We start from the raw sequence: 144,179 nt of genomic DNA, 5'->3' as shown, positions 1-144,179 counted from the left end.
AGTAACACTAGCTACAATGTTGATTGCTCAGAATCTCCTAATGAGGAAAGGATTTGTAGTCTATGTATTAAAAAAGTGTAAAAATGATATTGGTTTCAAGAGATGATTTCCTGGCATATTATCCACTTAGTGATTGCCAAAATCTGAATCATATGGATTCAAAGTCAGGAGAGAAATTGGAAATCGAAGAGAAGCAAAAAATAAATCTGAGTAGCATTATCCAAAAGATAAACCTCAGATTGATTAAGGATGTTCAGCAAGAGGGATGAGAGGAAGATTAAAGGGAACCCCAGGCATTTTCCTATAATATCTTCAGAATGACAAAATCATTAGAGTCTCACAAATTTTTATTTAGCACCTAGTAAAGCTAAAAAAGTTCCATTAAATGAGAAGACCAAACAAAATAGTTTTCTCTGGTTTTGCTAATTCATGGAAGATAATTATAGAAAGATACTTGAAGAAAACACTAAACAATATTTGTTGCAAAACTAAACTCCAAATAAAGGAGCTTCAGAGAAAAGCAATCATGACTTTGATTAGATGCTTGCAAAAAGAAATTATAGTAGACCTAGGAAAATATATTTTTATGATAGAACTACATCCTATTCTAATTTCTCTTTTGCCTGTTGTGTCACATATATTCTGTACTTAATAAAGTTGTCCTTGATAATGAGGATTTGGATGATGTTGAAAAGTATGAAGCAAGTCTTATGTTTGGGATTCAAAGAGATGACATTATCTAAGCAAAGTTTAAGGGAAAAAAATTCTGAGTTGTACTTAATCCTTATTAAAATATTATTTCAATTGCAAAGATGCACTGTGTCTGGGTTATGAGTAACACCAGGTAAAGTTTAAAAAACAAAATGGTAGGGGCACCCGAGTGGGTCAGTTGGTTGAGTGTCTGACTTCAGCTCAGGTCACGATCTTGTGGTTTGTGCACCAGAGCCCTGTCAGCTGTGCTGACGGCTCAGAACCTGGAGCCTGCTTCAGATTCTGTGCCTCTCTCTGTCTCTGCCCCTCTCCCACTCGTACTGTCTCTCTCTTTCTCCCTCTCTCTCTCAAAAATAAATATTAAAAAAATTTTAAAAAACAAAATGGTATGATACAGTCTCTACTTTTTTCCCCCACATTGGTTTTTATTAATTTATACTTTTGGCTATTTATTTTTATTGTTAACTTCTATGCATTGTTTCTTTAATATCAGGACTATGCATTCATAATCATCAATTCATGTGGCTCTTCAATTCTTTTATCTAACTTTGGCGTCTATCTCTCCCATCACTATTCTGCACCCCTCTCTTCAGTCCCTGCCTAATGGTACTTACTCGCTTGCAGCAAAATATCTAGGAAAGCTTATGAAAACTCTTCACACTGTAACCACTTAAGGCTTGTCCCTGAGGCCTTAGCAGATCCCACTCAAACACAGGAAAAGTAATCCATCCAGCTCATGCTGCACTTCATGCGTTTCTAGAATGGCACATAGAGAGTTTTAGATGATGATATTTACATCATAGAAAGTTTCCATATTTGGATGCTGAGTGCGGAACTGTCTCAAAACAGAAACACTGGTAACTCTCTATGATAAATATTTGTTAATATGCCACTGAGACCAATAGTATCTGGACTAGTTTCAGTTGCAGAACAATTTGGGAACGAACTGTAATTGGAGACATAATTAAGCAACTAAGCCACTAAGCCAATCTGAAATAGGACAGGAAATGCTGCGGTTTGTTTTTGTTTTTAAATACTCATGGAAATTATTAAACATGATTTAAATAATACATTTTCTTTAATACAGAAATTCATCTTTGACTTAATTCACCATATTATAAATATATAAATTGGTTTCACATAGTTTGGGTTAAGATAGTAAATTCTATGTAATTTATTTTGAAGTACTCGTTTAGTTACTCACAACGAATTAGTTTTTTGAGTTAAAAGAATTCCTTCGTCCTTTTAAGAAGAAGCACCTTGAATCAGGAAGGTCCAAATCTCTATTTGTAGCCACCTTGTGGCCCCGAGGAAGACATCCAATTAGTGAATCCACAGGCTGAACCGTGCCTGGACTGGTCCATCTTTCTGCCGTATGCCTTCCACATCTGAGTCAAGACCCTCTCATGTTCTGAACAGAAAATTTGGAATAGCAGGCCCACCCAACTTCTGAATCTCTTTTATTTCCCTAATTCTCTAGTAATTACATTGTCCTCACTCCTTTCTCTTTTATGTTTTAATTTTCATTTATTTTTAAGACAAATTATTTAGGCCGAATCAATGGCATTACATGCAAAGTTTGTAGAAATACCTAAATGCAATAAGTTCTCTACTCCTATTAAATGCTGATCATAACAATTGAATAGAATGAAAACGCGATTGGCAGAAGCCACTAAACTCTTAGATGCCAGAAGGTTCTAAACACAAAGACTAGGTACATGGGGACTGTCCTTACTCACCAGAAACAAATGTATGTGTAGTAGCATCACAGGATGAAGACTGAAGCCTTAAGTTTGATGAGAGATGTTTTTAGAGATTGAAGTATGCTACCGAAATAATTTTATTACTACTACCATTACTATTATTAGTGTTAATACCACCATCCTTGCTCCTTCTATTGCCTTTATCACTTCTACTATTGCAACTACTACTTTATTATCACTACTACTGCCCTTATTACTCCTTTTACAATCATTACTATTGCTGCTTCTACTACTTCCCCTGCTACTGCTACTATTGCTACTATTATTATTATTACTATTATTACCAGTGCTTGCTGAGCTCTTATTATGTACGTACTGAATGCATGATACTCCATTTTTTTAAAAAAAAATTTTTAATGTCTATTTATTTTTGAGAGAGAGAGAGAGAGAGAAAGAAAAAGAGAGAGCACAAGTGGGGGAGGAGCAGAGAGAGAGGGAGACACAGAATGTGAAGCAGGCTCCAGGCTCTGAGCTGTCAGCACAGAGCCCGACACGGGGCTTGAACTCATGGACCATGAGATTCTGACTTGAGTCGAAGTTGGACACTCAACTGACTGAGCACCCCCATGGTACTCCCATTTTGTATGAAATGTATTATTAACCCTTACAGCAAACTTACGATCTATTTGTCTTTATTCTCACTTTTTATGATGAGAAAAGTAAAATTCAGAGGGGATAGCAATGTATCAAGTTCACAGAATGCCATGGGTTAGGGAGTATGAACCCAGATCTAGGTCCATAAAATTCTAAATCCTGTGTGTGACAGTTGTCACTATGTCCTGATGCATCCCATGATGAGTTGCGTGGTGAGAGACATTTCCCTTCATCGCCACCAGCCAGCTTATACAGGAAGCTTTAACAGACAAATGAGGAGATGCAGTTGCTGCAAAATGTGTTTATTCTGCCAAAGAACAACATAAGTTTGCATGAATATAAACTTTTATACTGAATCAAATTTCTTTTTTGTGTGTGATAAAAAATACAGAATATGAGATCTACCTTCCTAACAAATTTCTAAGGATGCAGTGCAGTATTGTTAAGTATAAGTGAAATGCACAGCAGATTTCTAGAACTTTTCATCTCGCATGATTGAAACTTCATTGACATTGAACAGTAACTCTCCATTTCCCCTACCCTCAAACTCCTGCAATCTCTAGTCTACTTTCTGCTTCTATGAGTCCCAGTAAATTTTAGATACCTCATGTCAGTGGAAGCATACAGGAATTGTCTTTCTATGATTGGAGTATTTCACTTAGTATGATGTTCTCAAGGTTCATTCATGTTTTAGCATATGACAGGATTTCCTTCTTGAATTGCTATATAATATTTCATTGTATGTATGTACTGTGTTTCTTTATCCATTCATTTGTCAATAGACACCTGGTTTGCTTCCTCCTATTAGCAACTATAAAATAATGCTACAATGAGCAAGGAAGTGCAAATATCTCTTGGAAATACTGATTTCTGTTCTTTTGGATAAATACCCAGAAATAGGATTTCTAGATCTTTTGGTAGTTTTTATTTCAATTTTTTTTTTTTAGAAACCTCCATATTATTTCCCAGTGTGGCTGCATTACTTCACAACAGAGCATAAGTATTCCAATTTCCCCACATCCTTGCTAGCACTTGTTATTTTCTGGGCTTTGTTTTGTTTTGATTTCTGTTTTACAATGACCATTCTAACAGATGACAGATAATATCTTGATGTGGTCTGATTTGCATTTCACTGGTGGTTAGTGACTTTGAGCATCTTTTCACGTACCTATTGGCCATTTGTATGTCTTCTTTTAAGAATCACATATTAAATAGTGTATAGTACTATAGGAAAATAATTTAGTAAATGGATATTTAGTATGCATTCATATATGTGTTTATATCATAATATACTACAAATATCAGTGACTTCTGCAAATTGAGTTTCAAAATTACCCCCATTCCAACTTATTTTAAAATTTCACTATTTTTTGTCAAGACTTGAAAATGCTAACTAATGGCATTGTTATATATAAAATAAGGAGTTTAAATTTTGCACATTGGTTAGTTATTTGAGAAAGCGTATAAAAACATCAAGTAATCACATAAGTGTTAGACTTTTGGAAATAGTTGAGGAAGAATGAAATTATTACATTGAAACTCATAGGATCTATATTTGGACCTTGGGTAATATCTAATTAAACTCCTTCTTTATCTTAACAAACAATATAATGATAATTTAAAGATCTGATTTTTTAACTCAGAAATTAGTCTTTGCCTTAACTCACTAAAAATACATAAATAAATAATAATAATAATAATAATAATAATAGTAATAATAATAATGGAGTGAGGGGCACCTGGGTGGCTCAGTTGGTTAAGTGTCCAACTCTTGATTTCAACTCAGGCCATGATCTCCTGGTTCATGAGTTCAAGCCCTGCATCAGGCCTTGTGCTTTGTGCTTGGTACTCTCTGTCTCCTGTCTCCCTCTCTCTCTGATCCTCCCCTGCTCATGCTCCTGTGCCCATGCACTCTCTCTCTCTCAAAAATAAATAAACTTAAAAAAAAAAAATGGTGTAAACTTCAAGTAGAAAATCATTAATATTTTAATAGAATGCATATTTATAAACATAAGTCTGAATAGACTAATTAACTCTACCAAATAGCTGAAACAAAGCAGAGCTCTTGATTAAAACATCAGAATTTCTATTGGGAATTAGGAAAGTATTAAAAATGTAATTAAGTTAAAATCTGGGTATATGTGTCAGCCCAAGTACTTACAATACAGAAAATCAAAGGGAAAAATACAAAGAATAGTATGAAAATCCTTAGTGGTTCAAAGGCTACAAAATGTCAAGCTATAACTTTAAAATTCAGGCAAACTTAATCCAAGAAAATTCTAAGTTGTTTTGGATGGTTAGATTAGATAATATGTGACATTAATATACATTTATAAATGAATCATTTATGCCTGAGGCATATACTACTGGCACTTTTATATTCCTTCTTATCTGCAACAAGCTTTATTCTTCTAGGTGTTTGTGGGACAGGAGCATATGTACCAGCCAAATAAAGTAATTTACGATTGTATTATTGTTATATATATATATATTTTTTTTTTTTCCTATTTGAGTGTATGTGCCCATACATATTTATGCATCAAAAAACAGATCATTAAGGCAGTGATGTTCATTGCTGCAGGGCATGGGTTTTGAATCAAACAGACCTCAGTTTTAATTTCAGTTTTGCTACTTACTAGCTTTGACAAGTTAATTTACCCCTCTAAGTCTTAGTTAACTTATACATGTAATAGAATTAATCATCTTACTTTTATGAGTTGTTGCAAAACTTTTATGAGTTGTTACTTTTAGACTTGTTACAAATAGTAAATGAAATAGTATATAAAAAAACTGGAGTTTCTTTGCACATAGTAGGGCTTACTACTCATAAATGTTGTAAGTAATAAATGCTAACACTGCTAAGTATTAACTAAATTAGTCTGTTATGTTAGATAAAAGTAAATATTTACAGTCTAAATATATTGTATATTTTGCCATTTATACTATTGAAGTGTATTGAAGAGGCAGTAAGAAAATTATTTGCTTATTTAAACTGTACTGTTTTTTATTTATTTGCTTATTTAAACTGTACTGTTTTTTATGAATGGCAAAAATTGTACTATAATGCATGATCATGATGACTAAAAATACAGAGTTCAGTAAAGAGAAACTTAAATTTCTTTCTCTATCTCCTTCAGTACTCCTGAACTAACTATAGTTAATTTAGCTTCCTTCTTATTTAGGCAAATATAAATATAAATATACACTTGTTTTTTTATTTGTTTAGTTTTTAAATAATAAGGGCATGTTGTATATGTTGCTCTCTAGGTCACTGTAAGTGACCTAGGTCACTCTCTAGGTCATTTTCACTCTAGGTCAATGTAAGAATTTAGCTCATTCTTTTAAATTGCTGTATAATGTTTCATTCTGTGTTTATTTCATAATTTAGCTAACTGTATATTCATAGACATTCCCTATAAGTATCTTAAAGAAAATGGATTATATAAAAAATAGTATCAAAAGTAAGTGTAAAGGCCAAATACACAGACATTTAGTCATAAACATAAAATAAAAACAATACAGGTAATTTTTTTCTTACAGACTGATACCCTTAGGTTACATTAAATAAGACATTCAATATAATACAATTTTATGACATGAAAAGAAGATTACCAGTTTATATATTCTGTGCACTGTTATCTCCCAAAGATAAAATGTCTTGAGTCTGAAGAAATAAATTATTGGCAAAAGTTGTTGACATGGAAAAGCCTGTAATTTTCTAAATGGTATCAATAATAAGTTTGAGACAAGTTGATTGGGAACATATGCTTGGATTTCTCATTACTAAATGCATAATGCATTTGAGTTGGGGTGTCAGTAAGTACGTAAACAATCTGATTAGAAAGTGACTTATCCTGAGGTGTCTTGTTCATTCCTGTTGCATTAGCTCATAGCATGTTTTAGCTGTGGTCAAATATTACTGAAATTACTCTCCCAGTTGTACACCTTTCTCTGAGAAAAACAAGGAGACATTTCTACTTCTTTGTATAAATGGTGTGGGATAGAGAATTGTACAACCCTGATTAACATTAGTTAATCAGGATAATTGAAAGGGGCTTTGCTGAGAGAGGTAAACCATAAGACACTCTTAAATACAGGAACAAATTGAGGGTTTCTAGAGGGGTATTGGGTAGGGAGATGGGCTGAATGGGTGATAAGGAATAATGAGGACACTTGTTGGGATGAACACTGGATGTTTTGTGTAAGTGATGAATCACTAAATTCTACTCCTGAAATCATTAGTACACTAGATGTTATCTGACTTGGATTTAAATAAAATTTAAAAATTAAAAAAAAAGGAATAGACAAAAAAATAAGACAGATTGGGATATTCTTTTCTTTCCTCTCCTCTCTTTATCTCTTTCTGTTCTTTTTTGACTCCTTTACCCATTTTCATCCTCTGCAGCAGCTTAATTTTTTTCTATCTTTCATCCTGATTTTGTTTTGCCCTGCTTATGCTTACTTCTACCCCAGAGAACTTAACACTATTTCTGTCTTTAAATAGCTTCTGAGAATGGAGGACTCCAGAGGTGGGGTAAATCAAATTAGGAAGTGAATTGTCTGTCTCCTTCTGAGGGAGGATGCATTCCCCGGAAGGACCTCTAGATGTCTGACCTGTGCACCATATTATGCAGCTGTGCCATTTACACGCTCAGCCCGAGAGCACACAATTTCAAGCTAACTTTTCCCTTTTGAAAGAATGCATTTCCATTCATAATACTCATCCACCGATCAAAGTTATTTTCCTTCTGAGATGCATGACAGTCCAGAAATGTTTTGTCATGAGTCTGCCATTGCTCTTAAAATGCCATTAGATCTACTGGAGGAATGCATTTCAAATCAAATCATAGAATTACTTACATAAAATAGCAGCTGTTTTTGACTCATTTCACAATACTATGTAAATAAAACAGTTCTAGCAGCTGGAAGAACAAAACGGTCTTTGATAACACTCTAATTATTTATTATGACTGCTTTGATGTAGCATTTACATGAACACAAGTTATATTTTTAAAAGCCAGAAGGAAATTAAAAGTAAACAAAAGAATTGCACTTCTGACCAACTTCTTTGCCTTGAGGTTATTATAATTGGGCAGCTGCTAGATATTTTTTCATATTCTTTCGGTTCCTTCATTCCGCCTTCTTTATCAGATGTGCACAAAATTACTAGGATGTTTAAAATAACAAGACATAGAGAAAATGTCATTGTTTTTCTTTCAGTAGAAATAAAATCAAACAAGCAAAACAAACCAAATGTCAATTATGAAATTACCCTCCAATCCTTATTGTTTACATTTTATAAACTCATAAAGGATATTTTCCCCAAGCACTATCCTTGCTGAGTGTCTTTAAGTTAAATGTTCTTTAATATTGGGACATAAGTAGGAAAATAAAATAAGATTCTAGTAATGGAAGAAATGTGCTCAACCACTTAATTTCCTTTGGATGAAATCCTTACAAGTAAGAAGCTCCAAATATGGGAATGAATTCTCACAGTTTTTACCATTTGCATAGGGAAAATAGACATAATTGAAGAAATGATTGATTGAAGGAGAAATGTGTAGTTACTAATGGCTTGGGATGGTATGTGTGCATCTAATACTATTCTGTTATATATATGGCTGAAGATGGAGGTTTCCTGAAACCTGATAATCATTCTGTTTTCAACACTTAGTTGCAGGTAATTTATTGAAATGGGTTTAATGGAAAGTTGGACATTCCAGAGAAATGTACAGCCACTATCCCCATGTCTGGTGAAATAGGCATTTAAAGAAAAAGATGATACTTCACGTGTCTACATTAAGCAAAGCATCAAGATAGGAGAATGGAATTGTCTCTACGGATTCTAGAGCTCTAGGATTTGTACAGACAGGCAGACCAAAGAGAGGAAGTGTGAGGGAAATGGAGGTGAGGGTAGGGCGGGTTCGTGGGGCAGAGTCACATGACTAAATGCTCTAATAAACAACACAAGGAATGAAAGGATAGAAGAAACACAGGGTAATTGCAGGAATGGAAAGGAAAACCCAAAGTGATATCCTCACTGTTCCTAAACACCCCTTCCAGACTTTTCATTCTTCTCTTATTGTTCTTCATATTAACATTTTCCCTGCCCCTACTTTTCTCTTGTGTCTGAAATACATATCTTCCATTCTTGAAATGCAAAGCCTTCACTATTCCCTTGGTCCTAACAATTCTTTGTTGTGGGGCTGCCCTGTGCATTGTCAGATATTTAACAACACCCATGGTCTCTACCTACTAGAAACCAGTTGTAACCCCCTCCCCACAAGCTATGGCAACCAAAAAATATCTCCAAACATTGCAAAATGTTTCTAGTGGTTTTGGGGCAAATCATCCTGATTGAGAACCACTGTTCTAATTTATTGCGTCTAGCATTGATTTATAATTTAATATTTGCTGACTTCAGCTGAATTCTATAGATACTTTTAATCATTTTATGAATTAGCTGCTGAGGATGCAAAATTAAAAATAAGCAAAACATCTTCTCAATAATGAACTAGATCATTAGATGTGTGTACCTTAAGCTTCTTAGAGGAAAGTAATTAAGGAAGACAACAAACATTTACTGAACTTCTCCTGTATCTCCAGCTCAGCTGTAAGTGCTTTTCCAATGTATTAATGCATATAACTCTTATAATCTATGGAATCAAATGCTTACTACCTTATATTTCCTATCCTTCATTCTTTTTTCATAGCACAGTATTTTATTTGCTACTTAATGGATATTTATTGCTTGATTGATGGATGGAAAAAGAAAGGTTCTGTACCTGTAAATCTGCTATTCCTTGATGTGAATGTGTGTGCATGTGTGTGTTTAAAAAATTTCTTACCACCCTTCCCCCTTTCCTGAAGGAGTGGTAGTATTTGACAGCACCCTTGTAAATGTATGATAGCGACTTGTAAATTATTTTTAGGTTTTTAGAAACAAAAGCTTTCATCAGGAACACCTCATGCTTGTGTTTTGTCCAAACTGAGAAAGTTCTTCATTGGCAATGAAAGAGTTCCTGCAAACTTGAGTAGTTATAATATCCTCTTCAATTGGTTTCTTCTGTCACATCAAATCAGATTCACTTCTCTTGCAATTATTTGCATCTTCCAAAATAGGCATCTCAGAACTTTGAAATGAGGACTAAGGCACAGTTTATAGGTGTGCAGAGAATGTAGCCAAGAGTCTAGAACTGGAAGAGCTGCACAGACTGAGACTGAAGTTGGAGCAAGAGGGCCGGACTGAGCTCTGACCATTGCCTGGAGACCCAGTTGAGCCCAGAGCTTCTGCTGCCTCGAAGCCTCCCTTATCTGCAGTCTGTGTAGAGGTCACAAGGAGATAAGGGACAGCAGCTGTGCTAGGAGAGTGGGTGGCTTGTTAACGAAGTCAGCACTTTGACTCGATGCTTTATTAGTGTTTTGAGACAGGGCAGTAGCTGTGCAGTGTTTAAATGGGTCCTAATTGTAATTGCCTTGACATTTGCCTAGTAGATACCCCCTTGGGATGTGGGAGGATATTTCCTCCCTAAGCAAAACTGATCATAATGTTCCTTCCAAAATGCATGCCTCATTGTGCTGATCCTACCACATGTTTTGAATTATGCTGGGTCACTATTCAGATGAGAAGGAGCAGATATATCTATTACTTATGAAATAGAAGCCCCCCTCCACCAAAATATGCTTATAAAGAGATTCACTTGTGTTTCTGTAAAAATACAGATACCTGGGTTCCAACCCAGACCTACAGAATCAGAATTTCCAGAGGAGAGGCTTAGCAAAACAATTACACGCAAATAAACAGTCTTATCTATTTAGGGTTTCATAGATGATCCTTACAAGAATTTTTCAAAAATATTAATGGAAGTAGAACTGTATAACAAATCTCATGAATGGCTTTGGAACTACTTCATCTCTTATACCTACTCATTGTTAAAGACTGTAATTCAGAGGTTAGCTTTGCTATACCCCAATGCTATAAAAAGATTCTGTCATTACAGTTATATGTATATGCAATCCATGCCATAAATTATAGGTATCATCTCTTACACATGCTTATAATATACATCTTATATACTATTATATATTAAGACATTATATATTAAAGGGAGAAAAGAAACAGTGGTAACTTTCAGCTTTAATGTAAAATTAATGTTTTGATCACAAGAAACAATTGGAGAGTAAAAAACCTTTTGAGAATAGGCCTTGAAATCAGGCAGGACTGGGTTCAAATTCGGTTCAATTCACATATGGACTAGCTATTACTGTTATTGTTAGTATTTGGTCCTAGTCAAGGAGACAACAATAAAGGACTCTGGTAATTGTTCACACCTAATATCCCAACAACTAGAATATCTGAATAACCTCGACACTCTGCAACCTCTTTTAATTTAGCAAATAGGGAGAGAAGGAAAGATAAAAGGGAGAAAAAGGAGAAAATAAAGGTAAAGAGACCTCTTTAGGTTACTTTGACTTGGCATAAAGGAACAGAACACAAAGCAAAGAAACCAACAGAAAATCTGGCACAAGATATGACCAGGAGACAGCACCAATAGGCAGTGGATTTATGGAAAGATGCTCAACCTCATTAAAATGAGGGAAACGCAAGTCAAGACAATAAAGACACAGCTTTTCACATTCAGCTGATCGGAAAAATTTTGAAAAGACTGATTTCTGGTGGGACTGCATATTGACATCATCACTTGGAGAGCAATTTGGGAATATCTAATAAAGTTGAAGCATTGTGTGTTCTTCTCAGCAATTCCACTCCTTTTTATATACCCTAAAGCAGTGCTTGTCCAAGTCGAATGTGCTCCTGGATTACCTGAGTATATCGTTCCAAAGCAGAAATATAGCCTCTATTTATAAGGTCTGAAGTGGGGCCTCAGAGTCTGTATTTCTAACAGGCTCCCAGTTGATGCTGCTGCTGCTAATGCACGAATGAACAACATTTAGAGGCTCTCTTGCTAGGTGGACAATGGGAGTTGTATAAGAAAGGTTATTGCGATATTAATTATAACAGTAAGAAATTAGAATTACACATATTTAATAAGGGTTTGAAAACATGTATGGGAATGATATCCCCCAACTTCAGGACAATGGTTTTCTTTGGAGAGTGAAAGAAAGGGATTAGATGAAGAGAGACATGCAGGAGGCTATAACTGTGTGTGTGTGTGTGTGTGTGTGTGTGTGTGTGTGTGTGTGTGTTTAAAATTCTTTTCAGTGAGAAAACATGTAGCCCTCCTTAGGGCACATGTTGATAACTGGTTCATCATAAAAGTGGTCAAAGATGGGAAAGTTGTAGTTCACCTCCATGGCACAAAGGCCAATATACCCTATTCTTGGTCCTTGAGGACCTAAAAATGGACCTAAAAATATTAGGTTCTTTCTTCTAAGAGGTGACGAGATAGAGTAGAGAGGGCTGCAGAATGTACCATTCTGATCTTGGCTGCAAAATCCAGCTTCGGTGTTTACTACCTGTTTTGTCTTCAGCAAATCATCCAGACTTGCAGAACCATGATTTTTTTTAAATCTTTAATTTAGGAAATCATAATGTCTACCATCTTAGTAACATGAGAGACACATTTGTAAAATTCCTGACAGTAAAAATTCAGAAGGCAAAGAAATAAAACAAATTTATAGTGGCAGAGGATAATTTTAAAATAGCAAATAAAGGGTAAGGTACAAATGCTTCTCTTGCCTACATTAGCATGGTTCGTCAGGAGAGGATAGGTAGCATTGCCAAATCAAAACTAACCCAAAGGTTTTGTACACATTATATATAAGTCATGGCATTAAAAAAAAGAGGTAAGATGACTTTCACTCACATTTAAATAATCATATAAACTGGATGAACTTGCGCTAGGCAAAGGCTTGCAGGGGGCACAGATGAGAGCTGGTGGGCGTCCAAGGCAAAGTGGACTAATTCCAAGAGGAAGACAGCTTTTTTTGTCAAATCACTATCTATTTGGAGAGAGTCTTGTCCATTCCCTGTTAATATACTTAAGCATTTGCAAAGTATATTGGAGAGAGGGAAAGATGCTTATACTGGAGAGAATTATCTGCTGAATATTTCCACTGTAAATCTATTTAAAATGCATTTCTCTAAGTGGGTACAAAGTGGGGTCAAGGTGATGGAAAGTCTCTCTCTCTCTTTTTCATATCCTAGCCATTAAAAACAACAACAAAACAAACACACAAACAAACTAGTCATAGGACTGGAAGCAGAGAAATAATTTGTGAACCCTCAGAAAAAAAGCTTTAGATTTTTTTGTTGAATAACAAAAGTCTCCCATGAAGAAAGTCTCTTTTTTCTTTTTTCCACACAGTACATGCTTATGGTGAATCATCTGAACCAGATTCTGTTAATGTGATGCTACATAAAACAAAGCACATATGTGAAATCCATCCTACCATTCTCTAGCCCGTGGGGGCAATATAACAATTGGGCTTATTCCCTGGTGTATGTCCCTTCTGGAATGCTTTACCAGGCCATGGGCTTCTCTATGCTTGACTTCGCTTTCAGTTACCACACTTCACCCTGTAGGACTCCATGCCTCAGGACACTCAATGGGACAATGCTTTTTGGGACTTTGCTGAGGAGGGAAAATGGATTGCAAAAGCCCCAATTCCTCCTCCCCTTTGCAGCATTGCCCTTGCAAAATCTATAGTATTACCAGTTCAGATTCAACTAGTAAATGTAATTTTTTCTAATTGAAAAAGACTGTTCAATTTCAGAATACATGTGGCTCAAGGGACAAAAGTATCAGTTTGAGCTAATTTGGATTTTCTTAAGTCTCCTATAAGAAATTGAAATTCATGGAAGGGAGAAGGGTATCCCATATGAAATCTTCCATTTATGTTAACTTGATCATGTACCTCCAGCTTGACATAGACTCTCCAAGTCTCATCTTCTTCAAGTTATTCTCTTTGAAAATTCTGCCCTTCCACCACAAAAATTTTGCCTCATTCCCAAGTAAATACACTGATTTTTGCAACCTGTCTGCAACTCACGCAGCATTTTAAAGTATGAGCCAAGTAGTATCAGGTTTCACCTGATGTAAAAACATATATTGTAACTCCCGTTTTTAGTTTTCCCATTCGTGAGTGAGATCTACAGGCCTGTAGATTACCTCAGCCTAAGAGTTCTTAAACTTTAGCATGGATAAGAGTCACAGTGAGGACTTGTAAATACATTTTGCTAAGCTCAGTCCCAGAGTTTCTGATTCAGTAGGTCTAGAGTAAGATGCAAAAGCTTGCATTGCTGGCTAGGTCCTAGGTGCTTCTGGTGCTGCTGGGCCCTGGAACATACTTTGAGAACTGCTTCTTTAATGTAAGCATATCTACCAAGGGCAGTTTGTGTATTGCGTAGTGAGCTCAGACTCTCTGGTTTAACTTCTAGTGCTCCAACTTATTAGCTATGTGACACTGGCCAAGTTACTGACCTTTCTGTGTTTCAATTCCCTAGCTCTAAAAGGGGGAAATAATAGTGTCTTCTACAGAGAATTGTTACAAGGATTAAATGAGATCAGAGGTGCAAAGCACTTAGAACAATGCCTGTTACAATACTGACTCAACAATATTGAGGTAAGATACCATTTTCAAGTAGCAGGACATTTCTCCTGCCCTTTGAAATCAGTGTGTTCCCATTTTTGTGTATGTTTAACCTATTCTACCACAGGGACTTTCATCTGTATAGAAGTGCAATACTGACTTTATTTTAGAAAAATTTCAAGCTTACAGAACATTGTAAAAATGAATGTGGCAAAGACTCATAAATATACGTACTATGCAACTTTGTTGAATGTTAGTATTTGGCCACATTTATACAGAGGGAGCTGTTCTTATTTTAATGTTCATTATTATCATGTATAATTTATGCCATTGCTATACATGTGCATATATGTAAACATGATATATTGCTTGCCAATTTTTATACCTTTATATAAATGATATTAAACTATACACATATATCCTCAACTTTGTTATTCACAAAATATGGTTTTGATTATTCATGCTACTCGATATGATTTATCACATTTTGTAAAAGTGACATAAATTTTTTATCTATTCCCTTTTAGTTTATGGGATTTTATTTTTCCATTTTATTATTTAAAAATTTGCAAAAACAGTCTCTCTCTTTCTCTGCCTCTCTCTCTGTCTATGTGTGTGTGTGTGTGTGTGTGTGTGTGTGTGTATGTGTGTATTCAGAGTTTGTATCTCTAGATTGTTACTGCTGAGTTAAAGAATAAGCACATCTTCTAATTTACTAGATTATGCCAAATTTCTCTTCAAAGTAGTTGTTCCAATTTATACTCAGACCAGCAGTGTATGAGTCTCTGTTACTCACATTCTTACCAACATTTGGTATTGTTACATTTTATTATTGTTATTTTTACCAAATTGGTGTGAACGACTGTCTTACTATCATTACTGTTATATGTAACATAATATTTCTAGGTGTGTAGCAAGAGGATTTCAAGTTATGCAATGCATGGATTGCTCCTGGATTTAGAATCTATCATAATTACATTAATGGATATTCTGTGTTTGAGGAAAAAGACACTCATCTTGATTAAATACATGGGATTTAAAGAATCCTTTTAATAGTAAGCATATAGGGAGTGGGTAGTGTTGTTTCTGATTTTCCTACTGTATATTCTTTATATATATAATAGAGTTGATTCTCATAGCATTCACATTGTGTACATGTGTGTGTGTGCACTTGACAATATACTTAATGCTTTTATATAAATATTAGCTGTCAATGTATAATTGCAAATATCTTCAGAACAAAAGATGCTAAGTTTTAAAACTAAATGACATTACTATATTTATTACGTACAGCTAAGAAACTTCAATGTTGAGAAACTTCACAAAAGTTTAGCTAGTTGGCCAGCTAAGAAGGTCTTCATTTCTTGAGCATTAGTGATGACTAAAACTAAACTTACCTTTTTGCCTGGAAGCCACTGGTCCCAGATGGGCACCTGGGTCAATCACTTGATTCCTTCAAATCTTTGCTTATATGTTCTTTTCTTTTCTTATGACTCTTCCCTGACAACACTAGTACCATGTGTACGTGTGTGTGTGTGTGTGTGTGTGTGTGTTTGCACTTGACAGTGTATTTAATGCTTTTATATAAATATTAGCTATCAATGTATAATTGCAAATATCTTCATAACAAAAGATGTTAAGCTTTAAAAATAAATGGTATTACTATATTCATTAGGATGGTTTTCAATTTGAAAATCCTTTATATGTAATAATGCTCTGCATAAAGAAAAAATCTCCAACCATTTTATATAACTTTATCCTTTCTAAGGAAAAAAATAGCCCCTAGAATATATTTTATTCAAGTGGTCAAATTATAAATAAAAGGATCGAAGGGTATCTGTCCACATATCAACTAGAATTGTTACTAAAACAAAAAACGCAAAAAATAGAAAAAAAATGTGTATAGTGATATATGAATAATACCACTAAGCCTAAACTATGTGTATGTAAAAAAATGTTCCTGTATAAGGACTCATCTATGGAAAATTCTGCAGTGTTCACAAACCATATGTGCTCAAAGAGTAAGAGGCACTTTCTTCAGTGACTTCCATATGAGGTCTTGTGCAAATCAGCTGACTTCTACTGTATGCATAGGTTAGTTAAATTCTGGAGAAAAGGAAAACCCCAGAAACTGAATATCTCCCAAGTCACTTCAGAGTATTATGAACAAATGAGACTTACTTAGTAAAACCTATTCATTGATATATATATATATATATATATATATATATATATATATATACACACACACACACACATACATATATATATATGTGTGTATATATAATTATATATGTATAATATATATCATATTATTGATATATATGGTATATGATATATGTATAATAATATATATATTATATATAATGCCTCATAGGTACTAAAATATAGTTTCTTCTCTCATCACAGTTCAGGATGCTTCTATTTGAATTTTGGAATCATTAATTTTAACATAATTTTTGATGTCTTTCTTCCTGGCTGTTATTTACCTTGGTGGTCTTAAAGAATCTGGGTCCCGTTTTCTATCCCGTGATATATTGCCACTCTTGAGTAAAAGTCCTTGTGGAATGAGGAGAAGTGGTTAAAAATGGATCGCAGTTCTCTTACTTGCTCTTGATTTGCCAATTAAAGAAAAAGGCACTCTATCTTTTCTTGTGCTCCGGCGTCACAGATATTCTGCAGTCACCTTTCCATCACCTTAATGGACTCAGGTACACACCTGGGTAATGATAAGCCCCATTACTGCCACTTTGACACTTTTATGTGCTGCTGGAAATGTTTCTCCTGAATTTCACAGTTCAGTGCCACTCTTTGGATTTAGGACTTTGAAATTTTCTCTTCCAGTTTATTTTCTGAAATGCTTTCTTACTTTCCATCCACAATAACTTCATAAAACTGCCAACACCTCTAAAATCAATCTTTTTCCCTTAAACACACTTATGACATGGTCTTACGAAGTACTTAGCTCTTAAATTCTTTCCTCTGCTTAATGGTTTCATACGTGTTTGAGGAAGACTCTGCGGAGGACCTAGAGAGTGTGCGATTAGTGACATTTCACTTTCCATCTCTACTATTTTAGTTCTGGTAACTAAAGTGACAGGTTTCCTGAAAGTTTAGGAGGGACACGTGTCATAAATAAATACAGCAAGTTCTTAGGAAAATTAATTTACTTAAATCCTCTGCTCAGGGACAAAGACACGGAGGTAGAGGACACAAACTCAGTGGAAAAAGTTTTTTTTCCACTTGAGGGTCCTCCAGATTCCTCTGCTACTCAGTTTTATGGACAAGTCTCTTAACAGGTAACAGTCTCATCTGTCAAATAATGGTGTGCAAGTTTCTTCTTAAAGCATTTCTGTAGGATCAAGTAAATCCGTTGTTTTTAAAGCCCATCATTAGGGGTTATTATTGTGATTCGCAATCATGTGGCAGATACAGAAATTTAACTCACTCCTCAGATATGCAAGGGAAGATTAGCTTCTTTGTTTTTGTAATTGATCTAAGCTTCCTCAAGAGCCTCTCTCTATCCTTGGAAAGCAACTGGAAAGTGGAAGCCGGCTGCAGTGAAGAGCAAAGGGGAGATGCATCAATGGCATTTCTCTTCAGCTTTAAATAGTCTCTTGAGCATGACTCATTCTTCTTTTGAGAAAGCCTGTCTTTTATATTACCTCTCTGTATTCTGCTTTGTTACAAGATGGTGTCCAGGTATGTAGGTTGGTTTAAAGATTTAAAAAAATGCATCAGCTCCGTGGTAGGCAAAATAATGAGCCCCCCAGAATACTCATACCCTGCTACCCAGAACCTATGAATAGGTTAAGTTACAATGCAAAGGGGGATTAAAGTTGCAGATGGAAATAAGCTTGCTAATCAGCTGACCTTGAAATAGGGAGATTATTCAGGAATATCTGGGTGGGCCCAATGTAATTACAAGTGTCCTTGCAAATAAAACAGATGTGGAAGAGTCAAAGCCAGAGTAATGCAGGGTGAAAAAAGGCTAAAGATGGAGAGGAACCATGAGCCAAAGAATGCAAGCAGTCTCTAGAAGCTGGAATAGGCAAGGAAATGGATTCTCATCTAAAACTTCCAGAGTAATATAGCCCTGCCAATACCTTGGTTCTATCCCGGTGAGACCCACTTCAGACATCTGTTCTCCCCAAATTTAAGATAACAAACTTGTGATGTTTAAACCATTAAGTTTGTGGCCATTCATTATAGAAGCAGTAGGAAACTCATACAAGGTCTGTGGCATATTTTCTTGATCTTTGCGACTCCTTATGGCAAATCTAGTCTGACTGACGGCCGCTGAGGTACACAACTAGTTCTGTCTGGCTTTTCCCGCTGGTTCTTATCACAAACGTCTCTGGTCTCCACTGTTTGTCTCTGACACAATGTCCTTGCACTTTTGCTTCTGTGTCCTGATCTGGCCATCTCAGGAACTCTGCTTTGTCTCACTGAAGCATGACATGTCTAGACTACGTGCAGACCGTGGAGATTCAGGTGTGATGCTTCATGCTCATCTATCTACACACCTCTCTTGGCTGTGCTGGGGCATCACCCCCCAGGTTTGAGTTGTGCCACCCAACACGGTGGTTTGCCTCACAGTTTTAAGGGAAAACTGAACAAAAGGTCTTTTTGTTCTAGTCTTCCAATCACTCTATCTGACATGCTGAGGACGGTCAGGCACAGAGTTGTAACCGTCCACTTCCCAAATCACTCTCTTCTCTCTTGTTTCTCATTCTCACAATGCTCAGAGCTACAAGAAATGTGCTTCCCTCACCAACCTTTCTTTTTGTCATGTTCTGCATTCCTTCTGTCTCTAGTTTATAGATAGTAAAATCCATGCTGTAGTGGGCAAGCTTGAATGTTGTTATGTAAAAGGCAGTTAAAATAACTTACATTCTCTTTTTCTCAACCTAGTCTGATTTTCTAACGTATTGTTTTGTTATGGGCAAGAAATTTGACTCTAGATTGCAAAACCAGAATTTTACTCCCTCTTTCACTTTGTATATATGTTGCATAATTTTGATCCTTCAAAGAGGCAAGGCCATGCATCTAGAATATTATTGATAAGGACAGCCAAATTCAAGAATGTTAAAAGAGAAAAACCATTGAATATTCTCACCACACCAAAAAATGTTGGATTTTTTGGTATTATATATGTTAATCATTTAAAAAAAGGATTATATAACTGTGAGAAATAATGGTGAGGCCTGTTAGTTAAAATGTTCTCATATACTTAAAATGTATATTGATTATTGTGATTGTTATTAATCTTTATTTAAATTAAATCGCATGCTTCAGGTTTGAATTAGGAAATGGCAAGAATACTTATTAACACTTGGATTCTAAGTGTGTTGTGTATTACACAAAACTGGTGATAGATACATTTCTTAGGGTCCTTGAATACATTGTATTTCTGGAATGATGGTGCTACTGCAGGCCGTAAGAAATCACTTCATACATTCCCTTGAATCCCCAAAGTATCACTTACAAACCTTACAAATATTGCCCTCGAGTCTAGAGACATCACTGTCATCCTCTCAATGTTAGGAAGCTATTCCTAGGCAAATGAAAGCTTGCTCTTTCCTGTCACTTGTATTTCTCTTATAATATAGACATTGGCAATTGACGATCATTTCATCTCTGCTTCTTCTCTCTATTTTCTTTCTCTGTAGAAGACATTAGTTTTTTTTTCCTTAAAAATTAAGAGTAAAGTGCATCTAATATTGCAGAAGAACTATATGACACCAATACTTACCTCTCAACCTCAATGATATGAAATGGTCTTTTTGTTGACAGTCATTACTTAGGTTACCTAAGTATAAGAAGCAAAATAAAATAGAATTATTGACAGTCTCAGAATGGTCCTGACTTCTCTACATGATCTCCATGAATGATACCATATAAACCCATGGCTTTTTAAATTAACTTCCATGTTCCCATTTCTAACTATTTTATGGTATAAAATAGTCAACCTCTAGACCTATATTTAACTTCTTGTGAGGTATCTCCACCTATCTTACTTCAAATTTATGTATGTCTCAATCAACACTAATATTTCCACTCATTTCACCCCTCAAATAGTTTCAGATATCTTATTTAATGGTTTTAGATATCTTACTTAATGGTTACCATCTTATTGACCATTCAAGCAAAATCTTCAGTTATCACTGTGGTAGCATCCCTGGATTCACGCTAAGGCCCCTGACACATGAGAAAGTCCCGCTAAGAACAGTAAAACTAACTCACAGCTTCCCATCAGGTGAATGCAGACACATGAGCAAAGCCATCCTACATCAGCCATCTCCCAATGGGCTTGCAGATCTAACAGCCAAATAAGTGCTGTTGTTGGAAACCACTAGGATGAGGGTATTTACAATGCAGCAGTGGATAAATAACACAGCCATTTTGCCCTCCTCTCTTTTTTATGCTCCACATCCATTATGTTTTCATATTCTGGACTTGCATCCCAGCTCTGCCACTTGATAGCTCTTTGATTAGGAGCATTACATAAGCCCTCCTGCCTCAGTTTTTTTAATGTGTGAACTTGGTATGAAGACAGTACCTACCTGTTTCTGGATTAGAACAGTTTCTCCCAAGAGTAGGCCCTCAATGAACACAGTGAACATTATTACTGAACATACATTGATCATGTTGTCAACAGTAAGTGTATTTTGTGGAATATGTTTTGAATAAGATGTTCCCCCAGAGGGTTCCATAACCAAATAAGTCTAGAAACCATTGCTAAAATACCACTTCTTGAGGAAAGTTGTAATACTGAACTATTTACTTCTGGTTGGTGCCAGGAAAACAGCAAACTGGATTCAAGTGCTGCTGCTGGAAAGAATTAATCCTGTGGGGCTGAAGAACCATGAGAGGAATAGGAAGAAAGCAGGGAGAAAGCAGGAAGTAGCAAGCTTCAATTTTCTCCTCTTACCTTGCTTTCTTTCTGTATTGCACCCTAATGGGGAGCCAGTTTAGGGAGAGGAAGGAATGTTAAGAGCCTTAGTGCATATGTCACAAAGCAGAGTATAGGATGTTTGGTTTAGAGATGAGAGTCAACAGATAAATAATTTGCACCCAGTATAAAGAATGCATCTCAAATATTATGTCCTAAGTATGAAATTGACAAGATATAAAAAAATTAGTTAATTATTCTATAAGTGCTAAAATGTAAATATTAAGACATTGGCAAAGAAGTCCCAAAATGCTTTGAAAAAAATTAGCATGCTTTACACTATCCCTTATGCAATTATGGATGTTGGATATATTCAGTATCAGAAGTTGAATATTCCTGTTAAAGCACTTAAAACCCTTTCCAGTAAATCAGTCATCAGAATTTCAGAAAATCGATTATGCAGTAAGTTTTAAGAAATCAAGTTTTGTGAATTGACCTAGTTAGTCTTGAATAAATGTTTACCATGATCATCATTTTTATTACGATCATTATCATTATTAACTACAGAAAACAGTCCAAGCGCATTGGGGTAACATATGCACACATAAGGTTGATTTGGCCAGTCTTCCCTATACTTTTCCGTATCAGTACTTTTCTTCCTGCTTTTGGTCCTCCTAGAAGCAACAATATCTTATTTTACTTTTTATCTCTAGCCGGAAGCATAATAACTTAAACATAGAAATTTAGTAAATGTTGTTTTTTAAAAGGCTAGCGTAATCTAAGCAGTGTTCAAAACTTTAGCAAGTTTTTATATATGTCTTTATATAGGTGCATCATCAATCCTAGCATAAGAGTCTGCAAACTATGGCCTTCACATGGGCCAAGTCCAGCTACCTGCTATTTTTGTAAATCAAGTTTCACTGAAACAAAGCCACATTCCATTCACTTAAGTATTGTCCATGGTGGCTTTCAAGCTAAAATGGCTTAATTTAGTAGCAACAAAGATTTGTATGGCCCACAAAGCCTAAAAAAATTATTATCTTGCCTATTACAGGGAAAGGTTGCCTCCACAGATCTATCATTATAAAGGTTTTATTAATACCAGATTTTTTTTTTCCTTTTAGAAGCTTGGAACTTGCTAGAAAATAGTAATTATGGGAAATCAAGATCCACTCCTGGAAAGTTAATCACCATTAGAAGATAAAGGATTCCGTATCTTCATAGGTTTTCTCTCCCATTAATTTAAACTACCTGCATTCATGTTTTCCTTTCCACATATCTTTCCATCCATAAGGTAGTGCTTTCATTTTTATTTTATATGCAATTAATATGACCCAATTTTCTAGCTCATAGATTATTATTATTATTTAAATCAAAACTAATTTGAGCCTCCTTTATCCCTCTCTTCTTCAGTGGGTTGGCACTCCTATTAATAATCTCAAATCTCCAAGTTGTTTACTCACACCATTATGTCCTCATCAGTCAGCATCATGAATGGAGCTAGAACTCACAGGGAAGGTAGAAGTTTGCATACATGCTGTCTGGAAAGCACCATTGCTTCAGAATCATCCACTGCCTTGGCATGTTACCAAAATGATGTATGCAGCAATTATCTGGCCAATCCAAAGTGATTCTATGCTCACTACTGTTATCATGATTGCCATTGGAATGTGAAGCCAATGGAAATAACCTGAGAATTAGCCCTAAGTGTAAGTCACATTTTACCTCTTCCCCTTAACTAGATCAATCTCCTAATGGTGAGGACTCTTCAACTGAGCTCTATGGCACAGCATTTCTATCTAAAACACTTATTTGACACAAAGTGTCTGACCTTATATTTAAACTATGGACAGTGAAGGAAAAGAGGACCTGTCCTCCAGCTCATTCTGACCAATACATGCCTTAATTCACAGGTCTTGGCTCTTTATTTACAGCCACACAGTCTTTTCCTTCTAAGCAAACTCACGACTCTATGATGGCCATGTCAGGGAAGGGGTGCAGATTTATCCATGTACTTGTCCACTGTTTATCTGCCCTTATAGGAGTTTAGCCTTTGATGGGCATAAACCTAGGCTCAGCATTTTCTTGGTCAACTTGTCTTTTGGGGACAGTCTTGGTTTTGTTTTCTTTCAGGTAAACTTATTCCAGACCAATGTCAATCCATCAGAAATATTCTAATAACCCTAAATCCCCAAAGTAAAGGATTTTTATCTTTTTTGTTTAAGATCCTTCTTCATCCCTTTTGCAGTTTCATCTTTTCAACAGCTTTAGAATAGTATTGCATAGTATTTGGTAAAAGGTGGGATTCCCACTGTTCAGTCCGAATACTGCTTTATTATTATACTCTTTCCCTGGGACAGGATGCTAATTTTATGTGCTGAAAAGAATGGAGTGATTTCTCCCCAAACAAAAGAAAGTGCTCTGAATTTACTTGTTCTCTTGACCTTTCAACATAGTAGGAACTACAAATTTAAAATGTAATTCTCTGTAACAACAGTCACCAAAAATATATATGCTCTGCCATTTCAAGAGCACTACTATATAAAGAAATTGAAGCAAAATTCAGCAAAAAATTTGTTCCAAAGATTGCACTGAAATGTCTTTCCTTATACAAACATAATTAAAATTAACTCACTGAATTTAAACAAATGTTTAGTAATTGGTTTGGAGCAATACAACGTTCTAATCCAGTAATTCTATGGACTTGGCTCCTTTTAGTCATTCATTCTTTCGTATTCTTTTGCGGTTATTTTCTTTATTTCTATCTAGGATTTGTTGAATTATTTCTACAAGTTCTGGACTCAGCTTGATATTGCAAAAAAGTGATTCTTTTCTCTTTTTTAATCTAATTTATTATTTTAAAACATTACTTGAAAAGTATCTGAATTAATTTAGAATTTTGAACTGCCTACTTGTCCTCACCATCAATTGGTTTGTTATAGGCTCAGAGAGAGTTCTTTGGAATTGGGAAAAGAAAATGCAAATGAAAGTGTGCATGCTCTGTCTGGTGGATTCTGTTGGCAGAAATTGTTTTAGGCAGTAAAGAACTGTTGCTGCCTAGGAACAGATTGAAATTGCATTATAAAAAGGATCCAGACTTTATGTTTTCCAATACATGTTTTTTCCCCACACTATCTCTTTTAAAAATGAAGTACTTTGTATTCTCCAAGGAAGTTACCTTCTAAAAACCCATGTACAAATGCTTTAAGATGCACTAGCCTTTTCTACAAGATCTTGGGTTTCTATTACTGGTCCAAACCAGGCATATTAGAATTAGTTGTTCTCCATTCTTCCATATTTTGACAATCTCCTTACTTGGTCTTAAAGGCATGAGAGATAGGCCACCTTCTTTTATAACGTTTGACATGTCACATAATCTTTTTGGATTTGTTTCCTTTTCAATTGAGTGAAAGGATTTGGCTGCCAAAAATTATTTGTGAAATGGATTCCCTAATAAGGTCTGGCATACCTCTAAAATGATATGATTCTATGAGAATTAAAAGATGTTGAAACTTCTTACTCATCGCTGAAGATATCGATGTTGTATGCTAACCAAACATATGTAGCAAAAAATGACAATTCCCTTAGAATTTAACCTTACCATTGCTTTGGAGGAAATCTATAACAGCACAGGTAAAATGCAGATAGTCGCTGGGCAAGAAAGCAAATTTGAACAGATGCTGTATAAATATCATCAAGCTCTGAAGGGATAAAACAGAGAAAACCTGTGAAGCAAACAAAGCTGTATAGTCCAAAACCGAAAAAAAAAAAAAGGAAAAGGAGAGAAACTACATAAAGTAATAACGTTAAGGAAAACTAATGGAGACTATGTCCATGGCATAGGAAGCATCACATAAGTCTTACAAGATAATGACAAATGTGTTGATGAAATACTAGCCTGGGAACAAGGAGCAGGCAGGTCAGCTGGGTCTTGGTCTATATTCCTTCTTTCACGTGACAGAAAGAAAGAAACTGTTTTTTAATTGTTCCTGTGTGCCATGAATTGTGCTTATGCTTTCATATATATAATTTCATCCAGTGTTCAGACCAACCGTAGAAAACAGGTTGAAGTTATTTCTGTTGTATAGAATAGAAAATCTGAGGCTCAACTAAAAATGTAAGGAACATGGGGAAGGTCATACTACTAAATTAAAAAATCGTTAAGAATTTGAATCCCAGTTTGTCCGATCTCTAAACTTCTTTTCCTCCCACTCAATGACTTTTGTAATAATGGAGATATTTTTACTGTCTTCAGGTTAAATTGCATTTTCCAAATTAGCAAAATATAATATTCAGTTCTGAGATACACATAGTTCTTCACATTTTAACATAAATCATGATCTGACTTGACAAGTAATTGTATGTCATAGTTTGATTAGGAATAATTTTAAATCTCTTAGTGGTACATGGGACAGTGTTATTTTTTTTTAAAAAATGACACTTTAGATTTAGATTTATTGAAGTATGATAATGTTTACATCTTTAGAATTAAGTTTAAATAAACAACAGTATGTTGTTTCAAATGTAGCAAGTCATGAAAAATAGGGCGCTTGTTTCTGTGTTCACAGAGAAATAAGAAGTGTGGAGTCTATGTCCCTGTTCTCCATTGCCTGATACTTACCAGCGACTGCAATGTCCTCACATGATGGGATGCTTGACCAAAGGAAAGGAAAGGTACCAAGGGTCAAATTATTTAGGTTTAAGCTTCATACTAAATTATGACCTCTTACCAAAATGTTTTGGTTTTAGATAAAGCAAAACCCTTAATGAAGTATTTTAAACTTTGCCTGTAGGATCTGAGAATGGTCATGATGGCTTACGTTAAACAAAAGGTGGAAGAAAGTACATAAAATCACATTTTTCTTTAATAAATTATACTTTACCAGCTCACATAGTCTGCATTTAAACTTACTATAATATGGGTTATAGTTAATCCTACATGTCAGCTTAATTGTCTGTGCTACGTAACGACCGGATCTTCTGTAACAGTAAAGATTATGTTGACTCAAAGAAGAAATTTCGAAGATTCAAGTTTCCCCCAGGTCAGTAGGTGAATGGAAGCATACTATATATAGCATTGACCTACATACCATTAACTTTATGATAATGGTGCAAAACAGCAAAATCAACACTGTAATGTATCGAGTCCTTTCAGTGTGCATGGCACTACAGTAAGATGTTACACCTCACTAATTCCTCTCAATTCTGGACAGTCAGTATCCATTTTACAAAGAGAGAACTGAAACTTAGAGACTTTAAATAACTTACAAAGTTTCCTCGCTCATTCCCACAAAATGTTTTATTGAGAACCTATGAGGAGACAGTCACTGTGATGGGTACTTAATAGAGCATACACAGCACGTGTATAGCCAGGAGTCTAGCCAGGTTTGTCTCACAGCATTGTCTGTGTTTTAACTCTGAGTTTTGAGATGACTATCATTTGGTAGTAATTTACTTGGTAGTAATTACAACACTAACACCAGCTTATAAAGTTGTTTTGGTTGTACATAAAGCCAACTATAGCCAGGATCCTAAAATACTTGCCATTTCTGATATGCCTTTAATTGGCATGCACAAAATACTCTAGTAAAGGCAAATGTATGCTTATCGTAACTACGAGGTAAGGCTTTGGGTCTAAATACTTGTCTGATCACTTTCTAAGTGAATCTCCATTTTGTCCTATGTCAAAATTTTTTTTCTTTGAGTGGGTAAAGAGGAAGCCTTGACTTCTCTTGATGTCAGGTTATGAGGCCCATACTTCCATATAGGCTTTGTTTTAAACATAGTTTTAATTTTTTATTTTTAAAAGAGTATGATCAGGGGAGGAGCAAAAAGAAAGGATCCCAAGCAGGCTCCACAGAACACAGAGCCTGACGTGGGGCTTGAACCCATGAACCATGAAATCATGACCTGAGCCAAAACCAAGAGTCCCGTGCTTAAATGATTGAGCTACCCAGGCTCCCCCATATAGGTTGTTCTAATCTTGTTGTAAGGCAGTACATCTGTCATTTAAGTTTATAGTTATTCAGAGGTGATTTTGTCCTTTTTTAAGAGATCAGTTGCATACCAGAAAGGCACCACATACATATTTTTGGATCACTTTTCCAGTCCTATCAACAGCTTCTGTGACTCTACCTGAAAATGTGAAGTGGGAGGTCTATTAGTTACTTCTGTGGCATTGAACAACTCCCAGATCTTAGTGGAGTGCAACAATAAATACGGGACTGCTCATTAAAGGTAGTTCAACAGGACTTGGCTGAACATGGTTGGGCTTTGTTTAGTTTTGGTCCACATATCTTACGTCCTGGGATCCCAGCTAAAGGAACAGCCACCATTTGGGCATGCTTTCTTTAGTTAGATAGTGGAAGCGAAAGAGTGACCAGCAGGAACACATGATACCTATCATTGGTTCTGAATGGAACCAGCATATTGTCACTTCTCACATGTCCAAGCCCAAAGGCAGTGGGGTAGAGTGTTATATATCACAACAGTGAATCAGAGCAAGGTTGGGAAAGGAAGGAAGAACCATGAAGAAATAATACAATCTACCATCAGCAATTTAACTATTAAGAACCTTTCACTAAAATCTCTTTGATATTATCCAGAAGCCAATAAATTGTTGTCAATTCAGTTTTCTACAAAATAATAAAATTAGCTAAACCAAGAAATCATCTTTGCATTTTATTTTCTATCTCATACTTTATTTATCTTGTAATGCACCTGTGTCCCAATAATGGAATCAATTTAGTAAAATCCATAAATTGCCAGATGTCAAAAATACATCATTGAATCATCTGTAAGGTCAATACTACAAATATGTTTTCTTCAAGGACATTCAGGTCCTTCTTCCCCCACAGATAGGTAGTAATTTTAAGCAAAATGTCCTTGCCCTCCTTTGTTCCCAATGAGAACATAAATTTCTAACATTTACATACAAACACTTGTGCAAGATACAGTGTTTCAAACTTACAGAGACTGGAAGGCTAAAATTTTCTTTCCCATGTTCCCTTAGGGCAAAGTTTTGGCCAATGAAATGTATGTGACATCTGCCAGAAGGAGCTTTGATAAAAGATTTTTTAAGAAAGAAAACAGCTAATCTAGCCTCTTTGACCCATACTCCTGCCTGTCATATGGTGCAATGCCTAGAGCTAAATATGAGCAAGCAGAAAGACACAGGGTCTCATTCCTGGTGACACTGGAAAACCATCATTCCAGTCACTCACTGCTATCTCAAGATTTTATTTTGCATGTCTCCTTCCATACCTAGTTAGAACTGGACAGGGACAATATCATCAGTGCTTAGACAGAGCCTGGGTTTCTTCAGAAGCTCCAATCTGAGGAATCCTTCTCCTGCATCTCATGTTGCTACTTCACCTGTAGAACCCTTTCCTACTTTTCTGGAATTCTAAGTGGCTATCAAGACCTATAAAACGTGGAGAATTCTGGCTGCACAACAAAGAAAACCCTCAAACACACATGTCTACTGCAACAGATTTCAGACACCTTTGCCCTTTTCTTGGTTTGCCTTGGCAAAAGAAAAACTTCACTGCTATATTAATTAGGACTCCAGTTGCTAATGTGTTATTTCCCATTCTCCTCCTTTCTGCACATGTGGCCAGACTATACTCCCTAGCCTCTTACGGTTGGTTGGGGTTATATTACCACTTCTGGACAAGGAGTTGGTAATGGAAATGATGTGTTTCACTTTCTGACTTGGGTTTAAAGCATTTGCTACTGTGAGACCCTCTAAAGCTCTCTCACTTCTCTCTGGCATGACAACTGGCTATATCATTTACTTGAGCTCCCAATTGGTTCTGATGAGCAAAGCTCTCCCTGCCAATCCATGATTGTTATGAAATATGAGAGATAAATAAATCTTTTTTTTTAAGCCATTACAGTTGGGGGTTGTCTGTTACTGGACCATGATATAACCTATTTGGAATCATCCAAACCCAATAAAGGGAACTTCAGCACAAGGGGATATGGATTAGTCCATCGATTCCAAAGAAACTGAGTGTTCTAGCCACTGGCAGGACAGTGATTTCATCTGGGCCTCAAGAAGAGTTAGAACCAAAAACTGAATGTTGCAGAACTCTCTCTTTCTCTGTTGATCATACTTTTCTTGGTCTACTCAGCATCACTTCCTCTCATTGAGAACTTGTGCTCTTCACATGGAGAGAAATACGACCTTTGACAATCTGAGTTTTACAACTCACAGCTTCCATGAGTACAGGAATAGTGACTGAGATTGTCATTCTCTAGTCTCAAATTCCAAACTCTTTGGAAATGTATCTGATTGGGTCACCCTGAGTAACCATTAATTACCTATGTTTAGGAAAATGAGGTCATAGAAGAACATGACATAGATTTGTGTGAATGGAGTAGAAGAGGAAGTATTCCCAGGAAAAGAGAGGAATGTCAGATTAGTACCTCATAAATGTTAAAGTGTAGGATATATAGGTATGTATGTATATGTATATATGAAAAGCATATTACATATATATAAATATATGACTATATATATATATATATATATATATATATATAGTCAAATTTGTTCAGCAAGATTTTATAGTATTCTTCCTTTAGTCTACATAAAATTGTCAAATTTCTTAGTGGAATATGATATTTCAAGTAAAGAATAAGCAACAAAAGTTAAAGATAAATGAATTATACTAGAGATATGTATTAGTAGGCAACATTGAAAATATGTGTACAAGGTAGGATATATGAAACACATTAATTTGTTCTATGTTTCTTGCTATGCTATTAATTAACATATATGCTTAACTCAGTCTGTGCTAGTTTATTATTTACTGAAATATATTTAATTCAGTCTTTGCTAGGACTTACCACACTGTATTATAAGTGATTTTTCTACTTGCTGTTTTCCTAGAGGCTGTGTGGTTGTTAAATGTGACAATTGTGTCATATTTCTTTCTATATACCAATGTATAAATTAAGAATCTAGAAAAATACTTACTGTAAGAATATATTAATCTTCCTTTTCATCAGAAATATCCGATTTCAAAGTTGAAATAATATACATAGTGCAGATTCTTTTTTTTTCTGACTTTAAGGTTCTTGAATCTTAGGAGGCTGCTCAGATCAACACTTTGTCTTTTCATGAAACAGTGCATATAAAAATATGTAAAAGGTATTTTAAGTTTAGACAGCATTATAGAAGCAAAATCAAGTTTTAATTAGTGTTGCTAATTGAAAGCAAGAAGCAGCATAGATAATCTTTAACAATTACAATAACTTGGCTTGGGAATTGACATCAACCACACATATTGAATTTTTTAAGATTGAATTTGACTGCAAGTGACAGAAAAACTCAAATAACAGTGTCTTAAAGAAAATAAAAGTTATTTTCTCTCTCACAACACAGTCTGCAAGTAGGTGGTCCAGAGACAGGTGGTATGGCTGTCCGTGGTGTCAGGCATCCAGGCCCTTTTGTTAGTCTGTTCTGTATAGCCTCCATTCCTAAACTCATTTGATTTTCCAAGGGGTCCACTCTTGGCCATGCCGTTGCCTTTCATTTGCATTTTATCTAACAGAAAGGAAGGAAAAGAAGGGTAAGGGTGTTCTGTCTCCTTTTAAGAACATTGCCTGGAACTTGTACATACAGTTTTTATTTATTTGTCATTGGCAAGCACTTAGTGTTATAGCCAAAACTCCAAGCAAAGGAGTGTGGGAAATATAAAATTTGTTCCAGATGGTCATTTACCCAACTGAAAATCAAGAGCTCTGTCACATAGAACGGGAGAGGGGAAAAAAGCATTATGAGGCAACCAGCAGTCTCCGCATAGTATATTCACTGACAACTTGACTTCTGCCTATTCCCACAATGGGTTCAACATCTTATATACTCATGTTTCAGCTTTACTCTGGCCTGTTCCCATAATGGACTCACACCTAGTGTACCCGTGACTACAACTTGACTCCTGCTTGAACACGTTATAGACTTTGACTCTGTGCCAGTGATGTTATAGCACATTCTTGCAAAGGTGGGACTGAGGGCAAACATTCTTTCAGGGTATTCGTGTTTCATTAAAAACCAAGTTTTCCTCTGCTCTTAGAAACAGGGTCACAGTGGATAGTTGTGCAGGTTGTGCACACAGTTCAAAAAACAGTAAGGGGCTAAAATCCCAAAGGAAAGAGGTTTTGTATTTCAAATGCTTAGAAAATCAATCTTATTACAATTCTTATCTCAATTCTCCACCCAAATGGACTGTCTTTTTCTAATTTGTATAATTGGACTACATGTGCTGGCTGCAACTTTACTTAGGTGGGATTATGCATGTGTACTTAGGAACTAGCATGATTTTCCAAAGTATGGATTTAAGAACATTAATTCTTCAGAAATATTGAGACTGTCAGATGAGAAAATGTGTTTCATAGTAAAAATGTAAGTCAAACAATATTAAGAACTTTATTGCTACTAGCAAGACTTTTAAGGACCTTTATTATGTTAATCCATGTTTGGGAATATTCAAGGAGGGGATTCTTATATGCAATGATTCACAAGACAGTCATTTCTTTGTAATGTATCTTTCAGGGCACTGTAGTAAAATACTGATTTGGTGCAATGTTTCTGAAGTGTGGCTGAAAAGTCCTCTTCCACACCCCCAAATTTATTTAATTCAGATTCTCCAGATGAAGGCCTTGGCAACCTGTATTTTTTTTTTTAAGCGTACCTGTTTATTTTGAGAGAGACAGAGACAGCACAAGTGGGGAAGGGGCAGAGAGAGAGGAAGAGAGAGAATCCCAAGCAGGCTCCATGCTGCCAGCACACAGCCCGACACAGAGCTCAAACTCACAAAACCATGAGATCATGACCTGAGCCAAAACCAAGAGTTGGACGCTTAACCGACTGAGCCACCCAGGCATCCCGGCAGCCGTATTTTTAACAAGCAACTCAGACCACTCTTATCATTAAGCAATTTTTGGAAACACTGACTTATAGAAATGCTTTTTCACTAGTAGTACATCAGAATCACCTGGGAAACTTGTTCAAATACACACTTACTGAGTCCCTTCCAAATTTATGAATCAGAGGGAGGAGTGCTTTCTCTCTAGTCATTTCTTCTACTATTCACAGTTAAGAACCATTGTTTTGGACCTAACTTTCTTATTCTTCATATGTTGCTATTGAGTTATACACCAAAGTATGGCCACATGGACATTTTCTTTCTTGGGCCTATTCCTTATGATTTATCAGGTTCTCCTGGGCATTAACTACTTATTTCATGGCCGATGAGAAGGGGACTCGTAGCCATGCTTTATCTCAGAGCAGTTAGGAATAGGAAGATAGTAGGAAAAGGAAAGGCCTTGGCTGTGGAATATAATCGAGCCAGCAGATAAAATATTTAAGAGAAATGAAAAGCTGATTGCTTAAGCATGAGACATTTTTATGGTTCATATGCGTTAAATGCATACAGTTGGCATGAACAGGGTGGCCCATTTTAAAAAAGAGCAACTGAATTAAGTATATTCCCCTGAGTAAAATGTTGTCTGCGTGATCTGTTTTCCAGATGTTTCCATGGCAAATGTTTTCTTAATGTGAAACCCAGCCATAAAAAGCACCTGGGTAGCTCTTCAAGACACAAATCATCTTTTTTTTTTAATGCAGAAACTTACAGAAAGAAAAAACTGTATTTATTTTAAATACCGGCAAGGATGAGCCTACTTCATATTAATATAAAAATATAAAGTGCCAAATTTGTTTATTTAAGCATCAATCTTAATAGGTAAAGAGCTCTATTCATGTTTGTAAAAAACACAACTGTATATAATTTCTACAAGGTCTGCAGAACTGTTTGGCATCCGTGTTTGTGACATTTATTTTCAGTATTAATTTTTCTGCCTGTATTGTGGCTAAGAACGCAGGAATAAAAGGTAATATAGAATAGCAGTCAACACCTGAGGTGTTTGAGGCAAACGATCTGGGTTTGAGTCCTCCAGCGTTTACCAGCTATGTAAACTTAGGCATTTTACTTTACCTTCTGTATTATATTATCCTTATTTGTAAAATAAGATTATGATAGTACTTACCTAAGAAGGTTGTTATGAGAATTAACTGTGTTTACACACATAAACTCTTAAAACTTTCATAGTAAATGTTCAATGAAGATTAGAGTCAATACAGTAGATATCTCAATTGGATTTTTTCTTCAGGATTAAAAGAAATCAAGTTCTGATTATTTTGAGCCTGATATTTCACTTTGTTAGAAAATAAAAAAAAAATGATTTACAAAGGTTTCCTTGGACAAAAGCAGTAACTAGGAAATGGAGTGATATATCATAAACTCCCACCCACCTTAAATATACTACTTGATTCGTTAATGGGAATACTTAACCAGTTTCTTGAATTTGCTGAAATATGTTAGAGGAAAAATAGCTAATATTTGCCATATAGTTTAACTACAAAATCGCCGGAGAGATTGGATGCTAGGAATGTCCAGAGGATGGAAGAATAAAGAGAAAAGGGAAGGTGAGTGAGAGAAGCGAGCGAAAAGTTTGCAGAGGTGTTAACAGGGAAAAAGATAAGCTACCGATTGGAGATGGGGTATGACTTTGTGCCAGCTGTACACAGTACGGTGGATATTTCTTACAAAAATGTAATAAAAACTTTTCATCGATTCTCATCTAGTCATTAACATGATATTTGCTTTAAGTAAAAGGTACCATATTTTAAATGCTTTGCTCATTTGTAACCCTAGATGGGCAAGTCATTCCAAAAGGCATTTACACAAACATTAATGGCTGGTGAAAGCTCTGTGGATATCTCAAATTTGGGACTAAAAGTTTTTTTGTTTTTGTTTTTTCCTTCAGAGAAGACAGGTGTCTCTGTTAGTTGTCATTCTGTAAGATTAAAGGAAAGAGGCCAGGAATACATGAGTACACATTGGGTTTCTCCCACCCACTTTTACTTTTTCTTCAAATAAACCTTTAGTTTCATGGGGGCTTTGGATTTTTGCATTGGTTTTATTTTCAACATGAAGTAGACATTCATATTTGTTCTTAAAGTATTTTCTTCAAAAGAGAAACACTCTTTTTGTTCAAACTGTAGAAGGGAAAAATTTCATAAAGAGATTTTTATAAGTGATTATTAGTGCTTTGAAGTTAAAATATTCAGATCAACACCTGATGAAGTTTAAATTGCAGGCAATCTTCTAATAATTCTATGTAAGTGAGAAAGCCAATTTATATTTAATTGGTTTCAAAATCAAGGTCCCTGTAAAGCATACTCCTATCTTATTTTAAATATATTCAAGAAATATTTAAAATAGTAGATCTCAGGGACACCTGGGTGACTCAGTCGGTTAGGTGTCCGACTTTGGCTCAGGTCATGATCTCACTGTGAGTTAGAGTCCCCCATCAGGCTCTGTGTTGAATGCTTGCTCAGAACCTGGAGCCTGCTTCAGATTCCGTGTCTCCTCTCTCTGCCCCTCCTCAGCTCATGCTCTGTCTCACTCTGTCTCTCAAAAATAAATAAATGTAAAAAAGATAGTATATCTCAGTATAGTATCTTGAAACAAAAATCCTAAACGCACCCCAGATGCATTTACTTTTACATGGCAGACACTCTGTTTCTATAAAGATGCCTGGACATTCTGGATAGAGGCATTCCAGCAAAGTTATAATGGTTTATCTTTTATATAAAATGCACTACAATTTTCACTTGATGTACTCTATATAAAAGAGAAGCTACCTTCTCATGGCAAAAACCTAAAAATAGTGAAATCTTTGAGAGGGCAGGAATTAAAATGGTAGCCTTACCGCTGTGATACTGAAATATTTTCTTTTTTATTATTATTTTTAATATAATTTATTGTTAAGTTGGCTAATGTACCATGTATACAGTGTGCTCTTGGTTGAAATATTTTCTTAGTGTAACTCTACATTTTATATTTTCTCTCAATTGTTGATTACTCCAACTTATCTGAATAATAAGAATTTCTAAGTCATGGGGAGGTTTTCTCAAGTTCTTCATTTTCTTCTCAGTGTTTATGATTGTGAAGAGTGTTGGACATTTTGTCAATAAGTGATTTCATTTCATATATGATATATTTCAATGTGAAGATTCCCCTGAGAATTCATGGTCATTAAAATAAGTTGGAATCCTTTTTTAATTAATTTGGTCAGTTTGAGAATTTGTGTGTTGAATTTATGTTAAATGAGTTGGAGAGATGTATTTCCTATTTTTAGACTCATATCAGCTCTGCACAGAGTATGATCCAAGACTGCCTTCCTGGGCTTTCTAAAGAGCTTCACAGGGAATAACAGAGTATCCACCTTGGAAAACAGGAAGCTAGAGTTGTCATATCCTTCCATGTTGCTGGTGGCGGCTACCACCCCTTTTCCTTATGTACTCTGGAGCCTATCTACCTGGGTTCAAAATCTCGGCTTTGTTTCTTATTCAGCTATGTAATCTGGGCATTTTGATGGTCTTTTCTTTGGCTTTTTTTTTTCATTTGTAAAGTGGGGTGGTAACTGTACCTGCCTCATAAATACCAAAATAGAGATAAAGATTCTATAAAGCTTGGAAAATAAGAATGGGATAAATGTCAGTCAATGTTATTATCATAGATATTATTAAAAGAAAAACTTCATTGAGAAGTCATGTCGTATATTTGCCTCCCTTCTGCTCCTATTCTTGGATTCAACAATGCCCATTCTCCATCCAGTTAGCTCTTTTCCTAGGTTTGGAGCCTGTTTTTTAATCACCTTTTTGACACATTATTCTATTCCTCATGTATCCCAGCTTTTACCACAGCACCCACTGATTTTTTTCTTTGTTTCTCAAGTTTACCTATCAATGTTTCCTTAGGTCCCACTTTTAGGATATTGATACTGACCTCGGTCTCACCTGGATTTGCCACACCTTTGCTTGGGTTGGACTCTTAGTTTTGTTTTATCCCAAGCATTTCTGTTTTGTCCTAAAGTAATGTTAGGGCAAACTCCTTCTTTTCTGAGGTCTTCTCTCTTTTACTCAAAGCATTACATGAGATGAGGATAAAGAGACAGCACAAAGCAATGTATTATTTTGACCTATCTTCTTTCATATTGGGACACGAAAACTATATGTCTCCTCAAATTCTCTGAGTTTTTAAAATTTTTCTGTCTTCTTGGCATACTACTCATACTGGGTCATCAATCTTCTCTTCGTCTTGGGTAAAACACCTCAAAGTTCCTGGCTTCTTAGCAACAAAGGGACTAGATGCAGCCCAGTTGTTTGGGAGTTGTATCTTGACAAATGAGAAGTGAAAGGTAAAAGGACATTGGACAGATACATTTCTCTTTCTTACTGTACTTGATGGACTAGTCAGAGGCACTTCTTCCTTGCAGCCCTTTTCAAGAAGAACCACATGCTGAGCAGAGACCTGCTGAGAGATCCTTTCTGTCTTTTCACAGCTTGTCATGAAGCCATGGCTGGAACAATGACACATCACACTGCATTGCTTTGCATATTTCTTTGTTTCACTTTGATTTCTTTTATCTTACCTTCACCCCCCTGGGCTGGTACCTCTCAAATATACTGGCATCAACTTCATCTTCATCTTTGCTTTCTAAAGGAGCCAGCTAAGACACTCTTGATGTCGTTCTGGAATAAGTTTTTATTTTTATTTTGCAGAGAAGCTTATCATTGGGATTCTTTCTTTCCATCTAACTTGGGAGGGTATGTGTGTGTGTGTGTGGGGGGGGTTACGATGTTCAGTACTTCAATCCTGCCTGAATCAAGTGGCAAGAGCATTGCTTTCTTCCAACTTTAACTTATACATGCCTTTTTTTTTTTCTGTATGACCTATTCCCATTGCCCCTTCCTTATCATTTGAATAGTGGATTCTATTTTGATTTTTCTAGGTGCGACGTCCTCTCTTGTAGGTGGGGAAAGAGTAAGAGCTCCCCTTTGCAGTACACAGTCACGCCCCCAGTAGCTCCATCTTGTGTCCTTTCCACACTTATCAGTCTAAACTTCTAAACAGTCATCAGTTGGACACTAGATTTGTGGATTATACATCTACTTTTTTTTTTTTTTTTTTTTTTTTTTAACCACTGTATACCTCACTCAATACTGCACACCTCACCTTTCAGACTGGTAAAAATATGTAAGGCTCTACATAAATAACTGATTTATTAGGTCTGCACATCTCACCTATTAGTCTTTCTATAAAATACTGCATATATATTACTCATTACTGTGAAATTATCTTATTTTCCATTAAAAACAGAGACAGCCATATTGGGTAAGAACCTCGTTTCTCATCTCAGAATTTGATGTAATTCTGGACTATTTTATTGGTTCTTTGTGTGATTTGGGGAAAGTGTCTCAACCTCTCTAACTGCAGATATCATAATCTGAAAAAAGGATTATAAAAATATAGTCCTTCTTCATGAGGTTGTTTGCAAATTAAAGAGAAAATTTAAGTCTTATAAATGCTTATAGAGCATTTATATATAATAAATGGAATTCTAGTCCCTGGGGATAAAACCACAGTATCCATAAAAATACTTGACTGGCCCAAAGTAAACAATAAATGATAGCTATATTATTGTTAACGTCATCTTCTACTACCCCAAATGACTTTTATTTCACTATACTGTCTAGCCTATTGTTAGGTCCTGCCCTCAAATAATAGAGGATCTTTTTTAGCAATACCAAAGTAAAACCTTGGAGGACCTTATGTCTTTCTCTTTTGTTGTTCTTTGTGTTCTTCACAATGTGCATATGTATCCAGATTCCAGGTCAGAGAATTTTCTTTCTTGGATTTTTTTCCCCAAGAAATATAGTAAGATATGATTATGAATGCTCGTCCATCTTTTTAAGTAAGCACATCCTTTATTTTGTGTGTATTACATATGAGGCACAGTTTTTTTGTGTGTGGGGGAGACCTCAGTGACCAACAATAAAAACAAATCATACCTCTCATAGAGATTACATTGTAATAAGGGGACACAGATTATAAAAATAAGCATAATGAATAAATGTATGTTATGATATATGTCCAAACCTTTTGACTGTACCTCCCTAGATAGAAATTATAAATATACTCCCATGTATATCTACTATTTAGAAATTATATCCATGCATTACTTTATTAAAAGATACTAAATTTTACATTGAAAAAAAAGATAGAACCAATTTTGAGATGAAGATCTAATTTTTTTCCCTTTAATGAATGGATTATCTTTCACACCATCTCTGATTTGCACATCTTGCTTTAAAGATCAATTTGTTGACTACTGAAGATGAATCAAATATTTCTTTAAAGGTAAAAAGGATTAGTTGACAGAAAAAATGACAGGCCAATTCTTAGCATGAAATGCATGATACTTACGTGATTTAGGAACAAAACTATCCTAAACAATACCAAACAAAAGTACTACAGAAGTTAGTGATTCAGGGTATTTTGAGTGATGGCCTGCCAGTTTCTGAAACCAATATGATTTTTAAAAATAAATTGCTAAAATTTTACGATGCCGGTTTCACATTTCTAGGGTTGCTGTAAATAGATTTCATACTCCAAGTTTCATTTTGTATATTCTTGTTCCATTAATGGAAAATAAACCTGCTGTTACTTTATATGAATATCTTCCCTGAGAAGTAGAGTGTGGCTCAGTATTGACTGTCAGGATAACCTATGTTTAAATTACTGTGATGAGATTTCTTGCTGATGCATTTATCACCATTTTGTGAAAGTGGCAGTTTTAAATATTAAAATGTCTCTGAAGTGACATGACCATATTAATCTCAAATTTGTTAGACCTGCAACCAAAGTCCACATGAATTTCAAAAGCTATTTTATCGTACACTTAACCCAGTGCCACTTTGAAGAAGTGAAGAATGAATAAATGAAGACTGATACTCATTCTTATAAGTAACATCCAATTATCAGGGAGAATTACTGTTGGTTCTATCTCAGAATTTATCCAGGATCAGATCACGTCTCATCATGTCTGTCACTGGGTCCAGGCCACCAAAATATCTTGCCAAAATTAAAAAAAAAAAAAAAGAAAGAAAAGAAAAAAAGAATATTGACAATTCTCCTATTCTCTCTGCATCTGCTCTAGTCCCTAATCTCCATAATGTAGCTTGTATATTACTTTAGAAACAGAGGGGATCACATCATGCTATCTCAAAATTCTCCAGTTGTTTCTTTCTATGTCACTTAGCATATAAGCCACCTCCTAGAAGGTCGCACATGATCTGATCCACATTACTTCTTTGTCCTCATTGCTTCCATTCCCCTCCCCTTTCCCACGCTATACCTCACTCAATCTCTCCCCAGTGGTCTTCCTGGTGTTACTTGAAGTTGTCAAGCGCAATCTTATTTCAGAGTTTCCACATTTCTACTTTTTTGTCTGTTTGCTTGGAATGCTTGTGCTTTAGATAATCGGTACAACCCATTATCTCTCTTCCTTTACGTCTCCACACGGATGACTTCTCAACCACTTTGTCTCAAACCATCAGTCTCTAACTTCTACCCAGCTTTATTTTTTAACATTTATCAAGCCGTGACATATTATATATATATGAATATACATAAGTGAGTGTGTAGAGTTATTGTTATTTATTCATTGTTTCCATTATGTGAAAGTATAATTATCCAAAGTTTACAAAATATGACTCTCAGACAAATATAAAAAGAACACATACCAAAAATGTTATCTTCTTTTCGTTATTGTTGCTGTTAATAAGACAACCAGTATATTGTTAAAATCTGTTCAAAAGTGTTGGGTGAAACCAGGCACTTAATAAAGAAATGTCAGAACAGGATTGCTGGGTTACATACAGAACTGATTAATATCTTACAGGGAAATAAAATATAACCTTTGGCACCATCTATTCCATTGGACAGAAATTATTTGATCTCTACTGGACAAAATTTACAAATTAACCTCTGCTCCAACAGAGTTGTAAAATAGCTCAGTTGATGGTAAGTCAAGCTCAGAAATATATTGAAAGGACACTCAGTAATCAATTTTGCCTATTTCCAAGTTGCAAATATTTTTTTGTCTTCTACAAGTTAGATAATTTAATTTTTTTTGCTGTGTGTATTATCAAATCTTTCAACAATAATGAGAAAATAGTATTTTTTGGTCTTCAGTTAGGTTCTCCAAGAAGCAGATCTTGAGGCAAGTATTTGAATGCCTGTAGTTTGAAAAATGATCCAGAAAAACTAATAGGGAAGTGAAGAAGTGAGAAAGGGAACAGAAGAAAGCCTAAATGACTGTGACATCAGACAAGTTTTCAATCTAGAAAATGGAAATTCAGTCCCATGGTACAACATAAGAGATATTTCCAGGAAGCAGCCTTTAGGAAGTGAGTCACAAGGAGATATCAGAGGGACATTGGCCTATCTGCTATGTTGTTCCATAGAAGAGTGTCGATTGAATGAATGAATGAATGAATGAAATGTTTCCAAAGATCTTGTAATAAAATAAAAGGGACAAGGTAAACAAGCATAGGAAATAATATGAAAACCTTGGAAATATATAAGGTTTAATGCCTAGGTGGTAAAATAGAAAAAAAAAAGATTTGGTATCAGACTAGGTTTAATTATGTCATCTAGCTATATAACCTATACCAAGTGACTTAACTTCTCTAAGTTTTTATTTTCTCCCCTCTAAAATTGGGATCATTAATCTCAATTCTTCTGTTATGAAAGTAGCACCAAAGTTCAAATACATAATTACCCCTAGAGGATAGAACTTATACGAACAAAAGCTGGACTCTCTTTAAAGTGTTAACATATCTAAATGGAGAATATGACGAGCTAGATGTGTTTGGTCATTCATAGACTTTGAAAAAAGTCTATGAAGAAAATTTCCAAAAATCATCTAACTTATTACTTCTTTGGTTTGACAAGAGACTCAGAAGCTATATTTCTGATTATGATTATCTTCCAATGCACATGTGCTTCCAATGAAAAGCTGTGTAATATCAATAAGAATATTTTGTTGCTAATGAAAAAGTTTTATATGTTAATAACTTTAAAAACTGGAATTTTTGTTTGTTTCTTTGAGACTTAAGAACATACAATGCTGAGGTTAAGAGCTGAACTTTGCTAAATGTCATCCTGTGAGAACTTTCAGGAGACAAAAACCACTTTGCTTTGTGCCTTCATTAAAAACTTCAACAGCAAACAGATGCAATGTCCAAGAAATGAGACATTCTCCCAATTTAGGAACGAATGGATGGAGAAGATACCTATGCATCCCAAGGAAAAGATGTAGAAAAAAACATCAACATTATTTCACTTGAAATGAGACAAGTTAGACTCAGTAATTTCGACTTTCATTTGGAGGTAAGCTGAAGAGGAAGGGAGAAACCATCATAATTACCCAGAAGAATCTCTAGTTGCAAAGGCAGATCCCATGAAGAAATTCTCAGGAAGGAAAACCAAGAGGAGAAGGGCACCCAGAATTTTAGTTGCAGATTCTGTTCCCAGAGATGAATGAATGAAGTTATTATTCAAATGTATTGATAACAGGTATACATTATCAAATATTCAAGAATCTGTTGCCTAATAAACCCTTGAGCTCTTCCTGAAAAAACAAATAAACAAAAGAAAAAAACAATAAACTACAGACTGATCATAGTCATGCTCTAATGTAATGATGGTCATTGGGTCTATTTGAACAGAGCACTAAGTCAAGATATAGGCAAGTATGGTTACAGAAAATAATTATTATAAATGTTGACAATTTAAAAATAATAAAATAAAACCAAAACTCATTATATGAAGGGCTAGTGGAGGGAGGAAGGGTGAGGATAAAAACTTCTAGTCTGGCTTAGCAGAATATAACTGTTACCCAAAGTGGAAAAATCAAGAAATATAGGTGAAGTTTGCCACTTAAAACCATCAACCAAATATGTGAATGAAAACTCCATTCCTCATGGGAGTGATGGCAGTCATATTATCTAAAAATAAAATGAATTAAGAAACAGTTTTACATATGAAATATAAAGTTTTAAAGGTAACTAATATAAAATATAAAATAGATTATAAAATAATCCAAATTACCATTAGAAAAATCACTCAGATCCAGAGGAAGAGACTTTTGTCTGTTTGGTTCGTGCTTATTTGAGCACTTAAATCAGTGTCACCCACAAATAGCACTTAATAAATATTTAATGAATGCATTTATAAACAAGACAAAACAATGTCAATTCAGTTAGCAAAATATAGAAATTGGATTATTAAAGTAAGAAAAGATAAAATGGCATGCTAATTAAAAGTCAAGAAACCGGGGTGCCTGGTTGGCTCAGTCAGTTAAGCAACAAACTTTGACTCAGGTCATGATCTTGCAGTTCATGGGTTCAAGCCCACATTGGGCTTTGTGCTGACAGCTCAGAGCCTGGAGCCTGCTTCGGGTTCTGTGTCTCCCTCTCTCTCTGCCCCTCCCCTGCTCTCTCTCTCTCAAAAATAAATAAACATTAAAACAAATTTTAAAAAAAGTCAAGCAACACATTTCATAACAAGATGGTAAGTGGGACAAACTCACCTCCTAAAATTAGTCTCAGAGTGAGTCAAAAATCAAAACCTAATGATATCCTGTCTCATTAAGAAGGTATCTAAAACAAAACAAAAAAAAATGCTAAAAAGATAAAAAGAGAACAAGGTGATAGCTTAAATATGGGGAGGGAGGTGAGGAAAAGAAAGACAATTAAAGATGATTCAACGTGTCATTATTGTATTTGTTCTTTTTTAACCTGGGCCACTTAGAGGATCACAGTACTATATATTTAGAAGGGAAGATGATCTACCTTGATGTTCTAGAATTATCAGTACTTTCTTTTCTTTTTAATTTTTTTGATGTTTATTCATTTTTGAGAGACAGAGACAGAGTGCTAGTGGGGGAGGGGCAGAGAAAGAGAGACACACACACACAGGATCTGAAGCAGGTTCCAGGCTCTGTCAGCACAGAGCCCAAATGCAGGGCTTGAACCCACAAACTGCGAGATCATGACCTGAGCCAACGTCAGACGTTTAACTGACTGAGCCACCCAGGCACCCCATCAGCACTTTATTTTCCACTACTGAGTTATCTTTGCCAAAATTCCTTTGCCAGCAGTATGTTTCCATGGAAGAAAAATTGCTTCTTAAGGTAGGATTTTTTTTTTTAATATCACAAGCTCCTTTCATCTCTCTCTTCTTCCATGACATACAAATGTGAATTCCATAGTGTCTTACTGTATACCAAGAAACAAGTGCAGTATTTACAGAAATTACTAAAGGAAGTACGTTTGTTCAATAGATAGGAATTGGCTATTAAGAGCCAAGCAATGTTCTAGGCACAGGTAATAAAAGCATGAAAAAAGGCACGGTTACCGAGGAACTCACGAACTATTAGGAGAGTTGACGTGCAAATGGACCTGTGTTTCAGTCCAATAAAATAAACGGGCGATGGCAGTGGACACAGAGTTCCAGGGTGATGGCAAGAAGGGAGCTTGTTAAAAGCATAAGCAGGCTGGGGACCAAGACTGTTTTCAGAAATTGTTATCCTGACCTGCTGAAGACTACAGAGAGAAAGAGAAACAGAAAGCCTGAAAAAGAGTAGGAGAAATGGAGAAAGGAAAAGAAAGAGAAAGATTGTCTAAGAGAAGCTGGGTTATTATAAACCAGCTAGGACTTTAGGGACATCATAGTTCATCAAATTTAAATTATCCAAAGTACTAATTGTCATTATTACTATCTTTGCCAACACAAAAAAGAAGAAATCTAAATGAATTCTGTGATTCACTTGATAGTTTTCAAAAATTGGAAAAAAACTGCATGGAAGCAGTTCCAAAATGAAGCCTTAAGACAATGAAAATCTCACCTGTGCTCCCCCCATGCTGTGTTTAGAAACTTATATACATAAAAAAAAAAGAAAGAAAGAAACTTATATACAATATAGAACAAGAAGGTCTATACAGAAGACAGAAGGAAGCTCTTTGGACTGTTTTGCATATTGGATGCCTTACTGAGACTAGCATTTTTAGCATCCTATCTTACCTGAGCTTGCTTTAACTTTCAACTTTTCATATGGCTTTTTTTTGATGCATTTTACTCCTCTGTTTCTGAAATGTTTCCTCTGTATAAAATATAACCAACAATTTCTGTCTCCTCCTGTTTTTTTTTCTTTTCTGGAAATAGTTTTAACTCTTTAAAGCAAAGCAACACTTTTTAAATAATTTATACTGTTAAGGATTTCGCTATTTAAAATATTGTTGAAAAAAATAAAATATTGTTGAAAAACACAATACAGAGAAAATATTGAATATTTATCTTTTTAAATTGCTTTTGCTTTTCTGGGTCCTTTGTTTTTCCACATCAATTTTAGATCAGCTTTCCAATTCCTAAAACAAACAAACAAACAAACAAAAAACCCAATAGGTCTTTTACTGGAATTGTGTTAAACCTACTAATCAATTTAGGAAGGATTATATATTAATAACACTATATATCTCTACTTATTTAGATATTTTTTGCTTTCTCTCAACAATGCTTTGTGCTTTTAAGTATAGAAGCCTTGCATGCCTGTTGTTAAATTTATACCTAAATACTTAATTCATTTGGTACTATTGTGAACGGTATGGTTTCTTTAATTTCAATATCTGAATGCTCATTTTTAGTAAATAAAAATACAATATATATTTTTAATGTTTATTTATTTTGGAGAGAGAAAGGGTTGGGGGGAGGGGTGGTCAGAGAGAGAGAGAGGGAGACAGAGAATCCCAAGCAGGCTCTGCACTGTCAGCACACTGGGGCTCTAACTCAGGAACCATGAAATCATGACCTGAACCAAAATTAAGAGTCAGATGCTTAACTGACTGAGCCACTCAAGCGCCCCTAGAAATTTTTATATGTTAATCATATACCTGCAAACTTGCCAAACTCACTTATTAGTTCTAATAGCTTTACAGATTACATCAGATTTTGTAGAGATTATATTTTATTAAGTTTTTTTATTTTAATTCTAGTATAGTTAATATAGAGTGTTATATTAGTTTCAGGTGTACAATATAGTGATTCAACAATTCTGTATACATTGTTCAGTGCCCATGATGATAAGCGTACTCTTTAATCCCCATCACCTATTTCTCCATCCCACCACCCACCTCCCCTCTGGCAACCATCAATTTGTTCTCTAGAGTTAAGTGTCTGTTTCTTGGTCTGTCTGTCTCTTTCTTTTTGCCTTTGTTCATTTTTGTTTGTTTCTTAAATTCCACACATGAGTGAAATTGTGTGGTATTTGTCTTTCTCTGAATGACTTATTTTGCTTAGCATACTACTGTCTAGCTCCATCAATATTGTTGAAAATGGCAAGATTTCATTCTTTTTATGGATGAATAATATATATATTCTTTATCTGTTCATCTACCAATGGACATTTGACATTTGGGCTGCTTCCACAGTTTGGCCATTATAAACAATGCTGCAATAAACATAGGAGTGCATATATCCTTTGGAACTAGTGTTCTTATAATGTTTGGATAAGTACCCACTAGTGGCATTACTGGATCATATGTAGCTCTATTTTTAGTTGTTTTTTTTTTTTTTAATTTTTTTTTTTAACGTTTATTTATTTTTGAGACAGAGAGAGACAGAGCATGAACGGGGGAGGGTCAGAGAGAGGGAGACACAGAATCCGAAACAGGCTCCAGGTCCTGAGCTGTCAGCACAGAGCCCAACGCGGGGATCGAACTCACGGACTGCGAGATCATGACCTGAGCCGAAGTCGGCTGCTTAACCAACTGAGCCACCCAGGCGCCCCTCTATTTTTAGTTTTTTGAGGAAGCTTCATATTCTTTTCCACAGTGGCTGCACCAGTTTACATCTCATCAACAGTGCATGAGAGTTCCTTGTTGCTTCTTGTGTTTTTGAGGTTAGCCATTCCAACAGGTGTGAGGTGATATCTCATTGTAGTTTGGATTTGCATTTCCCTGATAATGAGTGATGTTGAGCATCTTTTCATGGGTCTATTGCCCATCTGTATATCTTCTTTGGAGAAATGTCTGTTCATATCTTGTGCCCATTTTTTAACTGGATTATTTGTTTTGGGTAGGTGTTGAGTTATACATAGAGTATTATGTTGTATGTGAATAAAGAAAGTTTTATTTCTTCCTTTCTAATGTAGATGTCATTTATTTCTTTTCCTTGCTTTATTGCAAAGACTAGAATCTCCCATACAATATTGAATAGAAGTGATGAGAATCAACTTTCTTGTCTTGTTTCTGATCTTAAGAGGAAAGTATCCAATTTTTTTTACTCTTATATGATTCCAGCTGTAAGTTATTCATAGATGCCCATTATCAGATTGAGATTGAGGCAGTTCTCATATTCTGAGAGTTTTTAAACTCAGAATACATGTTGGATTTTTTAAACTATTTTTCTGCATCTATTCAGATGATAATATGTTTTATTTCCCTACTAATGTAATAAATTATGTTGATTCTTTTTTTTAATGTTTATTTTTGAGAGAGAGAGAGAGAGAGAGTGAGCACGTGTGAATGCGAGGTGGGGGCAGAGAGAGAGAGGGACAGAGGATATGAAGTGGGCTCAATGCTGACAACAGACAGTCCAAATGTGGGACTGAACTCTTGGACTGTGAGACCATGACCTGTGCTGAAGTTGGACACTTTACTGACTCAGCCACCCAGGCACCCCTGTTGATTCATTATTGAATGTTAAAAATCAATCTTATATTTCAGGGATGAATACCACTTAGTCACAGTATGTCAGTTGGATTTGATTAGCAAAAACGTTGTTTAAAAGTGTTGCATCTATACTCATGAGAAGTATTGGTTGTTGGTATGTTGTGTTTTTATTTTCATTTGATTCAAAATGGTTTTCAGTTTTCATTTTTTTCTCTTTGATCCATTGGTTATATAATATTGCATTACTTAGATTACAAATATTTAGGAATTTTAAAATATTTTTTATTGATGTCTAATTTAATTGTGTGTTGTTTTATGACCTGGAATTAAATTTGCCATATAAAATGCAAGATGTTTAGTCAATTTGAATTTTAGGTAAACGCTGAATAATTTTTTTTTAATTTTTTAATATTTATTTATTTTTTATTTTTTAATGTTTGTTTATTTATTTATTTATTTATTTATTTATTTATTTTAATATATGAAATTTACTGTCAAATTGGTTTCCATACAACACCCAGTGCTCATCCCAAAAGGTGCCCTCCTCAATACCCATCACCCACCCTCCCCTCCCTCCCACCCCCCATCAGCCCTCAGTTTGTTCTCAGTTTTTAACAGTCTCTTATGCTTTGGCTCTCTCCCACTCTAACCTCTTTTTTTTTTTTTTCCTTCCCCTCCCCCATGGGTTTCTGTTACGTTTCTCAGGATCCACATAAGAGTGAAACCATATGGTATCTGTCTTTCTCTGTATGGCTTATTTTACTTAGCATCACACTCTCCAGTTCCATCCACGTTGCTACAAAAGGCCATATTTCATTTTTTCTCATTGCCACGTAGTATTCCATTGTGTATACAAACCACAATTTCTTTATCCATTCATCAGTTGATGGACATTTAGGCTCTTTCCATAATTTGGCTATTGTTGAGAGTGCTGCTATAAACATAGGGGTACAAGTGCCCCTATGCATCAGTACTCCTGTATCCCTTGGATAAATTCCTAGCAGTGCTATTGCTGGGTCATAGGGTAGGTCTATTTTTAATTTTCTGAGGAACCTCCACACTGCTTTCCAGAGCGGCTGCACCAATTTGCATTCCCAACAGTGCAAGAGGGTTCCCATTTCTCCACATCCTCTCCAGCATCTATAGTCTCCTGATTTGTTCATTTTGGCCACTCTGACTGGCGTGAGGTGATATCTGAGTGTGGTTTTGATTTGTATTTCCCTGATAAGGAGCGACGTTGAACATCTTTTCCTGTGCCTGTTGGTCATCCGGATGTCTTCTTTAGAGAAGTGTCTATTCATGTTTTCTGCCCATTTCTTTACTGGGTTATTTGTTTTTCGGGTGTGGAGTTTGGTGAGCTCTTTATAGATTTTGGATACTAGCCCTTTGTCCGCTACGTCCTTTGCAAATATCTTTTCCCATTCCGTTGGTTGCCTTTTAGTTTTGTTGGTTGTTTCCTTTGCTGTGCAGAAGCTTTTTATCTTCATAAGGTCCCAGTAATTCACTTTTGCTTTTAATTCCCTTGCCTTTGGGGATGTGTCGGGTAAGAGATTGCTGCGGCTGAGGTCAGAGAGGTCTTTTCCTGCTTTCTCCTCTAATGTTTTGATGGTTTCCTGTCTCACATTCAGGTCCTTTATCCATTTTGAGTTTATTTTTGTGAATGGTGTGAGAAAGTGGTCTAGTTTCAACCTTCTGCATGTTGCTGTCCAGTTCTCCCAGCACCATTTGTTAAAGAGACTGTCTTTTTTCCATTGGATGTTCTTTCCTGCTTTGTCAAAGATAAGTTGGCCATACGTTTGTGGGTCTAGTTCTGGGGTTTCTATTCTATTCCATTGGTCTATGTGTCTGTTTTTGTGCCAAACGCTGAATAATTTTTGAGTGTAAGTATATTTTAAGGATAACATGGGGCATAGTTATACTAAAAAAATTATTTGGTAAAACAAATGAAAAGACAGGTCACAGACTGGGAGAAAATATTTGCAAAAGACATATCTGGTAAAGAACTATTATCTAAAATATACAAAAAAAAAATCTTAAAACTCAATAGTAATGAAACAAATCATCTGAATAAAAAATAGGCCAAAGACTTTAACAGACATTTCACCAAGAAAGATATACAGGTATCAAATAAACATATGAAAAGATATTCCATACCCAATGTCATTAGAGAACTATAAATTAAAGCAACAATGACATACCACTACGTATCTATTAGAATGGCCAAAATTCAGAACACTCACACCACAAGATGCTAGTGACGATGTGGAGCAGCAGACACGTTCACCATTGTTGAGAATGCCAAATGGTGCACACGCTAGGAGAGACAGTTTGGTGGTTTCTTAAAAAACTATACATATTCTTAAAGTAAAATCCAGCAATCTCACTGCTTGGTATCCTGTAGGAATTAAAAATTTATGTCCACACAAAAATTTGTAGAAGGAGGTTTATAGCAGCATTATTCATCGTTGCCAAACTTGGAAGCAACCAAGATGTCCTTCAGTAGGTGACAAAGAAACAGTGGTACATCCAAACATTGGAATGTTATTCAACGCTAGGAAGAAATGAAATATTAAACCATGAAAAGACATGGAGGAACCTTAACCGCGTATTAGTAAGTAAAAGGATCTGATCTGAAAAGCCTACGTACCATATGATTCCAACTACGTGGCATTCTAAAAAAGGCAAAACTGTGGAGATAGTAAAAGACCAGTGGTTCCCAGGGGTTAGTGGTGAGGAAGAGATGAATAGGTAGAACACGGAATTTTTAAGGCAACGAATACATTCTGAATGACATTATCATGGTGGCTACATGTCATTATACACTTATCCAAACCTATAGAAAGTACACCACCTAGAGTGAACAGTAATTTAAACTATGTATGTGGGTGATGTGATGTATCAATGTAGGTTCATCAGTTGAAAAAAATACGTACCACTCTGGTGCCAAATGTTGATAATAGGAGAGCGTGTGCATGTGTGGGTGCAGGGAACACGTGGGGTATCTCTACCTTTCGCTCAATTGTGTTGTGAACCTAAAACGACTTAAAAAAATAAAGTCTGTAATAACACAAATATCATTTGATATTTATCTGAAATTCAAATACAAGTGTGTGTCCTTTTTTGGCTGTTGTTAAACTGGCATCTTACGTAAATATGGTGAATGTTCTGTATGTATTTGAAAAAACAAACCAACATATTCTGTTACTGGTTTTTTTTTTTTTAAGTTTCTTTTTATGTATTTATTTATTTTTAATTGTTTTAATGTTTATTTATTTTTGAGAGAGAGAGAGACAGAGACAGAGCTCAAGAGGGGAAGGGCCAGAGGGAGGGAGACACAGAATCTGAAGCAGGCTCCGAGCTCCGAGCTGTCAGCACAGAGCCCGATGTGGGGCTCAAACTCACAAACCACGAGATCATGACCCAAGGTGAGCTCGGACGCTTAACCGACTGAGCCACCCAGGCGCCCCATCTTTTTACTTATTTTTGAGAAAGAGAAAGTGAGTGGGGAGGGACAGAGAGAGAAGGAGACAGAATCCCAAGGAGGCTAGGTGCTGTCAGTGCACAGCCTGATGTGGGACTCAAACTCAACAACTGACTAAACCATCCAAGTGCTCCTTCTGTTATTGTTGAGTGAAGTGTTCTCTAAAAATTAATCAAGTTAAGCTTCGGTGATAGTGTTTTTCAGTCTACCATATCCTTGCTAATTTTCTGCCTGTTTGTTTTATTAAGAATTGAAGGAGAGGTATTGAAATATCTAATTATATTTGTGAATTTGTGTATTTCTCCTAGAAGTTGTATCAGTTTTTGCTTTTGAGTATTTGAAGTTCTGTTATAAGTGCATAAGTGTTCAGAGTTGTTGGTCGGTTCTTCCTGATGAATTGACTTCCTTTATCATGATGAAATGAGATTCTTTTTCCTGAGTGATATTCTTTGCTTTGAAATCTACTTTGATATTATTAATATGACCTCACCAGCTTTGTTTTGATGAGCTTTAGCATGGCATGTTTTTTTTTTTTATTTTTTTACTTTTATCATGTTTGTCTTCATATTTAAATTAAGTTTTCTGTAACTTATAACTGGGTTTTGTCTGTTTATATTCAGTGTGCCTGTTTCTTCCTTTTTATGGGGGGGGGGGTGTTTATTTACATTTGATGTGATTTTTAGTATGATTAGTATAAATCATCATCTTGATACTTGTTTCTGTTTACTGATGTGGAAATGTTGGGGTTCAGAGTGAATGGCAAGAAAGAGTTCTTGAGACACCTTCGGTGAAAATAGGTGGTTTTATTATAGCACAGGGCAGAATGTAGCACATATCCATAGGCAGAAAGAGCTGCACTGGATTGTGAGGAGCGATTGATTATGTATACTTTCAAGTTGGTAGGGGGTTAGGGATAGCATAAGTCTCTAAGGCATTTTGGAAGCAAGGTTTCCAGGACCTTGAGGCGGCTAGCTATTACTAGGAAAATGTCATTTATTACTGTCTAATAAGCATTAGTCATGAGACTTTTCAGATACATATCAGTGGGCCATATGCTTGGAGGATGATTGCTAACATGTATCTTGGGGGCTAAAGATAAAGGAAGTTTCCAAAGGAATTTTTGTATGTTAAAGGAGACTTGCAGTATCCTGGAGGTCAGGATAATGTTAAGGTTGCCTTTGGTCCTTCACAAAGTGTTAACATTGAGGCAGTTGAATTCCTAGAGGAAGGTCACTCTGACTGTCTCAAGGAAATTTAATTTTTTTCTTTTGCCTTTGTTCCCCACATCATTTATCTCATCTGTTCTTCACTGATGATTTTTTTCAAATTTTTCTACCATCTTTTGGATTTAGTATAACTATAATCCACTTAATCTTTGTTGGTTTATTACTTATAACTCTTTGTTTTGTTACACTAATGGTTGTTTTAATATTTTACATCTTTAATTTATCACAGTCTACCTGCAAGTGATATGATATAATATCATGTAAACTCTTGAAATCTTAAGGTAGTATACTTTCATAATTTCCCTCCCTCATAGATTTTCACCTTTATATACAATATAAACTCCACACCACATTGTTAGTATTTTTTTTAAACTGTAAGCCCTCTGAAGATAGTCATCATGTCTACTGTGCTTCTATTGAATATTCTACTGGATATCTCTTGCCTAGCTTACTGCTTTATATGAAATAACTACTTAGTTAATATTTTGAGCATGAAACAATAAAAAAAGAATGAAAGGACAGTATTTTAAATTAGTATTGTTTTTATATTCTTTCTTATACTCTGAAGGGTTCCACAGACACATTTTTTTAACATATAGAATGCAGTGACAAGAACTATTTTAATATTCTTTTTTTTTCCCTGAAAGAAACAGTGCATGTAAGCAGGGGAGGGGCAGAGGGAGAGGTAGAGAGAGCGTCCAGCATGGAACCCTACCTGAGGCTCTATCTCATAACTGTGAGATGATGACCTGAGCCAAAATCAAGAGCTGCATGCTTAACCAACTAACCCACCCAAGTGTCTCTGATATTCCTGTTTAAGTCTTTCATTTATGTCAGTTCTGGCTCAGTTTTGATTCACTGATTTTCTTCCCTGTTATGGTTTATATTTTCCTGCTTCTTTGCATGTCTGAAAAACTTTGCTTGTATGCCAGGAATTGTGAAGATTACCTTGTTTGATGCCACATGGTTTTGCATTCCTATGTACAGGTGACCCTTGAATAAAACTGGAGTTATAGGTACCAACCCCTTGCACAGTCAGAAACCTGTGTATAACTTTTAGGTCCCTGAAAAATTAACTATTAATAGCTTACTGTTGACCAAAAGTCTTACCAATAACATAAACAGCCTATTAACACATTTTTGTATGTGTTTGTATATATATACATATACATATACATATACATATACATATACATATACATATACATAGAAAGAGAGAGAGAGAGAGAATGTTATTAAGAAAATCATAAGAAAGAGAAGATACATTAACAGTACCACACTGTAAAAGAATTAGTGTGTAAGTGGACCTGTACAGTCCAAGCTCATGCTGTTCAAGTGTCAAGTATACGTTGTGGAGCTTTATACTGGGGCACAGTTAGTTACATATTAACTGTTTGATCCTATAGGTCTTTTACTAGTTTTTTGTTTTGTTTTGTTTTGTTTTTTTTTGGTAGGAACAGAGCAGCATTTAATCTAGTGCTCCTCATTTCTGAAGTAAAAAACCTTTCTGAGTATTCTAACCAATGGCTGTGAATTTTAAAGTTTTTCCTTATGGCTTTTTGGAACATGCTCTGTTCTTTATATGAGCCCAGTGTACTGTTCCCTGTAATTCATTTGGATGATGCTTTCGTCTCCTTAAGATAGCATCAATGCATGCACTGATCATTATTCTGCAGATTGCTAGAGTGAACTCTCTCTGTTGATCTCCAGAATTCTCTCTGTGAAGCTCTTTCATGTCCACCGCTCTGTTTTGTGAACTCTAGCTCTTGGGTTTCATGGACCCTTTACTCTGTCTCTTTCAACTCAGCCAAATCTGCCTGATGCCAAATTCCCTCTCTCTGAGCCATTTGTTGTAAACTCTCAAGTCAGTCATCTGGAGCAACTGTAGGGCTCACTTAAGTTGTCTTGTCTTGTGCATGTTCTGATATCATGGTATCATCTGTGTCATTTAGTGATTGTTCTTTGTTTACTCAGTAATGTAACTACCAGTTCTTTCCATTTTGTTATATGTGGAACTAAGTCATAAGTGGAACTAAGTCATAATTTTTAAGTCACTTCATCATATTACATAATTTGAGTATAGTATGGATATTTTGCCATTCTTTTTGATGAGCATTTTTTCTTAATATTTTGCTATTATAAGCAAGATGTGATAACTACCCATGTATATGCTTTCTTATGCAATGATGTGGGTATTTCTCTAGGACAGGTAATAATCAGTGATGTGATCTGATGTGGGGTCTGGAAGCAAATGGTCAAGAAAGAATTCTTCGGACTTTTTAATGCAAAAAATGTGGTTTTATTAAATCATGAGGACTGGTTTTGTGGGTAGAAATTGCTGCAGTGGGACTGTGAGAAGGGATTGATTATATACTTTAAAGTTGAGGGGTGGAGACAAAGGAAGTTTCCAAAAGGATTTCTGTATGTTAAAGAAGACTTACAGGATCCTGGAGGCCTGGCTATTGTCAAGCTAAGGTTGTTTTTTGCCTCTAGCAAAACATTAACATTAAGACAGTTGGGCGTTCCTGGAGGCGCTCTCTTCTACCTGTCTCAAGTATTTGTCAATAGGCTATAAATTGTAAGAAGATTTAATTTTATCTGTATTTCTTTTGTCTTTGTTCTTCACATCAGTGAGTGGCAATTCAAAATTTATGGAGTCAAACTACTTTTCTGGTAGCTGTACCATTTACACTCTCCCAACAAAATATAGAAGTAACATTTCTTCACAGCTCATTATATTCCCCAATGAATATAATAAAAGATTACAACTGCACTAAAATTATGCATGAAATATCATGTGTGTTTCCTCTCTAATGAAATATATGTTCACTTATTTGCCCATTTTTAATCAGGACATTTGTCTTATTGTTTTCAAAAGAATATATCTGGGAAAAATAAACCCATTGTCCCAATCAAAGGAGGAATGCAGAGACTGGAGCACAGTAAAGCAAGGCTTTAATCAACGTTCTTGTAAGAACAGGTGTGTCTGATGGCCAGGCACGCTTGGGGTGGTTACAACAGGCAATTTATCTCCTAATGTGAAGTCCCTTCTCTGAATCCTCATTGGCTGAGTACTACAGAGGTTATAGCCTTACCCAGAGGCACCTATGCCCATGTAAGGCCAAAAAGTAGTCTGACTGGAACAAATGTACATTCCCTGAGATGACGCAGACTTCAGTTTTTGGTACATGCTCATTGCAAAGCCTGCGAAAAATAAGCCCTTAAAATGGTGAGGTGGAAGAAGAACCAGGAAGTGAAGTGTCTAAGGGTTTGGGACTCCATTGGGTGGGGGGAGGGGTTTGTACATATTTCTAATAGGTTGTAAAACTATTGTTAACTAGACAGCACAGCTTTTACTTGGTATTTCTGAAAATGAATCATCTCATTTACTTCTCACAATACCCTATATATTTCTCTATTTCTAAATATGCATGCATGAAAATTGTTACATGCTCTAAATATTTTCATGCAGGGTTTCACTTTTTGTGTCTGCTTTACAAAGCTTTTTCTTACTTAAACTTCATAAATGTATATTAAAATATTTTCTTCTAGTATGTTGTGGGTAAGATTTATACATTCAAGTTTGGATACACCCATACTTTGTTTTTGTAAAAGGTGTAAGCTAGGGCTCTAAATTCTTTTTTTCTCTTTCAAACATCTAGGCAGTTTTCTCAACAAAGTTAATTGAACAAGACATCCTTTAAAACTGATGTGAAATGTCCCCTTTCTTGATGCTATATCTTCACAGACACAGCCATAGTTTTGAAGGTTTTCACCAATGTTCTCTCATTTATCCTCGCTGTGGTACTGTGAGGTAAGCTCATTAGATAGTATTGCTGCCTCCTTTTTCAGTGTGAAGAAAACGAGGCTCTGATTTATTTGCTTAAAGCTAAACAGCTCTCATGAAACTGAGTAAGCATTCAAATTCCAGTGTTTGACCTCCAAATCCTATGCTCCCTTCCTTACTCTAAGGTCACGTCCAGTTTGTTTTTGTGATTTCTTGGCTCAGTGTGATTTTTAAATAGCTTCAAGCTCTAGACAGAATGGTTCTACCTTCCCTCCTGAAAGGACGTAATCGCAGATAACGTTTGATCTCAGATAACTCAGGCACTTGATAACATGTCAAAAACTCTACATGTCTCTTTAGAATCCCAGTCCCAATTTTTAGGTCATGGAGACACAAACACAAATCAATATGCTCAGTTCCCTGGAGTACACATACAAATTAAATAATAATAACTCAGGGGGTTCTTATTTTATGTACATTCTGAACTCCTTTCCTTTGCTGTGAGGATTTACAGAACTTGAAAGATACAGCTAAAAGAATTGGAAGAATGAAACCGTTTAGCTGCCTCCGAAGACCACAGTCCCAGAAGCTTTTTATCTTTAATGAACGTGCCCCTGTAAATGATTGTGCATCACCATCCATTTTCACATATGTGGCTGATGAGTATGTGAAATGAGGGTTCATTAAAAATAAAAGCAAAGCAATTAGAAGGACTGCAAGACAAAGATCAACACCCATTATCAGAGAGAGGAAAATGGTATGCTAAAAGAAGTATTTGCTTTTCAACTAGTTTCAATCTACTGCAGGCTATGAAATGATAATCTCTGCTTATGTTTTTTTCTAGTAAATGTCAGCTATGTCATTTCTGTTTACAGATGAGTGGGTTTCAATCTTGAAATGTTTATTCTCTGCCTCTATCATAGAAAGAAAAAGATTTTCCTAGCTTGCCTCTGGGAAAGCAATATTGTCTGCATTTGTATTCTGAACTAGACTAAGGGGGAAAAAACATTGAAACAGGGAATTACTCTATATGTCTGATTGGATTGCAGTTTTGAGAACTGCAAAGCAGGTTTCATGCTAATAGAGAAATAGCGAGCAAGCGAGAGAGATTATATATTCCTCTACTGTGGTATAAAGGTGACATCAGGATGTAAAATGCATGGGTGAATGGTTTTCAGCCCTACTTTGTACCTTTTGATCTCAACTGCCATCTTAATATATTGAGTTGAATGTCCAACCTTTGGATCCAGATATGGAAATATTTACTATTGTGCATTTATTGGAGCTAGATTTTTATATTTTTATGTTTTGGATTTTTATTTTTGAGATTGAGAGAGAGAAAGAGAGTAGGGGAGAAGCAGAGAGAAGGGGCAGAGGATCCAAAGTAGGCTCCACACTGACAGCAGAGGGTCCTATGCAGTGCTCAAACTCAGGAACCTTGAGATCATGACCTAAACTGAAGTCGGATGCTTAAGCAACTGAGCCACTTAGGTGCCCCTGGAGCTAGATTTTTAGAGTCTACCTATTAAATATCCATTTCTTTATAGGTGAATTTGTACAGAAAGAAAATGGATTATGATTTTATCATTGAAATAAATTTTACTATTGCAAAGATAGTTCTCTCCTCTCAAACTGTAGCATAATACACAAGATAATGATAGCACCATAATGACAAGAGTCTTGATATTAATAAGAAATTAGAATTGTGGCAAATAAATGGAGATACACCTAACTGGAAGTTTTCTTAGTTTGTAAAACCAAACCTGTGGCAAAATAGTTTAAAGTTTGTCAGCATCTAGGCAGATTATCTGCTTAATTGTCTTTCGCGGGTGGACTTTGGATAATAGCATGGAGTACACGTTTGCAGAAGGAAACAATTGTTTATAACAGGTTATCTTTTGCATTAGTGAGTAATCCATTTCACTTTAAAATATGTTTAAACTACATAAAAAAGAAAAACTTGTTCGTGATATTACGTTTCAGAAATGAATGCTGTGAATCTTGTGTAAAATTCCTTTAAGTCTATATATTTATTATTTTGAGTTTCTTGGACAACTGTTTACCATGATAAACCTTGCTAATTATACCTTCCTTTATGATATAAATGTTTGCATGTCAATATAAACTTTTTGTGAACTACCGAGTATTTCTTTTGTAAATATAAATATTTTAATGGAATGGTTTCTATCTAGAGGTTCTGCTTTGGTTTCTCTAGACCTTTTTTTGGAAATTGATTTCCACCATATTTGCCACAATCGCTGGAAGTGTACACTATGACCTAGCTTGTGTGACAGGATGAAACTGAGGACAGCTTTCCAGGTCATTCCTGAGGTCTCTCCTCACACATACTCAGGAATGGCCACTGCTGGAGAAATAGGCTAATAAGAGAGTTCATGCCTTGCCCTTTCAAAATAACTGAAAGAAATGATAACAGTGAGCCAGTATTGAAAGCCAAAACTTTTAGTTTTCAAGAGTCATGCTTTTTCAGAGAAGAAAAAATTCAAATCAACAAAACCAAACCTCAAACACAGGAACGATAACATGTAGTTTCCACCTACATGTGTAAAATGCACAGTGTATATACAAGCAGGGCCTGGAATGCATGCCACTTCATCCATAACCCTCCAAGTTCTATGCCCCTTTTACATTACCACTTTCACATTCTATAGGTTTTAGTCCAATTAAAAAAATTGTTTTTAACATTTATTTATTTTTGAGAGACAAAGCATGAGCAGGGGAGGGGGAGAGAAAGAGGGAGACACAGCACCTGAAGCAGGCTCCAGGCTCTGAGCTGTTTGTTAGCACAGAGCCTGATGCGGGGCTCCAGCTCACGAATTGCAAGACCATGCATGACCTGAGCTGAAGTTGGATGCTCCACCGACTGAGCCACCGAAGCACCTCATATTGTAGTCCAGTTTGAATTTCAGGCTTAACCCAACTTTACCTCTAGTGGGAATGGAAGAGGCTAATAGGAACATTTTCCTTGGACCATCTATTCTTCAGAGAAGGCTCTATCCTCCCAGCATTATAATAGGGAAAGATAGGAAAAAATAGGCGGAGAGGGAAAGGTTAGGACCTGAGGTCCCTGAGTGGGGGAAAAACCTAATTAAAATAAATAAGCCATAAAACTTATGTTATAGGAAGTACAGAAGGACCATAGTCTAACTCCTCACCCAATGGAATCGAGCAAATCAGGAATGGACAACCCAGGGGCGCCTGAGTGGCTCAGTTTGTTAGAAGACCCACCTCAGCTCAGGTCATGATCTCACAACTCATGAGTTCAAGCCTCACGTTGGGCTCTGTGCTGACAGCTTAGAGCCTGGAGCCTGCTTCAGATTCTGTGTCTCCCTCTCTCTGCCACTCCCCTGCTTCCACTCTGTCTGTCTCTCTCTCAAAGATAAATAAAGATTAAAAAAAAAAAAGGAATGGACAACTCAGCACCTAGAGTTATCGAGCCAATAAGGGTAGGACCCAAAAAGGAACAAGGGGGAAGGAAGGGAAGGGAAGGGGACCAACCAAAACCCTATAAAAGAAAGTCCCTTGCCTATAGTTGGGGGCATCACTTTTGAATGTCCCCTCTCTGTAAAAAGAGCTTGCATACTATTTTTACTTTCTGACCTATACCCTAATAAACTTGCCTGCTGCTCATTTTATTCTGTGTCCACCATTCTTCCAAGCGGCAAGACAACAAACCTGAGTATTGAGGTAAAAAAATCCTGCAACAAAAGGAACATAAGCACTTTCAGGTAGCAAACATGTGATGCAAAGCTCCTTGATCATGGTAATCATCTGATAATTGATCAGTAACGTTATTGAACTGAATAGCATTTTTTGACATAAAAAACTCATATCAAGGCTGTACATATATGCATCCCCAAATTGAAGAAACAGGAATTAACTTAATACAGAAATTCTATGGACATTTCCTCTTGAGTCGCTAGACACAGGAGCAGACTTGGTATTTGTGCTTTATGATTCTGGTACATTGTGAGTGCTCAACCAGCAGAAAATTATAATTGTCAGGATGGAAAACCTCTTCATTACAATGATGTGGTATCAGTGTGAATTTATTGTTTTTTTGTAAATGTATATATCCATAAAACTACTCATGTGTCTAAATATATCTCCACTTATTTTTTTTCAAAATGAAAATTTTATATCTATGCAATTTAGTTTCTCTTTTTTGAAACATATGCATCAGCTTAAACAGTAAATGATCTTCATTCCATGTACCCAAATATAAAAAATTAAGCTTCAGTTCTACCATGTGTTGGATAGTTCAATATGTCATATTGAAGATTGTTTTTGTTAAACTGTTTTAGCACAATGATTACTAACTCTAGATTTTTCTATAGAAAAATGAATTTGAATTTGAAAAGAAAAGCAAATGTAAAGTTCAAAAGGATAGCATATTGAAACACCACTTATTAATCATGATTAATTAAACTACGGTGAGAAAATCGGTGCGGCAAAACCTATATTGAAATGTGTATAAGTTGGAAAATGGAGCTCCTCACTTAGCAAACCTTCCAGCAAGTTGCACCAGGAATTGACACTTAGCAAAAAACCTTTTGAAGTCTCTTTAATCTTTCCTGGAGGATGAGCATTTTAACAATCAACATGTCCCAACCCAAACATGTTTGTTGTCCTTATCCACGAAACGTGTTTCTTTTCCACTGTTTACTTACTGCAGCAGTTGTTACCCCCTGCCATTTGACAGGCATTACAGGCACTTCCCTTACCATACTTCCTTCCCACAGCCAAACATCAATCTTAGTACTATTCTTTTCCACCAGGCATTCACATCCATCCACTTCTCTGTAGCCTCCAAATCACTTTGCTTGAACAGGCCATCTGAATTACTGCAAACCTCAAGTCTCCCATATTGATTTTCCTTTCCCATTTGTAAAATATAGTCAGAACTATTCTCGAACATGCAACCATGATCGTTTTCTCCTGCTTAAAACCATTTAGCAGTTAAATACCCTGAAAATAATCCCCAAACTTCATGACATGGCTTATAAGACTAAGCTTTATAGCCCCTTTCCACCCTGAATTCAGCCACCAACCTCCCTCCCTCATGTACTACTGTTCCACTCAACTCTTCCAGCGTTTCTGAACTTCTTGCGTCTTCTAGAATTACACAAACTTTTATACCTATGGGCATTAGCACATGCTTTTCTCTGCCAGAAAAACTCATGGTCCTGACACAAAAATTCTTATTTACCTAATTTCTATTCACTATATATATATAGTGAATAGAAATTAGGTAAATAAATATATATATATATAAATATATATACGTATATAAATATTTATATATATATCTTTTATATACACTTTATATATATGTATATATTACATATATATATATATATACATATACATATTTTTTTTTTTACTTTAAAACCCTGATCTCTCACACACAAACACAACTGAGAAAAAAATGTTTCATGTAACAATACTCACACTTTTTAAAAAAAATTTAGATAGAGTCCAAGCAGGGAAGAGGGGCAAGGGACAGAGAGAGAGAGAGAGAGAGAGAGGATCTCAAGCAGGCTCCATGCTCAATGTGGGGCTGACATGGAGCTTGATCCCACAAACTGGAATCATGATCTGAGCCAAAATCAAGAGTTGATGCTCAATTGACTGAGCCACCAGGTGCCCTAATACTCATACGCTTTATGTACAGTGCATCTATAGTGTCTGTTTTCTCTTCTTGATTTGCTGAATTGATTTTTACAGGCTCCAATTTGAAAAATATGACTTAAAGATCATTTACTTTAGGAAGTCTTCCTTGATCCTTTAAACTAGCTTGATGCTCGTGTTCTGATTCCCTTAGATCCTGTACTCTCATATTATAGCACTAGACATATTTGGGATTAATATTTGTTTAACTTTCTACCTTTGCCAAAGACAGAACATACAGAGAAGGCAGGCACGGTGCTATCCTGGTCAACATCATGCATTTTGCACCGAGTACAGTACCTGCCATGTAAGTGCTTAAAAAATTAAAGTTGAATGATAATAAATTGATAGGCAAAATCCTGATCTCTTTGAATTATTCACACTGTAAAAAATCAAGATTATTATTATTATTTTTTTAATCCTAAGTAAGAAACCTAGGGGTTCTTTAATCCTAAGTAAGAAACCTAGGGTCTTCTTAAGTGATTGCAAGTATATCTTCAAGAAAAGAAAGAGGTATGACAAAATTTTAATGAAAAGGTTGAAAATTATAGTAAAAAAAAAAAAAGAGAAACATGTCTTTTTGGCAGTCCTAAGGATGGCTATATTTCATCTTGTTTATACTTTTGTGTATGGGTTATGAACTACAAAATGCCAACTCACACTGGGAGGATATCCTGAGAGCAGCATATTATCTCTAGCTATTGTTCTGATGGAATGTGTCCTGAGGGAAATAAGGCATGTACTTTAACATTTAAAACTTAAAACAATTAGTCTTTCTTTTTGTATAAACATTTCAAAAGAGCTACATTCCCAATTTATGAGTCAGAGGTGACCATAAGTTTGCTTACTTTTAATTCTGAGTGTGAGGAGAAGTATTAACTTTTTACCCAGCTTCATTCTATATTTTGGTATGACTTGCCAAGATTTTTCATACACATTTGTCACCTTGATTTAGCTATTTCTAACTCCTTAAATTTTTATAGTGAATTGATTGAACTTTGAAAAAAAGTTGAGGACGTCTTCAGAGATTTTGGGGGGCATCTCTTTTTTGGTAAAAATATTTTCTGATTATTTTCATTATTTTAAACACTGATTGGTGGGAAATTTAATCCACATGTTTCTACTTCATAGGTCATTAAAATGCTGTTGCAAAATAACTTTAAAAACAGCTGTTTCCTTCCTAAGTAATGCAGCTAGGCTTTGAATAGCCTATTTTTTGTGTTATGTTTTTTTGCCAGACACCAAATGCATGGGCAGATGAATCAGTGCAGCAAGTAGGATACAGTGCTACACTATATTTTTCTTAAGATCGCTATACCACTATATAAGTGATATTAACGAAAATGTATTTCCTCATATAAAGGAATAATTTGAGAAGGCCAAACCAACATAGAAAAATTGAAGTAAAATACTTTAACTCGAGCTAAATAATTATCCCATCTGCATCACTTAGGATAATCTCTGCTTCAAGAAATGAAAACTTTACTGACACTTCCTTAAAGAATAGGGAATATATTATCTCACATAATAGAAACCCAGAGATAAGTCGGGGTATAGGTTGTTTAACTGAGAAATTTGATAATGATGTAAAATATGTGGTTTCTTTCTCTTTTTTAATGTTTATTTATTTTTGAGAGAAAGAAAGCGTGAGTGGGGTACGGGTAGAGAGAGGAAGGGAACAGAGGATCCAAAGCAGGCGCTGCACTGATAGTAGAGAGTTCAGTGTGGTGTTTGATCTCACAAACTGCAAGATCATGCTCTAAATATTCCCTGTACCCCAGCAAGTTTTTCCTCGAATCCCATTGGTGAAAATTGGGTAGTATGTTCTTTTGTGAGCCAAGAGCTGGCAAGAGGAATAAGATTATTGCATTTAGACAGATAAGACTTAATATTTTGGTTGCCAATGAAGTAGGCCTTCTCTGAGGCTCATGGTCAGTTCATGAAGAGTAGATAATCTGAACAACAGTGGAGATTTGGGGGAAGGAATAGTAAGAATTAATCCTGGGTAGGCAAAGGACACAAATTAACAAAAAATAGAATGCCTGTAGACTTATTCCTTATAAATATCTCAGTTTGGGTGAATATCATTAAGGATTCAAGTAATTAATATTAACTACACACAGACTGTTTTGTGTAAGATGCCATGCGTCTCATTACATTAAGGAAATTATTATTATTTTTTGAAAGAAGTTAAGGAAATTATGAGCTCCATGCTTGTTTTTTTCTGCACCCTCCAGGAAGTTTTCTGGGCTGTGGGCAATCAGTTTCATGTGAGAAAAGAGAATAATGAGGCTAAACTGAGAAAGAATTGGTGAAGGCATCTGAAGTCCGTATCAAAAGTTCAGATTTTACTGAAGAACCATTATTAAGCTTGATTTGTAGTGAGTACAGAGTTGTGACATAGGGAATTTTATTAACCAGACATCAGAATAAGATGATTCTGTCCACTTTCTTCAATAGAATAACCCTTATCTTGTCTGTCCCACCCATCTGAGTCTGTCTTTAGCTTCAATGGTTGATTTTCATCTTCTGATAAGAAAGAAGTGAGAACTTTTGGGCAATAATCTGATTCTGTTTTCCCTCTCTCACTGTCTTGGCTAAAAAGGAAACTGAAAGTATAAAATGAGAGGGAGGTTTCAGGTTACTGGGACATTCTTCCTATCCTTTAGAGTTTTTAGATATTTTTAATGTCATAACAATAATAACATGTTTCTTCAAAATAAAAGATAAACATGAGTTTCTTCCACTTATTAATTAGTCCTTTGATGAACACTAAAGTCCATAAAAGAATGGGGGACAGGAAGAGAGCAGATTTTTAAACATGGAAAGACTACTTAATCTGTAAAATGTGGAGATTTGATCAAATGATCACTGTTCTCTTTCAGGTGTAAATCTGATGATTCCATCTGAGTAGCTGCTTAAAAGCTTCTTGCTTTTAATATTGTGCATTTTCCCTTTCTCACTTTTATTCTATCTGGAAAAGCTTTTCAAGTCAATTTTGAAATTTACTTTACTGGATGATTCATGCTTTACATTAAAAAAGTGATTTTAGCCCAATTGGTTTCAGTGAATTAAAGCTTTACTTAAGAAATGGGGGAAAAATAACTGCCATTTTCAAATTCGTAATTTTGCCCCAGTTTCCAGAAGAACTACATCTGATTAACCACACTTAGAATGACATATAAAAAAGCACATGTGTAATACATGATTAACCTTTATTATAATTTAAAATATAAAGTATATTAAGTGAAAATTACTATCCATATTTATAGCTTCTTTGTTCTGGCATGGTTTGTGTGTGTGTGTGTGTGTGTGTGTGTGTGTGTGTGTGTGTTTACGCATGCACACATGTTTGTATTTTAAACAGGGCTTTTAAAAAAGTAACTATAAATTGTTTAGTTTATTTATTTTGTACTTCTTCTTTTTATTTTTCACTGTTAATTAATGGTAAATTCAAGTCAAATGCCTAACATATTTTCAGGGACATGCCAAATGTAATTAAGCATAGGAAACATGTAGTGACCAACAGGAGTCTCAGTTCACCACTGCAATGGTATAGTATGACCATTGAAAGTGAACAGAAGAGGGGTGCCTGGATGGCTCAGTCGATTCGGTGTATGACTTTGACTCCAGTCATGGTCTCACGGCTCGTGAGTTCGAGCCCTCCCTCAGGCTCCACGCTGACAGCTCAGAGCCTGGAGCCTGCTTCAGATTCTGGGTCTCCCTCTCTCTCTGCCTCTCCCTCACTCGTGCTCTCTCTGTCTCTCAAAAATTAATAAACTTTAAAACAAATTTAAAAAGTAGAAAGTTAAGAGAAGAAATATTTTTGCCTGAGGTGCTCTTTTCCTCTCGCTTCACCCAAATAAACCTTTATCATCTTCAGATTTTTTATCATGAACTGTTCCTGGAGGTTTACTCTTCCCCAACTAGCTTAACTTTCTCTAAAAAATGTCTTACAGAACGATCTCCTCCTTTTTCCTGGCATTTCTTTCGTTGCTAATGTAATTACTTGAATGAAAATTGTTTCACTCACTAAACTAAGCTTCTGAAGACAACCACTATGTCTACTCTGCTTACCATTGAACACACACTGCCTACCATACAGCTTAATATAAAATAAATGCCCCCCAAATTTTGGGTGCATGAAGCAGTGAAAGAGTAAATGAAAACAATCTTTTGTGCAAAAACAATCTGAAGTAATTGATGTATTCTTTACCTTATAAAGCTATGGTAAATAATTTTCTAACATTTAAAATTATAATTTTCTTGTTTCCTTAATACCAGGCATAGATAAATGCTGGATGGATGTATTATAAAATAAATCTATCAACTTAATAGTTTACAGATTAACAAAACTAGTTCTTCACTTCATCCTTTCCTTTTCACCTTCCATTTTATCTCTTCCCTCACTGACTCACTGGGTTGATTTAACTTCATTATCTCTTTAACCCACCCATCTCCTGCCTTCCAGATTACTTTATTTCTAATCTGGACTCAAAACAAGAGCAACTTTTCATACAACCCAAAGAAATAAAAGGCATCCAAATCGGCCAAGAAGAGGTCAAATTTTCACTCTTTGCAGATGACATGGGAAAACCCAAAAGATTCCACCAGAAAACTGCTAGAACTGATCCATGAATTCAGCAAAGTCACAGGATATAAAATCAATGTACAAAAAATCAGTTACATTCCTATACAGCAATAATGAAGCAACAGAAATAGAAATCAAGGAATCGATCCCATTTACAGTTGCACAAAAAACCATAAAATACCTAGGAATAAATCTAACCAAAAGGGTGAAAAATCTATACACTGTAGAAACTATAAACTATAGAAAGCTTATGAAAGAAATTGAAGATGACACAAAAAAATGGAAAAATATTCCATGCTCCTGGATAGAAAGAACAAATATTGTTAAAATATGTCAATACTACCCAAAGAAATCTACATAATCAATGCAATACCTATCAAAATAACACCAGCATTCTTCACAGAGCTAGAACAAACAATCCTAAAATTTGTATGGAACCAGAAAAGACCCCAAATAGCCAAAGCGATCTTGAAAAAGACAACTGAAGCTGGAGGCATCACAATCCTGGACTTCCAGATGTATTACAAAGCTGTAATCATCAAGACAGTATGGTACTTGCACAAAAACAGTCATTCAGATAAATGGAACAGAATGTAGAACCCAGAAATGGACCCACAAATGTATGGCCAACTAATCTTTGACAAAGCAGGAAAGAATATGCAATGGAATAAAGACAGTCTCTTCAGCAAGCGGTGCTAGGAAAACTGGACAGCAACATGCAGAAGAATGAACCTGGACCACTTTCTTACACCATACACAAAACTAGACTCAAAATGGATAAAAGATGGAGACATAAGACAGGAAGCCATCAAAATCCTAGAGATGAAAGCAGGCAAAAACCTCTTTGACTTTGGCTGCACAACTTCTTACTCAGCACATCTCCAGAGGCAAGGGAAACCACAGCAAAAATGAACTATTGGGACCTCACCAAAATAAGAAGCTTCTGCACAGCAAAGGAAACAATCAGCAAAACTAAAAGGCAAGCGATGGAATGGGAGAAGAAATTTGCAAACGACATATCAGATAAAGGGTTAGTATCCAAAATCTATAAAGAACTTATCAAACTCAACACCCAAGAAACAACATTTCTTCTTCCAGTGAAGAACTGGGCAAAAGACATGAATAGACACTTTTCCAAAGAAGACATCTAGTGGCTAACAGACACATGAAAAAATGCTCCACATCACTCATCATTTGGGAAATACAACTCAAAACCACATTGAGATACCACCTCACACCCGTCAGAATGGCGTTAACAACACAGACAACAACAGATGTTGGCGAGGATGTGGGGTAAGAGGATCTCTTTTGTACTGCTGGTGGGAATGCAAACTAGTACAGCCACTTTGGAAAACTGTATGGATGTTCCTCAAAACATTAAAAATATAACTACCCTACAACCCAGCAATTGCACTACTAGGTATTTATCCAAGGGATACAGGTGTGCTGTTTCGAAGGGGCACATGCACCCCAATGTTTATAGCAGTGCTATCAACAATAGCCCAAGTATGGAAAGAGCCCAAATGTCCATCTACCAATGAACAGATAAAGAAGATGTGGGCACATGCACCCCCATGTTTATAGTAGCACTATCAACAATAGCCAAAGTATGGAAAAAGCCCAATGTCCATCATTGGATGAATGGATAAAGAAGATGTGGCATACACACACACACACACACACACACACACACACACACACACACACTAGAGTATTACTCAGCAATCAAAAAGAATGAAATCTTGCCATTTGCAACTACGTGGATGGGATTAGAGAGTATTATACTAAGCGAAATTAGTCAGAGAAAGACAAATATATGACTTCACTCATATGAGGACTTTAAGATACAAGACAGATGAACATAAGGGAAGGGAAGTAAAAATAACATAAAAACAGAGGGGAGGGCAAAACATGAGAGACTCTTGGACAAATACTTCTCACCCCTTAATGTTCTGTTTATGGTATTTCCTCATGGAAGAGTGTTTTAGGGCAGCAAATGACAGGAACAATGAAGTAAAAATTAGATGACTTGGGTTTTAATTTCAGACTCTGTATCTATGTGATTGACTCTTGGAAGATGGATTCTTTATGCAATCTGAAATCCAGTTTTCTTATATGTAAAATGGATACTTAAAAACAAAAACATAGTTTTCGGAAATATGCTTCAGTGAGAAAAATTTGCTCTCTTCTGTATCTAAAGTTTTATTCAAAATCTCTCCTAAAGTTCTTGTTACATATGTATTTTAAAAACATTTATTTTTCTGACTTCACTGGATACATTGTGAAGAAAATTTATATCTCACATCTGTTTAATTTTTTATTTGACACATAGCAGGTATTTAAGAAATTATTATTCAGTTAAAGAATGAACAAAATTAATTTGTCCAATAAAAATATCAATACATATTGATACATGCCATGATGAAAGTAGTCAAAATATTTTATTGACAAGTCCTAGATTCATTTATATTAGGATTACTTTAGAATGTGTATTTCTATTAATTACAAATACTTTTTATAAGCTGCAAACATTTAGGGCAATAAAATATGGCTTTCACATTAAGTTTATCTGTTCCCCAAATATCAACTCTAAAATCTCTCAAAACTTTTGAAAAGTATATTCTTAAATTTATCCATATATTATTTTTTCCAAACACATATTGTCCCCCAATGCTACAATATTTTGATTTGACTTCATGAAGTGGTATATTGTTTGATTTTGTAATTAATACAGTTTAAAATAGTCTCTAACGTAACACAATATTGTTTTCAAATTGCAAACAACAGTGCCCAGAGGATTGTCTTTGCTCCAACATAAATGGAATTATAAGGGATGCAATAACTATGATTGTTCTGCAAATTAGAAAGAGCAAAAATATCACAAACTCAAGAAATGGTATTGAAAATGGCCATTTCTTTTTCTATTTAGGCCTTCAGGGAACAAATTAAATGCAAGATCTAGACTAATTTTACAATGGCTACAATCTATTATTTTTACTACCAGGGGAAAAGAAAAAAAACATGATTGGGTTTGGCTGAACATCTACAGCCATATTGGCTATAATAATAACAGTAATAAGTGCTTCTCTCTGAACTGAAGTTGCACTGATTATTGAACAGTGCTCTAAATTACAATACTGATGATCTCCTATACTGATATTTCTATACCATAAATTGTTTTCTATGACTTTTGTTTGGATATCAAGGCCAATAAGGTTTTATAGTCAATTATAACATATATTATTCTAATATATGCCATTGTCAGCTTACATTGGAGAATTCCTAAACTGACCTGCACCAACACCTCAAGTCCTTAGTGTCGGCTAGGCTTATGAATTAAAGCCAGGCAGTGTAAAGGGGAAAAAAAAAAACGAGATAAAAGAAGAAACATAACATTTCTGGCAAATGTCAAGTTTCTGCTTTCAATTTTTCCTAGTTCTGCTTATGTCTGTCACTGGGTTCTATTACCCACCCCTGTATCCTTATAATAGCCCCCCATTTTTCTTAACCTAGATCAACTTGCCTTCTGTTTCTTGTAGCCAGTCCTAATATATTCTCCGTGTTGGTTTTTAAAAGGATTAGAAATCATTAAAATGTTAGAGCAGTGTTTTGCACATGGTAGATATTCTTTCTTACAACTGTTATGGTCTGTATTTTAGAATGTGTAATGGGATACTTTAAAACTATTTTGTGAAAAACATTAAAGGTAGACTAGACTTGTGTCTGGATGTCTGCCCTAAAATTACCAGTGATAAAACAGACTACCGTTTGCCAGAGATTCTATGATACCTTAAAATTGGCATTAAAATACCTGTAGGGAAGCGTGGCAACATAGCTAGTTTTCGATTACCCTTCTCACCTTGGGTGATAGGTCTTTCTCTCAGTTTTATGCTTCTGCTAAGGGATTTTGTGAGACAAGGATGATCATTGTTTTATTTTATATATTTCCCTTTGCAGTGTATGAACGTGAAGAGGTATCTTTAGCACACTAGGGTTCTAGCGATAAGATAGGGAAGTACTTGAGGGTGATGACTCTCCAGAAGGTGCTTCATAACTCTTAAAACCTAAAGAAGTATAGGTCCCCAAAGAATCTAATATAATAGCAAGTCAGCCTACAACATATGCCACGTAGACATCCAAAAATAGTTAAAATTTGATTTGGTAAAGTCTATTTTAGGAACCCACTATATAGCAGATTTTCTCTTAGAAAATGTAGCTTTAAATATGAATATTAAGGGCATGTAAGGACCTCCGCACTCTAAATGGGAAGGCAGGTGATAAAAATGACTAGAATGCAAGCAATGATTCTCTAATAGAGTTCTGGTCAGTAGGTAATAGAACATATATCAAAACAATGAGTTGGATTTTAAATGGAAGAGTTACACTTTCCTTACCAACCATTTCTTAATTTATGCTTATAATCTGCCTTCTAGAATTCCTGCCTGTTGGAATTACAGTGGTGCTTTCTGCATTGGGCTGATGCTTTCAACTGATACACAGATAAATACCTAAAGTAGAAGCAGGAAGTTTTGAAAGTTGTCATGGGAGAGAGATCATTGGATTTGAGTGTATAAGAGTTACTATATTTAACATAAATATCTTATAAAATACTTGGCCTCATTGAACTATGTGCATAACTAACTTTGATAAATATACAAATAAACATTTTAAAAGTGAGAGAGCCAGAGGGCGAGCCCTGAGGAGTGAAGTAGCAAATCAGCCCAAGAGGTAACAGGTAAAAAAAACAAGAAAAAGTAAGACCTATCCTTGGTTAACCTCAAAATGTTGAAAAATGGTATTCCATAGGGAATGAGAATTCAGCTCACTTTATCTATTTATGAAAGAACAGTAATCTAAGAAAGCTATAGGTAGTACATTTCTATATCAACATACATGATTTTAATAAATATAAGTCATCTGAGTTAGATGACTTTTTAAAAAATCAACTGAAGTGATTTGTGAAAAATTCAAAGTGTAATTAAACTTTCCATTGTTCATTTTTTCAAATGAAGCCAAGATATTTAGAAATCAGAAGGAAGCTATATGGTGAATCAAAAACAAATTGAAGTAAAGCAATTATACTGATTCAACCAGATTCTATGATTTTTTTCTTAAATTCATTTTGCCCCATTTAAAACTAGAGGGAAAATTATTTTTGACATTTGTATCTGTTCAGATGAACCTCATTTACCAAAGTATTCAAGATTCATCTATAGGGAAAAAAATACACAGAATTATAAATTGATGTTGCTCAAGAAATAATGCAGAATGCCAAACTCATTAGAATAGTTTGTGTCCAAAAATTAATGCAATATGAAAAACATTTATGTGGACATTACCATAAAATTATTTTGTTAAGATCAACACTTGATCTTGTCACTTGAAAGTAATTTTTAGATCACTGTCAAAGTTGATATATTTGTTGTTGTATAAGTGTACTTTTAGTTTATACCTATGCATTAATTTTCTTTTCACATCCTGACAGATAAAACATACTAGAAAACCCAATAAGCTCTTTTTAATAACACGGACTGATTAGAGGTAAAATATGTTAAAATTAGTAAAATAGCTTTACTTTAGTTTGGTAGTAGAAACTTCCCTACATCCATTTTTTCCCCTTTTTAAGAATCATTGCTTATTTCTTACTTACATGTATCATGGATAATTCACTGACAGCTGTACTTTAAGAATGAAAGAATTATTTTTATGCAATTAGTGAATAATGTTTTTTCTAATTACTATAAAGACAGTTTGTCTAGTAAAAGAATGCTGATCCATGGGAAACAATTTTAATGCTGCTCTTTTATATCTTCATCTCAGTGGTTAGAGGAAGATAAAAATGGAGCTAGCAGATTGTGCCTATAGTAGCCACATAATAGGGTGGTCCCATGATTTTGTAACCTAGTACCTGCTCCTGGCATGTTGGTAGAAACTGTAATGTGCTTTTAACCAATAGAATATGCCAAGTTAATTGGATGTCACTCTTGTAATTAAGTTACACTGTACAGGTGAAGGAATTTTCCAAATATAACTATGGTCTTTAACCAGTTGTCTTTGAGTAATGAAAGAGATTAACAGAAGTGGGCCTCACCTAATCAGGTGAGTCCTATAAAAGCAGGCCCAGACTTGCCTTGAAAGCAGAGACTCCAAACGGGAGAGACTTTCTCTAGTTGTGGTTTTGAAGAAGTAAGCTGTCAGGAATTTTCCAGTCTCAAGGTAATGAGTTCTGCCCAAACCTGAGGCGGCCTGGAACCTGATCCTTCCTACTCCAGCCCCCTGATATGAGCACAGCCCAGCTGAGACCTTGAGAGGCCCTGGGCCAAGGAGCACATTAAGCTGGGCCCAGACTTCTGACCTACAGACACTGTGAAATAGTAAAGTGTTATTTTAAGCTACTAAGTTTTTGGTAATTTGTTACACAGCATATAAAACTAATACAAAGCCTCTTACAAAAAACTTCTACAAAAAGACCAGATGTCCTTACATTTCCAAAGCAACCCTAAGCTTTTAAAATGAACTATTTTAAGGTTTCATCCAACCCTCACTATAATGTCAAAACAGTATATTTTTGCTGCTAGGCAACCACTTTCCTCAGTAATTTCTGCTTAGAAATGTTAATGTTTTTTTGGCTCTTTCTCATTCTTTAATGCATGTTAAGGGAAAAAATATAGAAAGATAAAAAAGATGAAGCTATGGGCAGAACCTCCATGGTTTCCATTCACGTTTCTTCTCCGTTGACTAGAAAAATTCATTTTTTGCTATTTATGTTGCTATTCACCTCGTATTCACAGCACATCTCCCATGCCATTCGTTTCTGATTTTTACTGTGTTTCTGTCATGTCAGTCAGACTCTAATGGAGAAGAGTAAATAATAATATTTTACTTCTTGTCAATATAAATGAATCCCCATCAATCAATGCTAGGAATCCCAGGAAGGTCTGGATGCTGGTGAATCAGACTGATAGGATTTTGAGCACCATGTTGATTTCTAGCCATGTGACCTTGGGAAAACTGTTTAAATTTTTTGAACCTCCATTTTCTTATTCATAAAATGGGGATAAAATATCTTTATCATGTTGGTGCTATGGTTAAAATTCACAAAATATTTAGCAGTGCCTGCCATATATTAAGAGCTCAATGTATGGTAACAATTTTGGAATACTTCCTGTTTGTCAGTCACTGGGCTTGGCTCCCCTCTCCCTCACTCATCTGCTTTTACAGTGATTACCATCCTAAAGATGTATGATGAACCTCCTTATTTCTATTATAGAGATGGGGAAATTGAAGCTAAGGAAATTAAGGGCTTTCCCAAGTTTTCACAACTTCCCAAATTGTGAAGATCACAACTAAGAAATGAACCTAAGCCTTTTGAGTTCCATTTTCATTTAGTTTTCATTTCCACTGCCACATATATGTCCTTTAAACATCCTGAAGCTATACCACTGAAACAATCTATTTACAAACATTAGCCAATTCTAAAAAAGAAATAAAGAAGAGAAAAGAAAAAGAATAAAAAAGGAAAGTTTATATTATAGGAAAATTTTAAATCCCCAAGTAACCTGTAAACCTAAAAGAAATATATTGGGACCATATTCGTAACCACCTATTATAAATGGAAAAGACTAATTCAGACCATGAAGTCATCTAAAGTTTATTTGTTACTAATACATTAGCATAGTATATACAGTATATGTTTATTTATTATGTATTTACAAATAAAAACTCCTTACTAAGGTGGTCCTGAGGAAAAGAAACTTGAGACAAAATAAAAAGAACATTTGAAATTCACCATTTTTTTTAACTTTTTTGTATTTTTTTGTGTTTCAAGTTTTTATGTAAATTTCAGTTAGTTAACATGTAGTGTTATATTAGTGTCATGTGTACAATATAGTAGTTCAACACTTGCATACATCACCCAGTACTCATCGCGCTAAGCACACTATTTAATCCGTGTCACCTATTTAACCCGTCCCCTATCCACCTCCTTTCTGGTAACCATCAGTTTGTTCTGTATAATTAAGAGTCTCTTTCTTGATTTCTCTCTCTCTTTTCTCCCTTTGCTCATTTGTTTTGTTTCTTAAATTCCACGCATGGGTAAAATCATGTGTATTTGTCTTTCTCTGACTTGTTTTGCTTAGCATTGTCCTCTTTAGCTTTATCCATGTTGTTGCAAATGGCCAGATTTCATTCTTTTTATGGCTGAATATACACATACCACATCTTCTTTATTATTCATCTATTGATAGATAGTTGGGCTGTTTCCATATCCTGGCTATTGTAAATAATGCTGCTATAAACATAGGGGTTCATGTATCCCTGTGAATTAGTGTTGTTGTATTCTTTGAGTAAATACCCAATAGTGTGATTGCTGGATTGTAAGATGGTTCTATTTTTAATTTTTTGAGGCACCTCCATACTGTTTTCCAGAGTGACTGTACCAGTTTGCATTCCCATCAACAGTGCAAGAGGGTTCCCCTTTCTCCACATCCTTGCCAACACCTGTTGTTTCTTGTGTTGTTGATTTTAGCCAGTGTAACAGGTGTGAGGTAATATATCATTGTAGTTTTTATGAAATTGACAACGTTTTAATAGACTTTATTTTTTAGGACAGTTTTAGGTTCACAGCAAAATTGGGTAGAATGTGCAGAGGGTTCCTATATACCACCGGTGCCAAAACCACCGCCACTATCAGAGTGGTACTTGTGTTACAGTTGATGAACATATGTGGGGCACTTGGGTGGCTCAGTCAGTTCAGCGTCTAACTTTGGCTGAGGTCATGATCTCACAGTTTGTGGGTTTGAGCCCCACATTGGGATTCCCTCTCTCTCCCCATCTCTTTCTCCACCTCCGCTTGTGCTCCCTCTCTCAAAATAAATTAATAAACTGAAAAAAACAGTTGATGAACCTATGTTGACATATTATTATCACCTAAAGTCCGTAATTTACATGGGCTTCACTCTTGATGTTGTACATTCCATAAATATTGACAAATGTATAATGATATGTATGATATCACACAGAATAGTTTCACTGCCCTAAATTTTTCTATACTCTACCTAGTCATACATCTCTTCAATCCCTATAAACCACTGATCTTTTTACTGTCTCCATAGTTCTGTCTTTTTCAGATGTACCATAGTTAAGCTTATGCAGAATATAGCCTTTTCAGATTCTTTCATGTAGTAATATGCATTTAATTTTCCTCTATATCTTTTCATAGCTTGATAGCTTATTTCTTTTTAGTGTTAAATACTACTACATTATTTAGACATACCACAGTTTATCCATTCCATCTGGGTTACTTCTAAGTTTTGGCGATTATGAATAAAGCTGCTATAAACATTCATGTGGAAGTTTTATGTGGACATAAGTTTTCAACTCTTTTGGGTAAATATCAAAGAATGAAATTGCTGGATCATATGGTAAGGGTACATTTAGTTTTTTAAGAAACCACCAAACTGTCTTCCAAAGTGGCTGTACCATTTGCAGTCCCATCAGCAGTGAATGAGAGTTCCTGTTGCTCCACATCCTAACCAGCATTTGGTGTTGTCCATGTTCTGGATTTTGGCCTTTCTAATAAGTGTATAGTGGTATCTCATTGTTGTTTTAATTTGCAATTCCCTAAGGACTTATGATATTGACCATCTTGCCATCTGCATATCTTCTTTGGTGAGATATCTGTTTAGATATTTTGCCTATTTTCTAATCAGTTTGTTCAATTTTCTTATTGTTGAGTTTTAAAATATCTTTGTATATTTTGGATAACAGTCTTTTGTATAATGTGTCTTTTGCAAATATTTTGTGCCTGTCTGTGGATTGTATTCTTCTTGGAATCTTCACAGTGCCTTTCACAGAGAAGGTGTTTTAAATTTCAATGAAGTCCAGCTTTAAAATTGTTTTTTTCATGGATCATACCTTTCGCATTGTGTCTAAAAAGGCATCATCATACCCAAGATCACTGGGTTTTCTCCTGTGTTATCTACTATGACTCATTTTGAGTTAATTTTTGTGAGGAATGTAAGGCCTGCATCTAGATTCATTTTTTTGCATGTGGATACCCAGTTGTTGAATCACTATTTGTTAAAGAAATTATTATTTCTCCATTGTATTGTCTTTGTTCCTCTGTCAAAGATCAGTTGACTATATAAAGATCTATTCCTGGGCTCTCCATTCTGTTTTACTGATCTATTTGTCTATTCTTTCACCAATACCATATTGTCTTTATTACTGTAGCTTATATCATTAATTATAGTAAAGTCTTGAAGTCGTGTAGTATAAATCAACTGCCTTTTTTCTCCTCAAATATTAAGTTGGCTATTCTGGGTCTTTTCCTCTCTATGTAAACTTTAGATTCAGTTTGTCAATATCTAAAATTACTTGCTGAGGTTTTATTGGGGATGCATTGAATCTATAGATGAAGTTTGTAGAAACTGGCATCTTTACAATATCAAGCCTTCCTGTTGATAAGCATGGGATGTCTATCTTTTTTAAGTTTATTTATTTATTTTGGGGGGGAGAGAGAGAGAGAGAGAGAGAGAGAGAGAGAAAGCACACAAGCAGGGGAGGGGCAGAGAGGAAGAGAGAGAATTCCAAGCAGGCTCCACACTGTCAGCACAAAGCCCAAAAGCCAGGCTCGAACTCCCGAAACCATGAGATCATGACCTGAGCCGAAATCAAGAGTCTGACTTTTAACTGACTGAGCCACCCAGGTGCCCCAGGATGTCTCTCTATTTAGTTCTTTGATTTCTTTCACCAGCGTTTTTTAGTTTTTAAATATATTGTGTGCATATTTTACTAGATTTATACCGAAGTATTTAATTTTGGGCAGTGCTAATGTGTAAATGGTATTGTGTTTTTAGTTTTAAATTCCATTTTTTTTTTTGCTGGTATATATGAAGCAATTGTCTTGAATATTAACCTTGCATTCTGCAGCCTTGTTATAATTATTTAGTTCCAGGAGGGTTTTTTTTGTCAATTCTTTCAGATTTTCTACATCGAAGATTATATCATCTGTGAAAAAAAGTTTTATTATTTCCTTTCCAGTCTGTATATCTTATATTTCCTTTTTTTTTATTGCATAAGCTAGAACTTCCAGTACAATATTGAAAAGCTGTGGTAAGAGGGGGACATCTTTGCATTATTCTTGATCTTGGCAGGAAAAGTTTGAGTTTCTTATCATTAAATATGAAGTTAGTTATAAGTGTTTTGTAGATGTTCTTCGTTAAGCTGAGGTAGTTCTCCTGTATTCCTAGTTTGCTCAGAATTTTTATCATGAATGGCTATTGGATTTTGTCAAATACTTTCTCTGCATCTTTTGATATGATCATGTGATTTCTCTTCTTTACATGTTGATGTGATGGATTACATTAATTGATTTTCAAATGTTGAACCAGCTTATATATATGAGATAGATCTCACTTGCTTATAGTGTATAATTATTTTATACATTGTCGGATTCAATTTTCTAATATTTTGTTGATAATTTTTGTATCTATGTCATGAGCAATGGTGATCCATACTTTTCTTTTCTTGTTATATCTTTTTCTGGTTTTGGTATTATGTTAATGTGGGTTTCATAAAATGAGTTATCAAGTATTTCATCTTCTGGAAGAAATTGTAGAGAATTGGTACAGTGTTTTCTTAAATGTTTGGTAGAATTCACCAGTGAACACATCTTCTGCGCTCAGTGCTTTCTATTTTGTGTTAGTTATTGCCTCAATTTCTCTAGCAGATATAGGCCTATTCAAATTATCTATGGCATTTTATGTGGGTTTTGTGATATACAGTTACAATTAAACTAGGTTCACTTTCAAATAAGATTATACCATGTCACAGGCAGTAGAATAACAACTTGCTCCTAATTTTTCCCCATAACTTTTAATACTGCTTTAACACTGCTTTCACTTATGCATAAGTGTGTGTGTGTGTGTGTGTGTGTGTGTGTGTGTGTGGCATAGGCATAGATGCCACAAAGTCTGGTTCATTGAATTGAAAGACTATGGAATAATCTTGACTTTTCTTTTGAGTCTAATGAATTACCTTCTTGTTACATAAAATGAATGATGTTCATGAATTGACTTAGATATTTGCACATTTTCAGGTTAAGAAACTAAGACAAACTTTGATTTAAATGCATTATGTACAGGATTCAAACTTGTTTCATAACCTTTCTTATGGGCCAGAAAAACTGGGTATATTGAACTTCCAAAAGGCATTAGCTATAAAAGTTAAGTAATTAAAATATCTCTCTACAGATTTTCAGGAATGACTAAAAACATTGTAATTTTCAAGTTAACAATTTGAACAGTTATTTTATATCAGCTACAATTTCCTGGTTGCTGAAAGAGGCCTTTGTCTCTATAAATTCATTGACAAATGTGGCTTCAGAAAATGCCTTTGTAACATTGCAAAAGAGAGTATATTATCTAGTGCCCAAGGGCATTAATCTATAGTATATAATTTAATACCCAAAGCTACATATATAAGTGCTATAGAAGTTCAAAGACATAAGAGAGTATCATGAGAGTGAGAAATCAGGGAGACATTTTGGAGGCTTAAAGAAGAATGGATTGTGTTAACATACATGAAGATTATGTCAAGCTTTATTGGAGATATATTTATAGAGAAATTATGAGGGAAGTTTGTAGAGATCCTCAGAGGCTGGCTAAGGCTATCAGTTTAAATTGTTGAGATGTTTGTCCTTTTTCAGCCTGATTCCAAGCTCAGCTCATGGGTTTACTCCATAGGACGATGAGTAGAGAAGAAGAGGCAGTTATCATGAACATCAAATTTGCTAGTGGGAGGTAGGAGTCTAGATTGTCCCTTAAGGAAATTAGGCTTCACTGAAGAGCAGGGAATTGATGGTAGACAGCTAATAATTAGCAACCATCCAGTAAATGACATTCTACTTATATGCTTTCCAAGTGTTAGCTTTTAAAAATTACATTTTCAATTGAGAAAGTGGATGAATTATTAAAAGCAAAAATTTGAACTGTTAGTCTGCGATCTGACAAAAATGCTCAAGATAATGAGGGATATTTGTAATAACCCCAAATCATTGGTGGTTATTAAAGTAATGACATTGTTCACAGTGAAAATAATACCACAACTAGTCAATTAGAAGTAAGCTGCAGTAGTCAGTCTATGAAAGCACAGACAGTTTTTGATACTTCCTTAAAATATAGTCTGTATTATTGTGGGAAAGAAAATGGACCTAAACACTTTTTTCTTTTTTGACAATTGAATGATATGATCAAAAATTAATTATGCAAATAATTAAGGAAAACTACTAGATTGTGTTCAGTTGAAAACTACACAACACTTTGGGCAAGGAACAAAAAACAAACAGGCAAAAACAAAACAAATCAAAACAAAACCATAAGAATGTTGCCAGAAGTTTCCTCCAAATTCTGTTTAAGAATTACCTTAGAGAGGCCGCATGGTGGCTCAATGGGGTAAACGTCGAACTTCAGCTCAGGTCATAATCCCAAGGCTTGTGGGTTCGAGCCCTGCATGGGACTCTGTGCTGACAGTGCTGGAGCCTAAGATTCAGATTCTGATTCTGTCTCCCTCTCTCTGCCCCTCTCCCGTTCATGCTCTGTGTCTGTCTCTCTCTCTCAAAAATAAATAAGCCATAAAAAATTAAAAAAAAAAACAGTAACTTAGAAGATAAAACTCAAAATTAGAGGAGGTGAGGATAAAGGATCAATTAAATATTAGGTTGAAAAATGAGGCCAGTGTAAAATATTCTTTTCTCAACTGACATAATTAAATAATAGGTTCTACTAATGATGTAAGCAATGTATTTTGCAATATGTTGATAGTTACAATTTGATCTATGCCTTATGTTGGAGGTCATAGAGGAGATATGACCTCCAGTTGACCCATGAACTGGACCCAGTCAATGGGAGGCTCCTCACCCCCTCCCCTGTCCATGGAAATGTACATTCTGCCCACCATTCCCACAGTGGAAGCTATCTTTAAGGATGCAGCCTTGAGAGAGCAATGTGTTGTTTTTGGCATAAGTGACTAAACTCAGGTAAGGATTCTTTATAAACTTTTAAGATTCTAGTGGGCACCTGGGGAAATTTAGTCATCCTGCAGACATTCAAGAGAATCCTTGAATATTTAAGTTCTCTTATTAAACCAGCTACCTACTAACCTGGAGTGGTCAGCCTCTTTCTTCAGTCTCCCCTTGCCCTCTTGTCTGGGGGCCAGTTTCAGATTTCACCCAAAGAAGCTCCCAAGGTTTCCATCAAACAGTTAGAAGAAGAAAATAGGGCTTTGGAATAGTTAGAAAAAGATTGTAGAGCTTTTATAGCATTACTGATCATTGATTGCTGTATTTAGAAGAATATTTTCTATGAAGATAAACCTATACTCAGTCCCTTGCTGGACAAATGAGAGGTTCAGAAAGGTTCTCTGGAGTTAGATTTATGGGGTTCAAGTTCTGGCTCTGCAATATATTAGCCAATAAAAGGTGGAAACATTACTTAACCTTTTTGTGGAAAATGAGAAGTTTCCTGACATCTAATTAGATCGTAAAGTGTTTTGTTTGTTTGTTTGTTTGTTTGTTTTTATGTTTTTGTGTATATGTTGGGGGGACAGTGTTAAATGAGATAAAACAGGTGAAATTGTAAGCATAGTACCTAGCAAATAAAAGTGTTAAAATTTAACACTTAAATTTATCAGTAACTTGAATAAATTAGGAAAAATATATGGATAAATGGTCACAAGGGACCAAATAAATGACAATCAAAATGGAGGAAATGTTAGCCTGTGCAGCCTTTCATCTGGCCAATTTTAGAGGCATTGCAAGTGACTTCATCATTCCCTGGAATCTCAAAGTGCCAATTAGATTATAAAATGATAGATTTCATAAAAGCAATTGTTTGAATATACATCTTTTCTAGGCATATTTGTAAGGACATAGAGCAGGAATTTTAAAACTTGATTTACTTTCCAGTACACAAATATGCTCATGAAAAAGATCATGGTCATAGTTTTCAAAATTAGTGTCATATATATTGTCAGTTTCCTTTAATGAAGAAAATATTTCTTCAAAGCAAATGTAAAGAACTAGATATGAGAATTAGTTCATTGTTTATCTAAATTACATGAGCAATTAATTTATTTTATTTGATTTTTGATCATCCTTTATCAACAACTACAAGAAAGAATGTGTATATTTTTATTGTGCTTCACAAAAATGTGGCAATGAAATAAAGTTGGATAGTTGAATACATGGAACGGCCTTCAAGACTATGAGTTACCTGATAGTCTTTATGTGTACCATAATTGATGATAATTAAAGTACAATTATAGAGTAAAAACCATCAATCTGTCTTCATCACTAATAAAAAGTCCCTAAGAAAAAAAAATCAAACTAACCAGTGAATCAGAATCATTTTTAGTTTATTAGACCACACAAACAATATTGTGTCAAACCACCCTATTTGCATAATGCTGGACATCTCTCTTCAATAAGTGCTGTGACAAACTTGAAAAATTATAATGTTTCATTATCTGCCATTTAGGAGATTATGGTTTCACAAAGTATGGTAAAATCAAGACAGAAGAAATTCTCTGGATGTTGGACTTTGTAGGCCATGTCAACACTCTTCAATTAAGTCAATTTTTTTCTTTCCCTAGAATGAATACACTGGAAATCATAGCATCACATTGAATGCAAAGAGAGAGAGAGAGAGAGAGAGAGAGAGAGAGAGGAGTATGTTGTTTGGTTTTGCAAATATAATATTTTATATTAATATAAACTCATTTAACTCAATTGTTTCCTAGATTTACTAACAATTTTTTAGACTTGCTAACTCCTGATGTTGTTTTAATTGCATTTTCTTGAACATCCAGTGTATGATGATGTAGGGTCTTTGATGTGCTGAGCATATCTCAGTGTCATCTGTTGCTTCTGAGAGTTCCTGAGTGTCATGTCACAGATACTCAGGAATATGTCCCATATACCATTCTCCTCTGAATTCTCCTTTAAGCACACATGTCATTTCCTCTAATACTAATGAGACCATTCAAGTATACACCACTATTATCCTTTGTGAACACTGTGGACTAAGGAATCAACTGCACCCCCCTCCCCCCGCTTTATCATTCTAAATGGAAATGGTTTACTTATCTCTTCATGATCCAGTTAACTCCAGACTCAACATTCAGTAATACTTTACTAAATTTTCAGGGGTAATGGATAAGGGAAGAGGAGAGCACTCAGGAAAATTCCCCACCTATAGGAAGCTATGCTCAATGAATATGGGCTCATTCTCAGCATCCCTTACAGGATAATACTCTTCTGAATCTCTCCATATGCTCCTGTGGACCAGGGACCAGCTCTTTTACCACTGAGGATGCATCAAAGATATTTGGTCTTTTGTTTCCAGATGTAAGGGCCACAAGACACTGAGAAAAAAAAAGCAAAATAAAGCTTTTCCAGAATATTTTTCCAGAATAAAATCTAGCACCCCTGCCTTAACTTTTATGCAAAGTATACAGTGTCTTGGAATATTTGACAGAGTTATAGTCATTATCATGCAGACAAGTCCCAGTGTCCATGAATGAGAGTAGAGTTTGATATTTCTTAATCAGGAAGTAAGAGGATGTTGTTAATGTGCCAATAGCCCAACAATGTCAAGCTCATCATTTCTGTAATTTTTTTAGTTGCTTTTTGTAACAGCTTGGTATCTGGCTCAGATGCAGAAACATACCTACATTTAAAGCAGGAAGATGTGGGGAATGGGGACCTCTGTTTCTTCTATTAGGAGAGCAAACACATCTCCAGAAGACCTACCCAGCACACCTCTACTTGTGTCCTGTTGTCCCAAAATGGGCCACATGACCATCTCTTGTTGGAGGAAATGGGAAATCACAGTAAAGAGAAAAGAGTATTGGTATTGAGTGTTGAGTAAGACAACAGTGTATGCAAAAAATAACATCATGTGGAGAACATCAAATGTCTAGGCCAGTGGAGTTGAACTTGCCAAGTCAATAGTTCCCTCTCATTTATCATCCTTCTGTCAAGGTGAGGTGAGGATCATGCCTAACATCCTTTTTACAGTCTCTAATTTTTACCTCACAGTCTAAGTAACTACTTAAGAACCCACATGCCTACACACAGGATTTTATACAAGTAAAAGCATAATTTTCAGGCAAATAAAATCTAAGTATAAAATTTAAAAACATTTTTTTTGAAACTGGGAGAACATAATCTACAGGGACATACCTCTGACTGCAAAGAAAATTGTTTCTTCCCTTATGTTGCCAAGAATGCATTAACTCCTCAGTGCCACATTTTTACAAACACTGCCATTTCAAAATGTTTGCAGCTTTATAACTAAAAGCTACATTAAGATGATTTTAACAACATAGGAGAACAGCTTTCTCCAGAGTTGAATTTATATATCTCCCTCTTTTGACATCAAAACTTTTAATATGAGCTAACATGCCTGTTTACTATTTGTTTTGTTTCTGTGCATCATGGTTTTAAAGATTGATACTAAATTTCAGGGAGAAAACCAAGTTGTATTATGAAATAAAACTCAGATTCATATTCCTTTTGTTTTATTTATTTTTATTTTTTTAATGTTTATTTATTTTTGAGAGAGGGAGAGTGAGCAAGTGAATGGGGGATGGGCAGAGGGAGATGGAGACACAGAATCTGAAGTAGGCTCCAGGCTCTGAGCTGTCAGCACAGAGCCTGATGCGGGCCTCGAACTCCCAAACTGGGAGATCATGACCTGAGCCGAAGTTGGTCACCTAACCAACTGAGCCACCTGGGTGCCCCTTATAATAGTATCTTTTAACCTACAAATACATTACTGGTATGGAATTTAGTGAGGATATAAACTGATTAATTCCTCAAATAACTTGCATTACCTCTTTCATCACAAATAAATTATTATACATTGATAAATATTTAGAAGCAAACAGAAAAAAGTAAATACAGCCAACAATCAAACATTTTTCAGAAGAAAGCTTTCCAGAGCATTGGGGGAAAAAATAAAAAGGAAAAGATTTTGGGTCTGGAAACTAAAAGCCTTAATACATTTTTAGGACAAGTGAATAAAAGGAGCATCTACCTTGAAGCATGTCTGAATATTTTAAATTTCAAAAACAAGGAAAGAATTCTGAATGTATCGAAGCAAAGAAAATAAATTATCCCCCAAAGAACTAAAATCAGGTTAGTAAGAGACTTCAGTAAAACAATAAATTTCCTAAGACAGAGAAATGATGTGTATAGAGCTTTAAAGGAGCAAAGGAGGAAAGGAGGAAATAATGTAACCTAGTAACTGTAGCTACACATTATCTTTCTTTAAAAATTAGAAAGCTTGGATTAGCTAATTGTAGAAAAAAAGGACTGATAGTGAATGTGGAAAATATTAAACATGAAAAGACAAATTGCTGAAAGTATACATACAAGTGAGAAACTGCCGATATTGATAAAGTCAGATGTGACCCTTCACTTGTTCATTCAATAGAAATATGTTGGGGTGCCTAGGTGTCTCAGTTCGTGAGCATCCAACTTCAGGCTCAGGTCATGATCTCGCAGTCCATGAGTTAGAGCCCCGTACTGGGCTCTGTGCTGACAGCTCAGAGCCTGGAGCCTGTTTCTGATTCTCTGTGTCCCTCTCTCTCTGCCCCTCTCCCACTTGCACTCTGTCTCTCTCAAAAATAAATAAATCATTAAAAATAAAAAAAGAAATATGTCAAATACCTGCTCTGATCTGCATACCCCAAATAAAGAATTTGGTTTCATTCCTAGCAACGTGTATACAAGGGACAGGGTAAAACTGGAGCCCTAGACTCCAAATGTCTAACTTCTAAAATTTATAAAGTGAATTACTTTGAAAAATATAACTTCATACTAAAATTCAAAAATATGTGATAAATTAACTTTTTATATGACTGAAAATCAGCAAAATATAAGATATAATGGAACTTAATTATTCTTATCTATATTTTGGTGTTGTGTGTTTGAGTCAGTGACGTTTGACTTACATAATTCATAAATTATTATACATTTATTCTATGACATTCATTTTCTTGTTTGTATTGTAACAGAATCATGAAGTATATTCTTGTTACCAATTTTCATATAATTTGTGTTTTGTTGGTAATAATGCCAGATTAACTTTTCCTAACTCTTTGTAGTTCTTGATAATTTTTTAATTTAGAGAAACTTTGGACTACTGAAGTAGAGGCAACTGAAATTGTGAATAAAATTCTCAAAGAAAACTTGGACATAAACCATGAATTTCACATACTATTTTTAAACATTGAAATGAAGTTGCTTAAATTATTTTTATTGGAGCATATGTTACAGAAATGTTAATTTTATCGCATAAACTATTATCACTTATAGAAACAATTTTTACTGACTCATAAAGCAGCATCTAGATCTAAAAACCAGTTCAAAGCATAGGTATCATGTCCCACGCATGCTCTATCTGGAACAACGTATATTCTATTTTAAGAATCATCTGAATTGGGGGCACCTGGATGGCTCCCTTGGTTAAGTGTCCAACTCTTGATTTCGGTTCAGGCCATGATCTCACACACAGTTCGTGGGATCGAGCTTCAAGTCAGGCTCTGCGCTGACAGCTCACAGCCTACTTGGGATTCTTTTCTCCCTCTCTCTCCTTCCCACCCCCCTCAAAATAAACAAATCAACATTAAAGAAAAGAATAGTGTGAATTGTTTAAATATTGTAAACTAGTCTTCAAGTACCATGTGCAACTGTTGATAGCATCACATTAATTCTTGAGTACATCTAGATCTACAAACGAAAAGAGAAAGAAGCAAGAATCATCAATACTACTATGAAATGATACTTTATGCAAAAACATATTGCATTCATGTAATCCGAGAAGAATTTTGAGTTAATTACTCTGATTAATTATGAGTTAATCATTCTATACCTTAAGATTTCATCCCTCAAAACTGCCCTGCATTCCAAAGCAGTGTCTATCACCCAGGGGAGCCAGCAAAACCCACACATCTTCAAGAACTGAGAGGCAGTTGTCTTTGTCTTCTCAAGAGCATATGGCAAGAGGCACGGAGAAGCATTTTTCTGGGTCCCAAACTGTATTAGTTATGACAGTGTAAATTGAGGATTATGGAGTACACAGCATTAGTAGAGAGTGCCGGGTCCTATGTGGTGAGGTCTGTAAAGGATCTGAGATTTTTGCCCTACTTGCCACAAATAAAGTAGCCTTCCACAGTCACATAGATGCTTGCAGAATCCTGAGTCAGAGAGAGAGGAGTTTACAACTTACAGCACAGCAAGCAACAAGAGCTCCATGTTCTCTCATCCCACAGGGATAATGAGAAATAACTCAGGTTGATCCTGTGCACAGAGTGGGTCACAGCCGAAGAACCCCAAGTTTAAGAAACCCCTTCTTATGAGGGGGGATGCTACCAAACTGTCCAGGATTTGCTCCAGAGGGAAGCACTACCTTCATTACTCTGATTAAGAAACAATTCTCAGGCAGCCCTGAACAAAATGAAGTTTTATTTCATGGAGCTTATGTTCCAGTGGTAGAGGCTAGTATTAAAAATGACCACATATATGATATGAAGTCAGGTTTAAAAGAAATGTGTAGGGAGATCGAGAATGGACGTGGACTGGGTGAAGAGAGTGAATGGCTGTGTTAGAAAGGGTGATTAGGAAAACTCTCCCTGAAAAACACACCTCTGAGCAGAGATCTAAATAAATTACAGAGAAGGCTATATGGACATCTGAAAGGAAAATGTTTCGTGAAGAAAAAATAGTGTACATAAAGTCTGAAGTGGGGGGCTGCTTGTCATGTGTAAAGAATGGTAAAGGGCTCAATTTGTCTGAGATGGATTGAGTACAAAAGGAAGGAAGAAAGGAAGAAAGAAAGAGGAATTGGTAGGCTAGGAGATAAGAGAGATGAATTGAGGCAGCTTATGTAGGGTCTTACATCGCATGGAAAATTATTTTTAATTTTAGTCTGACTGAGATGGGAGAACCTTGGAGAGCTTTGAGTGACATGATCTGACTCATGATTTTAAATGCCTACTCCCACTGCTTTGTGCAGTCTAGGTGGTAAGAGTAGGAAGACAAGGGTGGAAAAAGGTAGATCAGTTTAAGTAGATTATTATAGTCAAAGTTTTATCTGACAGTAGTAAAGGTAAAGATTCTGGATACATTTTGAAATTAGAGCTATCAGCATTTATTGATGGATTGGATGTGGGATATGAGCAAAAGAGAGAGACAGGATGGGTCCAAGGATTTTGAATATAACAACTAGGAGAATGGACGGAGGACTGTAAAGAAATAGTTTTTTGAAAAATAAATCAAAGTTTTGGTTTTTGGCATGTCAGGTTTGAGCCTTCTTTTTTATCCAGAAAGAGACTTTGCTAAGGAGCTAATAAACAACAAAAAGCTCCTACCCTTTCCAAACAGGGTAGGTGAGAATAATTATGAATTGCAGTTTGCAGGGCAACAAATTGCCTCACTAACAAAAATTAGAATGTATATAAGGAATAGTCCCACGTTTGAAATTTATATTTCCAGAAAATGTAAGAAATAGGTTTTTGAAATAAACACATATTGAGGATGTACTAATTTCTAGTATTTGTTCTGATACTTGGGAAATCCATGAATTGCAGGTGCTTACCGTAAGTTCTAAGGAGCACCATGGAACCCAGGCCGCTGAGGATGAGTAAGGAAGAAATTATGAGGTTCGATATTTTTGTAGAAGACAATTCAACAAGAACTAATGGAAATAAGTCTTAGTGGGCTAGGAGTAAGACAAATCAGAAAAACAAAAGGCATAATACACATTCACATACATTTTTAGACACACATACTTGTGAAAGGTACATACATCAATCAGTCATGTAACATTGTTTGAAAAGGTATACTCTGGTGATTTTTTTTTCTGTAAAACAAAAATGCTCTGAGAAGTGAATGGTGACGTAATTAATACGCAAAAAGGTTATACTTCAAAGTAAAAGTATAGGGATGCATTCTCATCTATATTAAATGTTATTGTGCAGGGTAGCAGTGTGATAATTTCTAAGATTACTTCTATTTTTTTAAAAAAATACAGATGTGGGGAGCCTCCCCAAGTGCAGGGAACTACTCTAAGGATTTGAGCCACTTTCCTAGCTTTGCAGAATCAAGACATTGTTTTTACTATAAATCTTTGGAAGGGAACTGGAAACTTGCCACTTTTGGCAGCTTTTAAGTTAAATGTAATGGCAACTTAACTTTTTCTTTTGTTCTGTTAAAGTTTTCTGTCCCTAGGGGTGCCTAGGAGGCTCAGTTCGTTGAGCATCTGACTTTGGCTCAAGTCATGATCTCTCGGTTTGTGGGTTTGAGCGCTGTATCGGGCTCTGTGCTGACAGCTCGGAGCCTGGAGCCTGCTTTGGATTCTGTGTCTCCCTCTCTGCCCCTCCCCTGCTCATGCTCTGCCTCTCTCTGTCTCTCAAAAATAAATAAGTGTAAAAAAAATTAATTAAAACAATTTTTTCTGTCTCTAGAACCTCATCTGATCAACAAATCCTTGTTGATAGTTTATTTTTAAAAAGGAAACATGAAGCTTATATTAAAGAAAGGTCACACTCAAGAATTTGCCAAAAAGCTTGGCCTAGGCATGAAGCCCTGTATCTCAGGAGATCAGACATGAATTACCAGTGCCTCAAGAGATAAGTCAAGATGCAATTTTATAGAATGCCAGAGTTTATCATTTTTACATTAGTCTATGTTCAATATATCCAGTGGGGTAACAGACAAGGAAACAGGAAATTGCAATTCACTAGGATAAGTGCTAACTTTGGAGTAGAGATTGGGCACTTAATCCACTCTTGTCATCAAAAAAATTTTCCTGGTGAAATGACATCTGAATTGAGCCTTGAATGGTGTTGAGTAAGCCTGATAAAGAGGGGAGTGAGACAGGTCAGGTAGTCATGTAGTCAGGTCTAGGGAGTCCTTCCTTTAATATTATTATGACTTCCTCTTTCTCATAATTTAACTCTTCTCGCATTTGTTCCCCCTAATTCATTCTAATTCATTTTTCTCTTTTTATTTATTTGAGAGAACTTATGTGAAACTAATTTCTTTATTTGTAATTTATCTACCATTTTCCCCAACTAGAATATAAGCTAGCACCTGTCTTTTTTTTTTTTTTTTTGAGTTTTTATTTTAATTCCAGTTAACATATAATGTTATGTTAGTTTGTTAGTTTCAGGTGTAGAATGTAGTAATTTAACACTTCCACACATCACCCTGTGCTCATCACAGGTGTATTTTTTAATTCCCATCACCTATTTAACTCTTTCCCCATCTACCTCCCCTCTAGTAACCATTGGTTTATTCTCTGTAGTTAAGAGTACCTTCTTTTTTATCATAATTGTATGTCTATTGGTTAAAACAAATCTTACATGTAATTCGTTCTCTTTGAATTTTTATTAGGTGAATGAACAAATAAGAGAACCAAAGATGAAGAATAGTTTAGTTCTTTCTTAGAAAAATCCAACAAGTCACACTAGAGTGTCACAGAAGGCAGATGGACCAAGGAAGGGTCTTTTAAGTGCAATTAATTAATTTTGGTATGAACAATTCTTTAATCATTGGAGATACATATTTTTTTTCTTTATTGAAAATTGTATTGTTGGTTGCAGTGGGGCCTGAGAAGAAGAATGTGGCTGGACCAGGGCCATCAATCATAAAGGAAAAAAAGAGAAGAGCACATTCCACTGAAAGCCAGACTCTTAGATTAGGAGAGCTAGCAAGTTGGTTTAATCAGTATGATTTACAATTCACCATAACCTGAACTCTGTGATTTTACAACTATTTCTGTGTAAGTCTGTTGTTTCCTCTATTCCATTCCTCTTTATATCGTTCAAAAATCTTTCATTTTGAAATTCAAACAATCTAAGTATTGCCACAAAGCTATTTCTTCCACAACACTTTCCTTTCATGACAAAAGAGAGCACTCCTTTTTTAGTTGTTTTATAAGCTAATGTAACACATAACAACATGGATGACACTTCACCATGTGATACTTTATCTCCCAGCATTGGCCTGGAATTTTATGTTTTCATATTTCTACCATTACAATTCCTTCTCAGTGTATAAATATTTGATAAACATTTATCAAATCTGATTAGAAGACAGCTACAGAATAATTCCAATATTTTCCATAGGTTTTCAAGTTAACAGTAAACAGAATATGTTTCATGATTCCAAGAACATGAATACCCAATAACTATGTAATTTTTGTAATGTAGGGAAATGAAAATCTCTAGAGGAAATGTATATTTTGGTTGTAATAATGAAGTGTGAAATCTGGCGGGAAAGGATCATTAAGGACTCAGTCCAATACCTTCTTTTTATAGATACGGAAACAGGTCATAACTGTATTGAATAAGACAAGTCTCCAGGGATTCTGACTCAGTGATCAGTGATCTTTCCATCCTACCTGATCAAATTATGTATATAAATTACCTCCAAGGCAAAAAAAAATTAAATCACTTATTTAATAGTTTGATCCAGTTTGATTTTTTTTTTTCTCATTCTGATTATACTCTCTAACTTAAGTTGATAAAAGTCATTGTCTTCAGAGGTCTTGAAGGTTTACAACCACAAAACTCTTTGTCATTTTGTTACAATCATGACATACTAAATTTACTGGGAGAGTTATCACATTGGGCAATAGGATATCTCAAAAAATCCATCAAAATTTAGCGATTTTAATTTTAATTTTAAACTGTTATCTTTGGCCTAATTATAAGGAGGTTAAAAACAAAAATCACATCGCAAAGTAGCTTGAAAGATCCTAAATAATCTACTGTTAATTATGTTAAAAATACCAAGAATTTGTCAGCATCTTATTAACATCTTATGGAAAGAATAACAAGCTTTGTTTGCTTTAAGATGAAAGAATTTTAAAATTAAGAGATCTATGTTTTGATACATTTAACTTAACAAATATTTATCCTAATTAAAATCTTGCCAGTATGATCTTTAAATTATCACTAAGTCTTAAGTAAAGTAATGCTCTCTGGCCCATGTTCTCTTCTGCTTATGTCTTAGAAAATACTGATTTCACAATAAAGCCTTAAATTAATACAACTCAGAGTACTAGGTCTGTTAGACAACCATGATATGGGTCAATGTGCTTAATGTCTTATATAAATTTCTTTTTGTCCGTATTCATTTTCTTAGACGTGTTTTAGTATATTCAGAGATAGAACTTGCAGAGCTGGAACTAACGTATAAGAAAAAATGACTATGTTAAGAACAATTTCTCTGTGGAAACCTTAACTAAGTAGTGGTATTCAAAACAATTAAAGCGTAGAAGGGAAATAAGAAGAAAATCTGTTCTTTCTATCTGAGAATAACAATGGCCAACATAATTGATACTAAAAAGAGGGCATGACCACTAAAAAATACTTGTTTTTCTAATGAAAGATGACAGTTTTCTATTCTGTTCAAGTATATAGAACTTATATGGCTTTCCCCCCCTTTTTTGAAAGAGTGACTTATGAATATCTTCTTAATTTTCATTTATATATAAATCCTGAATTTATTTACATCCTAAGCTGTAATGATAAAGTAGGACACAAATTCCACAAAAGGAAAAATATTATATATTTCAAATTTGCTAATCTTTCCTTAATTTATTAGTTCATCCATTTGTTCATTCTCCATAGAGTTCTGCAAAGGATTTAAGATTGCTGATTGTTCTCCATTGTTTCATTATGTTTACTCATATTCTGATTCCTGTGATAGTTTTTCTTCAAACTCAAGAAAAAACTTCAGTGTAAAAAGAATTTTAGTACATAATTGCTTGACAATTTGGTCAGTTCATATTTTTCTCATGTATTTAGGTGAATATATAGAAAGTAAAAGCCAGAAATTAATTAATATACATTTGGTTATTGATTTACTCAATATTAATGTTAGCACAAATGTGATCCCTTTTATATGAGCTGTTTTCTCTTCTAGAACCCCATGAGCCACAATATGTACTGTGTTCCAAGGAAAGTTTATCAATCAAGCAGTATTACAAAATTTAAATAGTATAAAAAGTTTTAGCTTTTTTAGTTTTAGTTTTTTCTTTTCTTTTTCTTCCTTTCTTTTTCCCTTCTTCTCCTTCTCCTTCTCCTTCTCCTTCTCCTTCTCCTTCTCCTTCTCCTTCTCCTTCTCCTTCTGCTTCTCCTTCTTCTTCTTCTTCTTTGGTGGTTATCCAAGCATAATTGTTGTGTCTTCAAAATATCTAGCATTCTAGAGCTATCCTTCCTTTTATTATTTAAAATAACTTGTGAAGTCTCTCACTTAATACTCTGACAAGTCCAACATCCTTTCCAGTATTCCCATGGATACTAGGGAGATATTTCCTCCCATATATTGCTCTTTAGTCATTCATTATTCAGACTGCGTTGTAATTGGATTTGTGAGTTGTTCCAGATATCTTGATTCTCTCATTTTTTTTCCAAATAGCTTTATTATGATGTTATTCATATGCCATATAATTCTCCCGTTTCTTGGTTCTCTTTTGATAACAAAAATTTGAGAATAAGCTCCTTCTCTTCCTAAAGCTCAATTTTTTTGGATACAATAGACAGTTACAGAAAGCACTGAGTAATTTAAAGTCAAATATAAGGGAACATTTTCTTAAAGACCTTTGGGCATTTCTATTATAGAAGAATCCAGTACTGGCCTCTAATTTTCTGGGGTTCTAACTTGCCACCCTATTGAGGCACACACCTTCAGAGAGTCTTAGTTCAAAGAAAACAGAAACATTGGCATTAGCAATTTTCTTTAATGACTCCATGTCTGTGAATTAAATTCTAAGGCAGAGATCAAGATCAAAGAATGTGTAGGGAAGAAAGTAAAAGATTTATTCTTCCTCCTGTACAGTTTTGTTGTTTTACCTCCTAGTAATATAAGTAAGATTTAATTGTGCTATGTTGGATGCTTGTGACAAGTGAGTATTTAAAAAGCTTTGCCTAAAACTAGATATTCCCTTTTCCATTTGGAAAGCAGAATCTTGAGTTTAATGTTCAGTTACTGTTTTTCAAAGTGGGCCAAAGATCACCTGCGTTAGAATTTCAGGAGACTTTATGGGGTGCCTGGGTGACTCACTTGGTTAAGCCTCTAACTCTTTATTTTATTTTATTTTTTAACATTTATTTATTTTTGAGACAGAGAGAGACAGAGCATGAACAGGGGAGGGGCAGAGAGAGAGGGAGACACAGAATCTGGAACAGGCTCCAGGCTCTGAGCTGTCAGCACAGAGCCCGACGCGGGGCTCGAACTTACGGACTGTGAGATCATGACCCGAGCCAAAGTCAGACGCTTAACCAACCAAGCCACCCAGGCGCCCCAGCCTCTAACTCCTAATATTGGGTCAGGTTGTGATCTCGTGGTAATGAGATTGAGCCCAGTGGTGATGAGATTGAGCCCTGTGTGGGGCTTGCACTGAGCGTGGAACCTGTTTGGGATTCTCTCTCTCTCTCTCTCTCTCTCTCTCTCTCTCTCTCTCTCTCTCTCTGCCCATCCCCCTCAAAAAAATAAGTAAACATTAAAAAAAAGAAAAGAATTTCAGGAGAATTTTCTTCCCCAACATCAAATGTGAATAATCAGAACTTTTGTGGATTTTTTCATTTTATAGAACAGAGCTCCACAGATAATTCTCACATACAACACATTTGGCTTAGTTTGTTTATTCTCATTCTTCCTAAATAATTGAAAATTTTCAAGTTATGACCATAACTTCAAATATATGGCTTTATTCAAATTCCTTTAATGTCAATGTGTAATATTCTCATTGCCAGTATTTACTGTATGTTCTGTGTCTGATTTTTGTCTTCAATCAAATTAACTTTAATTTAAAGGAAAACATGTTAAAATAGATTTTTTTCCCTCATTTTGAAGATGTAAAGTGAACCTGTCTGTGGGATTTAACCTGATGACTATTGGATTATTTTCTATACTATCTTAGCTTCAATTTGATTTTAATATTCTTCAAATCATTTTACTCATCTCTGAAAAATACTTATTGAATATTCCCATTCTTTTAATCTTCTATTTTAATGAAACTTAAAGTATTTTACATGTCATTTTTTTATGTTTATTCATTTTTGAAAGACAGAGAAAGAGCACAAGCAGGGGTGGGGCAGAGAGAGGGGGACACAGAATCTAAAGCAGACTCCAGGCTCCGAGCTGTCAGCACAGATCCCGACATGGGGTTCGAACTCACCAACGGTGAGATCATGACCTGAGCCTAATCTGGACGCTCAACCAACTGAGCCACCCAGGCACCCCTACATGTCATTTTTTAAAAGAATCTTTTTAGTAAAATTTTATTTATTTATTTTATTGTTGAGGGGCATTTGCATCTTTTGTTCAACTTGAATTCCTTTTTTAAAAAAAAATTTTTAACGTTTATTTATTTTTGAGACAGAGACAGAGCATGAGCGGGGGAGGGTCAGAGAGAGAGGAGAGAGGGAGACACAGAATCCGAAACAGGCTGCAGACTCTGAGCTGTTAGCACAGCACGACAGGGGGCTCGAACTCACGGGCCACGAGATCATGACCCGAGACGAAGTCGGACATTTAACCGACTGAGCCACCCTGGCGCCCCGAATTCCTTTTTCTATATAAAAAATAAATATTATAAAAAGAGGGAATACTTTCACTCTGCTCATTGAAATTTGTAATATTATATTACACAGGCAAACTATTAGCAAATGAATAGAAACCACTCACTAAATTCATATGAACAAATTACAGATGATTAATGTATTTCAAAAGAACATAGCTTGTTTTATTGTGCAAAGAGAATAATTGTGAATTTATATAAAAATTATAAAAATAGAACCTCAGATTTCACTATATCCTTTGAAATAGTGGACAAATGAATTTTAGCAGAAGAAAGGTACTAATCAGTCCTCTTAAATCCAGTTGCATGAGCTAAGTATTTCACTGAATTTTACCTCGGTCAGTGTGTATGCAAAGGAAGAGACCTAACTACTCTTTCGTCTGAATTTAAAAAGTTGACGCCTACTTACAACTCGGAAAATGCGTTTTTGGTATTTATGTTCAATCTCCTCAACTAAGCTGTAAGTCTTTGGGTAGGAATGCTTTTCTGCCCACGTAGTTTTTAAATTCTGTGTACCGTAGTATAGAGAAGTAGCCTTGGGCTTAAATTCTGGAGACAGCCTGCCAGGGTTTGATATCTTTGCTGCTAGAGAACTGTGCATCTTCAGACTAGCAACTTAATATCTCTATGTCTGTCTTTCCTCTTTAGTAAAACGGGTTTAATAATATTATTGATCCCATAGAGCTGTTGTGAAATTAATTTAGAAATTCAACAAAAGGTGCTTCACAGAGGAGTCTGACATTTCCTTCTATTTTCCATTTAATAGGCTGAAAATTACCAGCCATGACCAAATTCTTATAAAGCAAAGACAAACTCATTTGTAGTTTTGAAAGAATTCATCAGAGAAAAAAAGTATGTGAGAGCCACATCTTTGTTTTTAATCTATGTTGATATTTTCATATCTGAGCACGTTAGATCTTGACAGAAAGTTTCTGTGCCTTGGCACTTGGAACTTTATAGATCCAAGAAAACTTTTCAAAATTTCACTCTTTGTAGGTGGTGTTGCTTTGGGAAAATTCAAAACTCTCTGCAGAAGAAGGTCTGAGAATGAACAGTTTCTAGAAAGTTTCTTGTCCAGCTGATTAGCTTTGCATTTTAATAATTTTCCTCTTACATGAATACACATACACTCATTTTGAAATTGTCCTTCATTGGTCTCTTATTATGCACTCATTGCTTGAATTACTAAAGTAATAGGCGGCATTATCACAATTACATGTGTTCATGGTGCTTCACATGAGTACAATAATCATTTTAACATGCTTCTAAAATATTAATAATCCAATGATTATAATCATCATTAATTACTACTAACTTCATAGGCTACCACACAATCCCAGAAAATGCAACACAAAAAGATGACAAAGAGAAGATTGCTCTAGATTCCTTTTTTTTTTTTCCAGAAGATTATTTTAGTGGTTTAGAAGGAAAACATATGCATGCTAACTGCAGTGAAGCTAACTGTTCTAGTTCTCCTAGGGAGGTAATTTTTTCATGCAACAATATGTCTATTATTAGTTCTTATACATTAGCCCTTAGTAAATAGTATTTATTCTGTCTGCATATCTTGACAATGACTTCTCCCCACATTTGCAGCCACCCACTGAGACAATCATTGCCACCATTCAGACACACAACAAACTAAGGTTTTATTACTTTAATTTTCCAAACAAATTATACCATGCTAAATTACAACACATGGAAATAATTTTTAAAAGACAAAGAGAACAGCAGATTTTACCTTTTTATTAAGTGAGCTATATGTAATTTCAAATAATGGCTTATATTAAATATTGTCCAAATGTGCAAATGTTGTGTGACTGAGTGCTTTAGCAAACATCAGTTTCCTGAACCCTTTTGAAATTAAGTGGAGGGGACAATGTAAGTTATTTTTAATCTGGTGTTTTATAGTCTTGTAAATTTGGATTTAAGTAATAGCTGGTAATTTCAATATGTGTATGCTCTCCACTAGTGTATTCATGTGTTTGGTAATTTAGTATATGTGTACACTAAGGATATATATAGTAGTATAATGAGAATTTATATATTATACTATATATTGTATATATATATATATTTGTATATTGTATATACAATATATATCATATATTTGATATTATAATGTATATTATATATTGTATACAATACATATATATGTATATTATATATTGTATACAATATATATCATTGTATATATACATATACGTATATACATATACATATATATACATACATACATATATACATATATATAACTATAAACTGTAGTTTGCATCCTAACTTCAAACTGTAGAATGCATCTTTTTATGTTTCCTGCTAGAGCTGCAAAAGTGTCACAAAGACTAACAGAATCTGTTCTAAAGAATGATGTGTTGTTATCTGAATTGACACAGAACAATGTTGGATTAAAAACTCAGAAGGTTAACAGTGGGAGATTACACTAATATCAAAGAGCTCAAAACAGGAAATGTCCTTTAGCAAAGTTTCTCCATGTCTCCAAGATTTTCGGAAGAGCCATTTAGGGGAAGATGGCAAAGTATAGTGTACACTTTTAGTTTGGACAAATGAGGAAAATTTTGTCTAACCATTATCATTTCCAGTAACACCAATGCTCACAGTGTTTTAAGATAGAGACTCAGCTTTGGAAACAAAACAGTGGGAGCTTTTTAGGATACCAATTCAAATGCCACCCAGCTGAGTAATGATCTGGTTGTTGTTACCAAACTTATTATTTCATGTCTGCTTGGTGATTAATGTCACTTGGAATTACTATATCCTTCAGTTCACTCCCATATGGACAAATGCTACCATTCAAATATCATCATCGTGTTACCAGTTTGTCCTGAGAAGCTACTGAATACTTCAATGTCCTCTCTTCATATTTAATGAAAGATTGATAGAATGAGGGAATGGTCTGATGTTGTTTATGTCCTGTGAGAGCAATTGATTACAACTAATTTTCATGCCCCTGTACGGTCCATTAGGTGATTGATTTCAAGAAAACTCAGCAGCTGGTCCCAATTCTGGACATACATAGAACCACCTAGGGAGCTTTTTAAAAATATATATTACTGGGCTTTAACCCAAAGTTACTGAATGAGAATCTCCAGGGCTTTTTCCCATCAAGCTATATTTAAACATGTTCTCTAAAGAATTGTATTGCAGCTGCCCATGGACTGGCCTTTGGAATCCATTTACTAAATTTTGAAATAAGTAAATTTCTAGCTCTGATGCTGTCTATACAGCAAGTCCTGATCCAGTCCAAATAATCTTGAATTTCCCACATCTATAAAATGAAGAGAATATCCACATTAATTTGTTCTGAGGACTACATGAAAAACACAAGGAGACTGTCTAGCACAGTTCAGAGAGAACAGTGTCTCTATAGTAGGGTGAGGAAGAGACGGTTATATGTTCACCCAAATCCATTTTCTTTTATTTCTGGACACACAGCTAGAATGCATTTCTCAATACATCGTGTGGTCAGTTGAGTTGATGTGACTAAAACCAGGCCAATGGAATGCAGCAGAAGGAATGTGAACCACTTTTAGGTTTGGATTGAAAAGACCTCCACAGTCAAACTATACAGTTGTTTCCCCTTCTGGCAGGCTAAGTGAGATGACCTACAAAGCCTCCTTGGGATCCATATGTTGGACATGAAAATTATACAAGATAGAATAAACCAAGGTTCCTGAATGATAATATGGAATGCCACCCACCCATAAACACAAATATTTGTGTTAAGCAACTATGATTTGGGGTGTAGTTATTACAGCAGCTAGTACCTTATGTTTGTGTGTTGTGCAATTAGTTTTTATTTTAAAATAACAGTAACATTTGAAAGATTTTTTTCTATGCTTATCTGTTTTCATATTCTATTTTATCAACTGTGGAAACCACCGGGAATTTCAATGTTCATAAGATACCACGAGCGTTTTGCAGATTCCTGTGGCAACAATAAAAACCTGTGTTGGGGGGAGTATCCAATCCTTTAAAGAAGATCACCTGCCACCGGGCACCATGCTACATGATCCCAGTGTTTCTCTCCTTCCCCTTTTAGGGACAGTAGGACACATACACATCGTGGAACTTAATTAGGAAATTGATTGGAATAGGGGTGCCTGGGTGGCTCAGTCAGTTGAGCATCCGACTCTTGATTTCGGCTCAGGTCATGATCTCACTGTTTGTGGGTTCAAGCTCCGTTCAGGCTCTGTATTGACAGTAGGGAGCCTTTTCTCTCTCTCTCTCTCTCTCTCTCTGCCCCCTCCACCACACGCATGTGCTCTCTCTCTCAAGATAAATAAATAAACTTTTTTACGAGGAAATTTATTGGAATAAAGGATACTGTACAATTTGTGCCATACTCCAACACACTACATCATCATCTACATGTCATTATGTATGAAAAATTATTTACGAGAAATTTCTCCCAAGAGCGCAATGATTATGCTTCCCTCTTCACTATTGCTTTTGGGGATTTTCTTTTCCTTCTCCTCTGTCAACTACTTCTAAGTAGCCCCTACCTTCATATCAACTCTAATATTATATTATACAAGGTTGGTCCAGAAGGGACTTTGGGAAGAACAGGAATGATGTGGAAGAGAGGGTATATGGGAGAATAAAAATAAACTTAATTTATTTTTTTCAAACTTCTCCTTTCCACCTCTAAGGTTTCAGGGTAGCATCTTCAATTCCTTATGCTATTTTTCTCAGGTCACTCACATTGCCCCAACATTATTCTACATCCCGCATTCCTTCACATTCAGCTAATCTGATGCCTTAGAGAGGCAGAGTCTCTTTTTCTCCCTCTTCTCAGAGGTAATTAAATCTTCAGTCCTTTTATACTCAGAGACCCATTTTAGCAAATCACTATAATTTGATTTTTCCTATACCATCTAAGTTACAGGTCATACGTATAGTTCATTTCACTTGCTAACTGATAAATCTTTAGTGATTTCTTGGAATGCTATGTTTAGAAAGGCTTGAGTCCAGTGTGTTGTCTCAGCAAGAAAGAACACCCTCATCAGTTAGGGATGTCTTTCTCAGTTGCAGGAGGAGAAGCAATGGCATTCAGGCCAGGTGGTTGTACCCTGGTGCTCTTTCAAAAAAATAAAATGAGGATGATGAGAATTTTCACTACAAAAGGAAAGTTCAAATGAGCAGGTCTTTTTTGTCTTTAGGAATGGTGTAGGTTTGCCTTCTCAGAGTTCAGAAGAGATCAGTCTTCATACATACTTTTGAGATCTAACTATATTGAAAGCCAAAGAAGTACAAGACAATATTATAAATATGATAAAATATTTTATTCCCTAAATTTAATAATTAAAGACTTATGAATATCATCTTTCATTCCTTTTGATGAAGTCTCATGACTGTATACATAAGCTTATTTGGTGATAAAAGTAGGAGTCCAGGGGCACCTGCGTGGCTCTGTCAGTTAAGCATTTGACTCTTGGTTTCGGCTCAGGTCATGATCTTGTGGTTCATGAGTTTCCCGCATCAGGCTCTGTGCTGACAGTATGGAGCCTGCTTGAGACTCTCTCTCTCTCTCTGTCTCTCTCTCAAATAAATACACTTGAAAAAAAAAGTAGAAGTCAAAATTTTGAAGTCTTTCATTCAGGGAGATTTGGCCAAATGGTCCATTGAATTTGACTCTGAAAATAGGCCACATAATCAGACTGATTTCCTCCCATGGAGGACATAATGGGAAACACTTGTCAAAAGGAAGAGTGAAGTAATGAAATAGGGACTATTAGGCCAATGTCTAAAGTAAGTGGAATAAGAGAAAGGAGGTGACTGGTAAACTGTTTCAAGATGGAGGCACATGGTATCAGGGACCACTGACACCCATAAGTCCTTAGGCCTTTTCTTGTGGAGTCCCCTTCCTTGATGTTTTTCCTCAGATTGTCTTTCATTAAAGAGTGGCCCACCACAGCTGCTAACTCTTGAGACACCAACTGGATCCTTGGCCTCAAGTGCTGTCAAATAGAGACAGTATTTGTCTGTGGAAATATCTTATTCCTGATGCTTGGTAGAGACGGGGAGCTGTGGACAGAACTTCCTGACTCATTGCAGTAGGAATGTAAATATGCCTAGAAACTCACATTTTCTATCATATAGCATTTCTTCATATAAATATTGGTAGCACTTTTTGATTTGCATAGAGTTCTAAACCTTGTACTCATTGTGCAAAATCACTAGACTTCCCTGTGCTGAATGGATAATAATCACTGTGTATAACATTGTATCTGTGAAGACATATCTGTGAAATTCCAAATAATTGACTTCCAAAGAACATTTGCATTGCATCAATTTGTAATTGGTAAGCTCATTTCCCTGCTTTCTTTTTTTCAGTTATATAATGAAGTTGAATGAAGCAGGTGTCAGATCTGCATCTCTCTATACACTTATTTTACCAGTTCAGAAAATGAAGAAATGAATTTCATGATGCCAAGTCACTCTCTTAGCTAAATGTATTATATCCGATCCTAATAGTGTCTCACACTAATTCATTCCTCTGTCAACATCATGTTGCTTAAGAGGAGACAGAACTAAGGAGTATTTGCTTACTAGAATGTGAAAGCTACAGGTCTGGCTATAGGTAGGTACTGCAAATGGTGAATTTTTAAAAATGTTTATTTATTTATTATTTTGAGAGAGAGAGAGAGGGGAGGAGCAGAGAGGGAGGGAGGGAATCCCAAGCAGGCTCCATGCTGTTAGTGCAGAGCCGGTCGGGAGCTGGAATTCACGAACCTCAAGATCATGACCTGAGCCGAAATCAAGAGTTGGACACTTAACCAACTGAACCACCCAGGCACCCTTGCAAATGGTGAATGTTATTATTGACCTTTCTTGTTTTGCATTCTTAAATATCTCTTGATGAAAAGGTGACAGAAAGGGAGCTTTTTAAAAGACACATTTGGGGTGCCTGAGTGGCTCAGTTGGTTAAGGGTCTGACTTCAGCTCAGGTCATGATCTCACCATTTGTGAGTTCAGCCCCGCATCGGCTCTGTGCTGACCGCTCAGAGCCTGGAGACTACTTCAGATTCTGTCTCTGTCTCTGCCCCTTCCCCCCTCACACTCTGTCTCGCCCCAAAATAAATAAACATTACAAAAAATTAAAAGACACATTCAATGAATAGAAACAGTTAAAATTTTATTTGACCTTATTGTGATTTTACTTATGATTTGGGGGAATTAAGACAATGGAGTGCTATGTACGTTATAAAAATCATAATGTAAACTTTAAAGCACACTAAACAGCATGATTGTCAATGGTATAGACATATGTGGTAAAGGTGTAAAAACATTCACAGAAATATATTGCTGATATTAGGCAATAGTTCTGGGGAGCCAAAACACTGAGATGGTGGCCAAGGCTTTTGTTGTTAGCTATATTTAGTTTTTAAAGATGAGATGCAAATATAAAAATATAGTAATATATTTGAAAATGTTATATCTGTAATTTTTGTCCATTAAAACATTTTAATTAAGATATTTAAAAATATATTTATTTTATTACTTTTTGAAAAGTATTTTAATTCTAGTTAGTTGACATACAATGTTATATTAGTTTCAGTGTACAATACAGTGATTCAAAACTTCCATACATCACACAGTGCTCATCACAAGTGTACTCCTTAATCCCACTCCAATTTAATTCATCCGCCTTACCCACCTCCCCTCTGATAGCCATCAGTTTGTTCTCTATAGTTAAAAGTCTGTTTCTTGATTTGCCTCTGTCTCTCTTTTTTCTTTATTTGTTTTGTTTCTTAAATTCCACATATAGGTGAAATCATATGGTATTTGTCTTTCTCTGACTGACTTATTTTGCTTAACATTATACTCCCTAGCTTCTTCCATGTCATAGCAAATGGCAAGATTTCATTGTTTTTAATGGCTGAGTTATATTCCATATATATATTCCATATGTGTGTGTGTACATACATATATATATGCCACTACATATATATATATATATGTATATGTATATGTATATGTATATGTATATGTATATGTATATGTATATGTATATATATCTTCTTTATCCATTCACTGGTTGATGGACATTTGGGCTGTCTCCGTAAGTTGGCTATTGTAGATAATGCTGCTGTAAACATTAGGGTGCATGTATCCCTTTGAATTAGTTAGTAGTTTTGTATTCTTTGGGTAAATATCTAATAGTGGAATTGCTGGATCACAGGATAGTTCAATGTTTTGTTTTTTATTTCTTTTTGAGAGAGAGAAAGGGAGAGAACAAGGCCTGGAGACCGGGGGCAGAGGGAGAGAGAGAGAGAGTTGTAAGCAGGTTACACACTCAGCATGGAGCCTGATGTGGGACATGATCCCATGACCCTGAGATTATGACCTGAGTAGAAATCAAGAGTTGGACGCTCAATGGACTGAGCCATCCAAGCATCCCAGGGTAGTTCTATTTTTAACTTTTTGAAGAGCCTCCATACTTTTTTCCACAGCAGCTGCACCAGTTTGCATTCCCACCAACAGTGCAAGAGGATTCCCCTTTCTCCACATTTATGCCAACACCTGATGTTTCTTGTGTTGTTGATTTTAGCCATTTCGACAGGTTTGAGGTGACATCTCATTGTGGTTTTGATGTTTATTTCCCTGATGATGGGTGATGTTGAACATCTTTTCATGTGTCTGTTGGCCATCTGTATGTCTTCTTTGGAAAAATGTCTGTTTATGTCTTCTGTCCATTTTTAATTGGATCAATTTGTTTTATGGATGTTGAGTTTTATAGGCTCTTTTTGTATGTTGGACACTATCAGATGTGTCATTTGCAAATATCTTCTCACGTTCTGTCAGTTGCCTTTTAGTTTTGTTGATTGTTTCCTTTGCTGTGCAGAAGCTTTTTATTTTGAAGTCCCAACAGTTTATGTTTGCTTTTATTTCCCTTGCCTCTAGAGGCTTATCTAAAAAGAAGCTCTTACAGCCAGTGTCAAAGAGGTTACTCCCTGTGTTCTCCGCTAGGATTTTTATGGTTTCAAGCCTCACATTTAGGTCTTTAATCCATTTTGAATTTATTTTTGTTTATGGTTAAGGAAAGTGGTTCAATTTCATTCTTTTGCATGTTGCTGTCCCGTTTTCCCAACATCATTTGTTGAAAAGACTCTTTTTCCCATCGTATATTCTTTCCTGCTTTGTTGAAGATTAATTGACCATATAGTTGTGGATTCAAAAAATGTGCTTAAAAGAAAGGAATTATAGGATTGCAAAGTAAGAACAAGTTTTTTTAACTTTTTTTCAAACTTGTAGGGAGTAACTATTATATTCTGAACTGAATCACTCAGTTATTTAATTTAGGCTTTAAAAAAATCCTACTCACTTCTGGGAGCTAATTGTGGGTTGAGCAATCTAACTTTGATACTGTCTTACTGTTTTGACTTCATTTCATCTCCATTAATTAAGTTATATTTGTTACCTAGTATAAATTCATGCATTAAAAATATGAATTTTAATAATAATCCTCTTACTGCTTTTAAATTTAGAAATAAATGATTTCACTGTGAAATATACATATTTGGGCTCTTCTTCATATTATATTCTATCAAGTAGGGTAGCACTGAGGGTGATGAAAGTGGATTGTCACAATAGTATCACTGCATCATTGTAGAATAGCTCTTATTACAGTTTGAATCCATAAAGGAATTATGGTTATTTGGAAAGAAAATGGGGGAATGCATGAAATGGATGGAGAGAAAACTTTCATCTTCTTTCCTTGAGAATACACTTTAGGTAGGTTAGAAAATTCCCATAAATTAAAGTATGAAAAAAACCTGAAATTGGTAGCAGAAGACAACCGGGGTGGCTCAGTCAGTTAAGCGTTTAACTCTTGATTTCAGCTCAAGTCATGATCTCATGATTCATGAGATCAAGCCCCATGCTCGGCTGTGTACGGACAGCGTGGAGCTTCTTGAAATTCTCTCTCTCATTGTCTCTCTGCCCTTCCCCTGCTCATGCTCACTTTCTCTCAAAATAAATATATAAACTTAAAAAATAATATCAGAGCCTCTGAGGATAAGAATTAAAATAGAAATAAAAGTAATAGAAGTGTTAATTTTTTTATTCATATACATTAAGATCTTTTATAAAGGGCCTCTAATCTCCCAATTAGCCAAAAATATTCTAGGATTTTCTAAAAAATATTTAATATCAAAATTAAAATGAGTCACACACTATCCTGAGATCCAATAAAATGCGATTTTCTTTCTTTTTAAATTTTTGTCTAGGTGTAGCAAAGAATATTCAGATGTGGATTTGGAACTTACCAACATTCACATAATTTATGAAAGTCCTGATCAAAATTCAGAACTCCACTGATTTACTACATTGCTATAAGGGACCAATCAACAGCAACACAGCTTTAATAACTTTAATTGCATATTCGGCTGTGTAAGATAACAGAAAGAAAACGTGTTAAAGCAACTAGCATCGTCTTCACCATCATGACCTTTATCGTAATGGCAACTAACTTCTTTTTAACTCTTCGCAGATTGCAAAGTGCTTTCATCTCCAGCGCCTTTTACATCTTATAGTCCACTGAAAGTAAGTAGAACATGTACTATTTATTCACTGTAGACTTGGAAAGTCTGAAAGATACAGAAATCTTAAATGCCACAAACAAGACATTTATGCTGTTTCTATCTCACATGGCATTTAAAAAATATGAATGCAGAGAAGTCAGTTAGAACAAGGTCATGTGAGCTAAACAATGGGTGTATGCCTATTTTGAGATGATTCCCTACAGATCTCTACTGTTTGATTAGAAATAGCCGAAATAACATTAAAATACATGGAAAAATATATATCTTTTGATTCATTATTATGAAAACCCTAAAAGAAAACTAAGTTTATCAAAATGTGGATTTAAATGGAAGAAACCATTCTTTGATTAAATCACTCACAGTTGGTATTTTTCTTTGGAGACTTATTTATTTTTAAACTCCTGGGTGAATTTGGCCTCCTTCTACATGAATAACCGGTTCTACCTGAATGTCTTAATCCTGTAAACTCTCCCTGAGGCTAACCAAATATCTTGTACATTTTTATTTATCTGACTTAGCCTTGTGTAGAAAGGGATTCGGAATGTCATTGGATGATTGGTTGTGTGGATAAGTTGCTATATTTTTGGTAGATGACCACCGTAAACAAATGATCATTTACTGACTTAATTTAAAAAAGATTCCTGTTAGCCAAGATACCCCACTTCTAATCCAGGCTACCACAGCTGGCTTTGTGATTTTGAGTGAGTCCAGTAACTTTTATGGATCCTTTCATCTCACTAATAAAAACAAAGGATTTATATGCTTGAATACCTGTAAAATAGGTAGATATCATAGTATCCAAGTCTTAGTTGTGTTATTCTCCTCTGAAGTACTTCATTTCTCACTTCCGTTATACATATTCATTATTTTGAGACCATGAGTCCTTGTTCAAAAGTGACTCTCACCTCATGGAAACACACTCTATTCCTTATACAAGGTAGACCAGCCAAATCTAAAAGAGGAGGACTGACATCAGCAGTAAATATAGTGACAAATCAATCTTCAAGGTGTGAATATTGAAAGCAAAATCATTCTATCTATCAGGTCTGTGGCATTATATAATTTGAGCTTTCTTGAAATGTTGGGTAGAAACTCACCCTTATTAATTTCTTTGGTAATAACTCATTGCCAACATCTGTGGCATTGTACTCAATTCAAAATATAAATTTCGAGGTGGGTAATTTTTTAGTAGATATTTTCTAATTATTCTCACTGCTGAAATCTAACATGAAATATAAATGTTAAAAATATGGAGAAATTGCTTTTTAGAATACATTGTTTTTAAGAATCTCTTCGGTGGTATAACACAGAGAAGGAGAAGCAGCCTATTTAGGAAAGAGGCTCACTGAAACTGTTATACCGGTGCCTTTGATAATGAAAATGGTAAAGCTTCTTGAAGGTCTTTGAGCATACATTTATCAAGAATTTATTCAGCATATATTAAAACATGAAAAGAAATCTGAAAATACTTCCAATAGTCTAAATAACATTAGCTTACATTCACATAAGTTACTGCCAAAAAATCATTATGCTTTGACATATTGTCTTGTTTGGCTAAAAGTATTCATATCAAATATCATTTCCCAAGAGTTGAGGATAGACGATTTAAAGATGAGTGGAGGCAAATGTCCTAAAAATACTATATGAAGCTACAAGCAAAAATCCCAGAGAGGAAATGTTTCCCCTTGGGAACAACAAAACAGAGAGTTGCATACATGTACTCAAATGCACACACACACACACACACACACGCACACACTTTTAACTGCAATCCAAGAAATAACTGGACCATGCTTTTTGCCTATAAGGAGAGAATAAAGAAATATTTTGAAAAAATATTCACAGTCTCTGACTTTAGTTTGTTTCTACCATCCAGACATGACATACCATGCTAAAAAAAATGAATAGGTAACTTTTGAGAGATTTGAAGATAAACTGCTAAAATAGTTATTGTGGGTAGGTATAAGGTTTTGAGCTCTTTTAATGTTATTTAAATTATAGAAATGTAAATTATGGTCTTGGTCTTAACATTTTAGCATTCACGGTGGAATCTCAGTCCTCTTGAAATTCTGTGCGAAGTTGAGAGATCTAAAGTCTCCTAAATTTGAAGGTAGACTTGAAGATAAAGACTTTTGCATCAGGTTTATGTTTTATCAGTCAGCTGTCTTGATGAATTGCATCTTTGGTATGATTTCTTAGATAATTTATAAAATTATTTTAGCTTTACATGTAGAAAATTACTCTGTCCAAAATATAGCTTTAGACTGAACTATCCCATATATAGTGAAAGTGAAAGGATATTCTAAGAAAATTATGAAACCATCTTTTTTAAAGGAAATAGTGATTTGGGCTTATATTTAAGAGATAATTATAAAAAATCTTTTCTGCCTCTTATTTCCTCTTCAATTGTTTAAGGTTAGGTTGTATTCTATAATTCAAGTTTGAAGCTTCTCCCTGAATTTTACCCAAATTTTCAAGTAATGATAATGAGTACTACAAGAATGGTTAATCATTTTGTCATTGGAATACTTAGCAGAAAACATCACAAATCCTTTTGAAAATGGTATGATAAACTGTGGCCATCAAATGAAATATTTCATGATATACATGGAAATCCTAAATATTTTATTTTATGAGAATAATGGGGGAATTAGTGGATGACAGAGTTGAAGTATTCTGTTCAGAAGCTAAACTCACAACTCTTGCCTAGAAGTCTGCTCTGCATTACGATGATACATCTTTATTAAAATCTATTCTGGAGGCATCTATGTGGCCAGTCAGTTAAGCATCGGACTCTTGATCTCAGCTCAGGTCTTGATATCAGGTGTTTGTGAGATCGACCCTTGTGTTGGGCTCTGCACTGAGAACGCAGAGATTGCTTGGGATTCTCTCTCTCCTTCTGCCTCTGCTCCTCCCCACCATGTGCAAAACACCCATACTCTCTGTCTCTCAAAATAAATAAGCATTAAAAAAACTATTGTTTACAGAGATTTGTAAGAAAAAAATTATGATGTAAAGTGCTTGCTGCAATCACAGCAATGCATATGTGGTGGCTGTATGAATAAGGGCTAAATGACGGAGCTCAAATCTGCTCAAATCTTCTGTGTCTATCAAACACCTAGAGATGAAGGAGCGTGTCATGTTCTGCTGTAGTGGTTTTGTTGTCCGCTAATGGCAAATTGTTGTGTGTAAATAAATTAATGCCACATCTTGGTGGCTGCATTTATCCCTGTTGGGATTTATAAGGCGTGTCTATCCAGCTTTTTTTGAAGCTTAATCCTATTTAACCCAGTCTCCCTCTACCCACAACGTTTTCTTACCTCTGAAACCTGGTTAAAATGGACGTGAATAGCCAGTTTCCATCAAACAACCAAAAGGAAGTAAGTGGTCTGATGGAAGTATTTCTGGGTAAATCAACCGCATTCCCTTGGAATTGATTACCTTCATAAACCATTCATTCTTGTAGAGCTAATCAGTGCAACTAACAACAGATCTGCTTTGTTTATTTCACTGAGTCCTTTAATTAATTCAGTCTCCAGGCCCTGGAAATGTCTAAGGTGATCATGGACTAATGGACAGGCAAATGCATAATATGCTTCCAGCAAAATGTTCGCTCATGGAAGACCACCTCTATAGTTTAAAAAAAAAAAAAATTAAGTAAAAAAAAAAAAAAAGAAACTAAATTGTAGCGACATTATGAAGTAATCAGGTGAGGATAAGGGAAGTATAAATTCTCTCCTAGAACCCTTCTCCTTTCTTAAGTACCAGTGACACAAGTCCGTAAGCCTGTCTGTTTCTGGTGCCTACATACACAGTAGAAAGAGATAGCATCCCAATGAAAGAGGACTTCAACTACTGCCATTTTGACCTCAGTCTGTACTTTTTAATTGATTAAGTTCTTCTTTCCAGCTTATCTCTTAACTCAGGCAAAAGACCTAGTGGGCAAAGCATCCCACACCCTACATGGTTGATTCCAAGACCTGATCTACCTGACTTTTGCCACCCAGTTCCAGTTCCCCTTTGACTTTTGTCCCACATTTTCCCTATACAAACCTAGTATTTTCAGCACTTTAGGGACAGTCTTTGAGACATTAGTCTGCTGTCTTTCCAATGCTGGCCTCACTGAAATAAATGCCTTTCTGGTTTCATCACCACTCGTCCCACTGCCTTTGGATTTTGCTAGTGGTGAGTGGACAAATCTGGTCTGGTTGAGACCCTCGGAGCCAGGTGCTCTTGGGCACTGTGCTGTGGTTACACCACTCTTACTATCTGTCTGCCCAGTGGGACACTTTTCTCAGGAAAGAGAAACTAAGAACCAACATAATAAAACTACAAAACGGTAAATGTCATTAAGATATTGTGATTTATAAGAAATATACATGTGGTCATTTAGACAACCAAAATATATTTTCATTTGTATTTGGTCTTCACCACAGTTCCTTACTCACAGCTCCCAAAAGCCTTGGAATAGCTTGAGTGTTGAAAGTGATTTAAAAAAAAAAAAAAGTCTTTTGTCATATTAATGAGGTGAGTTTTGGAAAGCTGGAGGATGGGGGCTGGTGGCTAGGAGAACAAACCACATGACTGGAAGCTTGGAACTTTTGGTCCCACCCACTATCTCCAGGGTGGGGAGAGAGTTTAATCAATGGCCAATGGCCAGAGATGTAATTAATCATGATTATGCAATTAAGCCCCTGTAAAAACCCAAGAAGAGCAGGTCCAGAGAGCTTCTGGGTTGGGAAACATGTGGAGGTGCTGGGAGAGTGGCACACCTGGAGAGGCATGGAAATTTTGTGCACTTTCCCCATATCTTGCCTTGTGCATTTCTTCCATCTCACTATTCCAGAGTCATATTCTTTTATAATAAAATGGTGGTCTAGTAAATAAAATGTTTCTCTTAGTTCTGTGAACTACTCTAGCAAAGTAATAAAACCCGACCAGGGTGTCATGGGGACCTTTGATTTATAGCCAGTTAGTCAGAAGTATAGCATCCTGAACTTGAGATTGGTGTCTTGGGGAGGGAGGTGAAGAGGCAGGGGAAGTGTGCAGTCTTGAAGGACTGAACCCTTAACCTGTAGAATCTGATGCTATGTCTAGGTAAATAGTATCAGAATGGAGTTGAATTGCAGGACACCCAGGTAGTGTCCAAGAGTTTCCTTGTCGGGGTGGGGGAGAAGCCTCCATGCACACACACTGGATTTCAGTCCAAGAATTTAATTTAGTCATGCCAGGTCAGTGGTTTTCATCTAGCCCCTATGTTTTCAAAATATGGAATACATATCTCAGGTTGTATCTGAAACTGAGTTGTAACAAAAGTTATGGCATTAAATGACATTGATTCACATGGTGAAGAATATTCAATTTTCTACTCTCTTAATCCTTTTGTTGACCTCTTAAATAGCCTTTGCATGTATATGTGTCTGTATTACTTTTGGAATACATAGTTATTACCTCTTTAATATTTGTTAATTGTCCTTTATGATGAGAACAGAGCTCAGTTCAGAATCATCAACAGCAACAGTATCCAGTTAGAATTTAATACTTTTAAAAATTTTAGTTATTTTCTTCAAAATAAAGTTGGATACAGACGAGTTGGCTAAAAAGTCAAAACCAAATTGACTCTTCCCAAAATGCTGACTTTGAGGGTATGAGACATGAAATAAAGATAGTATCCTGACTTTGTTAGAATTACTTTTAAAAACTATAATAAGTAAAGATAAAAAAGAAACTATATTAACCAATACTAATTCTTTCATTGCTAGAAATACTATATTATTTTTTAAGGCTAGAAATGAGTATTTTTTAAAGACCAATTCTTGTTAAGAACCTCAAGGTTTGGTACTTGCATACTCAAGCTCCTAACCTTGTATCTATCTGGTACTAAATATTTGAAAGTCATTCTCACATACTTTCTTCATTTTTCTGCAGCACCTACTAGTCTGTCAGCTAACTGAAGTATCTATAAGTAGAACCAAGAAAGTTGGGACTCCTAGAGATCAGGCATAATCCCGTCCATTCATTTAGTTATTTTTTTTTCTATCAGTTCATATTTTGAATCCTTTTGTGCCAACTTTATATTGTAAAATGAAAACACACACACAAAAATATGGTATGTGACTTCAAGAAAGTAGCAGCTATAAAACAAATTGCATTGACTTATGCTTGTATATTGTTTGTCAAAGAAAGCCATACAAAAAACTGAGTATTACTGTTCTTTTCTGGAGGACATGCCATATCTAAACCCATAACTCTCTGCCATTCTCTGTTTATTATACCTGGTCCTTTGCTAGTTGTATCCCCCACCTGCCTCCTAAAGGTGTTGAACCAATGATCCCAAGTTTAGAATAAAGTGGAGCATCTTTATTTTTGAGCTCTTTTTTTTTTTAACATTTATTCATTTTTGAGAGAGAGAGAGAGAGAGAGAGAGAGAGAGCATGAGTAGGCTAGGGGCAGAGAGAGAGGGAGAAACAGAATGTGAAGCAGGCTCCAGGCTCTGAACTGTCAGCACAGAGCCCTATGTGGGGCTCGAACCCACAAACTGTGAGATCATGACCTGAGCCAAAGGCAGATGCTTAACCAACTGAGCCACCCAGGCGCCCCTATTTTTGAGCTCTTTAATTAAACAAATTCAATTAATTGATCTGCAAAGAGCACTGGGCACTGTGGGGACATGCAGAGAATCATACAACCCATCTTGGTGTAAATGAAGACATAAATTTGAAAAACTAGTGACCGTTATCCCAGTATAAAAGAGAATTAAAAAAAAAAGTTTCCCAGGCAAAGGAAAGAATACATATGAAGACATGGCAACTAGAGGAAGATCATGTGTTGTAGATGAGCACCAAGTAAAGTTCTATGAGAATAGAGGCAAAAAATGAGGAGATGTCTGAAGGAGAGAGTCTGAAGCCAGATAAAGGCCTTCTATACTTCAACAAGAAGTCTGAGATTCATCTTAAAAATAGAATGTTAATACTAATGGTGACTCATATTATCCAGGTGACATCTAACTTGAAGATAAATGTTTAAAAGTATCTACTCTTCTGGGCCCAATCCTATTTGGTTTGCAGGACCAAATTCCCCTAGTCCTTAGTTACTTGGGTCCTGAGTTAATTTCACACTCATTCTGGGCATCTGCTCTCTGGGGCTGCTTTCTCTGGCTACTTAGAATGATTTATTCTTAAAGTGGCATCCATCTCGAAGGAGGGGAGTCACTCCAAATGACTAAATCACATACCTTGGCCTCTAAGCTGCTCCTTCATACCAAAGCTCTGGAGACGTGTTATAAAGTACATTACTTAAAGTTCAAGGCAACTGTGGTTCCAGTTGTCATCTCTTCTTTCCCTTCCTCTATGTTTTGTTCTTATTTTCTTCTTCTACCTACTATTTATGGAGGGTTAGGAGGATGTTTTCTTCCTACTTTTGTTAATAAGCTAAGTGCTCTTCCAAAGTACAGCATTTTAAACATTGAATTGGGTGGGTTGGGAGGAAGTATGCTATCAAAACCAAAAGAAATTACATGCTCCATTATAAATAAAATATCCAGAGTATCATTTATATGTTTAAATTATTCACTACAATGACAGGAAGTTAAGATGATTATGCATGGCATATTTCTCATATTGGTGAAAAATAGGACAGTCCTTTCAGTCCTTTCTGTGTCAGGTTTGAATTGTTTCTTATATCAATGGGTTTAGTGAAATTTGATTATCAGTTCTACTAAGTCTAAGTACTCTCAGTAGAAGATTAATAGAAATTAAGAAAACAATCACTTATGAATGGTGATCATAGCTCCAGAGAGTCTTTAAGAAACTAAAACAACATAGGGGCTTTTTTGTCATTTTACAATATTTCATTTGTGTTTATTTAATCTTTATTTCCACCCCACTCCTTGAAGCCTGCCATTGATCCCTCATAAACTTCAAGATAAACATATAACTCTAACTAAGGTATATGAAGCCAGAATGACTCATCCATTTATTGATTTATCCATTATCTAGTAAATATTTATTGAACGTCTATTATATGTCATGTTCTTTACTAGTTGCATTGCCCATTTGGTTTCTGCTCAGCTTTTAGGCTTTTCTCCTACCATGACACTCTTCATGACAGTCATCCTGACCGACCTGCAATCCCCAGTACATGCTCAGGTTCAGCATACTTTCACACCTTCCCTGTCCTGTATCTATGCTAGGAATGGCTTTTCCCTCTCATTTGTCTAGCTTAATGGTTCCAACAAAAGAGCTGATTTTTTAAATCACCTGGGAGTTTCAAAATACATATTCCAAGTACCCAGCCTCAAGGATTTGGATTTAGAAGATCCCTCGTGTTACCTGTAAATCTTATATTTACAAAAGACCCCCAAGAGATTGAGATAATCAGGCTGATTTTGAAACACTTGACCAATTAAAGTCACTTTCGTCTTTAAGGCTATCTCCCATGAACATTAGTTGACCTCATAATTTTCCTTAAATGATTCTATTATGTTTTCAATAACAGCATTTATATGCCACAAACTGTAATCAAAGTATTCATATTTTGGTTTTTTATTTCTTCCAGACAAAAAGTTGCTAGTGAGCGAGTTCAGTATTTTCTTCACTCTTTATCCTGAGTGGTAAGTACAGTGTCACACATGCAGAAGCCTGGATTGATGTTTGTTCAATAAGTGAATGAGTTTAAAATAAATATTCTTTATTTACATTAGGAATACTTTGAAAATAGTGAAAAAAAGTCTGAAAACAGTGTCTATACATATAATACTGAGTTGGCATAAGAGTATAATGCCCATTAAGGTGTAACATTACCAACAAGTCAATCAATCATTTATTGTTACTATATCATAAATATACTTTTATGAGGATAATTGGAATACAAAGGAGAGATTTATATCATTCCTCTATTATTTAATTTCCTGGTGAATCTTAATACTTTGAGGACATTATCTTTCACTCTAAGCTATGAATATTTTTTCTCAAAGTGTGATCCATAGGACACCTACTTAGCATTACCGAAGGCTGATGTTAAAATTCAAGTCACAGCCTGAGAGACTAATGTAACATATATAACTGATGGTGACTTGGCAAGTAGAATTTATAAAGAATTATAAATCAATAAGAAAAAGCCAAACAACCCAAGACCATTGGTTATAAGGGAAATTCCCATTAAAAACCATGAGGCAGTCCACATGTTGAAATGAAAAATCAAAATATCCAGCAATTCCAAGTGTTGGGAGATGATGTGGACATCTTAGAACAGCTGTACGCTTTGGGTGGGTAGGGATGTATTTTGTTACAATCACTGGGAGAAGAATTCGGCATATCTAGAATACTTGAAGATGTTCCTATCTCACAACACAGCATTCCATTCCTTGACAAAATTTTGCAAATGTAAACAAGGAGATATAAACAAAATATTTATAACAGGGTTGATTATAATAGCACATTTTGAAATACTATCAGTACAGAAATGGATAAACCGTTTCAAATATATCACGTAAGATGAAACACTTTAATTAAAACAGTTACACAAATTAACTAATGTCATCCTGTCAATGTATATAAATTTGGCAAGAATAATATTGAATAAACAAAGCCAAATTTTATAAAAAAGATTACCCTAAGTAGAATATGTAAAAATGATGACTGTGTGCAGAAGAGACATGAGACTACTTTCCAACAGTGTATATGGTAGAATGTTAATTTGATTTTAAGTCTCTCTATGTAAGTTCAATTACAGACATATAGACCAAATACTTTTTGTGACACCTGTAAGTCACATCCTGTGTTTCAGTGACACCAAAGGAAGCTGCTTTATGAAGAATCAGTGTTTTTTGTTCTCCCTGTTTTATTATGAAAAGTAGGATTCTCCATGCCAGGAAATTTTTATTATGATGGTTTCCATTATTGGAACACCTATGTTGTTCAATAAAATTAAAACCAAAATATTAAGTCAAGCCATTCACAGAAAAAAAAAATAAAGAAAACTGTTGCTTATGTGGAGGGACTAGCTGTTTTCTTCTTCTTCTGAAGTTTACTATTTATTTTAATTTCTATAAAAGCTAGGAAAAATGATTATTATTTCTCTTTAGTATTTGTGTTTTTAAATTAGTATCACTGAGAGTACAATGTTTCCAAACACCTTTATGACTGTATTAATCTTTGTGATACAGTAAATAAGGCCCCCAGTTCTTCATAGCAACTACCGTGAAGAGTTAAAGTTTAATTCCTTATGTCTTGAATCTTGGCTGGCTTTGTAACATCCTGTAAATAATAATGCACTGAAATTCTGTTGTGTGAGTTCAGAAGCTATGGCCTGAAGAGGCTTACCAGTATTTGCCTTTGCTCTATTAAATTGCTACTCTAAGAAAGGTGGTCTAGCCCACTGAAAGGTAAGAGACAACTTGGAGAACTGTGTTGTCACAAAAAGGACATAGCATCAATTTTCAGATAGGTGAGTGAGGCCATATTTTACATTTTATAGCTAAGGGTAGCAAAACATGCCATCTCTAAAGATGCCACTTTGGCATGTTGATTATTTTGAACTAGAGGCACTTGAGAAACAGCAAACACAGGGAGAAGCTTTCTACAGATTCCCTTTATTTGCTTAAAGACAGAACCTCCAAAAGATCAATTGCCATAATTTCCTTCCCTAAGAGTTTTACCGATCAGGAAAGATGGTATCTTATTATAGGGAAAGAAAAAACTAAGTCCACGCCACACCCAGACAAACTGTCAGAAACTAGATATAGCTCTCATCTATTCTTTTAAGGGCCCATTCATATTTCCTGAAAGTCATGTACTCTCCTCTAAGAGGTCTAGATCTCTTTTCCCCCTATTTAAGTCTGAACTCTAAGCCACTTCTTTGAGTTACTGATTTTTCCCTGCTATCTCCCATGTATATATGAGGCACACATGTAATAAAATTTATTTATTTATTTATTTATTTATTTATTTATTTTTTGTTTATCTTTTATTATGGGGTCCTCAGCAAGAATTCACAGAGGTAAAATAAAACTTATTTTTTCTTCCCACATAGCCCAATTTGTCCTCTAGCAAACATTAAGGGTAGACAGGTAAAACAGGTAAAACAGTAGGGGGATCACCTGCCAACCTACAGGATGAGGAGAAATGATAAATATTTGTGATGTAGGCCATTTAACCCACTGAGTCGTGGTGTGGTTTGTTTTGTACCAATAGTTAACAGGTACAGAAACTAGTACCCAAAAGTTGGGAGCTACTCTAATATAACTTTAAAATAACTGTGTCATTGACTTTGGGCCTAGATAGCCGGTACAACCTGGAAAAGGAGTGAGAAATCTGTAAGCAGAGACAGAGACAATGGCAAAAGGGCCTGTTGGAGGCTAGAGAAAGGTCAATCAATGTGATGTAGCAGCAGAACAATTAACACAAATATTGACTGCAAGAACTTGAAAGTGGAAAATGCACATAACAAACAGGAATGGATTAAGGATATTCATAAGCAGAATATTGAGAGTGTAGATGGGTTTCATTCAGCTATATATGATAAGGTATTGGAAGAAAAGATGAGCTAAAGAATGAAATGATTTGCAATTAGAATTTAGAAAAATATAGAAGGCCCAGAGCATGTTGTTAGAAATAGCTGTATTCTTTCTGTCTAGCAGTAAAATGTTTTCAACATAAAATGAGCCCAGGGGAAAAGATCTAATCAGAGCTGTGGCAATATGATTTTTGTTACGTTCTCTGAGGGATTTAAGTTGGTGCCTCATTTTCCTTCTCTTTAGGAAAGAAAGAATACCAGAAGGGTCTCTAAGAATCTTGGGAGCAGTTGTCCCTTCCTCGTTTCATACACTTGAACATGGGGGTAACCTTGTGACTTGCTTTGACCGATAGAAAATTATTCCCAAGGCTGGCCCTTGAGAATGTTTCAGCTGCCACTTTGAGCTGCCCTAGAATACCATTTCAGAAGCTAATCAAGAATGCTGTAGGATGGAAGGCTACATGCAGGAGGACTAAGATACCTCAGCTAAAAGTCAGCACTAACTGCCTGAAAAGTTAGCCCTTCTTGCATATTCCAGTCCCAGCTAACCCTCTACTTGAATGAAGCTGCATACATGAGTCTAGGTAAAATATCAGAGGAACCACTAGCCCATTTACAGATTACAGAAAAATAATGAAGTACCTTTTTTGTTTGGCATACAGCTGAGGTTTAGAGGGGTTTGTTGAGCAGCAATAGAAAATAGTCTGATATGATCTTCATTCTAAAACCCAATGCTAATGATGGCAAATGCAAATGTTAATAAATTAACACAAATGGCAGTCTCCAAAGTAGAGTCAAACATATCTGCAAAATCAAGGTCCTTAATGTCAAATTATACTTCTTAAGTGACTAATAAATATAAAGTATTTTATATTAATAAGTGTACTACAAACAAAAGTCAGATTTTTGAAAATAAGACATATCATTTATTTACTGCACATTTGGATTTATCTGACACTCGTCAAGATTTAAATAATCATGAAGGACTAAGAAAATGTCTCAAACTTCTATTGTATTTTTCTGCTACTAGTTTGTATTCCTTAATATCATTTTCCATATATTTGATGATAACTTTTTTGAGGGAATAAAGGTTCTTTACTATACTTTTGTAATTCTGATTATATACCCATTGTGATAAAGTAACTGTATGATTTCATGCCTTTGGCTTTGATTTTGATTACATTCGTGCTTGTAAGGCAAAGAAATCACACCTTAACCAAATTACACTTGAAACCTCCCTAAATTGCTCATACATTCCATATACATAATTCTATTTTGTATATAAAATAAGCACAGTAATTCTTATGCAGTTTGATAAACACTAGTCTCAGAAAGGAACAAACTATTTATCTCTGCAGATGTTCAAGTAATCAAACCATTCTGCATGTAGAATAACCCTCAAATTGCAAAGGAGTATGAGGACGGATGGAGAACTTCAAAATGTTTTTGTCTTCCTGCAGGGTTAATACAACGCTTTAGTGTTATCCACTATAAGTTTTTCAAAAAAATCAACAATTTTTTGTGATTGCAAAATGTGCAATAATGGACTACATATTATGGGAGGGCAGCTTTTAAGGACATCTCCTGAGTTAAATGCTCTTATGACAAAACTATTGAATTGTGACCCGTACATTCTTTTGTTAGCTTTTCCCTTTTGTATTTTTGTCCAACTTTTTTTAGAGATAAACTTTTTAAGTTTATTAAAAACTTACATTAAAACTGTGCATATTTAAAGTGTAAACTTTGACACATTTTGATATCTCTATACACTTATGAAGGGATCACCACCATCAAAATAATTTATATGTCACCCCAAAAAGTTTCCTTGTGATTCCCTGTAATTACTCCATCACATCTGTCAACTTCCCTCCCACCCCTGGCATACCCAGGCAACCACTGATCTGCCTTTTGTCACTATAGATTCGTTTACATTTCCTGGAGTTTTATATAAACTCTTACAGTACATACTTAATTTTTTCTGGCATTTTCCAGGTAGGCCGTGGAGCTCCTCACACTGTCAACCAATACAACTCCTTCCTTTCTTTCCTAAAACATGATTTCCTTCAGCTTTTTGAACATATTTATAATATTTGCTTTGAAGATTTTGTCTGCTGAACTAAACATCAGGCCCTCTTACAGACTGTTTTTATTACTTGCTGTCTCGTGTGTGTGTGTGTGTGTGTGTGTATCACACTTTCCTGTCTCTTCACATGTCACATAATATTTTATTGAAAACTGGCCATTTAGATAATATAGTAACTCTGGGTGCTCATCTCCCTGTTCAGGGCTTTTTCTTGCTATTGCTTATTTGTTTATTTGTTTAGTGATTTGGATGGACTATTTTTGTGAAGCCTGTTTCCCTGCAGTGTGAAACCTCTGATGTCACTCCTCAGAGGTAGCAGGGTTGGACAAATATATAATCAATTATCTAAGGATGACATTTTTTTTAGCAGAGGTCTCTTTGACTCTTCTCTCATTCTTTCTGTCAAGATGTCAGCCTCTCTTGGTATTACACCCAGCTGTTAGGCTCCACTAATTGCCAGGTGATTACTCTTATCGTTTTTTGGTAATCCTTTGGGATATAAATTGATGCACTATCTGATCCAATTAACAGGTGCCTTTGTGTGTGTGTGTGAATAATTTCAGGAGCCAGTCTTCGAGGTTTGTTCTGAAAGTAGAAGGGGTATTTTTAGCTGTTTCTTACCTGTTCCCTCTGATAAACTAACTGGCCTGTATTTTGCCTTGTTGCTCTCCTAGAGCTACCAGCCTCCTCTTAATTGCTTGTCCTCCAAACTTACTGTTTTCAAGAGCATCCTTTTAGGCTTGACATGTCCCACACTCTACTCTCAATAAAGTTTGTTCACCTGAGGAGCATTTTGAAGCTCTCTAGTTGTTTTGTTTTTTTCCTATTTATTTATTTATTTATTTATTTATTTATTTATATATTTTTTTTATGTTTATTTTTGAGAGAGGGAGAGAGACAGAGCATAAGCAGTGGAGGGGCAGAGAGAGAGGGAGACACAGAATATGAAGCAGGCTCCAGGCTCTGAGCTGCACAGAGCCCAATGCGGGGCTCGAACCTGCCAACAACGAGATCATGACCTGAGCCAGAAGTTGGATGTGTAACCAACTGAGCCACCCAGGCGCCCTCTTTTTTTTTTTTTTTTTTTTTAAATACAAGTTAGTTAACATATAGTATAATAATAATTTCAGGAGTAGAATTCAGTGATTCATCACTTACATATAACACTGCTTATCCCAACAAGTGCCTTCCTTAATGCCCTTCACCCATTTAGCCCATCCCCCACCCATCTCCCCTCCAGCAACCCTCAGTTTGTTCTCTGTATTTAAGAGTCTGTTATGGTTTGCCTCCCTCTCTGTTATCTTACTTAATTTTTCCTTCTCTCCCCCTATGTTCATATGTTTTGTTTCTTAAGTTCAAAATGTGAATGAAATCATATGAAAGTTGTCTTTTCTGACTGACTTATTTCACTTAGCATAATACACCCTACTTCCATCCATATTTTTGCACATGGCAAGATTTCATTCTTTTTGATCACCAAGTATTATTCAATTGTGTGTGTGTGTGTGTGTGTGTGTGTGTGTGTGTGTGTGTGTGTACCACGTCTTTATTCATCAGTCAGTGGACATTTGGGCTCTTCCCATAATTTGGCTATTATTGATAGCACTGCTATAAACATTGGGGTGCATGTGCCCCTTCAAAATAAGCGTTTTTGTCCCTTGGATAAATACCAAGTAGTGCAATTGCTGGGTCACAGGGTAGTTCCATTTTTAATTTTTTGAGGGACCTTCATACTGTTTTTCAGAGTGACTGCTGATGCTTTCTGGTCTTATGGGCTGCCTCTCCCCATGGGCAAAATTTCAGTCTTTTCCAAAGGAATGAGAGAGAGGACAGTGGATCATTTCTCTTGGAGTGGCTCTCTTGCTTTATGAAAAAAGTGCTGTGTGAGGAGAGTAGCCTCTGGTTTTCTTGGCTGACCAGCGTGGAACCTCTGCCCCATGAACAAGCTGGGGCAAAGACTATTTGTTAAATATATGAAGCCTTGTTATTTTCAGTCAGCCTTGCCTAGGTAAAGCCTCCATGCAATGATTCAGACCTCAGTGGAGGAAGGGAGACCCCTACCTCTTGACTGGATTTGTTTGGAATTTAGCTTCTGCTGACAAAACCTGGGAGGATGAGAAATGCATGCAATCTTCTCCTTCTGGGGAGATTCTAGAGTATCTTATGCAGATGTGGGACGAGATAAAACCCCATTATCTTGACCACACCCTATCAGAGTGGAGCTTCTGCCATGTTGAGCTGGGGATGGGGAAAGAGGGAGCAGGTTGTGGGTCAATTGCCATAGATACCCATTGTTCTTTTGGCATTTGGTAGGCTTCATTATGTAAATATTTATTCACTTGATGTATATCCTTTGGACAGTTTCCAGTGAATTTAAAGGATTGGGTTTTGTTTTTTGGTTTTTAGCTTTTAAAAAAAAATTTGTTGTTGTTGTTTACTTACTGACTTACTTATAGAAAATCCAGGGGCGCCTGGGTGGCTCAGTTGGTTAAGCAGCCGACTTCGGCTCAGGTCATGATCTCGCGGTCCGTGAGTTTGAGCCCCGTGTCGGACTCTGTCCTGACAGCTCAGAGCCTGGAGCCTGTTTCAGATTCTGTGTCTCCCTCTCTCTGACCCTCCCCCGTTCATGCTCTGTCTCTCTCTGTCTCAAAAATAAATAAACGTTAAAAAAATTTTAAAAAAAAGAAAATCCGGTATAATTAACATACACTTTTATGTTAGTTTCCAATGTGTAATATTGGAACCCCCCCACCTACATCCCCACATCCTCTCTGGTTTCTTACACCATACACAAAAATAAACTCATAGTGAATTAAAAATTAAATGTGAGACCTGAAACCATGAAAATTCTGGAAGAGAGGCAGTAATTCTCTGACATTGGCCTTAGCAACATTTTTCTAAATATGTCTTTTTAGAGAATTTTTTACTCTTACGATATTTCACTGAAGAGCAGTTTGAAGGAGCTCCTCAGACTCATTCTGGAAGTCCTGTTTCCAGTTTTCTTATATATAGAAAGCTGAAAATGGCTAAGAATATTATTTTAAAAGTCATTTGTGTGGGCATATGCTTCCCCATACCCCCGCTTGGGTAAATATCTAAGAGTGGAATGGCTAGGTTATATGGCACATGTGTGTTTAACTTAACTTTGTTTTGTTTTGTTTATTTTTTTAAGTTTGGGGTTTTTTTTTTTGTTTTTTTTTTTTATTTGAGAGAGAGAGAGAGAGAAAGAGAGAGCACAAGCGGGAAAGGGGCAGAGAGAGAGGGAGACACAGAATCTGAAGCAGGCTCCAGGCTCTGAGCTGTCAGCACAGAGCCTGACATGGGGCTCAAACTCGGATCACAAGATTATAATCTGTGACAAAGCTGGACGCTTAACCAACTGAGCCATCCAGGTGCCCCTAACTGGGACCCAGGTGTTTAACTTTTTAAGAAATGGTCAAACTGTTTTCCAAGATGTTTGCAACATTTTGCATTCTCATCAGAAGGATATAAATGTTCTAGCTCCTACACAGCATCTCCCATACTTGTTATGGTAAGTCATTTTCATTTTAACCTTCTAATAGATATGTAGTGGCATCTCATTGTAACTTTAATTTTGAATTTCCCTGATGACTTCTGATATTGAGCACTTTTTCATGTGCTTCCTTATCATGTGTATGTTTTTGGCAGTGTCTCTTCAAATCTTTTGTCTTTTTTTAATTGGGTGTTTGTTTCCTTATTAATACATTTTTAGGGTTCAGGTTGTTATTTTTTGTTCTTATATATTTTTATGTTAGGCAGATTGCTTTCCAGTGTGAATTCTTGCATACAACATGTAGTTCAAAAAATTATTTTATTTCACTTTAACTAAAATTTTTTAAAAAATTTTAACATTTATTCATTTTTGAGAGTCAGAGCACAAGTGGGGGAGGGGCAGGGAGAGAAGGAGACACAGAATCCGAAGCAGGCTCCAGGCTTTGAGCTACCTGCACAGAGCCTGATGCAGAGTTCGAACTCACAAACCTTGAGATCATGACCTGAGCCAAAGTCGGACATGTAACAGACTGAGCCACCCAGGCTCCCCAATTAAAATTTTGTTTTAATAGCTGAGTTTAGCTCTGTTACTTACTAAAATTGAAAATAATACACAAAAGTGTGTGGGAAATTCAGGTGTGTATGTTTGTAGAAAATTACATGTGATGAAAAGCAAATTTCTTCTGTTCTTCCTAACCTTCTGCATTCTTAGTCCTTCTCATAATAAAGCAATCATTTTATTTATGACTTTAGTTGTTCTGAGAGGCATTTCCATATCTAGATTTAGATATGGCTTTATTTTTATTGACTTATCTTTCCTTTATGATCTTATCTGTTCACTTTCTGCCATGCTAGTTGAGAATTTAGCTAACTTATAAAGTACATTTACAAATATTGAAAATTAAATACCTTTCAACTGATATAAAGTTATAATGTAAGACACTTAACCTCCTATTTCTCAATTTCTCAACTTTTTATATTTATTTACTTAATGGAAGGATTTTCCGTTTCTAGACTTCTGTCAATTTTACCTTAAAATTGTGTTAATATTGATAACATAATTAACTTCTTCCAAAATAGACAGGTGGATCTTCCTCTCCTGTATTCCATCAAATTCACAAAATAATGTACTTTCTAGTTTGCATCAACTACAAATGATAACTTTCCTGTAGAGCTATTTGTGGTAGGGTTGGATATTTCTGACTGCCTTTCTTTTCTCTTACCAAGGCAACAAACAAACAAACAAGAAGCAAACAAAAAAACAAAGCATGGACATTGTTTACTCAATTACTAATATTTTCCAGTTTCTCAGTAATTTTTTCTGTTGTTTGAGACACAATTTTGAGGAAATCCTTGTTGGAACTTTCTTGAAGTTCCTACCCTGTGACCCATTACTTTACAAATGTACATCTGTTTCCCTAAGTGTCAGTTTCATTGAGTTTTATGCTGTTTCTTGAGTTCAAGACCTTCCTCTTTTTTGATACATTTACTTAATTTGAGTAATTTATCAAATAAAAAAAGGTGGATGGGAGCTATAATAATACACATTATTTTGGTTATGAGTAGAAAATAATCTAACTTAAACTGGCTAAATCATAAAAAGAGATTTACCGGTTTAGGAAACACCCAGGAATACAGTAGTTGTATTCAAGGTCTTAATGATGTCATCACAGCTCAGTCTCTCTCCATGTCTTAATTATGCTTTCTTGTTTGGCTTCTTTAAAACAGTCTATCTTCTTATAAAGTCTCTTGAGATATCTGGACTTTATCTGAGTCTAAATACAGAGAAAGCTTTTTTCTGCATTAGTAACCATACCACTAAATAAAACTACTGAACATGCTATTCATGCCTGAAGGGGATCAACTACATGTTTCTGATTCAATCAGCTTGGCCAAATGGGAGGAATATGTTGAATGCTTCGTGATAGGCTTATCCTCCCTCATGATGTTAGGAATTGTGCAGAGAATCACCCAAATTATTTGAATGGATCTTGGAGAAGGAGTAGTTCCCAAGTGAAAATCTCTGTGTTAACTTTAGATAAAGAGAGAATAGATGTTGGGAATACTATAAATTCCTCCCTCAAGGGGTAAACGTCTTTGTTATGGCTATATTCAATTTTTCTATGGTAATAAACAGTCCCCAAATCTCAGTGATTTACAATAGCACATATTTATTTCTGGCTCAATTACATGAGGGCTGTGGACCAACTTCAGCTCTAGTTTGACTCAGCATGGCCCACCTTAGATCAGCAGCTCAGCATGGTTCCATTTCTTCCCGTCCCCAGCCCCATGCTGATAGAATAGACCCTGTCTAGGATTCACATTTCCACAGCAGAAGGCAAGGATGCAGAGTCATGTCAAACCAAATTATGCAACAACATTTAAAGCTTCTGCCTCAGATCTGGCAAATACCATGTCCATTCCCATCCCAATTGCCAAACCGTGTCACTTGGTCAAAATCTGTTGTCAGTGCCGTGGCAGCATAAGCACAAGCAAATCATAGATCAATTGACAGAGATATATAATCCTATTACTATGAGGGAGTGAATATTTTTCAGTAATTCTATAATCTACAAGAGTACAGAATTCTAGATTGAAAATTATTTCTACTCTAAAATTTTGAAGATGCTTTATTTTTTGGCATCCAGTTTTACTGATGAAAAATAAAAAGTTGATCTGATTTTTATTCATTTATAGCTTAATTTATTCCCTTTAGAAGTTTTCAGGATGTACCCTATCGGTTTGGTGAAATTTCAGTTTACTGCTTTATCATATGTTTTGTTTGGCTTCAGGTATTTAAGCCTAAACATTCTATTTTGTTTTATTTTATAATATATATAACCTTTATTTTAGTTGTTTTTGTCATTCTTTCTTTTGTATCTTTGCTAAGTTAGAGGGCATATAGTCTATTCAGTGTTTTTGCGAAGAGTAATTACCTGTAGTTCTTTAAATTATAATGTCTAAACTTTCATTTTTGCTTATCATCTATAGAAATTAAACAATATCCTTTGATCCCCTGCTGTGAAAGATGAAGGACTATTATCCCCTTCCTTATCTGATGAACTCTTCCAATTATTTCGCATACTTTATGATATTTTTGCTTCTCTATTATTTTTCAATGTGTTGTCTTTTATTTCTAAAATTAAAGTACTTGCATTCTGTTTTGCAGCAAGTTGCTGTAATTATTAGGATTTAATGGTATGTCTACCTGGATTCAGAATTCTCTCCTAGTCATTTCATTCTTTGACCTATTGATTCATATGTGTTTAATTTTGGTTTCTTATTTATCTGACTGGATGACATCTTCAAATAGACTTTAGTGGAGATGCTATATTTTGTAAAAATTCTTGTGTATGTCAAAAAGTTGTTTTGTTTTCTTTTTAAGTGAATGTCACCCTTATTTAGAGCACACATTTAATATTCTTCCCTGAACCTTCTTTAGATATTGATTCTCAGTTCTCAGTGCTTGACTGTTGTGCTTGAATGGTCTGGGTTCAAAATGGTAATTATATCTTTTATTACATACCAGTTTATGTCTTATCCTCGGATGTTCGGTATTTAACTTTTCTTTTTTTAAACAAAATTTTTTTATATTTATTTTTGAGAGAGAGGGAGAGATACAGCATTTGCAGGGGAAGGGCAGAGAGAGAGAGGGAGACAAGGAATCCGAAGCAGGCTCCAGGCTCTGAGCTGTCAGCACAGAGCCCATCACAGGACTCGAACTCACGAACTGCGAGATCATGACCTGAGCCAAAGTCGGACGCTCAGCCAACTGAGCCACCCAGGCACCCCTGTATTTAACTTTTCTTGAAGTATGATAAACTCTCCATCCATTTAGTCAAGACCTGCATTGTAGTAAACAGCTACTTCTATGCTTTCTGTTCTATGTGTTCTAGTAACTTTGTTGGGGTATATTCCACTTGATTCTTCCTTTATATTTGTTACTTCTCCTGTTAGTATGTTTTAATTCTGGCAAAATTTTGCCAAAAGTTAATCTTTTCTTTTAAGGTGTTTATCTTCAGGGTGCCTGGGTGGCTCAGTTGGTTAAATGTCTGACTCTCGTTTTTGGCTCAGGTCATGATCTCATGGCTTTGTGAGTTTGAGTCCCATGTTGGGCTCTGTTTTGACAGTGTGGATTCTGCTTGGGATTCTCTCTCTCCTCCTCTCTGTCCCTCTCTCATGTACTCCCTCTCTCCCTCTCTCTCTCTCAAAATAAATAAACTTAAATAAAATGTTAATCTTATACATGTTTGAAAAATCAATCTTACTTGTGCTAATTTTATAAGAATTAAATTTCCTATGGACACCACAGCGATATACCATGGTAATTTAGTGTCACTGGAAGGGATCTTAAAAACCACATAGATACAATCCTCATGTTATAAATAAGACCAAAAGGACTTCAGAGTGAAAAGTTATTTACATGTCGTCTCACAGTCTACTACTTTCTACTTGGGCTTTGATTACAAAGATAGAAGTCCAGAATTCAATCAATGAGGAAAGGAGGTGAGTGGCTCTTTATTATTCCTTTCTCTTTGTTCTTTGTCTTCAGTCGTAAGCATTTTGTATACTTGTAGTTGATTGGGAAGTGTGGCATTATGATGGCCACTTCATATATACATTGTTTTATACATTGTTTTCCAAAGAACCACATAAATCTTATATAACAACTATATCAAATTCTATTTCCTTAAATCCTTTCCACATAATACAACTTATCCTGAATGAATATTTTTAAGAGTTTCCCAAAATTCATTATCCTCCACAATGGAAAATATAATATAAATTATATCAAAAAGCCAGGAAACTTAGATGACTCAGACTGAAACCACAATTACTCCATCATATTGTACACAATTGGCTCTTTATTCTATCTCTGAAATTTATAAACAAACTAAAAGTGGAGAAAGACATGGTTTAGGAAAATGCTTTGTCTCTTACTGAATAATTTTGGTCATATATGTGCCAATTCAGTCTCATCAGAAGGAAATTAGCCATATAATTAGGGGGATTCAAAAAATTTTAAACATTTTATTTGGAAGTAGGAGTGGGGACCCCTTCTCATTCTTCAGGTTATGGACCCAGACAACCTGACACATTAAATAGCTATCCTGAAATTGTTTCTTTTTGTCTGTGTTTATCAGGCAACCATCCATTGGCTCACTTTAGTGGTCATCCTCAATAAATCTTCGCACAGCAACAAGAAAGGAAATTAAGTACAGATATGACATGTCTTTTATAACTCAAGATCACAAAATATATATATTCCTCCATACACATATTAAAAATGTCAATAATGGAAAATTCAGTAAATGGAATTATATATCATTAGGTTTTACTTTTTCTTCTATAGTAAACCATAGAGATCATTAAAATAGCAAATAATTATGTTATGAATTAAGTTTATGCTGCCCAAATTCATGTAAAGAAGTATAAATAATTACTATTACTAGACTACATGTCTTATAAAACTGAAACTTATAAAAAATTACCCAAACTGACTTTTTTTTTGCTTTCTTTTACTTTTAAAGACAAGTATTGGCTTAGATATTTGGCTTACTCTCAAATATGTCTCTCTTAAAAAAAATGACTCTATAACATTACTTCATTTTCTTTGGTGGGGAAAATACCATTTTACTGGAGAAGATGATTTGATTCCTATGATTTCTGGAAAATAAATTTGAATTATATTTGAGGATCTTTTGGACTATTTCAAAAATATTTTAACATCATCCTAAGGCTTCTTATTTAAATGGTTATGGTGATTTACAGAACAAACATCCAGTCAACTATGTTTCAAAAACATTATTTATCCATTCTCCCAAACACTGTACATCAAAATTTCCTATGCACTCATGTATTTACCACAGTCTTGGTGGCAACACACAAAACATTGCCGTTGCCAACAGTTTGGATTAATGACTATGTTTACCTTCACAGCAATGGAAAATATTAAACAATGCAAAATTTTAAGCTTGGAGGTCTGACTAATGCTGCAGAACCAGTTGAAATTTGCTTAACTCAAGCAGTGTGTCTGAAAAGGATGAATAACAACTGAGTCTTGTTCTTTGCTGGTCAATGTAATGCACCAGCATGACTATTTTTATCTTTCTTTGTGTACATTAATTTTATATTCTTTTTAGGTATGCAATGCAAAATAAAATATTTCTTTATATATTATCATCATTTGAGTACATTTGAAGAGATACTGAGTTCTCAGTAATATGAGCAGTATGGGGGGAAGAAGAGGGTATTGAGTTTGTGTGGGATCTAAAAAACTGTGTGTCCTACTCTCGCTGGCTTGCTTAAGGGCAGGCTGTTATGATAGTGAGCAATGTCCAAAGGGATGAAACTTAACACCTGGTATAAGCAAGTTGTGGTACATGAAAGAAGTATTTATCAGCCGGTGTTAGCTGGTTTTCAGATTGGAGCTAATATTAAAATCAGTGGTGGTTTTTTTAAGAAGGACCCCAATCAGGCACTGAAGACTGGGAAACAAGACTCAATTGTTGGCAGTAATAGTTTTTTTTCAGTTAGGGAGTTTAAGACAGTGTTCTGTTTCTAACATATCATTGAAAGATCAGGTAAAAAAAATTGAAGAAAAAAATAGTCTCATGTGGACACAAAAGATGTGTCCAAGCTTTTGGTGATGAAAGGAAGGAGGGTGAAGAACAGGAAGAGAGGGTATGGGGACACTTGGAAAGCTAAATGGGAAACTCCATAGGTAACTAGAACTTACTCACGACATTGGTTTCATTGAAGAAAGACTAAATCTAGGCCATATCCTCTGGTTGAACACAGGTTGCTGATCTCCTTTTATCCTGCTCAGAATTGACCCAAGACTTAAGAAAAAATAAGGGCTGATTAGAGCAATTCCAATGATGTACCCAGGAATTCAAGGGGGAAATAATCAATATAAATATCCCATCTACTCTTGTGTTATCTCATTAGGGCAGGAACATGATGGTTTATGATTTATAATACAGCTATAATCTGTTTCATAGACGGTGTGTGTGTGAGTTTGGTAGGATTTAGTGAATTGCGAGATCATTAATTTTCTAAAGTTTGAATTTAAGCTCTGTTATAAAAAATAGATTCTGTAGGGAAGAAAGCTTTGCTATACAGTATCAGGGTGTTTGTTTAGTATCTCTCACGTCTCGGTAACATTCTGTATGTGTGCATACTCCCTCCCATTACGAAGCATAATCTCCACAAAAGCCTGCCTTTTTCAGCACCGTAAACTCAACACCAAGAACTAATTCAGAGAAAGACCTCAAGAGTGAAGTGTTGAATCAACAATACTTCATTACATGCCCAGAGTGACTTAGAGTAACGGGATTTCTTGGCATTGGTGAAATGGGGTCCATGTTAAAGTTTATGGCTATACTACTCTCTTGGATATGTGTAGGTGTCCACCTCTACTAGGTCCCTTGATTTTAGTACAGTAATTATCATTTATTTCTTCATTCCTATAAAATATTTCTCAAGGCTTTAGTAATTTGTATTTTGCTCTCGAACTCCTTCTCTCACTCACTTGTATGCTCTAAGGCCTTAATAAATTCAAAACAAAGTGTATTTGGGAACAAAATGATTTCCTCATTTCTATAGTCATTATTTTTGTTCACAAACAGACAAGTAGATAAATAGAAACTACCAGCTTCCCACATTGGGGATATATTATTTTCTTCATCTCAAAAAAATGGAGTATTCATTAGTCTTATAATAAATATGCCTTGTGCTGGGAAAAGGCCTAAGTTCTGGGAACACCAAGGATAATTAAGACCCAGTTTCTTTCACTCAAGGAACTTGTAGTCCAGCAGGCAAGACAGAATTTCAAAGAGCAAACAATATAGTCAGATAAGAACTAGAATAGAGGAGTTAAAAAAGTGTTCAGAAAAAGCTGATTAATTTTAGCACCTAATGTTTGACGCTTCTACTACACTTCCCATAAATTTCCATTTTCTGATTTGGCCATTTGCGACCAAAGACTCTATTAGTAATAATACAATACAGAAGAAAAAAAATGTGTTTCCTGCAAACAATACTTGCTTGATTTGCTTTGGCAACTTCCAGATAAGTTCTAATACATATTTTAAAAAGCAGTTAACTCTTCGCTTTCCTTATGTCTTTAAGAAATCGCTTAAAAATGATGGTCAGACCTGAAGTGGGAGAACTGATAATGCATATGATACTGAGCTCCTATTATAATTACTGCACAATGTGTGCGAAGTCATTAGGCATGAAAGTATTGAAGTTCTCAGGACAATGTCTTTAATAAGTGTGCTGCATACTTGGTAAGAGAAACACTAATTATCCATTTTTCTTCTGTAGAATTTCATTCTGGTACCCAGGTATACAAGTATTGGCAAATCACCTCTGGGTCTTTCCTGCACCCTTTACTTGTCCATACGACAGAAAAATCAGTAACTTACCTATCTGGTGGAATTAGTAAAAGGGGTGCTAAGAATGCGTTACTCATGGCTGTCTCTCTTATTGTCTCTCATTCTCAGAACCCATCTCTTGAACCCATCCCTTAAAGAGCTTAAGTCCTCTCTATTTCCACTTTCTGTGCAAGAAGCATCAGAGTAAGATCTAATTGTGTAAAGCAGTAGTTGTTTGTTTGTTTGTTTGTTTTAATGTTTTTTAAATTTATTTTGGGAGAGAGACCATGAGTGTGGGGGGGGGGGGGTACCAGAGAGACAGGGAGAGAATCCCAAGCAAGCTCCGCACTAACAGTGTGGGGGCTCAGTGGATACAAAAGTCAAATATTGGCCTTCTAAGGGTTTATGACCTAAAGAGGAATAGATTATTACCCAAGGTTATTACCCAAATAGCTGCAATATTAGGCCAAAAATTTCAAAGAGCTTAGATTACAGTTATGACAGAGTAGTCAAGTTGCCTGCTCCAATATCCAATGTCCCTTTTTAGAATGCTCACTGTCAAGAATGAAATTTACATTTGCCAGCATCCATTTAGGTAGGTGGTATCACTTGCTTGAATACATGCTGATCAATAAGTTGGAAGTCAAAGCTGGAAGCTTTCAGTTAATTTTTTTAAAAAGAGAACTGGAATGTGACTTCATATGTCTTATTTTCTCCATCTTGTTGCTTAGGATGCATCTTCTGTGAGTCTAATTTTGTCTATGGGGACATGGGTAACATCCTTGTCTTAGTGAAACATGAAGTTAGAAACAGCCTGTGACCCCACAACTGAAAGTCATCATTCCCACCCTACATACTGTCCATATCTGGACTTTTTTATGAGAAAATTTAACCCTCTACCTTTGTAAAACACCATTTCCATGATTTTTTATGCGTATCCAAACTGAAATTTAGATAATCAGTTATGAAGTAAAGTGGTTCATGACATAGGAGATAAGTTTGACTGATAAGTAAGAATTGTATATGATGCTGGCTTGGTGGGAGTAGAGGATTCCAGATTCGGGAACAGCATGTCCTAGAAAGCCAAGTGGCTGCTCAGAAATTTAAAAAAATCCTGTAGCTTTGCAAAAGTAAGAGTATGTGAAAGGAGTCAAGGTCTGGAGGCCTTGAGGCCAAACCAAAATAATAATAATAGTAATAGTAATAATAATAATAATAATAACAATACAGTAAACAGAGACTGGCAGATTTTTGGATGAGAAGAGACCTGATTATTCTGTACTGTACGAAGATAAATATGGAGGCAATGAGCAGATTGGTGGGACAGTGAGAGTCAGCAGAAGTGTGATGAATAGTTAGGGGTGGTTGCACAGCTCTGTGAGTCCACTAATTTATGCACTTGAACAAAGGGAATTTTATGGTATGTGATTTAAATATCAAAGCTATTATTTAAAACAAACTGTTATGGGATTATAGACTCTGCAACAGGCAGAGGGCTTTAACTCAGGATTGACAGTGAACATAGAAAGTGGAGATACAGTCAATAATATCTGATATTATCAAATGTCTTCAAAAGGTTATCTAATTCTTCGAATCCTCATATTCACCTGTTCTTTAACTCATTACAGTTTTGTTCCAGCATTCTCCTGGAACTCTTCTTGTTTAATTTATCATTGATGAGAGGTTATTACTCACTGGTCCCTTCTCTGTTGCAAATACAGAGTTTCTGTAGCACTTGACATTGCTGAACACCTAACACTACTTGAAACTCCTTCGATGGCCTGGAAGATAATATTGGGTTTGTTACTAACATTTTTAGCCATTCTATATCAGACTCTGTATTAGTTAGTGTTCTCCAGAGAAACAGAACCAATAAGATGTGTGTGTGTGTGTGTGTGTGTGTGTGTCCATAAAGAGAGCTTTGTAGGGGATGCCAAGTACAAAATTTGCAGGGCAAGCTTGCAACCAGACACCCAAGGAAGAATTAACTGGTGTTGAAGAATGAGTCTGAAGGCAGGCTGGAGTCAGAAATTCTTCTCCCTGAGGAAACCTCAATTTGTTTTCTCTTAAGACCTTCAGCTGATTGGACCAAGTCTGTCCATATTATGGAGGGCAATCTGCTTTTCCTAAAGTCTGATGATTTAAATGTTAATCTTATCTAAAGAAATCTTCACAGAGATATCTAGATTGGTCTTTGAGCAAATATCTGTGCACTGTGGCCTAGCCAGGTTGACACATAAAAATTAAGTCATAGACTCCTTTAATAAATATACTTTTGCCAGCTCATAAAGTTTCAGTCTTCCCTAGTTTTCATTCCTTGGTTCTTTTTGTTACTTAAATAATGTTTACCTTTTATTCAGAAACCACTTGTATATTTATCAGTTTTATTCAGCAAACACTTGTATATTCACATGTCTGCTATATTAAAATTGATTTTTTTATCTGCCTTGAAGGGATAGGTGAAGTTAAGATGTCCACAACATGGATACAGAAAGGGGAGGAGGTTCAAGGACAAAATCATTGCAGATAATTAAAGGAGGAGTGTAAAAATAGCCATAACAGAAAACAGGGAAACAGAAGAAAGGCTGATGAATCAGGTAGAAAGACTAATAGAACTAGCCAATTGTCATGTCACTGTGGATAGTCTCACTAGTAACAAATGAAACAGAAACCTCAGAGATGAAAATTGAGGTTAAGGTAATTATATTTGGTGACTAGAAGGTAATTTGGGATCTTATTTGAAGGCAGCATGAGTTCACTGAAATAAAGATGTGTCAAGAAAATGTCTTCAAAATTAAAAAAACAATAACTGCAACCACAGTCACAAATGGGGAAAAAAACCTCAAATGATAATGCTTAGAAGATATACAACTCATTAAACTGCCCTGCTTATGAGCCGTAAGAACTTGAGCAAACTAACGAACCTCTCTTCCTCAGTTTCTTCATCAATAAAATAGGTTATACAGATACATATAATATATGGAACTTACATATTTATTACATATATAATTAATTTGTGTACATGTAATTTATATATGCATGTCAATATATTAAATATATAACAAATATAAATTATACATCATTTATATACATATTATTTATAATTATATATAATACATATACAAATATATATTGCATATCATACACACATGTGTGTATATATATATACATATATATGTATTGTAGTAAATATTTAATAAAACGCAGTCACTTAATTGCTTCATGCATAATGGAGACTGTCACTACATGTCTAGGACACATAGTGGAGGCCTAATCTATTGTCCATTTAGGATGATAGAATGTCCTATGCAACCACATTCTCCCCAGAAATACAAATGAACTTTCTTTCATGCTGCCCTCAGATCCTCTCTGTCACTAAAGTCAAAAATTAGTCGAGTGTGGAGCATGTGGGTGGGTCAGTCAGTTAGAGGCCCAACTCTTGGTTTCAGCTCAGGTCATGATCTCAAGGTTCATGGATTCAAGCCCCACATCAGGCTCCGTGCTGATGCTGTAGAGCCTGCTTGGGATTCCCTGTCCCTCTTTCTCTCTCTGCCCCTCCCCTATTCTCTCTCTCTCTCTCTCTCTCAAAATTAAAAAAAAAAAATAGATGTTTTCCTAGTCATAGAGTATGTATATGCCAGGTTAAAAGAATGTATCATGTGGAGTACCCATCATGTCTCGTGTGTGTATCATGTGGAGTGAAGGCAGATCTTCTCTCATCCAGTGATTGTACTTGTCTGAATCTTCTATGTACCATCCTGGGCTGGTTTATATTTGTTTCTCAGATCAGAACTTGATGAGTCCTAGTAAGGACCCTATTGGGATTGGACACTCCACAACAGGATTTCCCAACGTGGAATCTGCTAACATTTTAGGTTGGATAATTCTTTCTTGGGGAATGGGAGTTATCCTGTGCACTGTAGGAGGATTAGCAGCGTCTTGCTTCTACCAACTAGATGTAAGTAGTGACCCTTTTAACATAATGACCTAATATGTCTCCGGACATTGCCAAGAGTCGCCAGGGGTAGGTATAAGATCTCACCTTTCTCTCAGTTCAGAATCACTTTTCTACAACCACTCATATGCAGTGCAAAACTCTTTGTGTGGTCTAATTTTATGGATGCTTATATGTATGAATGTAGTGAGTAGAAGTGATTTTGACTTTGGTTATCCAAAGTATTGCTCTATCTTTTTAATTAACTGGTCTGGCCAATTACTGTGTTTATTAGTCCATAGCTAGTGATGAGAATCATGGGACCATATTTATTTTAATAAAACGTTTTATTAGAAAGAACGAATTAAGACTTCGGATTGTAGGAATAATCTCTTGTGTCTTAATTAACAACACTGCGTAAATAATACTTGAGTAGCATTCCCAGAACCATTTATAGTACTATATAATGGTAGTTGCCAGAATTACAGGAAATCTTCAGGGAACCTGCAGAAGGATCACATATATCCTGTTGTGTTCATTGATGGTAAATATCACACTTTAATATTTCTGTGATAGAAAGGCTGAATGTGTTAGAAGTTCTTAGAGAAGTGGCAGAAGATGCCAAACAGGTTCACAAATACTCCTGCTCAGTGTCTTTCCTAGATTAAGCACTTGCTCAAGCACGTCAGTTTCCTTATACCTTCCAAAACCTCTTCAGGGAGTTTTATAAAATTTTAGAAAAATTTTACTTAAAAATTTTTAACAAAACAGCTCCTAATACAAAAGAATCCCAGCACCCTAATTCTAAGTGCCTTCTTTTAGGAGATTTGAAATTTAATGTCTAGATTCTTCCAAGGACTTGATACTAATTCTTTCAAAATAATTTTAAATCCTTCACAAACTAAAAATAAGACTGTGAAAAAGATCAGTTTACCTTCTTCAAAACCTATTGTTTAATGTAAATAGAAAATCTGACTATTGCCAAAATGGTAGTGGGATCACTCTTTACTCTTTAATAACATCATAGCATGTAGTCAGTCATGCACTTGCTCTGGTTAAAACTCCTTCCCTGGCAATTCTCCTTCAAGACAAAACCCATATGCTTTTTGTGGGACTCATTATGATCTGTCCTCTGCACATTCCCATTGTCATTTTCCTTCCTCACCACATGACCTTCGTACTCTATGCTCAAACCACCTAGTCTATGTGGTTTTCTGAACCTAAGGAGCACCTCATGCCTCAGTGCCTTTCCAGTTTGTTTCTTCCCTCTTCTCTTCATGGAAGTCACTCTTGATACAAATTTATGACTCAACTCGAGTCTCAAAGGTCCTCCTTTAAATTTTGGATCCAGCTTATTCCCACAAGGTAGCAGCACTGATGCTTTGTCTGGCAGTCTCCCGGAAAAAGGAGCATCCTTGACCAAGAACCCAGCTGCTGTGATATGAAATCCATGGCTACATGCCAAGGCAACAACCCTCATAGACCATGTCTAGTCAATGTCTGAGTGTGGTGAGACTCAGGAAGACTAATCCTGGGAGACATCAGACTCCAGATTCTTGCATGCTTCAGTGACTCCTCTAATTTGTGTGACCTTCCTTAGATGACACAGCAGTCCTGGAAACTTCATCCACTATTCACTCTCTCTCAGTTCAGGGTCACACTTGCATCATGACTGACTGTTTCTCAAACTTCTCCACTTCCTCCCTATGTTCTCTCATAGGCATTTCCCCTAAGAAAATCTTTGCAAACTTGATCCTGTCTTGGCATCTGCTTCTCAGAGGACCCAGAATAACACATACACCCCTGTGTGTATCTCTAATTAGACACCCATTAGGCTGTAGTGTACTTGCACATCTACTAGTTGGTTTTCTACACTAGCTTATCATCTTTTTGTCACTGGGAATTGGGCCTTCTTCCTCTCTATCCTTGGTGCAATATTTAGTAAAGATTCAATATGTGTTTGTCAAATGAAAGATAATTGTTCACTTTACTTATCTTTCCATCCTACAGACAAATACAACTAAATCCATGTAAAAATGACTTACTGTGAGGCACTCTGGTTGCTATAGGATACAGAATACTATTAAGATAGCTCCCCATTTCTCAGCTTATAATTTTAGATCTGGATATAGAAAAATATAAATACATTATGCTTATATGAAGGCATTTGTAGGTGTGTGAAACAAGCAGAGGAAAAGAAAGAAAGAAAGAAAGAAAGAAAGAAAGAAAGAAAGAAAGAAAAGAAAAATAAAAAGAAAGGAAGAAAACAAGGGAGAAAAAAAGAAAGAAGAAAGGAAGAAAAAGAAAGAAAAAGGAAGAAAGAAAGAGAAAGAAAGAAAGAAAGAAAGAAAGAAAGAAAGAAAGAAAGAAAGAAAGAAAGAAATGGTGCTATTAGAGATTCAGAGAAAAATGAATTTATTATAGGTTGGGGGGCACCTGAGTGGCTCAGTCAGTTACATCTGACTCTTGGTTTTGGCTCAGGTCATGATCTCGTGGTTCGTGGGATTGAGCCCTGCATGGCCTCTGCACTGACAATGTGGAGCCTGCTTGGATTCTCTCTCTCCTTCCCTTTGTGCCCCTCCCCTGCTCGGTTTGTCTTTCTCTCCACATAAACAAACTTTAAAAACCTATTGCTATAGGTTGGGAAAATGGCGTAGGTTTCATCAGACGTAGTATTTCACTTGACAACCTACAGATTGCTTAGAGAAAGAAAAGACTATACAATAGTCAAGGAGAATGACTAGAATAAAATATTGATGAGCGTGCTCATGGAGTCTTTAGGCATGAGTACAGTGTTAATGAGCAGTGCAAATATAGGAGGGTAAGACTGGATAATGTTAAATGCTGGACTCGGGAATTGTTTTATAAGAACTTTCTCTTCATTTCCTGTACACTAGCCATCCACACTAGCTTTCCAGTGTTCCTCTTCAAGGAACATGAAGTATGTTTCTGCCTCAGGGCATTTTCACTTGCTTAGCCTTTAGTATCATAATTTTCTCTTTTTTTTTCCCAGTTTTTTTTAAGTTTTTATTTAAAAAACTTTAAATTTTATTTAAATTCCAATTAATGTACAATGTAACAGTAGTTTCAGGTGTACAATACAGCATTTCAACAGTTCCACACAACACCAGGTGCTCATCACAACAAGTGCCCTCCTTAACCCCCATTTTCTATTTAACCCATCTCCCCACCTCTCTCCCTCTGGTAACCATCAGTTTGATCTCTATAGTTAGGAATCTGTTTCTTGGTTTGTGTCTCTATCTCTCTTTTTTTTCTCCTTTGCTCATTTGTTTTGGTTCTTTTTTTAAAAATTTTTTAATGTTTATTTATTCTTGAGAGAGAGAGACAGAGAAAGAGCATGAGCAGGGGAGGGGCAGAGTGAGAAAGGGACACAGAATCCAAAGTAGGCTCCAGGCCCCCTGACATTGGGCACAAACTCATGAGCCATGAGAACATGACCTGATCCAAAGTTAGACACTTAGCTGACTGAGCCACCCAGGCACCCCTGTTTTATTTCTTAAATTCCACATATGAGTGAAACCATATTTATTTATTGCACTTAGCATAATACTCTCTAGTTCTATCCACACTGTTGCAAATGGCAAGATTTCATTCTTTTCTGTGGCTGAATAGTATTCCATTATATATATGAATATGTATTATATATATACACACATATGTATATATTATATATAATACACACATATGTACAATATATATGTATATAATGTATATATAATATACATATATACATACGTATATATGTATGTATGTACATACATATATACATATGTATATATACATATATACATATGTAGGTATGTATATATACATATATGTATATATGTATAGTATATATACATATATACATATATATTGTACATATGTGTGTATTATAAAATATACATATATAAAATATATGTATATATTGTATATATATCATATACATTATATACATATATATTGTACATATGTGTATATATTATACACATATTATATATTATATACAATATTATACATTATATATGTATATATATTATATACAATATATACACAATATATACATATATATGTATGTATATACATATGTATTGTATATACAATATATATTGTATATATATGTACATATGTGTGTATTGTGCATACAATACACATATGTGTGTACATCTTTTTTATACATTCATCAGTTGATGATCACTTGGGCTATTTCCATAATAATTTGGCTATGATAGATAATGTTGCCATAGACATTGGAGAGCACGTATCCCTTTGGATTAGTATTTCTGTATTCTTTGGGTAAATACCTAATGGTTCAATTACTGGATTTACCCAAAGAATACAAAACTACTAATTCTTTTTTTCACGTTTTTACACAAGTATCACTTTCTCAGTGTCTGCTTTCCTAGTGATCCGATCTAAGGGTTCAAACCCATTCCAACATTTCTCTCATGCTCCATCAGCCCCATCACTAGCATTTTGTATATCAAACTTTCTTTAATATGGTTTATTTTTTACCTCTCCATTAGCATGTAAGCTCAATAAAAGCAGAATTTTGTGTCTTTTGTTCCCTATTATATTTTCGCTGTCTAGATTAATAGTTAGTGCATACTAGACATTTAGGAAACACTTTGTAAATAATTGAAAATTAAGGAATCACTAAAGATTCTGAAATAAGGATGGGAATATTATGTACAGTATTTTGAAGCAATGACTGGAAAAAAAATTCCATGTAGCTAAATTTAGCAGAGCAAGTTACTTGGGGGTGGGAGTAATGATGGAAGTCAAGGAAAAATGTAGGCAATCATTGCCAGCTGACAAGGGCCAAACTGTAATAGAGGCTATGTTTTTAAAAGCAATGATTCTCAAAATCTGACTCTTAAGCAAGCATCATCATCATAACCTGGTAATTTCCTGGAAATGCAAATCCTCTGGCTCTACCTTAGACCTACTGAATCAGACACTGCGGAGATAGGGTCTAGCAACCAGTGTTTTAACAAGCTCTCCAGGGATTCCGAGGACACCACAGTTTGAGAATTACCGATATAAAGGAAAGGTTTAATCTAGGTGAGTAAATGTAGAAGGTAAATGAAATGAGAGGTACTGCTGAAGATTATTTAAAATTTGGGGAGTCTTGAACAACTAAAGAGTGATGTTTCATGAAAATGAATAAGGAAACCCAGACAAATAACTTGAAGGGGAATAGATAATACTTTAAAATCATATTATCACCAGCCTATCTATCTTCTATCTCTGTGCGTGCACACACACACACACACACACATTTCTTAGTTAACAGATCTTTAGTATTGTGCAATTATTTTTCCACTTAAATTCATTGTGTCTGATCTGTTTGTTGAAAACCAAGGTGACCAGTGATGCAGATCAGAGTATTTGGATACTTCAAGGATCTCCTGTCATCAATTTCCCAAAATGTAGTTATGCTTAAAAATATCTTTAGGCTATTAATAGCCCTTGGCACAGCTCCATGAACTTCATAAAATATTTGAACATTTTAGATATCCAAATTTGTAAAATTGTAGAGATCAGAAAGATAGCCCTGAAGACTATCTAACCTAAGATACCTAGTGTAATATCTAAGTGATAATATTCCAATGACAATATTTTGCTGAGAAGCCCAAAACTAAAATACATTCTTAACAAATATTTAAAGAAAAAAGGATACAAGTAGAAAAATCAGTTGAATTATCCATTATGGACTGAAGCTAAAGGAAGAAAGCAATAAGAACCTAACTGATATATTTTTCTCTGAGTTTGAGGTATTGTCAAAACGTTTCCAAAAATGAATGGAATTCCATAGACTCAAGAGTGTTTGGCATTACCTATGGGAAATCAACCACACACAAAATAGACTCTGTATTCTTCGGGTTTAATTGTTATTCCCTCTATGATTCTTCTGAACCTTAATCAATACTTCAAACCTCAATCCTCAGTAAAACCTTGTCTCCTTATCTTGACTCACCATTTCTATAGATGCACATAATAACAGTTATTTTAGGGGACTTTTTTTTTTCTAAATGCTCATGCTGCTAAATTACCATGGAAATAATTTAATTCAAAGAGTAGTTGCACTCAGAAAAGGCAGAGTGCTCAGCTGGCACTTATTCAAAAAACAACTGTAGTAACTGCTTCCCTTAGGTTCTATTGTAATTTCAGGCTCCTCACATATTTTAATGGATACTGGAAGTAAAATAAATATAGGTTTATTTGATGAATGCCTGCTTGGAATTTTCAAATGAAAAGAACAAAAAGCATCCTAGTTTTCATTTTCTCATCAACTATTTTTTTAAAAAATGCAGAGAATGAGATGGTTGCACATGACTTTTTCATTACAAAACTGAGCCATTATTGTTTTTGGAATATGAGCTTTCCTTTCTCATAATGAGTTTTCACACTGAATTAAAAAAGGAGCACTTCAATTCAATTTCATTGATTTATTTATCATGTGATTTTGTAGTCCCAGAAAACTGCACTCTTCTATTCTGATTCTCCCAATTTCCTCCTCCTCCTCCTCCTCCTCCTCCTCCTCCTCCTCCTCCTTCTTCTTCTTCTTCTTCTTCTTGAGGGTCAAGTATTCTGATAAGAAAGTTTTATTTCATATATCTAACTAAATCTCCTCCAAGGAAACTTCAAAGTTCTTTCCTTTTTTTCTTTTTCCCAGTACTTAAGAAACAAGCACAGAAGCATAGTCTACAAATTTTCAGTTTTAATATACCAGGTTATGGGGAAAAATCATATCATCACATCTCTGACCAAATGTATAGACAATGTGCTCACTGAGAGCAGGTCACCCCAGCCAAGGACAACTGGCAGCCATTCTATTTCCTCCTATCATTTTGAATCCCTGGCAAAGGCCTTAATTATATCTGTATTGTTTCAGTAATGAGAAAGCAGATTTGAAAATAGAACAGACTAAATGCTTCTTCCTAGCGATATCATCAGCCGGTTGCTAAGAGACAATCAGTTTTTCTTAAGGTGCCTAATGAAGTGAAGTCTTGGCCACTTATAATCTTCACAACTACTGTTAGCAATTTAAAACAAAAACATAATTCTGACACACGAATGAAGTTTCCTAATGTATCAAATAAGACTAGACACAAAAATAAATTTGTCATTTTTGGACATGAGTAACTACAGCATTTATTTTTTTTTTTAACTTTTGCCTGATTACCCCTCTCATATCTATTACTTCATAATCCCTGGCCTTCACCTAGTGCTTCCTTTGTGCCAGAGTATGTGCTTAGGACTTAAGGTAGAAAATCTTACCTGATATACAAAATTGCCTAATGATGTAGGTACTATCATGATTACTATTTTATAGATTACTTTTTGCTTAAAATCACACATTTATTACATGGAGAAGACTTGATCAAATGGAGGTAGTCTATTTCCAGGAATCAAACTCTTCATGACTTCATTATACTCATCAGTCTGGTAAAGATATACAGAATGTTATAGAAACTTTTTTTGAGGAAGGTAAGATGATATAATTCTGAACTAAAAATATTAGAAAATCATTAGAACTGCCAAATAGAGATTTCACTTTATATTCCTTTATCTTGTGCATTTTACATAATACTTCACATGACACAAATACAATTAAAACAATAATAAATTACCATTTGTCCTGTAAAAAAGTTAAAACATTATTTACAATGAAAAAGCCTTCTTTGAGTATGCTTCCCTGCATAACTCTGCATTTTACTCACAATGAACACATGTAGGGTAAACACTTTTTCTGGTCAAAGGTTGGCAGGGATTCTGGAGACACGTAGGGATTTCAGGAATGTCCACTAGACAGTACCCACAGTAGCCTGGTTCTTTCCTGGGTGTATTGTGTGTTCTATCTTGCACTATACATTGTGTATAAGGTCACATCATCAAGTGCTCTTGACCAGTTAAGGCGGTCTCTGGTTAAACATCTAGGTTAGACAAGTACAGGGATATTCTTTTCTAACTTGGCTTACAGGGACACATTTATGCTTCTAGAAGGTCTGGACTTACTCTAAGTCACTGAAACATTATCATGTGCAATTTTACATTTTCTGGTGAGGCATTGCAAAAAGCAATTATTCTGATCACGCTGGTTTCATAAGTTATAAGATTTGAGAATATATTCTACTTTGTAGCTTGACATTTGCTATCTAAATATATAAGAAAACACTGATATTTATCATAATTAAATTTTAAAATTTTTCATCAAAAGGAACTGACGTACAAGTATCAAAAGGAACGTATAAGTATCAAAAATGTGTAATCCTCATAAATAAATAAGGTCCTTCATGAAAGTTAAATTTATCAACTATAACATAATAAAATTAGAAACCAACCTCAAAAAATAGAATTTTTTCATATAATTAATAAGTAAAAAAATTCTAGATAATGACTACTGAAGAAATAATAACTATTTAGGACTGAATTATAATGAGAGGAACAGTTGTTAAAAGCATGCAGAATGTAGTCAAAGAGCTCATCAGATGAAAATGTAGAATTCTAATGTTGTTACTACTCTTTTTACAAATGGTACTAAGATGGACAGTTTTACTTACTAGCTCAAGACCACACACTGGTAAGTGTTGTAGATAGGATTTGAATCTAGGTAGTTCATACTCATCCTGCCTAACAAGATGATGGACATAAGCCTAAATAATCATCCTAATTATAATGAAAATGCTAATGTAATAACCTTTTCCAGTTAAACTAAAGCCTCTTAGTTCTAATTACAAAACAAAACTAAACAAAATACTATTTAGGAAGAACACATAAATTATAAATGCCAAAAATCATGCAACATTACATAAGGCAAACATAAACCAAGTGAAATCGGACAGTCATTATGATACTTATCCTAGGAAAAATGTAGTCAAGACAAGAGATAAAGACGATCGTGATGAATATTTTGCAATAATAAGGGGTAAAAATCACAAGAAAGAAAGAATTGCCAGAGATTTTTTCCAGTGTAAATAATCTTTCTTTGAATCACACAGACCAAAATTAGTAGAAATATAAGTACCGAACAGAAAAGTAGTAATACTACTTGTATAGTCCACCATACAAATGGGTAAAAGTAATAATATGAACAAGTCGTTTTGTAAATTTTCATTCAAAAAATCCTAATATTCTGTGGCTCTCAGGAGGAGAATATAATAGTTCAGCTGATCTAAACATCTGATCTTTTCACAAGATTACATTTTGTAATATACTTACCTGGCATTCTGGTTACACGCTTCAGTTTCAGTGACTGTAAATCAACCTCCCTAACTCAAATCTACTGTGGAAAGTAGTTAAACTGCTCAGGAGAGTGCAAGCAGGTAAGTTGCACATCTCATTATTATGCTCCCACAGGGTCCTCCTACCTTCTCTAGAGAATCTTTCATTCAAAGTTTCTAGAAATTCTACAAAAAGACTTATCCCAGTAGAGAACTTCAGAAAAAAAAACAAAATTTTTGACCTATATTTATTTATTTACCATAATTTATTCAATCAGGCCCTTACTGATAGGTTTTGGTTTCTTATCAGACTTTTAAATCTATAAATAATGTCATATTGATAACTTTGAGTACACATTGT

The sequence above is a fragment of the Panthera pardus genome, unplaced genomic scaffold, assembly GCF_024362965.1.
Source record: "Panthera pardus isolate Hobbes unplaced genomic scaffold, ASM2436296v1 HiC_scaffold_6, whole genome shotgun sequence".
In the NCBI taxonomy this organism is placed as follows: domain Eukaryota; kingdom Metazoa; phylum Chordata; class Mammalia; order Carnivora; family Felidae; genus Panthera; species Panthera pardus.
The sequence above is the reverse complement of the archived record's forward strand: the minus strand, read 5'-3'. Positions refer to the sequence as shown.